The following is a 144179-nucleotide window of genomic DNA, read 5'->3' as shown; positions in this document are numbered from 1 at the left end:
GAGCCAGATTTTATAGCACTGGAAAGACTGCATTAAAAAGTACACTGTTTTATTTGTCAACTAGGATTGTAGTGTCTATACCCTTTGAAAACAGTCATATAAGGCAAAGTTGTTTCTGATTACTATGGTTGATTTGAATTTGTCTAAAACTTTCAGGTACATGAAAAGTAGAAAACTTCATAAGGGAAAAGTGAAAATGTTAGTCTCTCAGTTGTGTCTGACTCCTTGCGATCCCATGGACTAGCCTGGCAGGCTCCTCTGTCGATGGAATTCCTCAGGCAAGAATATTGAATTGGGTAGCCATTCTCTTCTTCAGGGAATCTTTCTGACCCAGGGACTGAACCCAGGTCTCCTGCACTGCAGGCAGATTCTTTACCACCTGAGCCACCAGGGAAGCCCCAAGAATACTGAAATGGGTAGCTATTCCCTTCTCCAGGGGATCTTCCCAACCCAGGGATCAAACCTAGGTCTCCCATAACTTCCTAAGTTCAGGATCAATGAAAGTATTTAAAAATAATGTTTATAATTATATACTCTAGATGTTTCTGGGGCAGGAGGTAGATGCCCCCACCTCCATGGTATATTGATTGGAGATTCATCCCTATGGACTGAAACTCCAAGGTGAGAATAGAATGACAATTAAGGGAGGAGGGTAGGCCTTGCCCAAACCACATATTTCTCCTTCTTGAAGTCAGGAGACCTCTCTGACCACACATGTCCAGAAAAGCTCCTTGGAGACCAAAGGGCAGTGATGCTAATTAATGCCAGGCTACACATGTCTTTTCAGTAAAATATATCTTGGCTAAGAGATGCATGCACACATATGGGAGGATCCTGAGATATACCAACTATGGACTGTGAACCAGGCAAATCAAAATGATTAACCAAAGGAAACATGGATGGCAAGCAACATTCTTTAGCTGCCACTGGCAAACTCTAAAATAAATCTGGTTGTATCATATAAAAATTTCAAGAAAAATAAATGCAATTCATTGTACAAGGATGCCACAAGGATTGGTCAAAAGAAATGCTCCATAAAAGTAATTCAAACTGCCATGAGGGCGTGGCTCAGTGACTCTTTCCAAATCCATCTGTGTGTTTTATCCACACATACTGTACTTTTGTCCCCCTCTTCATAAATACTTTGTTTCACTACTTTCTGTCTTTGTAGGAACTCTTTTATGCAAAGCCAAAAGGCCAGGGCCCTTGTCACGAACCCCTGGGCTAGTGGCTAGGATCTGGTGCTCTCACCACCGTGACCTGGCCTCAATCTCTGATTGGGAACAGGTGTTGCAAGCCAAGGTCACCCAAGATCTGTCCTTTTACAATAATCAGACAGAGACAGTGATGGAAATGCAGATCTGAAGTTCTCTGGATCATTCCGCTAATAGGATAGACAGAGAAAAGGTAGGTAAATTTTACCTGCAACAAAATTATAATTTTAGTAGACTGAAAATATGTAGGTAGGAAATAGAAGGCTTCAAAGTTTAGGGGAAATGATAATCAAGTGGAAAATGGGTTAAAACATTAATACTTCTCATCTTGGCTTATTTCTCCCAGTATTCTTCCTAATTTTTTACATCTCATAGAATACTTAACTCTCAGTAGCCCTGCCACACACACACTTACGATTCAGAATCCACTTCAGATTTGCATTTGTATTGGTTCCCTCTGATCCACATTACTATAATAAGTGCTTTCTAACTGTCCAGGGCAATTTATGTATAGTATGAAAATGGAATGATAAATATAACTTAAAAGCAATTTTTAACTAATTGGTAGCCTGCATTCTTTAATGTTCCAATAGCAAAACTTTTGCTTTCCTTGTACAGTAAATTCCATTTTATTTTTCTTGAAATGCTTATATGCTTTACAGCCAGATTTATTTCCAACTGGAAAATGTTGATACTATCCAAATCTACAAGGATTAAGTCACTGGAAACTGCAGTCACTGACCTTTAACACACCCAGAAAGGAGTTCAGAGTGGAGATCAGGAATGAGGCACTCTGTGCTCTGGGAAAAGCTGGCAGAACAGACCCTCAGATAGATATCTTCAGTAGGGAGTTTTATGAACCCCAATTTGTGCATCTTATCATACCTAGAAAGGCACTAAAATCAATAATGGAGAAATATGCTCCTCATGACTAGCAATAAACTTGCACTGAGATGCATGCTTAATTGCACCTACTTTCCTCACCAAAATCACATATATTCTGACCTCCCCCATCACCTCTGTAGAGCTGTTCCTCTGAGCTATCTGAGAGGCAATCTCATGGGCTATAGTGCTTATTGTTGTGCAGTTGCTAAGTCATGTTGGATTCTTTGCAACCCCATGGACTGCAGCATGCCAGTTATTCCTGTCCTTCACTGTCTTCTAGAGATTGCTCAAATTCATGTCCAGTGAGTCAATGATGCCATCCAACCATCTCATCCTCTGATGCCCCCCTTCTTCTTTTGCCTTCAATCTTTACCGGCACCGCCAGGGTCCCTGCAAGCCAACCAGCTGCACCACCTTCACACTCAACTCTCACTGAGACAGAGCTGCCACAGGGAAAAAAAAAGCCTTGCATTTATGCATGCAGAGTCACTTCGGTCATGTCTGACTCTTTGCAACCCTGTGGCCTGCCCGGCCTCTTTGTCAGAGAAGGGCTTCTCCAAGCCAGAATATTGGAGTGTTTTGGCCAAGACTGGTTGCCATACACTTTTAGAGCACTATACTTCCAGCTACCCTAGCTGTCAACCCCCCTGAGTACCTGGTGCTGCCAGAACCCCTGTGATCCAAGCAGCTGCACCACCTTCACATCTGGCCCTCACAGGGGCAAAGCCAAGCCCTCCAGGGCAGCCTCAGGAGCTAAACCCCAGTGGATGACCCACATGTAGAGATGGAAATAAAGCCACAATTGAAACCCAGGGGCAGTGTGGCTAAGGAAGAAGATCCAAAATCTTGCCACCAGCTGTACAAGATGCAGATTAAATCCACACAATCAACTAAGCAGACTCTGCATCTATGGAATATATAAAAGGCATTGAGAGCACCCACAAAAGAAAATGCACTAGCTCTGATAGCTGAGGACACTGGAGGTAGGAACACACAGGAGTAGGGCCAGATTAGAATCTGAGCAGCCCCCACAGCCAGTCCAGAGAGCAGCACAGTGTTGGAGGACATCCTAGGGAGGTAGGGGGACTGTGATTCCCAGCATAGGAAAGGACTCTGACAGCTGTGACTCAAGAAAAACATTTATTATTTTTATGTTTTGACTTGTTCTGTAGATTCTTTTGGATTTTTCCCCCTCCCCCCCTACTCTATTGTAGTTGTAGATTTTATTGGTACTAAGAAACCCAATTGAGCTTTTGAGCTTTTTTTCCCTCAGTCACATTTTTTATTGTTGTCATAAACCTCTGCCTCTACACTGGTCCTTTGCAGTTCTGTGAAGTTTTCCTCTTTTTTTAATTTTAATTTTTAAAACCTATTATTTTTCTACATTTATTCCTTTGTTTGCTTTTCCTACTGTTCTTTTCCCCTTGCAGTTAATCTTTAATGTATATAAATCTTCTTTATCTGCCTCTATTTAACTTTGCATATCTATTCTTTCTTTCTTTCCTTTCTCTCCTTTCCTCTCAACATATTTGTTAGTTTTATTTTCATTGCTTTATTTCCCAATTGGCAACTTGCTTTAGTTTTGTTTTCCAGTTTGTGCTTTAATTAGTTTTGTTCTGGTAGATATAATTTTTGATTTCCTTTGTTCACTGGGTCAATCCATTGTACTTTATTTTTTTGAACGGTTTTGATTTTACTTATGGTTGTATATGTATATCTGTATATTCAGTCACATTTCCTAATGTGTTTTAAACCTCTGCCTCTACATTAGGCTTTTGCAACTCTGTGGAGTTCCCCCCCCCCCTTTTTTGGTTCTTTTTCTGTTTTTTCTCTTTTCTCTTTTTTACATTTTTAATTTTTTAAACCTATATTTTTTCTACATTTATTCCTTTATTTGCCTTTCCTACTGTTCTTTTCCCCTTGCAGTTAATCTTTAATGTATATAAACCTTCTTCATCTACCTCTATTTAACTTTGCATATCTATTCTTCCTTTCTTTCCTTTCCTCTCAACGTATTTTTTACTTTTGTTTTCATTGCTTTATTCCCCACTTGGCACCTTGCTTTAGTTTTGTCTTCCAATTTATGCTTAAGTTAGTTTTGTTCTTAATTGGTAAATATAATTTTTTATTTCCTTCATTTGCCAGATCAATCTATTGTACTTTATTTTTGCTGTACTGTTTTCACTTTGTTCGTGGGTGTATAGGTATATGTATATATTCCATTATTTTAATTATTATTTGTCTGATTTTGTAACTGCCAGTGGTCTGTGGTTTATCTTTGGTTACTCGTTTTTGGATATTGGTTTAAATCTCACTTAATACATAAAAAAACCACTGGTGGAATCTTTGTTCTGATCAGAGATCAAGTACTGAGCCTTTGGAGTGAGAGCACTGACTCTAAGACCCATGATTACCAGAGAACTAACCCTGCTGTTGCTGCTAAGTCACTTCAGTCATGTCTGACTCTGTGCGACCCCATAGACAGCAGCCCACCAGGCTCTGCCGTCCCTGGGATTCTCCAGGCAAGAACACTGGAGTGGGTTGCCATTTCCTTCTCCAACGCATGAAAGTGAAAAGTGAAAGTGAAGTCGCTCAGTCATGTCCAACTCTCAGCGACCCCATGGACTGCAGCCCACCAGGCTCCTCCGTTCATGGGATTTTCCAGGCAAGAGTACTGGAGTGGGGTGCCATTGCCTTCTCCGAACTAACCCTAACAAATATCAAATAATGAGAACTCATACAAAGGAAACCACTTGAATACAAGACCCAGTGTCACCCAACCACCAGTAGCACCCTGTGCAGGATGCCTCATCTAAACAAACAAAACAAAAATACAAACCCAGTCATCAGAAGACAGGATTACCACCTCACTCAGCCTTGCCCATCAGAGGAAAAAACAAAAACAAAAACTCAGCACAAATCTCACTCTATATGAAGCTTGCACAAACCACTGGACCAACCTTAGGAGGGCAGAAACTAAAAGGAAGAAAGAATTAAACCTTCTCCAAGGATAGAATTCAAGTTTCCTTGAAGCCTGGGAAAGGAGACCTCAAACACAATAACTTAAAAAAAAAAAAGAAAAGGCAGAGAAATACTGCACAAATGAAGGAACAAACTAGAAACACAGAAGTCCAAATAAACAGAAATGGAAAATCACCTGAAAAAGAACTCAGAGTAATGATAGTAAACATGATCAAAATCCTTGAAAACAAAATGGAGAAAAGGCAAGAATCAGTTAATAAAGACCTAGAAGAATTAAAGAATAAACATTCAGAGACAAACAACACAATTACTGAAATTAAAAATACTCTAGAAGGAATCAATAGCAGAACATCTGAAGCAGAAGAACAAATCAATGAGCTGGGAGATAAAAGGGTGGAAATAACTTCTGAAGAGCAGAATAAAGTAAAAAGAATGAAGAGCTGAGGAGAGTCTCAGAGACCTCTGGGGCCATGTCATGTGCACCAACATTCGAATTATAGGGGTCTCAGAAGAAGAAGCTGGAGAAGGAAATGGCAACCCACTCCAGTACTCTTGCCTGGAAAATCCCATGGATGGAGGAGCCTGGTGGGCTGTAGTTTATGGGGTCATGAAGAATCAGACATGACTGAGCGACTTCACTTTCACTTTTCACTCTCATGCATTGGAGAGGGAAATGGCAACCCACTCCAGTGTTCTTGCCTGGAGAATCCCAGGAACAGAGGAGCCTGGTGGGCTGCCATTTCTGGGGTTGCACAGAGTCGGACACGACTGAAGTGACTTAGCAGCAGTAGCAGCAGCAGAAGAAGAGAAAAAGAAAATGCATGAGGACATTTTTGAAGAGATTATAGTTGAAAATTTCCCCAACATGGAAAAGGAAACAGTCAATCAGGTCCAAGAGGCACAAAGAGTCCCATACAGGATAAACCCAAGGAGAAACACACCAAAACACATATTAAACTACCAAAACTAAACACAAAGAAAGAATATTAAAAGAATCAAGGGAGAAGCAACAAGTAACATATAAGGGAAACCCCATGCACTTAACAGCTTATCTTTCAGCAGAAACTCTGCAGGGCAGAAGGGAATGGCAAGATATATTTAAAGTACAGAAAGGGAAAAATCTACAACCAAGATTACTGTACCCAGAAAGAATCTCATTCAAAATTGATGGAGAAATTAAAAGCTCTTCATACAAGCAAAAGTTAAGACAATTCAGTACCATCCAACGAGCTTCATAGAAAATGTTAGACTTCTATAGTCAAGAAATACAACAGAAGAGAAAAAGATCTACAAAATCAAACCCAAACAATTAGAAAATGACAATAGGAACATATACATCAATAATTACTTTAAATGGAAATGGATTAAATGTTCCAGCCAAAAGACACAGACTGGCTGAATGGATACACAAACAAGACCCATATATATAGTGTCTATAAGAAACCCACCTTAGAGCTCAAGACACATAGAGACTGAAAATGAGAGGATGGAAAAATATACTCCATGCAAACGGGAAGCAAAAGAAAGTTGGAGTAGCAATCCTCATGTCAGACAAAATAGACCTTCAAATAGAGATTACAAGTGATAAGGATGGACACTATATAATGATCAAGAGATCAATCCAAGAGGAAGACATAACAATTGTAAATATGTATGCACCCAACATGGAGAAGGCAATGGCATCCCACTCCAGTACTCTTGCCTGGAAAATCCCATGGACGGAGGAGCCTGGTGGGCTGCAGTCCATGGGGTCGCTAAGAGTCGGACACGACTGAGGGACTTCACTTTCACTTTTCACTTTCATGCATTGGAGAAGGAAATGGCAACCCATTCCAGCGTTCTTGCCTGGAGAATCCCAGGGATGGGGGAGCCTGGTGGGCTGCCATCTCTGGGGTCGCACAGAGTTGTACATGACTGAAGTGACTTAGCAGCAGCATGCACCCAACATAGGAGGATCTCAATACATAAGACAAACACTAACAGACTTAAAAGGAGAAATTGACAGTAACACAATAATAGTAGGAGACTTTAACACCCCACTCACACCAAAGGGCAGATCATCAAAACAGAAAATTAATAAGGAAACACAAGGCTTAAATGGTACATTAGATGAGATGGATCTCATTGATATCTTCAGGACATTCCATCCAAATGCAGAAGAATACACCTTCTTCTCAAGTGCACATGGAACATTCTCCAGGATAGACCAAATCTTGGGTCACAAATCAAACCTCAGTAAATTTAAGAAAATTGAAATCATATCAACCATCTTCTCCAACCATGCTATGAGACTAGACTTTAATTAAAAGAAAAAAAAGAACTGTAAGAAATACAAACACATGGAGATTAAACCACACATTTCTAAATAAGCAACAGGTTACTGAAGAAATCAAAAGAGAAATAAAAAAGTTTATAGAAACACATAACAATTAAATTGCAACAACTCAAAACTTATGGAATGCAGCAAAAGCAGTCCTAAGAAGAAAGTTTATAGCAATAGAATCCTACCTCAAGAAACAAGAAAAACATTGAATAGACAGCCTAACATTACACCTAAAACAACTGAAAAAAAGAACAAAAACCCCCCAAAATTCATAGAAGGAAGGAAATCATAAAGATTGAAGCAGAAATAAATGAAAAAGAAATGAAATAAACAATAGTAAAGATTAATAAAACTAAAAGCTGGTTCTTTGAGAAGATATACAAAATTGACAAGCCTCTAGCCAGACTCATTAAGAAAGAGAGAGAAGAATCAAATCACCAAAACTAGAAATTAAAAAAGAGAGGTTACAACAGACAATGCAGGAACACAGAAGATTATAAGAGGCCATTATGAGCAACTTTATGGCAATAAAATAGATAACCTGGAAGAAATGGACAGATTCTTAGAAAAGTTCAATCTTCCAAAACTGAACCAGGACGAAATAGAAATTATGAACAACCCAATTACAAGCACTGAAATTGAAGCTGTGATCAAAAATCTCCCAAAAAGCAAAAGCCCAGGACCAGATGGCTTCACAGGAGAATTCTACCAAACATTTAGAGAAAAGCTAATGCCTATCCTTCTAAAACTCTTTCAAAAAATTGCAGAGGAAGGAAATCTTCCAAACTCATTTTACAAGGCCACCATCGCCCTGATAGCAAAACCAGACAAAGACAACACACACAAAAGAAAACTATAGGCCAATATCACTGATGAACCTTAGATGCAAAAATCCTCAAGAAAATTTTATCAAACAGAATTCAGCAACACATCAGAAAACTCATACACCATGATCAAACCATCATCCCTGGGCTTATTCAAGGGGTGCAAGGATTCTTTAATATATGGAAATCAATCAATGTGATATACCATATTAACAAATTGAAAGATAAAAACCATATGGTCATTTCAATAGATGCAGAAAAAGCCTTTGACAAAATCTAGCACCCATTTATGATTAAAACTCTTTAAAAAATGGGCATAGAAGGAACTTACCTCAACATAGTAAAGGCCATAAATGATAAGCCTACAGCAAACTTTATTCTCAATGGTGAAAAACTGAAAGCATTCCCCCTAAGATCAGGAACAAAACAAGGGTGTCCACTTTTGCCACTACTATTCAACATAGTTCTGGAAGTCCTAGTTACAGCAATCAGAGAAGAAAAAGAACTAAAAGGAATCCAGATTGGAAAAGAAGTTAAGCTCTCACTGTTTGCAGATGACATGCTACTGTACATAGAAAACCCTAAAGGTAGTATCAGAAAATTACTAGAACAAATCAGTGAATTTAGCAAAGTTACAGGATACAAAATCAATACGCAGAAATCACTTGCATTTCTATATACTAACAATGAAAAATCAGAAAGAGAAATTAAGGAATCAATCACGTTCACCATTGCAACAAAAAGAATTAAACATCTAGGAATAAACTTACCTAAGGAGACAAAAGTACTGTTCACAGAAAATTATAAGACACTAATGAAAGAAATCAAAGAGGACATAAACAGATGGAAAGATATTCCATGTTCCTGGGTAGGAAGAATCAATATTGTGAAAATGACTATACTACCAAATGCAATCTACAGATTTAATGTGATCCCATCAAATTACCAAGGGCATTTTTCACAGAACTAGAACAAAAAAAATTCACAATTTATATGGAAACACAAAAGAACCTGAGTAGCCAAAGCAGTCTTGAGAAAGAAGAATGGAGCTACAGGAATCAAGCTTCTTGACTTCAGATTATACTACAAAGATACAGTCATCAAGATAGTATGGTACTGGCACAAAAACAGAAATACAGACCAATGAAACAAGACAGAAAGCCCAGAAATAAACCCATGCACCTATGGGTACCTTATTTTTGACAAAGAAGGCAAGAATATACAACAGGGCAAAGACAGCTTCTTCAATAAATGGTGCTGGGAAAACTGGACAGTTACATGTAAAAGAATAAAATTAGAAGACTTCCTAACACCATACAGAAAGATAAACTCAAAATGGATTGACGACCTAAATGTAAGACCAGAATCTATAAAACTCTTAGAGGGAAGCATAGGCAGAACATTCAGTGACATAAATCAAAGCAAGATCCTCTATGACCGACGTCCTAGAGTAATGGAAATAAAAACAAAAGTAAACAAGTGGGACCTGATTAAACTTAAAAGCTTTTGCACAGCAAAGGAAACTATAAGCAAGATGAAAAGACACCCTCAGAATGGGAGACAATAATAGCAAATGAAACAACTGACAAAGGATTAATTTCCAAAATATACAAGTAGCTCATACAACTCAATACCAGAAAAATAGGCAACCCAATCAAGAAGTGGGAAAAAAATCTAGATGGACATTTCTCCAGAGAAGACATGCAGATGGCTAACAGGCACATGAAAGGATGCGCAACATCACTCATTATTGGAGAAATGCAAATCAAAACTACAGTGAGATATCACCTCACACTGGTCAGAGTGGCCCTCATCAAAGGGTCTACAGATGATGAATGCTGGAGGGGGTGTGGGGAGAGGGGAACGTTCTTGCACTGTTTGTGGGAATGTAAATTGATACAGACACTATGGAGGATGTTATGGAGATTCCTTTAAAAACTAGGAATAGGACCACCATATGACCCAGCAATCCCACTCCTAGGCATATACCCTGAGGAAACCAAAATTGAAAGAGACACATGTATTCCATTGTTTGTTGCAGTACTGTTTACAATAGCTAGAACATGGAAGCAGCCTAGATGTCCATCGAGAGATGAATGGATGGATAAGTTGTGGTGCATCTACACAATGGAATATTACTCAGCCATAAAAGGAAGGCATTTGAGTCAGTTCTAATGAGGTGGATGAACCTAGAACCTATTATATAGAGTGAAGTGAGTCAGAATACCTTATTCTAATAAATATATACAGAATCTAGAAAAATGGTACTGAAGAATTTATTTACAGGGCAACAATGGAGAAACAGACATAGAGAATAGACTTATGGACATGGGGAGAGGGGAGGAGAGGGTGAGATGTATGGAAAGAGTAACAAGGAAACTTACACTACCATATGTAAAATAGATAGAAATTTGCTGTATGGCTCAGGAAACTGAAACAGTGACTCTGTGTCAGCCTGGAGGGGTGGGATGAGGAGGGAGATGGGAGGGAGGTTAAAAAGGCAGGGGATATATGTCTACCTATGGCTTATTCATGTTGAGGTTTGACAGAAAACAGCAAAAATCTGTAAAGCAATTATCCTTCAATAAAAAATAAATTTAAAAAAAGGATTTTCCACATTTGTTGTGATCTACACAGTCAAAAGCTTTCACATAATCAATGAAGCAGAAGTAGATGTTTTTCTGTACTTCACTTGCTTTCTGTATGATCCAGTGAATGTTGGCAATTTGATTTCTGGCTCTTCTGCTTTTTCTAAATCCAGCTTGTACATCTATCTGGAAGTTCTTGGTATATGTATTGTTGAAGCCTAGCTTGAAGGATTTTGGGCATAACTTTACCAGCATGCAAAATGAATGCAATTATACAGTAGTCTGAACATTCTTTGACATTGCCCTTCTTTAGGCTTGGAATAAAAACCGATATTTTCTTGTCCTGTGGCCACTGCTGAGTTTTTGAAATTTGCTGACATATTGAGTGCAGCACTTTAACAGCACCATCTTTTAGGATTTGAAATGGCTCTGCAGGCATTCCATCATCTCTACCAGCTTTGTTTGTAACAATGTTTTCTAAGGCCCACTTGACTTCACACTCCAGGATGTCTGGCTCTAGGTAAGTAATCACACCATCTTGGTTATCTTGATCAGTAAGACCTCTTTTCTATAGTTCTTTCTATTCTTGCCACCTCTTTTTAATGTCTTCTGCCTGTTACATCTTTATCATTTTTGTCCTTTATCATGCCCATCCATGCATGAAATATTCCCTTGCTCTCTCCAATTTTCTTGAAGAGATCTCTAGTCTCCCATTCTATTGTTCTCCTTTATTTCTTTGCTTTGTTCATTTAAGAGGGCCTTCTTATCCTTGCAATTCTCTGGAACTCTGCACTCAGTTGGATATATCTTTCCCTTTCTCCCTTGCATTTTGCTACTCTTCTTTCCTCAGCTATGTGTAAAGGCTCCTCAGACAACTTTGCCACTTTGCCTTCTTGAATTTCTTTTTCTTGCAGATAGTATTGGTCACTGCCTCCTATACAGTGTTATACACCCTGGTCCATAGTTCTTCAGTCACTCTGTCTACCATATCTAATCCCACAAATCTATTCATCGCCTCTACTGTATAGTCAGAATGGATTTGATTTAGGTCATACCAGAATGGCCTAGTGGTTTTCCCTACTTTATTTAATGTGTGTTTCTCTAAATTTTTCAATAAGGAGTTGGTGGTCGAAGCCACAGTCAGCTCCTGGTCTTGATTTTGGTGACTGATAAGAGCTTCTCCATCTTCAGCTGCAAAGAATATAATCAATCTGATTTCAGTATTGACCGTTTGGTGATGTTCAGGGAATGATGCTAAAGCTGAATCTCCAGTACTTTGGCCACCTCATGTGAAGAGTTGACTCATTGGAAAAGACTCAGATGCTGGGAGGGATTGGGGGCATGAGGAAAAGGGGATGACAGAGGATGAGATGGCTGGATGGCATCACCGACTCGATGGACGTGAGTTTGAGTGAACTCCAGGAGTTGGTGTTGGACAGGGAGGCCTGGCGTGCTGCGATTCATGGGGTCGCAGAGTTGGACACAACTGAGCGACTGAACTGAACTGATATGTAAAATTATTTCTTGTGTTGTTGGAAAAAGTTGTTTGGTATGACCAATGTGTTCTTTTGAAAAAACTCTGTTAGACTTTGCCCTACTTCATTTTGTACTCCAAGGCCGAACTTTCCTGTTACTCCAGGTATCTTTGACTTCCAACTTTTGCACTCTAATACACAAGCTGGAATCAAGATTGCCAGGAGAAATATCAATAACCTCAGATATGCAGATGACACCACCTTTATGGCAGAAAGTGAAGAGGAACTAAAAAGCTTCTTGATGAAAGTGAAAGAGGAGAGTGAAAAAGTTGGCTTAAAGCTCAACATTCAGAAAATGAAGATCATGGCATCTGGTCCCATCACTTCATGGGAAATAGATGGGGAAACAGTGGAAACAGTGTCAGACTTTATTTTGGGGGGGCTCCAAAATCACTGTAGATGGTGACAGCAGCCATGAAATTAAAAGACGCTGACTCCTTGGAAGGAAAATTATGACCAACCTAGACAGCATATTCAAAAGCAGAGACATTACTTTGCCGACTAAGGTCCGTCTAGTCAAGGCTATGGTTTTTCCAGTAGTCATGTATGGATGTGAGAGTTGGACTGTGAAGAAGGCTGAGTGCCGAAGAATTGATGCTTTTGAACTGTGGTGTTGGAGAAGACTCTTGAGAGTCCCTTGGACTGCAAGGAGATCCAACCAGTCCATTCTGAAGGAGATCAGCCCTGGGATTTCTTTGGAAGGAATGATGCTAAAGCTGAAACTCCAGTACTTTGGCCACCTCATGCGAAAAGTTGACTCATTGGAAAAGACTTTGATGCTGGGAGGGATTGGGGGCAGGAGTAGAAGAGGACGACAGAGGATGAGATGGCTGGATGGCATCACTGACTCGATGGATGTGAATTTGAGTGAACTCCGGGAGTTGGTGATGGACAGGGAGGCCTGGCGTGCTGCGATTCATGGGGTCGCAATGAGTCAGACAGGACTGAGTGACTGAACTGAACTGAACTCTAAGATGAAAAGGATATCTTCTTTGGTGTTAGTTCTAGTAGGTGCTGTATGTCTTCATAGAAAAGGTCAACTTCAGCTTCTTTGGCATCAGTGGTTGGAGCATTGTTTGATCTTTGTTGTGTTGAATGGTTTGCCTTAGAAATTAACCAAGATAATTTTGTTGTTTTTAAGATTGTACCCAGGTACTTCATTTTAGACTCTGTTGTTGACTACTAGGGCTACTCCATTTCTTCTAAAGGAGTAGATATAATGGTCTTAAATTTGCCCATTTCCATCCATTTTAGTTTACTGATTCCTAAGATGTCAATGTTCACTCTTGTTATCTCCTGCTTGACCACATCCAATTTACTGTGATTAGTTGACTTAACATTCCAGGTTCCTATGCAATATTGTTCTTTGCAGCATCAGACTTTACTTTCACCACCACACATATCAACTACTGAGCATCATTTCTACTTTGGCCCAGCCATTTTATTCTTTTGGATCTATTAGTAATTGCCCTCCACTCTTCCCCAGTAGCATGTTGGAAACCTTCCAACCTACAGGGGCTTGTCTTTCAATGTCATATCTTTTTGTCTTTTCATACTGTTCATGGAGTTCTTGCAGCAACAGTACTGGAGTGGTTAGCCATTCCCTCCTCCAGAGGACCATGTTTTGTCAGAACTCTATGGCCCATCCATCTTGAATGGCCTTGCACAGCATGGCTCATAGTTTCACTGAGTTACAGAAGCCTCTTCACCACAACAAGGCTGTGATCCATGTGGGGCTACAGTCCATAACCCCCAATAAAACTGAACTAATCACTCTCACATTGTGCTTTTATTTTTTTGCTTAACACCAGTACTGTCAGGATGTGGGTCTAATGTGCTAATTTGAAAAATTTATATAAATACTTCAATTAAGTTTTATGAGGAAAATTTATTTTAAAACCATTAACATTCATATACATTTCATAAAAGTTTGATTACAGAATTCCCTGGGGTCGAGTGGTTAGAATCCTCCTTCCAATGCAGGGGACACAAATTCAATCCCTGGCTGGGGAAAATTCCATATGCCATGTGGCAACTAGGCAGCTACTGAGCCTGTGCTCTAGGACCCTTAAACCCACATGCTGCAGCCATTGAAGCCCATACACTCTAGAACCCATGCTCTGCAACAAGAGAAGCCACCACAATGAGACACCCACAAACCACAATGAAGAATAACCCCATTCACTGCAACTAGAGAAAGTCCATACACAATAGCAAAGACCCAGTATAGCAAAAAAAAAAAAATTGTTTTAAATGTACTTTTTACTATCATAAATTTTCTCCCCCTATAGATTTGGAAGTCTAAACATTGAACCATTATTCTAGGGAGGCTTAAGAGGGAGAGGATATATCTGTACTTATGGCTGATTCATGTTGTTGTATGGCAGAAACCAACACAACATGTAAAGCAATTATCATCCAATTAAAAATAAAATTTAAAAAAAGAAAGAAAAGGAACCCTTCCTTCATAAAAATTATGCTACTGTGTGAGAATGAATATTTTAATATTCAAAAATAAAACAATTTTTCAGGCTGAAGATGGTGGAGGAGTAGGTAGACATGGAGTACATCTCTCTCCACAGATACATCAGAAATACACCTTCAGACACAGAAGGTCTTGCAGAACACCAGCTAACAGTGTGCAGGAATGCATGACCACTGGAAAAGAACATATAGACCCATGCAAAACTCAGTAGGATGAGCAAGGAGTGGAATAAAGAGGACAGTGAGGAGGACTGGACCTGCACCCAGGGGGTGGGGAAACTGAAGCAGGGATCAGATCCCCACAACAGGGCAATTGTTTGGGACAGAGAAGCACTTGAGGCTGTTGGGGAGTGAAGCAGCTGATGTGTGACAGTCTGAATGGAATGAGAATCACAGAGACAATTCTTGTCTTAGCCCTACACACTCCAGACAGGGACACAAATCCCCTAGAAAGTTCAGCGGCTGGGAGGTGAAGCATAGGGATTTGAGATCAACCCGAGGGCAAAGTCTACTGTTGACTGTGGGGAGACAGCCTGAGGAAATGTGAGGGAGGAAATCATGGTGGGAAATGCCTGTGGAGGAAAACCAGGCAGCCATGGAGGAAAGGGGATACTGCTGAGTTATCACTGTAACCGCTTTTCCCCCACATGCCAACACCAGCAGCTGAACAACACAGAAAGACCCCAGAGAGGTTGGCCCTTGGCATGGCGCTTGACATGGCACTTGACATGCCGAGCAACAGAGAGTGGCCCAAGCCAGGAAAGCCAGGCTTGAGTTCACCAATGGTGTTCTTTAGTTCAGTCCAGATGCTCAGTCGTGTCTGACTCTGCGACCCCATGGACTGCAGCATGCCAGGCTCCCTGTCCATCACCAACTCCTGGAGTTTACTCAAACTCATGTCCATTGAGTCGGTGATGCCACCCAACCGTCTCATCCTCTGTCATCCCCTTCTCCTCCAGTTTTCAATCTTTCCCAGCATCAGGGTCTTTCCCAATGAATCAGCTCTTCACATCATCAGGTGGCCAAAGTACTGGAGTTTCAGCTTCAGCATCAGTCCTTCCAATGAATATTCAGGACTGATTTCCTCTAGGACTGACTGCTTTGATCTCCTAGCTGTCCAAGGGACTCTCAAGAGTCTTCTCCAACACCACAGTTCAAAAGTATCAATTCTTCGGTGCTCAGCTTTCTTTACAGTCCAACTCTAACATCCATAAATGACTACTGGAAAAATCATAGCTTTGACTAGACCGAACTTTGTTGGCAAAGTAATGTCTCTGCTTTTTAATATACTGTCTAGGTTAGTCATAACTTTTCTGCCACGGAGCAAGCGCCTTTTAATTTCATGGCTGCTGTCACCATCTGCAGTGATTTTGGAGACCAAAAAAATAGTCTCTTACCGTTCCCATTATTTCCCCACCTATTTGCCATGAAGTGATGGGGCCAGATGCCATGATCTTAGTGTTCTGAAGGTTGAGTTTTAAAGCAGCTTATTCACTCTCCTCTTTCACTTTCATCAAGTGGCTCTTTAGTTCCTCTTCACTTTCTGCCATAAGGGTGGTGTCATCTGCATATCTCAGGTTATTGATATTTCTCCTGGAAATCTTGATTCCAGCTTGTGCTTCATCCAGCCCAGCATTTCTCACAATGTACTCTGCATATTAGCTAAATAAGCAGGGTGACAATATACAACCTTGATTCTATATCCAAATCCTTTTCCTATTTGGAACCAATCTGTTGTTCCATGTCCAGTTCTAACTGATGCTTCTTGATCTGCATACAGATTTCTCAGGAGGCAGATCAGGGGGTCTGGTATTCCCATTTCTTTCAGAATGTTCCATAGTTTGTTGTGATACACAGTCAAAGGCTTTGGCATAGTCAATAAAGAGGAAGTAGATGTTTTTCTGGAACCCTCTTGCTTTTTCAATGATCCAATGGATGTTGGCAATTTGATCTCTGGTTCCTCTGCCTTTTCTAAATCCAGCTTGAACATCTGGAAGTTCACGGTTCATGTACTGTTGAAGTCTGGCTTGGAGAATTTTGAGCATTACTTTGCTAGCGTGTGAGATGAGTGCAATTGTGTGGTAGTTTGAAACATTTTTTGGCATTGTCTTTCTTTGGGATTGGAATGAAAACTGACCTTTTCCAGTCCAGTGGCCACTGCTGAGTTTTCCAAATTTGCTGGCCTATTGATTGTAGCACTTTCACAGCATCATCTTTTAGGATTTGAAATAACTCAGCTGGAATTTCATCACCTCCACTAGCTTTGTTTGTAGAGATGCTTCCTAAGGCTCACTTGACTTCGCATTCCATGATGTCTGGCTCTAGATGAGTGATCACACCATCGTGATTATCTGGGTCATTAAGATCTTTTTTGTATAGTTCTTCTGTGTATTCTTGCCACTTCTTCCTAATATCTTCTGCTTCTGTTAGGTCCATACCATTTTCTATCCTTTATTGTGCCCATCTTTGCTGAAATGTTCCCTTGGTATCTGTAATTTTCTTGAAGAGCTCTCTAGTTTTTCCCATTCCACCATTTTCCTGTTTCTTTGCCCTGATTACTTAGGATCTCAAGTTCTTTGAGATCAGACTTATTTTGAAAACAAATTAGTCCATTTGGATATATTTGGTAGAAATGAGGGTAATTTTAGAGGGAAAAATATTATTTTTCAATGAGTGTTAAATTTCAGTTTTGTTACTGGAATTCAGTATATACTGACTCACTTCCCAGAGAGTTCCTTGCTGTTATGCTATATTAATGTAAAGTTTATTGAATTATTAAAAGATATTTTGTTTTGTTTCTGAAGCTTATCTCAGTAATCTTTAGATGAAGATAAGATGCCCCATGACTTGCAACCAGCAGATTATATATACTGGAAAAGACATAATTTAAAGGACAACCTAGATGGAAGAACCTTTATCGGGTGTTCTTAACTAGCTCACGTACAGTGAAACTGAAGGGAAACTGACTCTTGGATTAATTTCAACTTCCAAAGGCCCCAGATTGGTCTGTAGAGAGAGGACTGCTGACCTCAAACTCACTTTAAAATGACACTGCAATAGGGAAAACTACACTTAGACAAGGACGAGATGAGAAGATGAGACAAGGATGAGAAATAGACAATTTACCCATGATGTTGGACCTGATTTGCATGATCATTTATAATGTTTTCTTGAATTCTTGGACCTTTGAATATAAATCAAATGTTTTCTTTCATGGACATGATCCTGTGCTAGGTGTCTCATACTTCTAGATTACCTTGTTGAATTTCTCCACTACAAGGCTCTAATTGAATGACCTTTAGAAAATTTATTTTAAAAGAAAAAAAAATTCAGTCTTGGTCAAGCTACTCTTGATATTAGCAGGTAGGATCATCACACCTGGCCAATTAATAATACCTGATCTGACCCCGGCCATAACTTGAATTTTCCTTTAAAGTTACTCAAAGCTAAGACAGAGAAATACATAAAAATTCAGCCAAGGAATAAAACTTCCCACAGTTATGGGATGGATTTATATCCTTAACACCAGGCTATGGTCATTTAAGTTTTAAGCCCCTGTTTTATCTTGGGAACAATGAAATCATACTAAAGATAGCCAGTGTAGTAACCCTAAGAAGTTGGACTGGGAGCCTTATGGACAGTTGTTGTTCAGTCACTCAGTTGTGTCCTACTGTTTGCAACCCTATGGATTGCAGCACACCAGGCTTCCCTGTCCTTCACCATCTCCCAAGTCTTGCTCAAACTCATGTTACTAAGTTGGTGATGCCATCCAACCATCTCAGCCTCTATTGTCCCCTTCTCCTGCCTTCAATCTTTTCCATCATCAGGGTCTTTTCCAGTGAGTCGGCTCTTCACAAATGGTGACCAAAATACTGGAGCTTCAGCTTCAGTATCAGTCCTTCCAATGAATATTCAGGACTGATTTCCTTTAGGATTGACTGGTTGGATCTCCTTGCAGTCCAAGGGACTATCAAGAGTCTTCTCCAACACCACACTTCAAAAGCATCAATTCTTTGGCACTTAGCCTTCTTTATGGTCCAACTCTCACATCCGTACATGACTACTGGAAAAATCATAGCTTTGACTAGACAGAAATTTGTCGGCCAAGTAATGTCTCTGCTTTTTTAATACACTGTCTAGGTTTGTCATAGCTTTTCTTCCAAGAAGCAAGTGTCTTTAATTTCATGGTTGCAGTCACTGTCCATAGTGATTTTGGAGCCCTAGGAAATAAAGTTTGTCATTGTTTACATTGTTTCCCCATCTATTTGCCATCAAGTGATGAGATCAGATACCATGATCTTCATTTTTTGAATGTTGAGTTTTAAGCCAGCTTTTTCACTCTCCTCTTTCACCTTCGTGAAAAGGTTCTTTAGTTCCTCTTAACTTTCTGCCATAAGGGTAGTGTCATCTACATATCTGAGGTTACTGATATTTCTCTGGGTAATCTTGATTCCAGCTTGTGCTTCATCCAGCTCAATATTTCACATGATGTACTCGCATATAAGTTAAATAAGCAGGGTGGCAATATACAGCCTTGACATACTCCTTTCCCAATTTGGAACCATTGTTCCATGTCTGGTTCTAACATTTCTTCTTGACTTTCATACAGGTTTCTCAGGAAACAGGTAAGGTGGTCTGGTATTCCCATCTCCTTAAGAGTTTTCCAGTTTGTTGTGATCCACATAATCAAAGTCTTTAGTATAGTCAATGAAGCAGAAGTAGATGTTTTTCTTAAATTCTCTTGCATTTTCTATGATTCAGTGGATGTTGACAATTTGATCTCTGGTTCCTCTTTTACTAAATCCAGCTTGTACATCTGGAATTTGGCTAATGTACTGTTGAGGCCTAGCTTGAAGGATTTTGAGCATTACTTGCTAGCATGTGAAATGAGTGCAATTGTGCAGTAATTTGAACATTCTTTGGCATTGCCCTTCTTTGTGATTGGAATGAAAACTGACCTTTTCCAGTCCTGTGGCCACTGCTGAGTTTTTCAAATTTGCTGGTATATTGAGTGCAGCACTGTAACAGCATCATCTTTTAGGATTTGAAATAGCTCAGCTGGAATTCCATCACCTCCACTAGCTTTGTTTGTCATAGTGCTTCCTAGGGCCCACTTGACTTTGTACTCCAGGATGTCTCACTGCAGGTGAGTGATCACACCATTGTGGTTATCTGGGACATTAAGATCTCTTTTGTATAGTTCTTTTCTGTAATCCTGACACCTCTTCTTAGTATCTTCTGCTTCTGTTAGGCCCATACCTTTTCTGTTCATTATTGTGCCCACTTTTGCATGGATAAATTGGCAATATATAATTTCCCAGAAAGATAAATATTCTTACAGTGCAGACTCTCAGGTGACCTGAGAATATACAGGGCTGCACCTAATGGAATTTCTTGGGTTAATTCTTATTCATGACTTTGATAATACTGCTAGCTATGTTATTTGGACTTTGCCTATTTTATAAGATTATTGTTTCTTGCATTACCAAATGTGTGACTGAACCTCTGATGGAAATAATGATGACTAAGATGACTTGAAGCAGTTGATCACATATATAGTCCTGCATGTGGTCAATGATTGTAATAGTGTAAATCTAGCTATGGGAAGATACAAGAGGGAAGTTTTTCTGGACCATAATAGATTGAGTTAGACAGCTGGTCCGGAAGCCCTTTGATTACCATTGATAGACCTAGTCCAGTAACAGCACATTTACTGGCCTATCAGCGAAATCTTCACACCTAGAATGAGACTGCCTAGTACAATGGGGGTGAAATGGTCATGAAATGCCTCCCCAAATATCAAATTTATTACCATGAGGGGCCCCTGTCAACTTCAAATTGGTACTTGCCAATTGGGCACTTTCTCTACAAGGATTAAATCATGTGTTATTGCAGCTGCTGACCTTCAACACACCCTAAAAGGAGTACATGGTGGACCACAGAAATGAACCACTCTGTGCTTGGGGAAAACTGGCAGGACAGGGCTTCATATAGATATTTTCAGGAGCCAATTTTATGAGCCCATTTCTTTTATTATCCTCAAAGCACTAAAATCCTGCATGATGATGACTGTTTCTCGTGACTAGTAGAAAACTTCACCAGACTAGCAGAAACCTGTTGGAAAAATATGTGCTTGATTGCATATATTCCCCCCTTACCAAAATCACAAACATACTGACCTCCCTGCTGCCTCTGGGGCAGTTTATCAGAGCTATCTGAGGTACTGTCTCCCAGGATGCAATCCTCATTTTACCCCAAATAAAAACTTAACTCATTACTCTCACATTGTGCATTTTTTTTAAGTCGACACACACATACCAATCAACTTGGGAGTGAATAAAATCTACTATTACATCCATGAAATGAGAAGTACAGAAACTTCCATCAAAGTGGTCTGAAATTTTCAGTTTTGCCACCACTTTAACAACACCATAATATACAAAAGAAGTGATAATTTTATGCATATGCTTTTAATAAAGGACTTAGGAAGATAAAGCTGGTCAGTATTTGTGGGTATTGCTGTAGCAAGACACATAGTTTAAATAATATTATATATAATTACCTTGAGCAGATTGGTGGAAAAAAGGATTTGTAGCAAATTGGCAACTTGAGCTTAACTGCTGAAGTCCCCAGTGCTTTTCTTTTTCTGGCTCTCCAATCCATCTCATATATTACCAAGACCCAGGACCAGCTTTCCTGTTGTGTCCCTTTGTTGATTTAGCCAGCAGGATGACAGTCATTATTTCTTAAATGCATCTTATCTTACTGGTTTTTTTTTCCCCTTTAACACCATACCCTACTAAGATTCTATTTCCTAATACATTACATGTCTAACTCAATCTGCTGATGGCCCGTTTATCAGGCTGTTACAAAGAATGCATTTAATAGTTTTGGACACTGTGTGGGATACAGCCCTAGCTCTTTTAGGGAAGTAAACAGTCATGGTTTGCATGCTATTAGGAGCCATCCATTCATTATTATATTACATAATACCTGCATGCAAAAGACTACAATATGGTACATTACAGCTCTGGTTAAAAAAAATGCAGATGTACTATACCTCATAAACAATTTTCTACTGATTGGATGGAATTCATGAATTTTCTAAGAACATGAGACTTGTGAAAAGGTCTAACAATCTTGTCATGTGCCTTTGGTGATTGATAGAGGCATAGAACAGGTCTTTGGTGCCAACTGAGTACCTTAATTACTCCAGGAGAAGTTCTAGAATGTATGAATGGAATATTCTTCACTTGCAGTGACTGTTGGACTTTTTTGTAAAGAAGAGGACAGAGACTCATTCCTTTAAAGTATCTGCTCCTAATGACCAGGCAGCCTGCTTTGGGGGCACTGTGAGTGTGCAAATATGTATAGATATATATGTATGTGATATGTGAAAGGCATAGGCTTTGCATGACTGTTATTAATACTGATGAATTTGGGCCACATTAAATTTCAGATGCACATTTAAATAATTAAATTAGTGCCTCTTAACTTTCTGCCATAAGGGTAGTGTCATCTACATATCTGAGGTTACTGATATTTCAATATTCTTATACTTACTTGGATTGTGCTTAAATCTTCATTAATCTCAATATCTACACTTTCTGTAATTTGGCATAAACATGAGGAAGCACATGGCACTTTCTTTTCTCTGGAAAAGACAGGCCTGAAAATGGTGCCAGAGGGCAAAATGACCTGGGCTGATGCCACGTAGTGTGAAATAAATGTGTCATATGGGGCCAGAAGGGGAAAGAGGCACAAAATACATTTATATCATATAGAAAATAAGAATTGTATAAACTGCATACTTTCAGATTTTGGAAAAAGACTCTTCAGAAACGATCCTGCCTTAGTTACTCTCAATGTTCTAAGCTGCTCCATGTTAATTCCAGTACTGGGAAGCCAAGTCACTTTAACAGTGCACTGGATGTGGCAACTGTGAGTTCTGTCCCAGACAGCTATGTGCTTTTGGAGAGTGCTTCATTTCTTTTGCCCTTAATTTTGCAGGTTTGTACCATGGGGAAAAAATTTCTATTCTGCCTCTTTCCAAGGACACTGTTAGAATGAATAGTAAGCTCTGCAAGAACAAATCATCAATGAGAGCAAGGAAGAAAGAATCAAGCACACTGATTTGTTTAGAAATACTGTTCTGATTAAACTTTTAATTCTACCCCTGCAATGAAGGATATATAAGAGCACTGGGGAATTACATAGCACCTTTCACCTGTATGCCTAACAATGAGCATCTTTGTTTTGCAAATGGGGAAGATGGCTACTAAAGACTGGGGGATGAGATCCCACAGAGGTTATTGGAAATGTCCCCAAGGAAAAGCAAGCAAAGGAGCCAGATAAGGGTATGCTAATTATCAAACAAACCTCTCTGTTTTCTTTATAAATAATCAACCAACTGGGAGGGGGGGTTGTTTAGGTACAGAAATCAATACACAATGACCTATAATAAGGACAGTATCAGAGCTATAATAAGGACAGAGTCTATAAACTAATGGAATAAAGGTTCAGATATAGGAATAGGGTTTCTTTATTTCCCTAAGTCCCCAGGTAAAACCCTGCTTTATTTGGCCCTTTGAAGACAGTATAAGTCTGTAAGACATTAAACAATCATCTTTGCATTACAGCTTTCCTGAGCTTTACCCCTCCACTGCTTTTTCATAGTTCCCTGACATTGTCTTTTATGAACTGATTTCTATGAGTGCTGATACACTCTATTCATTAAATAAGTTATTGATTCCTTCCCGGCTTTGAATCATAGTTAGCAGCTGTTCTGCCTAAACTCTTGGCAGAAGATGATGGACTGGATAGGTTGCTTTGAGGCCTACTGGCTTTGGAGTAAGCAACAGTCCTACTTTTAGGAAAGGTGCATTTCTATATGAATATAAGGCAAGGCTTGTCAAACACAATACCATGTGGATGATCTATACGTTTTCAAGATAAACACCAAAAAGAGAGTGCTTTGAAGGGAAAGAGGAAGGGGGAAAATCTTCTCATCTGAACATATATGATTTTATCATGAGACAGTGTGTAGAGTCTTCTAGGCTGCTTCTTGCCATTGGAGTTTGAAAAACAGCCCCTGGCACTAATAGTCGTGTATAGTATTCTCTCAGGTGAGATGATGGCCACAATCCATTTAATTTATGCTGAAAGTCTTCTCTTGACTAGAATTACCTAGAGAATTCAAATGAACGGGTTTTTCATTGCTTTAAGTAGTTGGACTATGCATATTCACAGCTCTACTGGAGCCTGAACACTGAATTGTTTGTGGCAGGCAACTCTTTTTTACTCAAAAAGGTTTCAGAGAATACTTTAGCAAACCTAGTCCCTCTAGGATTTCAACAACTTGATATCAGTAAGGTGCCTCTAACTCACTGATCTCTGTAAAAGTTGGAACTTCTATTGTTAGCAGCTGTGCACTATGGCACTGACTGAGAAATGAAAACCATCAATACTCTTAGATATTATCATTATCATAGAGAAGAAGCAGCATTACTGTCCATACTTATTGATTCAGGAACTAGAACTAAAAGAAAGGCATATTATAAATAAACTGGGAAATCGTTGTAAACTATCTTAATGGCTGCACTACTATTGAAACTAAATAAAAAAAAAGAAGGAAAGAAAAAAAGAGAAAGAATTAATATATTACTATTGGATTTTTCACTATTTGTACACTAATTCCTGTTGTGAAAGAAAATCTTTAGTACTAATCCTTAAGCTAATTTCAAATATGAAATTTTGTCTTTGTTAACAGTATTGTAATTAAACCTGAAAATCATCCTTAAACCTCTTAACAAAACCATTGGTCCATAACTTGAGCTTATAGTTTTTCTTTCATCATAAGAGTAATTCATGAAGGTTAAAATAAAGCTAGGTAGCATAGAAAAGAATAAAAGTTATTGGAGAATTTTCCCACACTCTGGCATTAAAAGTCGTTAAAACTCTAATCATTATGTTAAATAAAATGGAAATCTGATCTGATCTCTATTAGCTGCGGTGCTTTCAGGAACACCACACATCTATGACAGAGAACAGGTTTTACATTGTTCAATTCTCAATTCACAGACCTTGATCACAGTGTTGAATCTCCCTCTTAAATTTTAGGTACCTGATATAGGAAAAGGTGTTCATAGCTCAGCAAACATTTAGATTGCTATTTAGGAAAAAGATATGATTGAATAAAAAAATTCAGATTTTTTTTAAACCTCAATTTTCACAACACAGCAGCAGAATTTTGTGTAAATATGTTGCACATATGTATGCTTATAAATGCACATGTGCATAAGCAGCAAACTTGTCTGATTCCCCTCAACAAAACAAAGACCTATAGATATGATTAACGGTTTTTCTAGGGGAGTTAAAGACTCCAAGGGAGTCTTTTGAGTTCCCCTTTACCTGACAAGAGGAATAAAAAGAGCCTCTGGAAAGACAGATATGTACATTTAGGCTTTCACTGAGGGGAGGAGAGGAAATGAAGAAAGAAGTAGAGGAAGACTGGCTTGAATTAATTGCTACCAGATTGATGAGTTCAGCTAGTAAATTAAATAACTTATAAGTTCTGAAACATCTATCTGCACAGCAAGTATTTGATGGGATGCTTTCAAATTAAGAAGTTTCAATCTGCCATGGTGACTTATTTTGAAGATCAGAATGGTTCCCAACACTGAACTCTGTAAACTTCATTGGAGATGGAGGGTCCTGGGGATGAAAAAAAAAAATTCACAAGTGAGCTGAACTAGTGTAAATATTCACATGGTAACATCCATTGACAATAATATGCAACTGTTAAAATTATGTTGTTGAAGAGTATGAGTCAGCATTGAAAAACATTAAGTGAAAAAAGCAGGATGTAAAATTATATATACAATGTTATTTTAACCCAGAATTTTTATCTGGAACAAAAGACAGATGAAATACACTAAGCTGTTGAAAGTGGTATTCATGAGTAATTTATTTTCATTTTCTCTAATATTTTCCACATTTTCTCTAGTACATATACATAATTTGATAATGTAAAAATATTTATTTTTGAAATTCTCAAGATATAACATAAGCTTTGAAATTGCACAATCTGAAGTTTGAATTCTAACTTTGCCATTTACTATCTCTAATTCTGGACAAATTAATTTCTTCATCTGTAAAACAAGCATAACAAAATCTACCAAAAACAATGTCTGGCATATAGTAGGTACTCAAGTTATTATTAGTATAAGCCCTCTGGAAAACAATTTGGCCACATATATTAACAGTCTTTTAAAAAGTTCACATCAGTAATTTTGCTTCTAGGATCCTATCATACCATCACAATATTGTAAAATAGTTAGTCTCCAATTAAAATTAATAAATTAATTTAAAACATAAAAATGTATAACCAACACACAAAAGAAAATGATTATAAATGAAGGAAAAAATTTATGTTCAAAGATATTATTGGCAACCTTACTCATAATAGTGAAAATTGGAATAAAATCTTAAGGTTGGACAGCAGAGAAATGGTTAAATAAACAAAAGTACCTTGATATAATGGAAAATTACTTGCAGCATTAGTGAAAAAAGCAGAATTCAACACTGAACACAACATGGGCTCAATGCTTAAAAAATATATTCATAGAAAATATTGGACAGCATACAACAAAATGTGAACATAGTTATCTTTAGGAGGTGGGATTATATGTGATTTAAACTTTCTTCATAGTTTTTTCTCCTTTCTCTTATGTTTAATATACTTTCAAAACTATTTCTCACACACACACACACACACATATACATACACATATATATATTTTGCTGTACCATATGGCTTACAGGATCTTAGTTTCCCTACTAGGGATTGAACCTGTGCCCACTGCAGTGAAAGCACCTACTCCTAACCACTGAAATGCCAGGGAATCCCTTAATATATTGTTTATATTATAAAAACAAGTTATGCTCATCATAGAATAACTGGAAAATGTAGAAAGGCATAAAGAAAAAAATGACCTATAATTTCAGAAACTGTTTTCTATACCCCCTCCTTCTCATTCATTTATTTGACATATTTATTGAATACTTACCATGTGCCAGGCATTATGCTAGAGGCTGGCACTAAAATGTGAACAAGACATAGTGACTGCCCTCAAGGAACTTATAACTTAGTTTTAGAGACAAAAAAGTAAGTAGGCTATTATAGAATGGGATAAAAGGGCTCTCATAAAGTAATTATCTCTCTCTCTTTAGTTGCTCAGTCACGTCCAACTCTTTGAGACCCCATGGACTGTAGCCTGCCAGGCTCCTCTGTCCACGGAATTCTCCCAAAAGGGACATCAGTCAGTGATAAACCCATGTAAATGATGTGGAAGCTGAAACCTAGAGAATAAGTACTATATATCCAGCTGAAGTAGACTGGAATGGAGGAGGTGGAGGTTGCTGAAGAAGCATCCCAATCATGAGAGGCAGTAGGGGCATGTTTGAGGGGCTGAAGGAAGTTGAGATGTGGTTCAAGTGCAGAGTATGGGGATAAAACTAGTGGAGACGAAGCTTCAGAGTTGAGAATCTGGAGAGATGAGCTGGGGCCGGATCATAAAAGGGCTTGTAAACCATGTTAAGGAATTCAGACTCCGCTAAAGCCAATGAAATAGCCATTATACAGACTTAAGTTTTTCATCATTCTAGTTGCAATGTGGAGAATGGACTGGAAGGGGCAAAACTGAAGTAGGAAAATCAGTTAAAAAGCTATTACATTAATACAGGTGACAAACACATGGTCTGGAGTCATGGTAATCTAACTAGAAAAAGTACATAGCTTCCAGAGTAAAGTAAAGCTTCCAGAGCTTTACTTTAAGGAGTAAAATTAATATACTTCAGTGGATAATTAGATGTGAATGGCAGATGAAGGAGAAGGAATAAAACAGGAAAGGAGTTTTGGGGTAGGTGAAGTTGAAAGGCACTTGGTTATTCAGGTCTGGAACTCAGGAAAGAGTTCTGGGCTGGAGATACATATTCAGTAGTTATCACCATATATATGCCCTTTAGCCAAGAAATGGACAGATTCCCTAAGGAGTGAGTAGATTTATGTGATGCATGGGAGATAACCTAGCAAAGTTTGGGAAGACACCATCTTCAGAAGATGTCTGATGGCAGGGATGGGTGAGGGGTGGGGAAGAATGGTGTCGAAAGTTGTGGAGAAGCATGAGAGAAGGATTGTTTTTAACTTTTAAATTTAAATAGAGTCAAATTAACTTTTGTGGGTTTACAGTTCTGTGAAATTTTATACATGCATAGAATATTGTAACCACAATCTCAGATAGAATGCAGAACTTCCTCTGATTCCTAAACCTGGCAACCACTAATCTGTTTTCTCTCTATGTATTTTTGCCTTTTCCAAAATTTCATACAAATGGAATCATACAGCACAAAGACTTCAGAAATATTTTTGTTTTTAAAACTGAAGTATAGTTGACTTCTTAGTTTCAGGTATACAACATAGCAATTTGAAATTTTTACAGATTATACACGATACAAAGGATACTATTATATTATTGACTATATTGTATTATTGACTACATTCCTTGTGCTAGGAACTTAGCACTTAGAACTTTTTTACTTAGAATAATGAATTTTTAGGTTCACAAATGGTGGCTCAGAGGTAAAGAATCCGCCTACTAAGCAGGAGACATGAGTTCAATAGGTAAAGAATCTGCTTGCCAGCAGGAGACACAGGTTTGGTCCCTAGGTCGGGAAGATCTCCTGGAGAAGGAAATGGCAACCCACTCCAGTATTCTTGCTTGGAAAATCCCATGAACAGAGGGGCCTGGCAGGCAACAATCCATTGGGTCACAAAGAGTTGGACATGACTTAGCAACTAAACAGTAACAGCATTATTTCTGTTGTTGTTGTTCAGTTGCTAAGTCCTCTCCGACCCTCTGCAAATCCATGGACTGCAGCATACCAGGCTTCCCTGTCCTTCATTATCTCCTGGAGTTTGCCCATATTCATGTCCATTGATTCGGTGATGCTATCTAACCATCTTATCCTCTGCCACCTTCTCCTTTTGCTATCAATCTTTCCCAGGATGAGGGTCTTTTCAATGAGTTGACTCTTCACATAAGGTGGCCAAAGAAATGAAGTTTCAGCTTCAGCATCAGTCCTTCCAATGAATATTCAGGACTGATTTCCTTTAGGATGGACTCATTGGATCTCCTTGCAGTCCGAGGGACTCTCAAGAGTGTTCTCCAGCACCACAATTCTAAAGCATCAATTCTTCAGCGCTCAACCTTCTTTATGGTTCCACTCTCTCACCTGTATATAACTACTGGGAAAAGCATAGCTTTGGCTATCAGGACCTTTGTTGGCAAATTGATGTCTCTGCTTTTTAATATGCTGTCTAAATTTGTAATAGCTTTTCTTCCAAGGAGCAAGCATCTTTTAATTTAATAGCTGCAGTCACCATCCGTAGTGATCCTGGAGCTCAAGAAAATAAAATCTGTCACTGTTTCCACTTTCTCCCCATCTATTTGCCATTAAATGATGGGACCAGATGCCATGATCTTAGTTTTTTGAACACTGAGTTTTAAGCCAGCCTTTTCACTCTCCTCTTTCATCCTCATCAAGAGGCTCTTTAGTTCCTCTTCACTTTCTGCCATTAGAGTGATATCATCTGCATATCTGAGGTTGTTATTTCTCCCAGCAATCTTAATTCCAGATTGTGATTCATCCAGCCTGGTATTTGGATGATACATTCTGCATATGTTAAACAAGCAAGGTAACAATATACAGCCTTGTTGTACTCTTTTCCCAATTTTGAACCAGTCCATTGTTCTATGTCTGGTTCTAACTGTTGCTTCTCGACCTGCATACAGGTTTCTCAGGAAACAGGTAAGGTGGTCTGGTATTCCCATCTCTTTAAGAATTGTCCACAGTTTGTTGTGATCCACATAGTCAAATGCATTAGCATAGTTAATGAAGCAGAAGTAGATATTTTTCTGTAACTCTCTTGCTTCTCTATGATCCAACAGATGTTGGCAATTTGATCTGTGGTTCCTTTGACTTTTCTAAACCCAGCTTGTACATATCTGGAAGTTCTCAGTTAATGTTCTGCTGAAGCTTAGCTTGAAGGATTTTGAGCATTACCTCGCAAACATGTGAAATGAGCACAGTTGTGCAGTAGTGTGAACCTTCTTTGGCATTGTTCTTTGGCATTAGAATGAAAACTGACCTTTTCCAGTTTTGTGGCCACTGCTGAGTTTTCCAAATTTGCTTGCATATTGAGTGCAGCACTTTCACAGCAGCATCTTCTAGGATTTAAAATAGCTCATTTGGAATTCCATCACCTCCACTAGCTTTGTTCATAGGAGTGCTTCCCAAGGCCCACTTGACTTCACACTCTGGGATGTCTGGCTCTAGGTGAGTGATCACACCATCGTGGTCATCCCTATCATTAAGACCTTTTTTGGTGTAGTTCTTCTGTGTATTCTTGCCATCTTTTCTTAATCTCTTTGCTTCTGTTAGGTCCTTACTGTTTCTGTCCTTTATTATGACCATCCTCGCATAAAATATTCCCTTGATATCTTAAATTTTCTTGAAGAGTTTTCTAGTCTTTCTCATTGTATTGTTTTCTTCTATTTCTTTGCATTGTTTACTATGTTGCTGTAAGTATCAATTGTTCATTACTTTTGATTTCTGAGAAGTATACTTTGTTTACCATTTTATCCATTGAAGGACATTTGTGTTGTTTTATAGGTTTGGTTTGGTATCAATAAAGCTGTTATAACCATCCATATATACTTTTTTGTGTGAACACAAGTTTTCATTTTCTAGGGGAAATATTCAGGAGTAGCATTACAGGGTCATATGGTATATGTGTGTTTAACATTGTAAGAAATTTTATAAAGACCTGACGAACTATTTTGCAGAGTACCTGTGCTATTTTGCATTCCCACTAGAAATGAGAATTCCCACTAGTATGAAAATTCCAATTCTTCTACATCTTTGACAGCACTTGGAATTATCACTACATTAAAAAAAAAAAAAAGCCCATTCAAGTATGGGTGTAAAGGAATCTCCTTGTGGTTTTAATTTGAATTTTCCTAATGGCTAGTGATACTGAGCAATTTTTCTGCCCACTGCCCCTAATGGATAGCTATCTTTTAAAAATAACTCCATTGCCATATTACCAATTTTCAGATGTGAATGACTCTTTATTTATATTTTAACAAAGACTTTTGGCATTAATTTCTTGGAATATTCACAATCAATTTTAATTTAATTAAAATATTATTGATGTACAATATTATGTTAGCTTCAATGTACTACCTGGTGATTTGATATTTGCATATATTATGAAACTATCAGTATGATAAGTATTGCCCTACAAAGTTATTACAATATTATTAAAACATTCATATTTACGGCCAGTGTTTCTTTATTGATTTTGTGTGTGGATGGTCTACCTGTTGATGTAAGTGAGTGAAGTCGCTCAGTCGTGTCCGACTCTTTGCGACCCCATGGACTGTAGCCTATCAGGCTCCTCCGTCCATGGGATTTTCCAGGCAACAGTGCTGGAGTGGATTGCCATTTCCTTCTCCAGGGGATCTTTCCAACCCAGGAATCGAACCCGGGTCTCCCGCATTGCAGGCAGACGCTTTACCATCTGATTTGATGTAAGTGGGGTGGTAAACTTCCCTAAAATTGTTGTTACTGTCTCCTTTATGTTTGTTAATATTTGCTTTATGTATTTAGATGCTACTATTTTGAGTACATATATATTTATGATTGGTATATCTCATTGTTGAATCAATCCATTTATCATTATGTGATGTCCTCCTTTGTCTCTTGTTACACATGTTGTTTTAAAAGTCTGTTTTGTCTGATATAAGTACTGCTACCCCAGTTTTAAGTTTCTATTTGCATGGAATACATTTTTTCATCTCCTTAATTTTAGTCTGAAGTTGAATCTCCTTTAGGCAGCATATATATGGGTCTTGTGTTTTGTTTTGTTTTGTTTTAATCCACTCAGTCACTGTATGTCTTTAGAGTAAAGCATTTAATCCATCTACATTTAAAGTCACTATTGATAGGTACATACATGTTGACATTTTGTTAACGGTTTTGGGGTTGTTTTGTAGTTGTTTTGTTGTTCTTGTTGTTTCCTTCTTCTTTTGCTGTATTCCCTATGATTTAACAACTATCTTTAATGTTTCTCTTTTTTGTGTATGTATCTATTATATGGTTTTAGTTTGTAATTACCATGAGGTTCATAGATAACACACACTCTCTCTCTTCCCCCTCCTCTCTCTCTATATATGATTAAGTTGATGACCTTTTAAGTTAAAATAAATTATAACCATCATATATTTTTACTCCTCCCTACCCCCATTGTTATTGTTTATGACATTATATTTTACATCTTTTTGTTTTGTGTATTCCACAACTACATTTTGTGGATATGGATGATTTTATTACCTTTGTCTTTTAACCTTCCTACTAGCTTTACAACTGGTTATTCTACTATCTTTACTGCACGTTTGCCTTTACCAATAAGGTATTTTTCTTTCTAGTTGTGGCCTTTTAAAAAATTTGTTTATTTATATAATTGGAGCATAATTACTTTACAATATTATGATAGTTTTATAAAATTTATTTATTTTAATTGGAGGCTAATTACTTTAAAATATTATATTGATTTTGCCATACATTGACATGAATCAGCCATGGGTGTACATGTGTTCCCCATCCCATCCCTCAGGGTCATCCCAGGGCACTAGCCCTGAGCACCCTGTATCATGCATTGAACCTGGGCTGACGATCTGTTTTACATATGATAATATACATGTTTCAGTGCTATTCTCTCAAATTATCCCACCCTGACCTTCTCCCACAGAGTCCAAAAGTCTGTTCTTTACATCTGTGTCTCTTTTGCTGTCTCGCATATAGGGTCATCATTACTATCTTTCTAAATTCCATATATATGCGTTAGTATACTGTATTGCTGTTTTTCACTCTGTTATAATCGGCTCCAGTTTCACTCTGTATTGCTGTTATTTCACTCTGTATAATAGGCTCCAGTTTCATCCACCTCATTAGAACTGATTCAAATGTATTCTTTTTAATGGCTGAGTAATATTCCATTGTGTATATGTAACACAGCTTTCTTATCCATTCATCTGCTGATGGACATCTAGGTTGCTTCCATGTCCTGGCTATTGTAAACAGTGCTGCGATGAACATTGGGGTACACGTGTCTCTTTCAGTTCTGGTTTCCTCAGTATGTATGCCCAGCAATGGGATTGCTGGGTCATACGGCAGTTCTGTTTCCAGTTTTTTAGGGAATCTCCACACTGTTCTCCATAGTGGCTGTACTAGTTTGCATTCCCACCAACAGTGTAAGAGGGTTCCCTTTGTTCCATACCCTCTCCAGCATTTATTGTTTGTAGACTTTTTGATAGCAGTCATTCTGACAGGCATGAGATGGTACCTCATTGTGGTTTTGATTTGCATTTCTCTGATAATGAGTGATGTTGAGCATTTTTTCAGGTGTTTGTTAGCCATCTGTATGTATTCTTTGGAGAAATGTCTGTTTAGTTCTTTGGCCCATATTTTGATTGGGTTGTTTATTTTTCTGGAATTGAGCTGCATAGGTTGCTTGTATATTTTTGAGATTAATTGTCAGTTGCTTCATTTGCTATTATTTTCTCCCATTCTGAAGGCTGTCTTTTCACCTTGCTTATAGTTTCCTTCATTGTGCAAAAGCTTTTAAGTTCAATTAGGTCCCATTTGTTTATTTTTGCTTTTATTTCCATTACTCTGGGAGGTGGGTCATAGAGGATCCTGCTGTGATTTATGTCAGAGAGTGTTTTGCCTATGTTTTCCTCTAGGAGTTTTATAGTTTCTGGTCTTATGTTTAGATCTGTAATCCATTTTGAATTTATTTTTGTGTATGGTGTTAGAAAGTGATCTAGTTTCATTCTTTTACAAGTGGTTGACCAGTTTTCCCAGCACCACTTGTTAAAGAGATTGTTTTTTCCCCATTGTATATTCTTGCCTCCTTTGTCAAAGTTAAGGTGTCCATAGGTGCATGGATTTATCTCTGGGATTTCTACTTTGTTCCATTGATCTATGTTTCTGTGTTTGTGCCGGTACCATACTGTCTTGATGACTGTAGCTTAGTAGTATAGTCTGAATTCAGGCAGGTTGAGTCCTCCAGTTCCATTCTTCTTTCTCAAGATCGCTTTGGCTATTCAAGGTTTTTTTGTATTTCCATACAAATTGTGAAATTATTTGCTCTAGTTCTCTGAAAAATACCGTTTGTAGCTTGATAGGGATTGCATTGAATCTATAGATGGCTTTGGGTAGTATACTCATTTTCATTATATTGATTCTTCTGATCCATGAACATGGTATATTTCTCCATCTATTTGTGTCATCCTTGATTTCTTTCATCAGTGTTTTATAGTTTTCTATAGATAGGTGTTTTGTTTCTTTTAGGTCGATTTATTCCTAAGTATTTGATTATTTTAGTTGCAATGGTGAATGGAATTGTTTCCTTATCTTCACTTTCTGTTCTCTCATTGTTAGTGTATAGGAATGCAAGGGATTTCTGTGTGTTGATTTTATATTCTGAAACTTTACTATATTTACTGATTAGCTCTAGTAATTTTCTGGTGGAGTCTTTAGGGTTTTCTATATAGAGGATCATGTCATCTGCAAACAGTGAGAGTTTTATTTCTTCTTTTCCAACCTGGATTCCTTTTATTTATTTTTCTTCTCTGATTGCTGTGGCTAAAATGTCCAAAACTATGTTGAATAGTAGTGGTGAGAGTGGGCACCCTTGTCTTGTTCCTGAGTTTAGGGGAAATGCTTTCATTTTTTCACTACTGAGGATAATGTTTGCTGTGGGTTTATCATATATGGCTTTTATTATGTTGAGGTATGTTCTTTTTATTCCTGCATTCTGGAGGGGTTTTATCATAAATGGATGTTGAATTTTGTCAAAGGCTTTCTCTGCATCTATTGAGATAATCTGGAGAAGGAAATGGCAACCAACTCCAGTATTCTTTCCTGGCAAGTCCTGTGGACAGAGGAGCCTGGTGGGCTGCTGTCCATAAGGTCGCACAAAGTTGGACAGAACTGAAGTGACTTAGCATGCATGCATGCATTGGAGAAGGAAATGGCAACCCATTCCAGTGTTCTTGCCTGGAGAATCCCAGGGGCAGAGGAGCCGGTGCGCTGCCGTTTATGGGGTCGCACGTGAGTTGGAAACGACTGAAGCGACTTAGCAGCAGCAGCAGCACTGAGACAATCATATGGTTTTTATCTTTCAATTTGTTAATGTGGCATATCACATTGATTGATTTGTGAATATTGAATAATTCTTGCATCCCTGGGATAAAGCCCACTTGGTCACGATGTATGATCTTTTTAATATGTTGTTGGATTCTGTTTGCTAGAATTTTGTTAAGGATTTTTGCATCTATGTTCATCAGTGAAATTGGCCTGTAGTTTTCTTTTTTTGTGGCATGTTTGTCAGATTTTGGTATTACAGTGATGGTGGTCTCATAGAATGAGTTTGGAAGTTTACCTTCCTCTGCCATTTTCTGGAAGACTTTGAATAGGATAGGTGTTAGCTCTTCTCTAAATTTTTGGTAAAATTCAGCTGTGAAGCCTGGGCTTTTTTTTTTTTTTTTTGGAAGATTTCTGATTACAGTTTCGATTACTGTGGTTGTTATGGGTCTGTTAAGATATTCTATTTCTTCCTGGTTCAGTTTTGGAAAGTTATACTTTTCTAGGAATTTGCCTATTTCTTCCAAGTTGTTCATTTTATTGGCATATAGTTGCTGATAGTAGTCTCTTATGATCCTTTGTATTTGTGTGTTGTCTGTTGTGATTTCTCCATTTTCATTTCTAATTTTGCAGATTTGATTCTTCTCCCTTGTTTTCTTGTTGAGTCTGGCTAATGGTTTGTCTATTTTATTTATCTTCTCAAAGAACCAGCCTTTAGCTTTGTTGATTTTTGCTATGGTCTCTTTTGTTTCTTTTGCATTTATTTCTGCCCTAATTTTTATGATTTCTTTCCTTCTACTAACCCTGGGGTGCTTCATTTCTTCTTTTTCTAGTTGCTTTAGGTGTAGAGTTAGGTTATTTATTTGATTTTTCTCTTATTTCTTGAGGTAAGCTTGTATTGCTATGACTCTTTCCCTTAGCACTGCTTTTACTGAGTCCCACAGGTTTTGGATTATTGTGTTTTCATTTTCATTTGTTTCTATGCATATATTGATTTCTTTTTTGATTTCTTCTGTGGATTGTTGGTTATTCAGAAGAGTGCTATTTATCCTCCATACGTTTGTATGTTTGATAGTTTTTTTTTTTTTTCCATGTAGTTGACATCTAATCTTACCACATTGTGATCGGAAAAGATGCTTGGAATTATTTTATTTTATTTTATTTTTAATTTACCAAGGCGAGATTTATGGCCCAGGATGTGATCTATCCTGGACAAGCTTCCATGTGCTCTTGAGAAAAAGGTGAAATTCATTTTTTTGGGGTGAAAGTCTTATAGATATCAATTAGGTCTAACTGGTCCATTGTATCATTTAAAGTTTGCATTTCCTTGCTAATTTTCTGTTTAGTTGATCTATCCATAGGTGTGAGTGGGAGTATTAAAGTCTCCCACTATTATTGTGGGAGACTTTCATACTTGTTAGCATTTGCCTTACATATTGTGGAATATTTTGATCATTTTTGTCATACATCAACATGAATCGGTTATAGGAATACATGTGTCCCCTCCCTCCTTTTTTTGCTTAGAGGAGTGCCTTTAACTTTTCTTCTTAACCTGGTTTGGTGGTGCTGAACTCTTTCTACTTCTGCTTGTCTGAAAAATTATTTATCACTTGTTTAAATCTGAATGAGAATTCTGAACGGTAGAGCAGTCTTGGTTGTAACTTTTTTCCTTTCATCATTTTGAATATACTGTGTCAATCCCTTTTGGACTGCAGAGTTTCTTCTGAAAAGTCAGATGATAGCTTTCTGTGAGTTCCCTTGTATATAGCACATTGCTTTCCCTTGCTGCTTTTAAGATTCTTGTTTTAATTTTTCCCTTTAAATATAATGTTGTCTTGGTGTGTACTTCTTTGAATTCATCTCATTTGGGATGCTCTGTGTTTTCTGGATCTGGTTGTCTGTTTCCTTTCCCAGGTTAGGGAAGTTTTCAAGTATTACTTCTTCAAATAAGTTCTCTAACCCTTTATCTCTTCTTTCTGTGACCCATATAATGAAAATGTAGTATGCTGATGTCTCAGAGGTCTCTTCAACAATTCCCCCCCCCCCCCTTTTAAAGCTCTTTTTTCTTTTTCCTCTTCAGCTTGTGTGATTTCTACTATGTGTCATCCAGATTGCTGATCCATTCTGCTGTGTCATCTAATATATTGTTGACTCCTTCTAGTGGTTTTTTATTTAAGCTATTATATTCTTCAAATGTATTTGTTTCTTCTTTATATTTTCTAACCCTTTGTTGAAAATTTCACTGTGTTAACCCATTCATCTCACGAGTTTGTTGAACATCTTTCTGATGATTAATTTAAACTCTTTATCAGGTAGTTTGCTTATCTTCATTTCATTTAGCTCTTCTTCTGGGGTTTCATCTTGTTCCTTTGTTTGGAACAAATCCTTCTGTCAGTTCATTTTGCCTAATTTGCTATTTTTATTTCTATGTATTTGGTAGATTGGTTATGTTTCTTGATCTTGGAAAAGTGACCTTATATAGGACACGTCCTATGGAGCCCAGCAGCGTGCTCCCCTCACATCACCAGTGCTATATGTTCTAGGGGTGCCTCCTATGTGGGCTGCATGTGCCCTTCTCTTGGGGCAAGGCTAAATACTGTGGGTGTGCACAGGGGTAGGTCTTGATTACAGTATAGTTAGCTATGAGGCCATGCCTTCTGCAGTGGCTGTGGGCCTACTGAAATGTGGGATAGGTTTCCCACATAGTTGGCTCTGTGCCCTGGGCGGGGGTGGGGGGGGGTGGGCGGGGGTTGGAGCTGCTGCCAGCCTACTGGTAGGTGGAGTTAGAAATCCCTGTGATTGTGTGGCTTGAGGGGACTTGGTGCTGGTGCCAACCTGTTATTGGGTGAGGCTGAGTCCTCAGTGCAAACAGGCTGGTAGGAGGATTCCAAAATGATGATTCCCAGTGCTGGTGTTATCAGAATAAGGTACTCCAAATGGCTGCCACCACTGTCTCCATTCCCCAGGGTGAGTAGCAGTTGCCCTCTGTCTCCAGGAGTCTCTCCAAGATCAACAAGTGGGTCTGACCCAGGCTTCTTTCAAACTACTGCTTCTATCCTGGGACTTCGGGTATGTGGGATTTTTTGTGTGCCTTTTAAGAGCAAAGTCTGTTTCCTATAGCTTTCCAGCTCTTTCACCCTAATTCCTGGTAGTTTTCAATGTTAGATGTTCTGTGAGCTCATCTTGCCAGTGTAGGATCCCCAGGCTGGGGAGACTGATTTGGGAATCAGTTCCCTTGCTCCTTGGGGAGAATTTCTATGATTGTTATATTTCTCCCATTTGTGGGTCACTCACCTGAAGGTGTAGGTCCTGGCTATACTGCCTCTGCCCCTCCCACCTGTCTCATTGTGGTTCCTTCTTTATGTCTCTAGTTTTGGGAAAATTTGCTGCTAGTCTTCAGGTCATTCTCAGAGATAGCTACTCTATAAGTAGTTGTAATTTTGCTGTGTCCATCAGAGGAGATGCGATCAGGGTGTTCCTACTCTGTCATTTTGGCCATCCCATTAAGCACTTTTTCTTATGCTTATTTCCACTTTTGGTGAAATATCCATTCAAACCTTTTGCTCATTATTTTATTGTGTTTGCTTTCTTACTTTTGAGATTTTAGAACCTTTAACATAATCTAGATACAAGTCTGTTATCAGACATGTGTTTTGCAAATATTTTCTCTCAGTCAGTGGCCTGTCTTTTTATTCTCTTAACAATGATTTTCTCAGAGAATACACTTTTAATTTTGTTGAAGTCCAACTTGTAATTTTTTTCTTTCAGGTATAATACTTTTGATGTCATATCTAAGAACTATTTGCTTAACTCAAAGTAATAAAGATTTTCTCCTAAATTTTCTTCTGAGATTTTACAGTTTTGCATTTAGGTGTATGATCATTTTGAATTAAATTTTGTACATGTTGTGAGCTGTAGGTGTAGCTATGTCCAATTATTCTATCACTGTTTGTTGAAGACTGTATGTTCTCCACTGAATTACCATTGTATCTTTGTGTAAAAATCAGTTGAGCATCTTTATGGGTCTGTCTATGTAGTTTATTTTTTATTCTGTTCCATTGGTTCATAGGTCTGTTCCTTTGGTTAATATTGCACTGTCTTGACTACTATAGCTTTATAGTATGTCTTAAAACTGGAAGTTTGAGTCCTTCAATTTTGTATTTTTTTCAGAATTGTTTTGACTATTCTAGTTTCCTTACTTTTACATATAAATTTTAGTGTCAGCTTCTCTATTTATACAAAAAACTTTAACTAAAATTAAAATCTGAATTAGGATTATATTAAATGTCTATCAATTTTGGGAATATTGCTATCTTAATTACACAGAATCTTCTGACCCATAAGCATAGTATATATCTCTGTTTATTTAGGTCTTCCATGGCTTTTTCATCAATGTTTTATAAGTTTGGGCATATAGATATTATGTATGATTTGTTAAATATACATCTAGTTATTTACCTTTTTTGAAGTTATTGTGAATGGTATTGTGTTTTTGATTTTGGTTTCCCAATTGTGCAATGCTAGTATATAGGAATATAATAGATGTTTGTCCATTGATCTTGTGTGCTGTGAACTTGATAAACTTACTCATTAGTTCTAGGAGTTTTTGTAGATTATATAGACAATCATGACATCTGAAAATAGAGATAATTTTACTTCTTCTTTTCCAATTAGAGTGACTTTTATTTCCTTTCTTAGCCCTATTTCATGTGTTAGGTGGAGAAGGCAATGGCAACCCACTCCAGTATTCTTGCCTGGAAAATCCCATGGACGGAAGAGCCTTGTAGGCTGCAGTCCATGGGGGCGCTAAGAGTCGGGCATGACTGAGAGACTTCACTTTTACTTTTCACTTTCATGCATTGGAGAAGGAATGGCAATCCACTCTAGTATTCTTGCCTGGAGAATCCCAGGGACAGAGGAGCCTAGTGGGCTGCCATCTATGGGGTCACACAGAGTTGGACACGACTGAAGCAATTTAGCAGCATGATGTGTGGAATGACAGTGATAAGACAGACTATATGAAGTTGTGGTTAACAAAGGAAAGAACTACTGGTAAACAGCGAAAACTTATCAGATCAGTTTAAGTTGAAGGTCACAAATGTGTAGTCTCAGCTGTGTTATTTCTAATCAGTTGCAGTGAGTATTTATAACCAGTTGTATTATTTTTGTAGTAGTTCTCAGCAGCCTGAGTATAGAAATGGAGAAAACAGATGGCTGGATTGGATCTGGAGTTTGGATTTTTGCTGGCTAAAGCAATGAAGTTAGGGAGAAAAGAATATTGCCGAGAGAGAGGTTGAATTGTTAAGGCTTGACAGAGAAGGAAGTAACCCATGTAAAAAGTTTGTTTTTACTTATATTTTGGTATAATTCCTTTCAGTGTTTCCCTACATATATAGATATATTTTAATAGTTAAAAAATTTAAATTAAAATTAAAAATACTATTCTATAATGTTTTCAAGGTCTATCCCATGTTGTAGCATGCATTTCTTTGGTTGCCAAATGGCATTCCATTGTACAGATATGCCACATTTTGTTTATCTATTCATCAGTAGATGGATATTAGTGTTGTTTCCATTTTTTGGGTATTATGAATAGTGCTGCTGTGACCATTCATGCAGCAGTTTTTGTTTGGGCATATGATTTTGATTTTTCTTGGTTATATACAAAGAAGTGGAATTGTTGGGGCGTCCATGGGATTTTCCAGGCAAGAATACTGGACTAGGTTGCCATTTCCTTCTCCAGGGGAGCTTCCTGTTCCAGAAGTTGAATCTGTATCTCCTGCATTGGCAAGCGGATTCTTTACCACTGAGCCACCAGGAAATTCCATGGATGGAGGAACCTGGTTGGGTATGGTCCATGGATGTGCAAAAGAGTCAGATATGACTTAGCGACTGAACAACAATGACAATAGCCATTCTAGTGGTTATTAAATAGTATCTTGTTGTTTTGATTTGCATTCCTTAATAGGTAATGATGTTAAGCATCTTTTCATGTGCTTATTGGTCACTTGTATGTGGAGAAATGTCTATTCAAATCCCTTGCTCATTAAAATATGTATCATCTTTTTACCATAGAATTGTAAGAGCTCTTTATATTGATGTATTCTGCATACAAATCTCCTATCAAATATTTGATTTACACATGCTTTCTTCCAAAAGATCACATATTGTATGATTCCATGGAATCATGGATTATATGGAATGTCCAGATTAGGCAAATCTATAGAGATAGAAAGTAGATTAGTGATTTCCTATAGGTGGGAGTGGAGGTATGGGGAGTAACTAGTAATGAGTATGGGGTTTCTTTTGTAGGCAATGAAAATGGTCTAAAATTGATTGTGGTAATGGTTATATGACTGTGAATATCCAAAAAACCACTGAATTGTACACTGTTGTGGTCAAATTACATGGTATGTGAACTATATCTCAGTAAACTTTTCAGAATTAAACTGCACTCATACAGCTTTTTCACATAATCTTATGAATTATTCTTCAAAATAATTACTTTTGACAGTATATAATAGTTCACCATAATTATTTGGTAATTTATTTTACCATTCCTATATTGTTAGATATTTAATTTTGTTTTCAATTTTCTGGTATTATAATAAATTGACGATGAATAGTCATGTAGATCTTTGATGACTTCATTAAAATTAAAATACATTTCTAAAATGTAGTTATCAGATAAAATTACATGAAATATTTAAGGTTTTTATATATGTTATACATTTTTCCCTCAAAAAATTATCTGTGAATTTAACTTTATATCATCAGCACCTTTTCTTGCCAACATTATAAAAATTGGCTTCTTTAATAGACAAAAATTAATATCTAGGGTTATTTTAATTTGTTTTTTTTTTCTACTGAAGTTGAGTAATTTTCATGTTTTTTTAACTTTTATTTTGTTGATTATTCTCAACCTTTGCAGAATTTCCAACTGTTGTGTTGTTCCTTCTTTTACTGATTTGTAAGATCTTTGTAAATTGAGGATGCTAAATTGTGTGTTACAAAAAAATTTGTGTTACATATTTTGCAAATGTTTCTCCAAATTTGACTTTTTATTTCAAAGAAAATATCGAGAATCAGTGTTTTTGTGTGTAAAAAATTATGGCAATAATTTTTTATACATAAAAATTTGAGAAAAAATGAAAAAAATATGCTAGCCTTTGTTAATCATAAGTTGTAAATAGAGAGGTATTCACTTTATCCTTTTTTTTTTTAATTTTTAAAACTTTCAAAATAAAAACAAGAAAACCATGTATAAAATATCTAATAAGTTAGAAATACATAACTTATTCAACCATTCTCCTATTGATAGACATTCAAGTTGTTTGCCATTTGGAGCTTTCACAAACATCACTGTAGTGACTATGCATAATTCTTAATATGTTGATAAACTTCGAAATGATTGTACCATTCTGCCTTCTCGTGTTCACAAACAGTTTTCTATTATTAGAACATATGTTGTTCCCACAAAATTGATCAGTTAATTTATTTGAACAGGGTGCAATGGGAAAAGCATTGCTTAAAGGCAATTTTGCTTACCTAGAGAATCATTAAAATGTATTTTATGGCTTCATATTTACCCAAGATATTATGAAAAAAGGGCATGGTCATATAAATTTTGAAAAAACTTATTCCACTTTTGGGGATTCACAAAACTCCTTAGCATATTATCAATCTTGACAAGTACTGCACTAAAGACAAAGTTCCATGATCTGCATATAAGAAAATAAGTTCAATCAAGTAACTTCAGGGGGCTACTACAATCTCCTCTTGGAGAGTGACAAAACTTATTTGCATAATTCCTATGGTAAAGATAACTCTCTAATATGGATGAAGGGTTTCCTAAATTTATTTCACCAAATAACTTTTCCCTGTTAACATCTATTAATATGTCAAAGAATACCCATAGTAAAATGCTAAAATAAGAAAATTAGGGAGATAGACACCATGGATAACTGAAATCTAAGTACTATTACCACACAAGTGTCAAACATTTCATTAGGACTTTGGATAAGAAGACAGATTTAATTCTTTCCTCTTTTAAACCTTTAATTATAAGTGAAAGTGCACAGTAAATATAGCAAATCAGGTTTTTAAATGTAGTACTATATAAGAAAGGGCATAATCTGAAGTCAGACAGACCTCAGTTGCAATGTTAGGTTATTTACATAGTAGCTAGATAGATGGTTTAACTTCTTTGGACTTCAGGTTTCTCATTAAAATGGGGATAGTAACATTCACCTTGAAGAGCTGATGTGAGCATTAAATGGGATAACATATGTCAAGTACACAGCAAAGTGACTAGCATATAGAAAATCTTATATAGCATCTATACTGGTTCACAGTAGGGTTCTGTAAGGTAAAGAAGTGAAGACCTGAGAGCCAACAGATTGATGGCCTCTGAATAATTGCCAGATTTTTCATGGGAATAGAACTGGAGGCTTATCAGATCAGTTCAAGCTCCATGGTATTTTTTTTTTTTACTAAAAACTTTGCTTTGATACTAAATTATATTGAGTTTATTTACCTGTGAATGTTGCAAAGGGAAGGCTGTTTAGCTTTTCATTAGGTCAAAGAGAATCCCATGTGTAAGGCTGCCTACCACTGATGAACAAATTAATAGCATTTTGAGAGAGTGGGAGTGTAGGGATTGTGCTCTTTGCTTGTTTATGGGTAAGAATAGGTTTTTAACTGACATAATGGAGTCAGGCCAAAAAACAAAAACAAAAAACGCACACACACCTATGTGTAATCTTTTTCATTTCAGAGACCTGAAATGCAGCAGGAAAAGAAGGCAAAAACCCAAACGAGATGTTTGACTGTTTCTGAATACCTGGGCTCTTTTAGGCAAAGTTAATAATGTGAGTTTGCAGGGAGTAAGGGCATCTTTTTCAGTACACTACACAGGGAACTTATGTATAGAACTTCTGCTTATGTTAATAATAAAAGATAGAATAATTTAACATCTTGCTTGAGAGGTGAGAACTTACTCCTTTTCTAGTTCAGCTCCCCAGACTGCTTCTTAGCAGTCCAGGTATTTCTCTGTGTGTCTCCCTCAGAACACTGACCTGTTTGAGAGATGCAGGAGATGTAAAAGCTGCTATGTTTCTGTTTCCACGGCAAGAGATGATGATCCTTCTGGATAATCTGTAAGGTTGAAAAGTGAAGGTAAACAAATGTCCTTTCTCTTGCATGGCTGGGTATTCATTTATTGGCATACTTCCTTCTCAGGCAATCCCTGGAGGCAGCAGACATCTACAAATATCTAAAGACTGGTGTGCTATCTACTGAAGCACTTGCAACCAGTCCAAGCATTCACATTTAAAGAGTAGTCAGCCTGCTGTACTATGTACTAAGATTATTTTATTTGTCAGCATTATCTGATCTATAATAGTGGCTTGTATTTGACTTAACTAGCTATGATGACAGCTTAACATCATTTGGCTTTAATGGAATATTTGGGCTTCCCTGGTGGCTCAGACGGTAAAGTGTCTGTCTGCAATGCAGGAGACCCGGGTTTGATCCCTGGGTTGCGAAGATCCCCTGGAGAAGGAAATGACAGCCCACTCCAGTATTCTTGCCTGGAAAATCCCAAGGACCGCGGAGCCTGGTAGGCTATGGTCCATGAGGTCGCAAAGAGTCGGACACGACTGAGCGACTTCACTTTCACTAACAAAATTACTCTGTTTTGTTATTCCACTGGACATAATTGAGATAGCTGTTATAGCACTTTAGGTGTTGGTGTGTTTTAAAAAAGGAATGATATATCTCAAAAATAAGAGGCTTTGGAATCAACAAGCAACATCATTTACAGCAGAGATTTCTTGTTTCCAATCCCCAGCCTATTGAGGAGCAAGTTCAGTTCAGTTGCTCAGTTGTGTCTGACTCTTTGCCACCCCATGGACTGCAGCACGCCAGGCTTCCTTGTCCATCACCAACTCCCAGAGCTTGCTCAAACTCATGTCCATCGACTTGGTGATGCCATCCAACCATTTCATTCTCTGTTGTCCCCTTCTCCTACTACCCTCAATCTTTCCCAGCATCAGGGTCTTTTCCAACGAGTCAGTTTTTCGTGTCAGGTGGCCAAAGTATTGGAGCTTCTCTTCAGCATCAGTACTTCCAATGAATATTCAGGATTGATTTCCTTTAGGATTGACTGGTTGGATTTTCTTGCAGTCCAAGGGACTCTCAAGAGTCTTCTCCAACACCACTGTTCAAAAGCAGCAACTCTTCAGCAGTCAGCTTTCTTTATAGTCCAACTCTCACATCCATACATGACTAATGGAAGAACTATAGCTTTGATAAACAGAACTTTGTCAGCAAAGTAATGTCTCTGCTTTTTAATATGCTGTCTAGGTTGGTCATAGCTTTACTTCAGAGGAGCAAGCATCTTTAAATTTCATGGCTGCAGTCACCATCTGCAGTGATTTTTGAGCCCAAGAAAATAAAGTCTGTCACTGTTTCCATTGTTTCCCCATCTATTTGACATGAAGTGATGAGACCAGATGCCATGATCTTGGTTTTCTGAATGTTGAGTTTTAAGCCAACTTTTTCACTCTCCTCTTTCACTTTCATCAAGATCTCTTTATTTCCTCTTTTCTTTCTTCCATACGGGTGGTATCATCTGTATATCTGAGGTTATTGAAATTTCTCCTGGCAATCTTGATTCCAAACTTGTGCTTCATCCAGCCCAGCATTTTGCATGATGTACTCTGCATATAAGTTAAATAAGCAGGGTGACAATATACAGCCCTGACGTACTCCTTTCCCAATTTGGAACCAGTCTGTTGTTTCCTGTTGTTTTAATTGTTGCTTCTTGACCTGCATACAGATGTCTCAGGAGGCAGGTATGGTGGTCTGGTATCACTATCTCTTTAAGAATTTTACACAGTTCGTTGTGATCCACACAGTCAAAGGCTTTGGCATAGTCAGTAAAGCAGAAGTAGATGTTTTTCTGGAATTCTCTTGCTTTTTCTATGATCCAACTGATGTTGGCAATTTGATCTCTGGAGCCAACTTGTGGAGCAAGATGGCGGAGTAGAAGGCCACGTACTCATCTTTTCTTGTGAGAACTCCAAAGTTGCAACTCACTGCTGAACAATCATCGACAGGAGAATGTTGGATCTCACCAAAAAATGATACCCCATGTCCAAGGGCAACGGAGAAACCCAAGCAAAACTGTAGGAGGGGCGAAATCGTGTTTAGAATCAAACTCAATACCTTCCAGAGATGCTCAGATGGCTCAAACAAAACCTTTTGTGCACCAGGACTCAGAGACCCCACAGAGACTGAGCCAGACCTGCCTTTGAGTGTTTGACTGTCTCCTGTGGCCTCCTGCAGGGGCACGGGCTCTGGGTGCAGTAGACCTGAGTCACACAGCCTTGGCATAAGCCCTCTTGGAGGAGGTCGTCATTAACCCCACCGTAGAGCCAATGAGCAGACAACCCACAAACTGCAGAACAATGATACAAAAAAATTCTCATATTGTTAAGAAACTTCTAGGGTCCACAACAGATTTCCCAACTGGGGGATCTGGCAAAGGGACTGAGAACCCCCAGGAATTTGACTTTGTAGGCCAGTGGGATTTGATAACAGAACTTATACAGGACTGGGGTAACAGACTCTTGGAGGGCACAAAGAAAACCTTGTGCATACCAGGACCCAGGAGAAAGGAGCAGTGACTCCACAAGAAACTGGCCCAGACTTGCCTGTGAGTGTCCAGGAGTCTCCAGTAGACGTGTGGGTCGACAGTGGCCTGCTGCAGGGTCAGGGGCATTGAATAAAACAGTGCAAGAACAGGACCTTTTAAAGGAGGTCGCCATTATCTTCATTACCCCTAATAGTTTGGTCTCAGGTCAAACAACAGGGAGGGAAGACAGTCCCACCCTTCAACAGAAAATTTGATTAAAGATTTACTGAGAATGGACCCACCCATGAACAAGCCCCAGTTTCCTCCCACTGTCAGTCTCTCCCATCAGGAAGCTTCCATAAGACTCTTATCCTTATCAGAGGGAAGACAGGATGAATATCACAATCACAGAAAACTAATCAAACTGATCACATGGACCACAGCCTTGTCTAACTCAATGAAACTATGAGCCATGTCATGTAGGGCCACTCAAGATGGATGGGTCATAGTGGAGAGTTCTGACAAAACGTGGTCCACTGGAGAAGGGAATGGCAAGCCACTTCAGTATTCTTGTCTTGAGAACCCCATGAACAGTATGAAAAGGCAAAAAGATATGACACTGAAAGATGAACTCCCCAGGTCGGTAGATGCCCAATATGCTACTGGAGAAGAGTGGAGAAATAACTCCAGAAAGAATGAAGAGACTGAGACAAAGTGAAAACAACGCCCAGTTGTGGATGTGACTGGTGATGGAAGCAAAGTCTGATGCTGTAAAGAGCAATATTGCATAGGAACCTGGAATGTTAGATCCATGAATCAAGGCAAATTGGAAGTGGTCAACAGCAGATGGCAAGAATGAACATCGACATTTTAGGAATCAATGAACTAAAGTGTACTGGAAAGAGTGAGTTTAATTCAGATGACCATTATATCTACTACTGTGGGCAAGAATCCCTTAGAAGAAATGGAGTAACCCTCATAGTCAACAAAAGAGTCTAAAATACAATACTTGGATGCAGTCTCAAAAACAATTGAATGATCTGTGTTCATTTCCAAGGCAAACCATTCAATATCATGGTAATCCAAGTCTATGCCCCAACCACTAATGCTGAAAAAGCTGGAGTTGAATGGTTTTATGAAGACCTACAAGACCTTCTAGAATTAACACCAAAGAAGATGTCCTTTTCATCATAGAAGACTGGAATGCAAAAGTAGGAAGTCAAGAGATACTTGGAGTAACAGGCAAGTATGGCCTTGGAGTACAAAATGAAGGAGGGCAAAAGCTAACAGAGTTTTGCCAAGAGAATGTACTGGTCACAGCAAACACCCTCTTCCAACAACACAAGAGAAGACTCTACACATGGGCATCACCAGATGGTCAATAGCAAAATCAGATTGATTTTACGCGTTGCAGCCAAAGATAGAGAAGTTCTATACAGTCAGCAAAAACAAGACTGGGAGCTGACTGTGGCTCAGATCATGAAGTCCTTATTGCAAAATTCAGACTTAAATTGAAGAAAGTAGGAAAAACCACTAGACCATTCAATTATTACCTAAATAAAATCCCTTATACAGTGGAAGTGACAAATAGATTCAAGGGATTTGGTCTGATAGACAAAGTGCCTGAAGAACTTTGGACAGAGGTTCGTGACATTGTACAGGAGGCAGTGATCAAGATCATCCCCAAGAAAAAGAAATGATAGAAGGCAAAATGGTTGTCTGAGAAGGGCTTACAAATAGCTGAGAAAAGAGAAGTGAAAGGCAAAGCAGAAAAGGAATGAAATACCCATTTGTATGCAGAATTCCAAAGAATAGCAAGGAGAGATAATAAAGCCTTCCTAAGTGATCAATGCAAAGAAATAGAGGAAAACAATAGAATGGGAAAGACTAGAGATCTCTTCTAGAAAATTGGATATACCAAGGGAATATTTCACGCAAACATGTGCACAAAAAGGTACAGAAATGGTATGGACCTAACAGAAGCAGAAGATATTAAGAAGTGGTAAAAATACACAGAATTCAGTTCAGTTCAGTCGCTCAGTCATGTCCGACTCTTTGTGACCCCATGAATCGCAGCACGCCAGGCCTCCCTGTCCATCACCAACTCCTGGAGTTCACTCAGACTCACATCCATTGAGTCAGTGATGCCATTCAGCCATCTCATCCTCTGTCGTCCCCTTCTCCTCCTGCCCCCAATCCCTCCCAGCATCAGAATCTTTTCCAATGGGTCAACTCTTCGCATGAGGTGGCCAAAGTACTGGAGTTTCAGCTTTAGCATCATTCCTTCCAAAGAAATCCCAGGGCTGATCTCCATCAGAATGGACTGGTTGGATCTCCTTGCAGTCCAAGGGACTCTCAAGAGTCTTCTCCAACACCACAGTTCAAAAGCATCAATTCTTCGGCACTCAGCCTTCTTCACAGTCCAACTCTCACATCCATACATGACTACTGGAAAAACCATAGCCTTGACTAGACGGACCTTAGTCGGCAAAGTAATGTCTCTGCTTTTCAATATGCTATCTAGGTTGGTCATAACTTTTCTTCCAAGGAGTAACCGTCTTTTAATTTCATAGCTACAGTCACCATCTGCAGTGATTTTGGAACCCCCCAAAATAAAGTCTGACACTGTTTCCACTGTTTCCCCATCTATTTCCCATGAAGTGATGGGACCGGATGCCATGATCTTTGTTTTCTGAATGTTGAGCTTTAAGCCAACTTTTTCACTCCTCTTTTACTTTCATCAAGAGACAGAAGAAGTACATTAAAAAGATTTTCATGACCCAGATAACCATGATAGTGTGATCACTCACCTAGAGCCAGATATCCTGGAATGTGAAGTAGTGGCCCTTAGGAAGCATCACTAAGAAAAAGCTAGTGGAGGTGAATGAATTCCAGTTGAGCTATTTCAAATCCTAAAAGATGATGGTGTTACAGTGCTGCACTGAATATGCCAGCAAATTTGGAAAACTCAGCAGTGACCACAGGACTGGCAAAGATCAGTTTTCATTCCAATCCCAAAGAAAGGCAATGTCATGGAATGTTCCAACTACTGCACAATTGCACTCATCTCACACGCTAGCAAAGTAATGCTCAAGATTCTCCAAGCCAGGTTTAAATAATATGTGTACTGAGAACTTCCAGATGTTCAAGCTGGATTTAGAAAAGGCAGAATACCCAGAGATCAAATTGCCAACATCTGTTTGATCATTTGAGGAGCAAAGTATACTCTGAATCAGCTTGCTTAATGTACAGATAATCACTTTCTTTACATTCCATACATAATAATGTACTTGGCACTTTGAGATTAAAAGAAAGTTGACAGTGGTTGTCCCTTACATTTCTCTTTTATGAACTCAATGTGCCTTCATACTTATGCCACTAAATTAACCAGGCAGATTCCAAAGACAAGTCTGCTTTCTTCCAGGAAGAGTGGAACAGTAAAAAGTGGCTCTACTAATGTCTGTCTTTGGAATCATGTCTCTATGGTGGGCACAGCATTCTGTCTTATTTGGAATCTCAGACCTAGGGTATTCTTGCCTGTAAGTCTGAACAGAAAGCAGTTGTATTGACCCAGCTCTTCAGTGAAGGATATACAGAGAATTACTCACGTTTGTCAAACACCTCCAAAGAGAAAAAGAGGCAGCAAGTGCTTGAGCATACATCTCATCTTAGCTATACATTTCTATAAGAAAGCAATTGATCAATGTAAAAGACACTTCTGGAACTTCAATGCACTATTTGCCTTGATGTTTTTTTCTGATGGTTGGCTGTCTCAGAACTTTGTAGGTATGGTTTGGCAGTGTACCTTTTCAGATGTTGGCTTTTAGTATTCTGCTAGATGGGTTTCTTTTACTATTTGCCATTGCAATCCACACTTGATTTGGCCAGAGCAATTCCTTCCTGCAATCATTTGAATTAAAACCAGGCTTGCAGACATTGAAACTTGAGCTGGAAAACTCAAATATCAACTTCCTCCATAGTTTCACTCCCATAGGAGAGTAAGCTAAGGCTGCAAAGGGTCATCGCCAGGTGAGGACTAAATTGAAAGAATGCAGATACTTTAAAAAATTAGGCTCTGCATAATAGAAGACAAATGCAGAATTTAGGAAAAGAATTTACTTTCTCCTTCTACCATCTACACCTATACTACTTTCACTACCCCTACCTGCTCTTGCTGCCTATACTGTAGTGATTTTACCATTATTCAATAAATGTTTACTTGAACCAAGAATGATGTCATTTTCATCTTAGTATATGCTGGCCCAGCTGTGTCTCTTCCTGCCTCATCCTAGATCTCCTCCCTTCCTTTAAAACCCTATGTTCCCACATAAACCTCTGATACTATGGGAAGTGACCACAAGAGTATATGTATACTTTTTCATACCCATTGGTTTTCAGAGAATGGGCAGAGTAGGGAAATGGACATAATGTGGTGTCTCCAAGAACTTAGGTTGAGTTATGACTGCTTATAATTGCCTTACATAAGTGACTTTACCTCCCTAGCTTCAACTTTTTCATGTGTAAAGTAGGGCAATACTCGTTCATTCACTGTATTTTTGTAAGGCTCTTCCCTGAATTATGAGTGTCCTCAAAGGTTTTATTATTTACCCTCTGAATTTCTCTTTTCCATTCATTTCCTTGTCCACTTGAATCCATGCAAATGTTGCTTTTGTGTGCGTGTTTAGTTGCTTCAGTCATGTCCGTCTCTGTGTGACCCTATGGACTGTAGACCACCAGGCTAACTCTGTCCATGGAATTCCCCAGGCAAGAATACTGGAGTAGGTTTCCATGCCCTCCTCCAGGGAATCTTCCCAAGCCATGGATCAAACCAATGTCTCTTATGTCTCCTGCATTGGTAGTTGTGTTCTTTACGGCTAGTGCCACCTTGAAAGTGAAAGTGAAGTCACTCAGTCGTGTCCGACTCTTTGCGACCCCATGGACACCAGGCTCCTCCATCCATGGGATTTTCTAGGCAAGAGTACTAGAGTGGGTTGCCATTTCCTTCTCCAGAGAATCTTCCCAACCCAAGGATTGAACCCAGGTCTCCCACATTGTAGACAGATGGATGCCAAATATTACAGTTTATCTTGTTTCCCTAGCTTTATTCTCTCCCTTGATTACCTCCTACACCACTCATGGATTTAACCACCATCTCTATATGACTGACTCCCAGTTCTTTAGTTACTGGGACTATTTCAGTTATTTAAAATGTCTCCTGGCTTTAATCTTTCCTCTCCATTTCTAGTATCATGCCACTCCTGAAGCCACTGTGACACATACTCAACTATATGTTGTTTTTTTCTGTTTTGTGTCTCTGCATACTAGTGAGGTATTTCCCTGATAGCTCAGTTGGTAAAGAATCTGCCTGCAATTCAGGAGACCCTGGTTCAATTCCTGGATCAAGAAGATCTGATGGAGAAGGGATAGGCTACTCACTTTAGTATTCTTGGGCTTCTCTTGTGGCTCAGCTGGCAAAGAATCTGCCTGCAATGTGGGAGACCTGGGTTTAACCCCTGGGTTGGGAAGATCCCTTGGAGAGGGGAAAGGCTACCCACTCCAGTATTATGCCCTGGAGAATTCCATGGACTACATAGTCCATGGGGTCGCAAAGAGTCGGACATGACTGAGCGACTTTCACTTTCATTTTCATTTTCATCATACTAGTGAGAGAGCTTGTTCTTAGGTAGGTTGATAAAGAGACCAGGGCCCTCAAGGAGGAGGCAGGGACAAATGAATTTTTCTTTTCTACATTCCTTTGTCTTCATCATATAAGACGTTTTTTTCTTAAGCTCTGAGTTGTTATGGCAATGATCTATTTAAGATTAACTTTCTTTAAGCCCAGAGCTAATGATTATACAACTAAACAACTCATCATACTCTAGGGTATGTTTTTCCTTAAACTCTGTACTAATGATTATATAACAACAATGTATATTGCTTGAGGACTCTTTGCTCCTTCTTAACAAGAACTTTCTGACTAATCCTGTAATCTTGAGATGTATGTTGTGGGAGTGGGTCTGCTAAGACCTTTACAAACTTGAGATATTCGTTTGTAACCAACTGAAAACGTATATAAGTTCAGTTCAGTTCAGTCGTTCAGTCGTGTCTGACTCTTTGAGACCCCATGAATCGCAGCACACCAGGCCTCCCTGTCCATCACCAACTCCCGGAGTTCACTCAGACTCACGTCCATCGAGTCAGTGATGCCATTCAGCCATCTCATCCTCTGTCGTCCCCTTCTTCTCCTTCCCCTAATCCCTCCCAGCATCAAAGTCTTTTCCAATGAGTCAACTCTCCGCATGAGGTGGCCAAAGTAGTGGAGTTTCAGCTTCAGCATCATTCCTTCCAAAGAAATCCCAGGGCTGATCTCCTTCAGAATGAACTGGTTGGATCTCCTTGCAGTCCAAGGGACTCTCAAGAGTCTTCTCCAACACCACAGTTCAAAAGCATCAACTCTTCGGTGCTCAGCCTTCTTCACAGTCCAACTCTCACATCCATACATGACTACTGGAAAAACCATAGCCTTGACTAGGCGGACCTTAGTCGGCAAAGTAATGTCTCTGCTTTCGAATATACTATCTAGGCTGCTCATAACTTTTCTTCCAAGGAGTAAGCGTCTTTTATTTTCATGGCTGCAATCACCATCTGCAGTGATTTTGGAGCCCCAAAAGATAAAGTCTGACACTGTTTCCCCATCTATTTCCCATGAAGTGATGGGACCGGATGCCATGATCTTCGTTAAAGCCCCACCCAAATTAGTGAGCAGGGCACTGTCTTCCCACTTCTGTCTATGTCAGAAGCTTTCTCTATCCCCTTTTCACTGTAATAAATCTTTTGCCACATGAAACTCTGAATGACTGAAGCCATGTCTTTGGTCCCAAAGTGAAATTCTCTCCTTTGGAGATCACAAATCTGACACTGTTCACCATAAGCTTTCACTAGTATCTGAGTAATCCTTCTAAAATTTATCTTTCATTAGTATCACTCAAGGTTATAAAATTAATATCTGTTTCATACTGTAGCAAATCTACAAAGCTCTCTACCATTCTGGCCATATCTTACTTCTCTAACATTACTGCTCATAAACCACAATGCCCAACCCAGTATATAGGAATGGATGGCTACCTCAGCATTCTTACCACATTCAAGTCACACTTCTTACATGGAATGCCATTTCCTTCTTTCTAGCATCTACAACAGACTGGTTCCAAATTGGGAAAGGAGTACATCAAGGCTGTATATTGTCACCCTGCTTGTTTAACTTATATGCAGAGTACATCATGAGAAATGCTGGACTGGATGAAGCTACAAGCTGGAATCAAGATTTCTGGGAGAAATATCAATAACCTCAGATATGCAGATGACACCACCCTTATGGCAGAAAGTGAAGAAAAACTAAAGAGTCTCTTGATGAAAGTGAAAGAGGAGAGTGAAAAAGTTAAAAGCTCAACATTCAGAAAACTAATATCACGGCATCCAGTCCCATCACTTTATGGCAAAGAGATGGGGAAACAGTGGAAACAGTGGTAGACTTTATTTTTTTTGGGGGGGGGGGCTCCAAAATCACTGCAGATGGTGATTGAAGCCATGAAATTAAAAGACGTTTACTCCTTGGAAGGAAAGTTATGACTAACCTAGACAGCATATTAAAAAGCAGAGACATTACTTTGCCAACAAAGGTACGTCTAGTCGAGGCTATGATTTTTCCAGTAGTCATGTATGGATGTGAGAGTTGGACTGTGAAGAAGGCTGAGCGCCGAAGAATTGATGCTTTTGAACTATGGTGTTGGAGAAGACTCTTGAGAGTCCCTTGGACTGCAAGGAGGTTCAACCAGCCCATCCTAAAGGAAATGAGTCCTGAGTATTCATTGGAAGGACTGATGCTGAAACTGAAACTCCAATACTTTGGCCACCTAATGTGAAGAAGTGACTCATTTGAAAAGACCCTGATGCTGGGAAAGATTGCAGGTGGGAGAAGGGGACGACAGAGGATGATATGGTTGGATGGCATCACCGACTTGATAGACATGAGTTTGAGTAAACTCCAGGAGTTGGTGATGGACAGGTAAACCTGGCATGCTGCACAGAACTGAGCGACTGAACTGAACTGAACTCAGTGAACTAAACAGGGGGTCTATATCAACCTAGAAGGATTGGATGGTGAGGGAGATGGGAGGGAGTTTCAGGAGGGAAGGGACATATGTACACCTATGGCTGACCCATGTTGATGTTTGACAGAAAATAACAAAATTGTGTAAAGCAATTATCCTTTAATTAAAAAATAAATATATTCATTAAAAAAATTCACCCATTCTGTTCCATTTCAGTCCACTGATTCTTAAAATGTCAATATTCACTCTTGCCATCTCCTGTTTGACTATTTCCAATTTACCTTGATTCTTGGACCTAACATTCCAGGTTCCTATGAAATATTATTCTATATAGCATTGGACTTTACTTCCATCAGCAGTCCCCTCCACATCTGGGTGCTGTTTTTTGCTTTGGCTCAGCCTCTTCATTCTTTTTGGACCTATTTCTTCACCATTTTCCAGTAACTTATTGGGAACCTACCAATCTGGGGAGTTCATTTTTCAGTGTCATATCATTTTGCCTTTTTATACTGTTCATGGTGTTCTCAAGGCAAGAATACTGAAGTGATTTGCCATCCCTTCTCCAGTGGACCACATTTTGTTAGAACTCTCCACAATGACCTGTCTGTCTTGGGTGGCTCTACCTGGCATGACTGAAAAAGATGGCAGAGTAGAAGGACATGTGCTTATCTTCTCCTGTGAGAACTCCAAAACTGCAACTTGCTGCTGAACAACCATCAACAGGATAATGTTGGATCTCACCAAAAAGAGATACCTCACATCCAAGAGCAAAGGAGAAGCTCCAACAAGATGCTAGGAGGGGCAAAATTGCATTTAGAATCAAACCTCATACCCGCCAGAGATGCTGGGTGGGCTCAAACAAAACCTTGTGCACACCATGACCCAGAGACCCCACAAGAAACTGAGCTGGACCTGCCTTTGAGTGTTTGAGTGTCTTCTGTGGAGGAGGAGCTCAGCAGTGGCTTTCTGCAGGGCACGGGCTCTGGCCGCACCAGATGCGGGAGGCACTGCATGTGGCATAAATCCTCTTGGAGGAGGTCACCATTAGCCCCACCATAGAGCCACAGAGCAGACGGCCCATAAACTGGAGAACAATTATATCAAAGAAGTTCTCGCACTTCAGCATCCATCCTTCCAATGAATATTCAGGGTTGATCTTCCTTAAGATTGACTGGTTTGATCTTGCTGTCTAAGGGACTTTCAGGAATCTTCTCCAGCACCACAGTTTGAAGGCATCAGTTCTTTGGTGTTCTGCCTTCTTTATGGTCCAGCTCTCATAACTGTATATGACCACTGGGAACACCATAGCTTTGACTATATGGACCTTTGTTGGCAGTGTAATGTTTCTGCTTTTCAACACACTGTCTAGGTTTGTCATTGCTTTCCTGCCAAGAAGCAATCATCTGATTTCAGGGCTGTGGCCACCATCCACAGTGATTTTGGAGCCCAGGAAGAGGAAATCTGTCACTGCTTCCACATTTTCTCCTTCTATTTGCTATGTGGCAATGGGGCTGGATGTCATGATTTTTTAAAAAAATATTTAGTCTTAAGTCAGCTCTTTCACTCTCCTCCTTCACCCTCATCAAGAGGCTCTCTTAGTTCCTCTTCACTTTCTCCCATTAGAGTAGTATCATCTGCATATCTGAGGCTGTTGATGTTTCTCCTGCCTATCTTGATTCCAGCTTGTAACTCATCCAGCCCAGCATTTCTCATGATGTGCTCAGTGTATAGGTTAAACAAACAGGATGACAGCAGACAGCCCTGTCATACTCCTTTCTCAATCTTGAACCAGTTAGTTGCTCAATACAGGGTTCTAACTGTTGCTTCTTGACCCACATACAGGTTTCTCAGGAGACAGGTAAGATGTTCTGGTATTTCCTTCTCTCTAAGAGCTTTCCACAGTTTGTCATGATTCACATAGTCAAAGGCTTTAGCATAGTTGATGAAACAGAGATAGATTTTTTTTTCTGAAATTCCCTTGCTTTCTCTATAATTCAGTGAATGCTGGCAAGTTGATCTCTAGGTCCTCTTCCTTTTCTAAACCCAGCTTGAACATCTGGAAGTTCTTGGCTTGCATAATGCTGAAGCTTAGCATGCAAGATTTTAAGCATGACCTCAGTAGCATGGGAGATGAGTATGGTTGTCTAATGGTCAGCATATTCTTTGGTACTACCCTTCTTGGGAATTGGGATGCAGATTGACCCTTTCCAGTCCTGTAGCCACTGCTGTGTCTTCTAGATTTGCTGACATGATGAATGCAAATCTTGATGGCATCTTCCTTTAGGGATTTGAATAGTTATGCTGGAATTTCATTGCATCCAGTAGCTTTATTAACTGCAGGCCTTCTTAAGACCCTCTTGACTTTGCACTCCAGAATGTCTGGCTCTGAGTGACTAACCACACCACCATAGTAATCTGGTTCATTAAGATCTTTTTTTATATAGTTCTTCTATGTATTCTTTTCATCTCATCTTGATCTCTTCTCTACCTGGTCTCTACTATTTTTATCCTTTAAAACTGTTATCCTTTTATCCTGTTCATTGAAGAAGACCTTCTTGTCGTTTACAGCTATTCTTTGAAACTTTGCACTTAACTGGATGTATCTTTCCCGCTCTCCCTTGCTTTTTGCTTCTCTTCATTCTGTTATTTGTAAAGCCTCCTCAGATAACCATTTTACCTTCTTGGTTTCATTTCCCTTTGGGATGATTTTGTTTGCCACATCCTGTACAATAGTACAGACCTCTGTCCATAGTTCTTCAGGTACACTGTTAACTAGATATAGTCCCTTGAATCTATTTGTTACCTCTACTGCAAATTCATATGGGATTTGATTTAGGTCATACCTGGCTGGCCTAGTGTTGTTCCTAGTTTTCTTTAGTTTAAGCCTGAATTTTGCTACGAGAAGTTGATAATCTGAGCCACAGTCAGCTCCAGGTCTTGTTTTTGCTGACTGTGACAAAAACAGGTCTTGTTTTTGTGACTTGGACAGCTTCTCCATTATATGTGTCTTATCTCCCCTAAATAAATGCAAGACGCTTGAATTCAGAGACAAAAATGCATAATCACCCTTAAGTGTTCAATGTCTTACACTTAATATGCTCTCAAATAATACTAGCTTATTTATTCTGTTCTTTTCACAAATGTGTTATTTATCACAGCAGTAGAAACTACCAGACTGAAAATTAATCGGAAACTTCTACCTTGAGCAGTAACTAATGATCTCACACAAAAAATTTTTATTCAAAGGAGTTGGAAAGAAGACTATATATAATATGCTAGAGTATGAAGTCAACATTTTCCTGTGTCCAGCATTTGACAAGGAATATAATTCTTCTGAGTCCTGGTTATCATTAACACTGGAAAGCTGTATTAGCAAATTCAAGCAAATTTTGTTTTTCATATAAAGATATTTACTTGATATAAATATTCCACCTAGAATATAAAATTATCAAAATTAAAGAGATGATTTTCACTCTCTTTAGCTGGACCTAGAAAGCAATTTTGGTGAGTTAAGGAAAGCTTGATTCTTTTCTGCTGGATTCTTTTAAAATGTCATTCTTGTAACAGCTAATACATTGATATAGAATAACTGGAATCGGCTGTACATAATTATTGTGTGCCCTAAGTCTTGATCCCGACCTACTGAATTTTCAAACCAGGCTGATGGATACTCATGGATAGTTAATGAAATAGTTGATGGATAGTCATCAAATCACAAGAGAAGAGAACCAAAAAGGACAGGAAGAAAAAGACATACAAAACAAATCCAAAAGAATTAAGAAAATGGCAATAAGAACAAAAATATAGATCATTACCTTAAATGTAAATGGATTAAATGCTTCAACCAAAAGACATAAACTGACTAAATGGATACAAAAGCAAGACCCACATATATGCTGTATTTACAAGAGACCCACTTCAGATCCAGGGACACATACAGACTGAAAGTGAGGGGATAGAAAAAGGTACTCCATGCAAATGAAAATCAAAAGAAAGCTGGAGTAGTAATACTCATATCAGACAAAATAGACTTTAAAATATACTGTTATGTAAGACAAAGAAGGACACTACATAATGATCAAGGGTTCAATCCATGAAGAAGGTATAGCAATTGTAAATATATATGTACTCCACACAGGAACACCTCAATATATAAGGCAAATGCTAACAGCCATAAAAGGAGAAATATACAGTAATCCAACAATAGTGGGGGGACTTTAACACCCCATTTACATCAATAGACAGATCATCCAGACAGAAAATCAATAAGGAAACACAGGTCATTTAATGTGCCTTAAATGACACATTAAACTGGATGGACTTAATTGATATTTAAAGAACATTTCATTCATAGCAGCAGAATACACATTCTTCTCAAGTACACATGGAATACTCTCCCGTATAGATCATGTGCTAGACCACAAAGCAAGCAGTAGTAAATTTGATATAACTGAAATAACATCAAATATCTTTTCTGAGCATAACACTGTGAGATTAGAAATCGACTACAAGAAAAAAATGTAAAAAACACAAACATGTGGAGGCTAAACAATATGTTACACAATCATAACCTTATACGTAACCTTATACATAAACAATCAATTGATCACTGAAGAAATCAAAGAGGACATCAAAAAATACCTAAAGAGACAAATGAAAACATAAACATGATGGTCAAAAACCTATGGGACACAGGGACTTCCCTGGTAGTCTAGTGGTTAAGACTGCATGTTTACTTTGTAGAGGGCATAGGTTTGATCCCTGGATGGGAAACTAAGATCCTGCATGCCACATGGCACAGCCAAGAAATGAACAAATAAACAAACAAAAACCCCAAAACCTATGGGACACAGCAAAAGCAGTTCTAAGAGGAAAGTTTATAGCAATATAATCTTACCTCAGGAAACAAGAAATCTCAAATAAGCAACCTAACATTACATGTAAAGCAGCGAGAGAAAGAAGAACAAAACCCCTCAAAATTAGTAGAAGGAAAGAAATTATAAAGGTCAGAAATAAATAAAATATTAATGGAAAAAAATAGCAAAGGTAAATGAAACAAAAAGCTGGTTCTTTGGAAAGATAAACAAAATCGATAAACTGTTAGCTAAACAATTAAAAGAAAAAAGGAAGAGGACACAAATCAATAAAATGAGAAATGAAAAAGAAGTTACATCTAGCACCAGAGAAATGGAATGGATCATAGGAGACTATTACAAGCAACTATATGCCAATAAAATGGACAACCTAGAAGAAAGGGACAAATTAGTAGAAATGTACAACCCCTCAAGACTGAACCAGGAAGAAAAACAGAAAATATGAACAGGCCAATTACAAGTACTGAAATGGAAACTGATTTAAAAACTTCCAATGAACAAGAACCCAGGACCAGATGGTTTCACAGGCATATACTATCAAACAGTCAGAAGAGTTAATACCTATCCCTCTGAAACGATTTCAAAAAGCAACAGCAGAAGGAACAGTCCAAAACACACTCTATGAGGCCACCATCACTCTGACACTAAAGCTAGACAATGATACTGCACAGAAAAATTACAGGCCAATATCATTGATGAACATAGAGGCAAAAATCCTCAACAAAATACTGGCAAACTGAATCCAACAATAAAATAAAATGATCATACACCATGATCAAAAGGGACTTGCCCCAGGGGTGCAATGATTTTTCAACATCTGTAAATCAGTGTGATATACTACATGAACAAATTGAAGAACAAAAAGTATATGATCATCTCAATAGATGCAGAAAAAGCTTCTGACAAAAGTTAACACCCAGTTATGACAAAAACTCTAGAGGGTACCTACCTCAGCCTAATAAACATCATATATGACAAAACTACAGCTATACTCAGTGATGAAAAGCTGAAAGCATTTCCTCTAAAGATGAGAAATAAGACAATGATATTCATTCTTGCCACTTTTATTCAACATAATTTTTGAAGTTCCAGCCACAACAATCAGAGAAGAAAAGAAAGAAAAGGAATTCAAATTAGAAAGGAAGATGTAAAACTGTCACTGTTTGCAGACGACATGATAATATGAATAGAACATCCTAAATGCACCACCAGAAAACTACTAGAAATCATCAGTGAATTCTGTGAAGTTTGCAGGATACAAAATTAATAGGCAGAAATATGCTGCATTTCTATACACTGAGAAGGAAAGATCACAAAGAAAAATTAGGGAAACAATCCCATTTACCATCACATCAAGAAGAATAAAATACCTACGAATAAACTTACTGTGTGGATCACAATCAGTTCAGTTCAGTTCAGTCGCTCAGTCATGTCCGACTCTTTGTGACCCCATGAATCACAGCACGCCAGGCCTCCCTGTCCATCACCAACTCCCGGAGTTCACTCAGACTCATGTCAGGCGATTCAGTGATGCCATCCAGCCATCTCATCCTCGGTCATCCCCTTCTCCTCCTGCCCCCAATCCCTCCCAGCATCAGAGTCTTTTCCAATGAGTCAACTCTTCGCATAAAGTGGCCAAAGTACTGGAGTTTCAGCTTTAGCATCATTCCTTCCAAAGAAATCCCAGGGCTGATCTCCTTCAGAATGGACTGGTTGGATCTCCTTGCAGTCCAAGGGACTCTCAAGAGTCTTCTCCAACACCACAGTTCAAAAGAATCAATTCTTTGGCGCTCAGCTTTCTTCACAGTCCAACTCACACATCCATACAGGACCACTGGAAAAACCATAGCCTTGATGAGACGGACCTTTTTTGGAAAAGTAATGTCTCTGCTTTTCAATATGCTATCTAGGTTGGTCATAACTTTTCTTCCAAGGTGTAAGCGTCTTTTAATTTCATGGCTGCAATCACCACCTGCAGTGATTTTGGAGCCCCCCAAAATAAAGTCTGACACTGTTTCCACTGTTTCCCCATCTATTTCCCATGAAGTGATGGGACCAGATGCCATGATCTTTGTTTTCTGAATGTTGAGCTTTAAGCCAACTTTTTCACTCTCCTCTTTCACTTTCATCAAGAGGCTTTTTAGTTCCTCTTCACTTTCTGCCATAAGGGTGGTGTCATCTGCATATCTGAGCTTATTGATATTTCTCCCGGCAATCTTGGTTCCAGCTTGTGCTTCCAGCCCAGCTTTTCTCATGATGTACTCTGCATATAAGTTAAATAAGCAGGGTGACAATATACAGCCTTGCCGTACTCCTTTTCCTATTTGGAACCAGTCTGTTGTTCCATGTCCAGTTCTAACTGTTGCTTCCTGACCTGCCTATGGGTTTCTCAAGAGGCAGGTCAGGTGGTCTGGTATTCCCATCTCTTTCAGAATTTTCCACAGTTTATTGAGATCCACACAGTAAAAGGCTTTGGCATAGTCAATAAAGCAGAAATAGATGTTTTTCTGGAACTCTCTTGCTTTTAAGATGATCCAGCAGATGTTGGCAATTTGATTTCTGGTTCCACTGCCTTTTCTAAAACCAGCTTGAATAACAGGAAGTTCACGGTTCATGTATTGCTGAAGTCTGGCTTGGAGAATTTTGAGCATTACTTTACTAGCGTGTGAGATGAGTGCAATTGTGTGGTAGTTTGAGCATTCTTTGACATTGCCTTTCTTTGGGATTGGAATGAAAACTGACCTTTTCCAGTCCTGTGGCCAATGCCGAGTTTTCCAAATTTGCTGGCATATTGAGTGCAGTACTTTCACAGCATCATCTTTCAGGATTTGATATAGCTCAACTGGAATTCCATCACCTCCACTAACTTTGTTTGTAGCGATGCTTTCTAAGGCCAACTTGACTTCACATTCCATGATGCCTGGCTCTGGGTGAGTGATCACGCCATCGTGATTATCTGGGTCGTGAAGATCTTTTTTGCACAGTTCTTCCGTGTATTCCTGCCACGTCTTCTTAATATCTTGGTCCATACCATTTCTGTCCTTTATTGAGCCCATCTTTGCATGAAATGTTCCCTTGGTATCTCTAATTTTCTTGAAGAGATCTCTAGTCTTTTCCATTCTGTTGTTTTCCTCCATTTTTTTACACTGATGCCTGAGGAAGGCTTTCTTATCTCTTCTTGCTATTCTTTGGAACTCTGCATTCAGATGCTTATATCTTGCCTTTCTCCTTTGCTTTTTGCTTCTCTTCTTTTCCCAGCTATTTGTAAGGCCTCCTCAGACAGCCATTTTGCTTTTTTGCATTTCTTTTCCATGGGGATGGTCTGGATCCCTGTCTCCTGTACACTGTCACGAACCTCTGTCCATAGTTCATCAGGCACTCTATCAGATCTAGTCCCTTAAATCTATTTCTCACTTCCACTGTATAACCATAAGGGATTTGATTTAAGTCATACCTGAATGGTCTAGTGGTTTTCCCTACTTTCTTCAATTTAAGTCTGAATTTGGTAATAAGGAGTTCATGATCTGGGCCACAGTCAGCTCCTGGTCTTGTTTTTGTTGACTGTATAGGGCTTCTCCATCTTTGGCTGCAAAGAAGATAATCAATCTGATTTTGGTCATAGTGAAGAGGTCTGACAGAATGTGGTCCCCTGGAGAAGGGAATGGCAAACCACTTCAGCATTCTTGCCTTGAGAACCCCACGAACAGTATGAAAAGGCAAAATGATAGGATACTGAAAGAGGAACTCCCCAGGTCAGTAGGTGCCCAATATACTACTGGAGATCAGTGGAGAAATAACTCCAGAAAGAATGAAGGGATGGAGCCAAAGCAAAAACAATACCCAGTTGTGGACGTGACTGGTGATAGAAGCAAGGTCCGATGCTGTAAAGAGCAATATTGCATAGGAACCTGGAATGTCAGGTCCATGAATCAAGGCAAATTGGAAGTGGTCAAACAGGAGATGGCAAGAGTGAATGTCAACATTCTAGGAATCAGCGAAGTAAAATAGACTGGAATGGGTGAATTTAACTCAGATGACCATTATATCTACTACTGCAGGCAGGAATTCCTTAGAAGAAATGGAGTAGCTAACATGGTCAACAAAAGAGTCCGAAATGCAGTACTTGGACGCAGTCTCAAAAGCGACAGAATGATCTCTGTTCATTTCCAAGGCAAACCATTCAATATCACAGTAATCCAAGTCTATGCCCCAACCAGTAATGCTGAAGAAGCTGAAGTTGAACGGTTCTGTGAAGACCTACAAGACCTTTTAGAACTAACACCCAAAAAAGTTGTCCTTTTCATTATAGGGGACTGGAATGCAAAAGTAGGAAATCAAGAAACACCTGGAGTAACAGGCATATTTGGCCTTGGAATACAGAATGAAGCAGGGCAAAGGCTAATAGAGTTTTGCCAAGAAAATGCACTGGTCATAGCAATCACCCTCTTCCAGCAACACAAGAGAAGACTCTACACATGGATATCACCAGATGGTCAACACCAAAATCAGATTGATTTACCTCCTAGGATATTCAAATTAAAACAATAATAAACAAATGTCCAAGTAATATTTCATTGTATATATTTACCACATCTTTATCATCTATTAATATATGTGGAATCTAGAAAAATGGTACAGATGATCTTATTTGCAAAAAGAAGTAGAGACACCAAGAGGGAGGTGGGATGGGATGAATTGGGAAATTGAGATTGACATATAGACACTATTGATACTATGTATAAAATAGAGAACTAATGAGAACATACTATATAACTCAGAGAACTCTACTCAGTGCTCTGTGTGATCTAAATGGGAAGAAATCCAAAAAGGAGGGGATATATCAATATGTATAGCTGATTCGCTTTGTTGTACAGTAGAAACTAACACAACATTGTAAAGCAATGTTCAATACTATACTTAAATAAAAATTAATAAAATTAAAAAATAAAAGCAAAAGATAAGCAAATTGGACTTAACTAAACTTAAAAGCTTTTGCACAGCAAAGGAAACCATAAAGAAAATGAAAAGACAACCTACAGAATGGGAGAAAATATTTGCATATGAAGAGACCAACAACAGATTAATCTAAAAAATATAAAAACAGCACGTGTAGCTCAATACCAAACGAACAAACAACCCAATCAGAAAATAGTCAGAAGATCTAAAGATACATTTCTCCCAATAAGATATACAGATGGCCAAAAAGTACATGAAAAAAATGCTCACTATTGCTAATTATTAGGCAAATGCAGATCAAAACTACAATAAGGTATCATCTCACACTGGTCAGAATGGTTATCATCAAAAAGTCAACAAACAATAAAAGCTGGAGAGAGGATGTGAAGAAAAGGGAACTACACTGTTGGTGGGAATGAAAATTGGTGCAGCCACTATGGAGAACAGTATGGAGGTTCTTTGAAAAATTAAAAGTAGAGTTACCATATGATCTAGCAATCCCACTCCTGGGCATATATCTGGAGAAAATCATAATTTCAAAAGATACATCCACGCCAAAGTTCATATCAGCACTGTTAATATTTAGAATAGCCAGGACATGGAAGCAATCTAAATCTCCATTAACAGGGGAATGAATAAAGATGTGGTGTATATATACACACAATGGAATATTACTCAGACATAAAAGGAGAGAAATAATGCCATTTGAAGCAACGTAGATGGAACTAGAGATGATCATATTAAGTGAAGTAGGTCAGACAATGACAAATACCAAGTGATATCATTTATTTGTACAATCTAAAAAATGATAAAAATCAACTTTTTTACACAACAGACTCACAGACTTAAAAAACAAGCTTATGGTTACCAAAGGGGAAAGGTGAAGGGAGGTTTAAATTAGGAGTTTTGGATTAACATATACATACTACTGTAGTGTTGGAGAAGACTCTTGAGAGTCCCTTGGACTGCAAGGAGATCCAATCAGTCCATCCTAAAGGAAATTAGTCCTGAATGTTCATTGGAAGGACTGATGCTGAAGCTGAAACTCCAATACTTTGGCCTCCTGATGCCAAGAGCTGACTCATTTGAAAAGACTCTGATGCTGGGAGGGATTGGGGGCAGGAGGAGAAGGGGATGACAGAGGATGAGATGGCTGGATGGCATCACCAACTCAATGGACATGAGTTTGAGTAAACTCTGGGAGTTGGTGATGGACAGTGAGGCCTGGCATGCTGCAGTCCATGGGGTTGCAGAGTTGGACACAACTGAGAGACTGAACTGAACTATATATAAAATAGGTTAGTAGTGAGAAACTACTATATAGCACAGGGAACTCTACTCAATATTCTGTAATAACCCATATGGGAAAATAATCTGAAAAAGAATTGATATATGTTATTTGTATAACTGAATCACGTTGCTGTATACCTGAAAGTAACACAACACTGTAAATTAGCTATGGTGGTGGTGGTTTAGTTGCTAAGTCATGTCTGACTCTTGCGACCCCATGGACTGTAGCCCACCAGGCTCCTCTGTCCATGGGATATTCCAGGCAAGAATACTGGAGTGGGTTGCCATTTCCTTCTCCAGGGGATCTTCCTGATCCAGGAATCGAACCCAGGTCTCCTGCATTGCAGGCAGATTCTTTACCGACTGAGCTATGAGGGAAGTCATAAATTAGCTATACTCCAATATAAAATAAAAATTAAATTAAAAAAGATGAAAAATTAGGGTAATAAGTGATGAAATGGTCAGAATTTGCTGTGGTAGTCAAATGGGATTTTATTCTATATATGTTTTATTACTTCAATCATTCATATGTTTATGAATTATTTATATTGTTAAAATTAATAAAAAAGTCATAAGAACCACAGAAAATCTTCTCAGAACAATACATCGATCTGTCACTTTTCATTTGCAGATTTTTTTCTATGCATGTATATACATTAATCTCATCCGAGAAATCTCTTTAATCTCTTGACTTCATAAAGGTGTTTCTTTACCTCATATGTTGCTGTACTAAAATAAGGCTGGCATCTACCTACTGTACAGCCCAGGGTACTATACTCAGTATTTTGTAATAACCTACAAGGGAAAAGAATCAGAGTCAGCAGGGGGAGGTAAAGGGAGTTGCTTGTGTTAGTAAGTTCTTTGGACTGGGTAAGAGCTCCTTCCTTTTTCTATCTATAGATTTGGCACCATTTTGTCTTACTTAGTCCTAGTGACAGTGCCTTATTCTAAAACTGGACTTCTGGTAGAGAAACAACTAGATATCTAACTGGGGAAACATTTAGATAGGCTTGTTTCCCACCTCTTCTCCCCATCTCAATGCCTTTCCAGGTCCTTATTCAGCTGTATTCATTCCAGGTATAGTTTGTGATAACTACTACAAGTTCCCACTCAAAATTTCTGTCAGTTACTGCATTATTGGGACCAGCCTGGTACTAACAACATAAATAAATGATGGAGGCACAGAAGTAAGCATAATATCACATGAAGACAAAGAATAGGTGGCAATGGAATACATGACATGAGAACTTAACTTTTAGCTCTTCACCAAAAAATCTCAAGATGACCCAATAATTTGATGGGAGAAGCGTGGAGAACAAAGTTCTGTTTATTTTACCTTTGAGGGCTGCCTTTTAGAAAAGTATACTACATGGATGTGTAGCCTTGTTCATATATACTATCATTTATTTTTTCATGCATTAGACAATTCTAAAGCAGAACGGGAATGAGATTTTAAAGGAAATGTAACCAATGTGCATGAATCAGGGTAGAGTTGTTGCCCAATGATTGCATCAATTCAAGAAAAGCACTACAAGTTACACTGGCAGAATTGTTCACAAACATGTTTATTATGTTTCCTGATCTATCTGATTGGTTATAAGTTATAATATCACAAACTGGCAAGAAACCTTTCAAGCTGTCATCTAATCCTACCTAAGCCACCTATATTTGCTAAACAAATCTGGCTATACTTGCCTTTCTCCATCCAAACAGCACTTATGAGGTTGACATGCTTGCATAATCTTTCTGTACACTCCATTCCCACTATACCACATTAGTTGTGTTAACATAGTCTTTATTAGTCTATTGAGTGGAGAAAAGACTTCCTTCTCAACCTACTTACCTCGGTTGTCATCCTCATTTTCTTCCCAGGGCTCTTCATTTGCTAGCAATGGGTTCTGTGATTCATTCATAGACCTCATAGGGAAGGAGTGTCCATCACCAGGGCTGGTGGGAAAATGAAGGCAGTGAGATCTTGCAGCCTAGACTTTTTGTGAAGGTAATAACTCTATTAGAAGTAGGAGGGAGGTTCTTAGAAATATTTAAACCCTTTAGCTTATTGGCTAAAGTCAAACTGGAATAGGCTCTTATAATAGCATCATTTAGTTACTCTATTGCTTTCAATTTATATATCTCATTTGTTTGTCTGAATCAGTGTTGACTGTTTTTGTTTTTAAGCAGCTCTTTAACTTGCTTCTCACAATGCCCAGTATAGCAAAATGCACATGTAGCAAGTTTCATAAATATAATTTAATGATGATTCCAATTTATACCCCGTTATATTATTGCTTTGGCTCTAAATTTTCAAGAAAAATTAGCAGATTCAGAGTCATTGAAATCAGTGGAGATAAGCTGCTGTTAATTGGTGATAAATAATAATGATGTCTGAATGCCCTATTATTTCACATGTATGACAGAAAAGTTATTAAGGGCTGGGGGGAAAGCACCAGAGTGAGGCATTTCTTAGAGTGCAGATTCTGGGGGGCTATTATCCTACCTCAGAATTGATAGTTCTCTACAGAGGATGTAACTACACTGATTATAAGTGAGTGGGCTTTGATTTTTTTCTCTTGTTCTTTATTTCAAAGAAGACTCATTGAAACTTCCCTTTGGTGGAGTGATTGTGTGTGTGTTTGTGTATGTATGTGTGTGAGTGGGGTGTAAATAATTGCTGGTAATAGTTATTAACCAACATAACACACTAACACAGATTTATCTTGTGATTTATAGCCAGGGCAGTAGGATATACCACAGCTCTTAAATAAATGAACCTGTAAAATATTAACCAGTACAGAGGAACTATTAGGGCAATTCTCTTCATGAGAATTTTTTCTCAATTACCAGCAAAGTTTCCTCAAATAAATGAACAAATGGATGTCTGAAGAATGGATCTAAAAGGAGACTGAAAGAAGGCTATAAGCTTTACACCAGAGCTAGTTTGTTGATGGTAGTTTAATCTGCTACATGAAGTCACTCAGAGGACACAAGCTCATCTCTCCTTTACTGGTTTCCCTTCATTCTTGCTGAAATTATAAGAATTACCTACAGTCCCTAAATCAATCATTGTTTGTTCTTAAATTAAAAATTTAATCCAAAACTATGAAAAGTGAAGACAAGAGAAATAATTTCTAAGACTATATCACACATAGCACTAAAAGCATTTGGAGGTATATTTTCCCTCTGTTTCTTTTCTCTTTATATTTATATATATCAAAAAACATAAGATTTCCATGTCTATTGTTCTACTAATTCCATTTCTGGGAATTTTGCTAAAGCTAGAGATAAACTAGACACAAAAATGTCCATTATGCTATTATTTCCAGCCAATAATTAGGTAACAACCTAAACATCTAACAATATGAGAAATATATATATATATACTATATATATATGTATATAGTTTGCTGTCTTTAGTCATTCAGTCAAGTCCAACTCTCTGCGACCCCATTGACTGTACCCCACCAGGTTCCTCTGTCCATGGGATATATATATATATGTATATATATATATATATATTTATATTCACATATATATTTTTTCCCACTGGATGGAATATGACATAGTCAAAGGTAATGGTTATAACGACTATGTCACAATAAGGGGAAATGTTCACTGTATTTTAAGTGAAAAATGTAAAACTCAGAATAGTATGTATACTGTGATTAAAAATACATACAAATATATATAGAAAAAATCGGTTGTTTACAAAATTCACTTATAAATGACTTGTACCAGTTTACACTGCCACAAACAAAGCATAAGAATGCTTATTTTATCACACCCTCACCTCCTGATTTATCTTCCCTAGTGGATCAGCCAGTAAAGAATCCACCTGCAATGTGGGAGACCTCGGTTCGATTCCTTGGTTGGGAAGATCCCCTGGAGAAGGGAATGGCTACCCACTCCAGTATTCTGGCCTGGAGAATTCCATGGATTGACTCTTGCAAAGAGTCAGACATGACTGAACGACTTTCACTTTCACTAACCTAGTAATAAAAAACTCGGGAAATAGAGTTTTACATTGAACAGATATCTGCTGCATAATACCATCAAAATTAGACTGCCACTTCAAGTCATGGTCCCACATCAACTTCTTTCACTGGTAATAATTACCTACCTAGACCCAATAGGTATCAACCAGAACTTCTTCTTATCTCCAAACACTTGCTGGATATTTTTGACGAAGCCAAGGTTGAACCCATTTTTCTCTGGGCCGCTCATAAACACTGGAGTACAGAAGGCCTCTAGGGAAGGGCAGGGAAATTGAAGAAAAGAAGAGAGCAATAATCAGGACTATTATAATTTTACAGTTCTCCATAAATGTGACTTGTTTCTATGGTGTCTTTCTGCTGTGGTACCATAGGCCTCTCATTCTTAGTTATTGCTAAATTATTTAGTAAAAACTAGTATAATTGCTTTACTACAAAGCAAGTTTTTACTAAATGCAAAGAATTGGCACTGTTTTTTTTAAGGCAGAAGAAACAGGATGATAGAAATCAATGAACAGTAATGGAATGGTATGTATTTTGTACTGCATGTAAGGAGTGAAAGACCAAATCTGAGTGCTTTATTTGAATCTAAATTGTAATAACAGCCAAATGGTCTCTATATTTAGAGCTGGTGCCAAAATAATGACACATAGACAGTAATGACACTGATTTGGTTTTGAAACATTTCAGAAATGAAGATGTTCACACTGAAGCCTACAATGTAAGAAACTGAGTTTTACTCCAGAAAAAATGTCAATGAGTGAACTATAATTACCTCAATGACTATAGAAATTGGACCATGTTAGTGCACTTTATTTTTAGATACACATTTATCCCATTAAGCAAACATTTTCACTGTTGGATTCTGGCTGCATCTAGTCATTTCCTTTTTGTTCTTTTTTCAGATTCTGTTCTCATGAAGCTTTTAGTACTTCTCTATATTGTGGCTAATCTTTAAACCAAGTGTGCTAATCTACCATCCTAGCAACTAAGTGCTTCATATATATTTGGTTTAGAAAATAAGTGCAAATACTTCTTAGCTGTCATAATTATTAGCAAATAAATTCCAAAAACATAGTGGCTTTCACACTATACTTTCCTCAAATTTACTTTGGCTAAACATTCAACATTTAGACATTTTCTCCTTAACCCTCATGCATTGATTTGTATACAGTATAAATATTTGTTTCACCATGAAAACAACTGTTATACTGGATCCATCAGAAATATACTTCTATAAATAACAGCCCAGAGTATAGTGTAATGGAAAATGTTTCATTTCTTGTGCTCATTTTCTATAGACTCACTTGTTCAATGTGTTTATCTCATTCCCACAGTCCCTACACAGCTCCTTGATAACTGTAGATATTCAATGATTTGTTGGTTTACATTCTCTCTCAGGAGAACGTTTTTAGAAGTGCTCAATAAGATTTTTCTATCTTTATGACCTTGACCTCTCTCTGCCTTCTGATGTTCCCTTCTGTGCTGATTCTTTCCTGCACTCCCTTATGTGAACACCTTTCAGAAATTTTTATGCTGCAAATCTAGGGAGCTACCTGGAGAAGGAAATGGCAACTCACTCCAGTATTCTTGCCTAGAAAATCCCATGGACAGAGGAGCCTGGTAGGCTACAGTCCATGGGGTCGCAAAGATCCGACAGTACTGAGCGACTACACTTTATTAGCCAGTGTGTATGTGTTAGTCGTTCAGTCGTGTCTGACTCTTTGTGACCCCATGGACTGTAGCCTGCCACGCTTCTCTGTTCACAGGATTCTCAAGGCAAGAATACTGGAGTAGGTTGCCATTTCCTTCTCCAGCTATTACCCAGTATGAACTATAAAAAGCAGTGGCCACTTTTTATGTGAGGTTTTACTCACTAATGCTCTTTAGTCTGTAAGTTTCATTTACTATGGCTTTCCGTGTTTACATCTGTCCCTGTTTGGAGGCAAAGAAATGTCATTGCAGCTAAAATGCTTCATTCAGAGTTTTTCTCTTCCTTGAGAACAATCCACTGGTCAGAGGGATATATATTCATATGTTTTCTTTTTTCTTCCTAGTCTTAATATCCAATCTTACCTAAGGTGGTTTTGTTTCTGCTGACAAGCCAACAATGGTAACCAAAGAGAATCACAAGGCTGACAAAAAACATGCAGGCCACAAAGAGGAGAAAAAGGACATGGAACTTAGAGCGAACACCAGGCAATTCCCCCTAGAAAAGAAATAATAAACAAACAGAAACAAAGGATTAAAGTTGTAAGGTTTGGGTAGTTTTTCTGTATTGGTTAGTACTTTTTTCATATATATATAATTAAAAATAGATTTTGTATAAGTTTTACAAAACAGTTCTTTCTGTGGATGACCATTCCATATTATGGATATGCTTTTGGCCTATACAGCCTAAATGGATCTTTGCTTAAGTGCAGTTCAGCGTAAAATAGAGCATATAATGTGTCAGTTAGAAAAGAGTAATGCTAAAAGAGTATGCTCAGGACATAATTAGTATACAATTTCTTAAAGCTTGTACTCCATTTAGTTTGTAAATTATGAGTGATTAGCTAGAGGTGATCTTGAGGTCATATCATATGGTTCATCCTCTTGCCTCAAAGGTGGCTTACTCTGGAATACTTTATATGTCATGTTTCTTTGGATGTATGTATGTTGAAAATGTCACAGTGATATATGTATGAAGTTAAAATACATAGGTAGTATTTTTAAATGTTCTACCTGTAAGTCATGACCTGATCTTAAAACTACTGCAAATTTTATGTGTTTTTTAAATAGCTGAATGTGCTGGTATGTTACATCCTATGAAACAGCTGTTTAGACAGTAAAATCAAGTAAGATTTGACAGGCAATTGTAGAAGTAGGTAGCTAAAGATTTTCACAGTTAGTTGAGACATCTTATTTTCCATATGGCAACAGTTTTTTTTTTTTTTTTAATGCAGCCCCTCTTGCCTGGAAAACCCCATGGACAGAGGAGCCTGGAAGGCTGCAGTCCATGGGGTCGCTGAGGGTCGGACATGACTGAGTGACTTCACTTTCACTTTTCACTTTCATGCATTGGAGAAGGAAATGGCAACCCACTCCAGTGTTCTTGCCTGGAGAATCCCAGGGATGGGGGAGCCTGGTGGGCTGCTGTCTATGGGGTCTCACAGAGTCAGACATGACTGAAGTGACTTAGCAGCAGCAGCATACTAGAAGTTCTATAGCATGCACAGAATGTAACATTTTGTCTTCTAAAGAGAACCTTAGAAAACATTTTCAATTTTGGAGTAAGCAATTGGGAGAATGACTTTTCTTTATTTCCCCCTTTCCTGTGCTGATCATTGTTTTGGTATGATGAATTGCTTTGAAATATTTCCAAATGCTCTTGAGTAATAAAGGTGATTCTTGGTTAAAGTGGACCTTGATATTAGGATCTAGTTCTACTACAGTTTGGAAAGAGAAAATTAAGGCTTAGAAACAGTTGGCAAATTCGGATAGTACAGTTTTTTTCTTCTTTTTGAAAGAAGGATGTTTGAAGGATGAAGATAAGAGGAAGTAAACTAGTCAGATGCTTTCAGCTGAGGGGTGGTCTAGGTGAAATGTGCCTGGGGAAAAGTACTCCAGGATATAGCAACACCAAGGACTTTGACCGTCAGGAACTTTTATGTGAAGCTCCCTTTTGAAATGATCCCTCTACAAAATCTTGGCTTAACCACTCAAATTTAATTTAATTGATTTTTCTTTCATTCATTTCAAATTTATAGGAAAGAATTTGTGGTGGTTTTTGACTGGCTGGACTTTTGTTTTCAAAATGTCTACTGTTTTATATTTTAAAGCTCACATTTATTTTACTTATCTTTCATGTTTAAATGGACAATAGCAAATGGCTAGGTAGCAGGGATTGATATAAAGTCAGTTTACACTCTGAGTAGCTGAGCTGAGAGTCTTTCCTCCCTGAATTGCTCCTACAGAAATCTCTTCTGTCTGCCAAAGCATATCTACTGTGTTGTCCTTTGATAAACTCCTTAGATATTTAGCTTTTTTGATAGAAGAAAGTGACCCTATGTTCAAAGTTACCTTCTCAGGAGATAACCAAGCTAAATTACTCAAAGCAATAACCACTAGAAGCAGTTCAGGGGAATACAGGTAGAATAATACTATCATCTCAGTTCTAGTGGGAGAGGGAGAGGGTGGGATGATTTGGGAGAATGGCATTGCAACATGTATACTATCAGGTAAGAAACGAATCGCCAGTCTATGTTCGATACAGGATACAGGATGCTTGGGGCTGGTGCACGGGGATGATCCAGAGAGGTGATATGGGGTGGGAGGCGGGAGGGGGGTTCAGGATTGGGAACTCATGTACACCCATGGCTGATTCATGTCAATGTATGGCAAAACCAATACAGTATTGTAAAGCAAAATAAAGTAAAAATAAAAATTAAAAAAAATAAAAATAAAAGAATTCTATGTCTCTATGAAGAGATTCTTGGCCCCATGTGAGAGGTGTATATTATTACTTTTTCATAAAGCAAATATCAATTTCCTATCAAAGTAGCTACTCTTTAAGTTAACATTGAGAGGAGAACCACAATCTGATGGTCTTCTTCTGAATTATGTATTCCAAAGGAGGTAGAACTTCTTTATAGCAGGATCATAATGGGAAATAAGACATGGTACAGTGTTTAAGATTACTGGGCTGAGAGTTAGTTCAAGTTCTCGCTTTGAAACTTAGAAGCTGGGTGATCCTGAACAAGTCACTTAGCTACTATGACCCTCAGTTTATAATATTTAAATGAGACTAATACTTCCTTCTACCTACTTCACAAGGTTGTGGTGAGGATAAGATGAGATAATAGATATGAAAGTGCTTTGAAAATGGTAAAGTACCATACAAATGGAGGTTGCTGTTCTTAGGAACACAGCTAATCTCCTTGATATATGGTTTTTAAAATACATGGCACCATTTACTTTTCATTTTAGGGGAAGACTCAATTTAAACTGAGAAAGCCATCTTTAAACCACACCAAAGTGCTCTCTGGCTAGAGAGGCTGCAAAGAAGCACTTCTCTGAACTGCCAATGCCCTTTTCATGATGAAGGCAAGCCAGGGCATGTTTCCTTGCCTCTCATCTGTCAGGTATGAGGTAGTCTATTGCAGAGAGAAAAAATGAAGGAATAGAAAAAGGAGAGGGCTATGTTTACCTCAGATAGTGCTTGTGAATACTGGTGCACTTCTGAAGATTAATTCATATCCAGATATTATCTTTTAAGAGTAAAAGAAGCATACTGCACTGGGCTAGCATTATGGTATTTGATTACTGGCTAGGTAGGAGGGCCCAAGGCAAATGTATGAAATACAACTAGTTCTTTAACAGTAGCTTACTGTATCAAGGACCAAGTAAAGTCTGTAGTGAAGACCAAGGCTGATACTTTCCCTGCTGAACTGGATGCAGGAGATTTTCTTTATGGTCAGTGCAGTAGTTCAGTATGTGAAGAGAATGCCAAACAGGCAATGGAAACCTGGGCAGCAGATAAGAGATCCTGTGATGTGGAAAGCAGCCAAAGAAGAGACACAAGGATGATGACGCATTTTGTATTTTGGGAAAATTTGTGAGAAAACTTCACTTCTGCTTATACTTTTGTATTCCTGAGTTGAAGATTTTGATATGCATTATATAATTACTGATTCTTAATGTTATTAGATATGGGAATTGATTAAGCAAGTTGAGGGGAGAATGGAAAGTCCATACTTCTGTAATTTTCTACACTAGTACAGATGAAAGTACTAATTAATAATTTATATATTCTCAGCTATTTAGATTCTTACTGCCTTGTCTTTCTCCTTTTTTCTCCAGTTTTTGATAACCTAGATTCTAGTCACTTGCTTTACCTCTTCACTTGAGGTGAGATATTCCTGTTATACAGGCTCTTGTTCAGTTCCTAAAGTAATAACTAGTAGCTCTGACCACAACTTTTTTTTGCTATACCAGTTCATTTTGGAAAGCCCTCATCATGTAAGGTTATTTCTTAATAATTGTAGTTGTGGGAAAGACATATATTCTGGAGTTCTTTGGCATGAAATTAAAATATATATATATATTTTACTATACTGTTGTCAGATCCTGTAAACATATATGAACTGAAAATCTGCCTTCAATTCTTTTGGGAATAGATGCAATATAACTGATATCTTCAAGCAGAAGAAAGGTGAAAGGATTTTTAAAAAAATATTTCATTATAATTATTGGAATCATGTTTTGAAAGGTAAAGTACTTTCAACATCTGTTTCATTTGATCTTGGCAAAGAGCCAGTGAAGCAGGTAGCAGAGCCAGTATGAGAACTCAGTTATCCTAAAAGCCAACCCAGAGTTTGTCAAAGTTCAAATAAGTTCCTTAATAGGGAGAGACTGGAAAAACAAGTTCATGTCTCACTTATTTCTTCCTTTTCATTTGGTCTTTTGTGAAGATGACTTAATGAATCTTTCCGATAGGAATAGGAATCCAATAGGAATTAAATCTCCTTTGAACAGGGAATTAGAAAGTATTTTCTGGCAATGAGGGATTACTTCATCAGCCTTTGTCTCAGGAAACTAGGGATTTAGAATTAGTTTCAACATTTTTCAAACCTAAAATTGGTAAGAAGTAGATTTTTAAAACTTGGTTAGATAAATACATTGTAAAGAATCAGTAAAAGTAAAGAGATTAGGTTCCTGGAGGCCCAACAAGGTTCTCATATGTAATAGTACATTGTTTAGCTGACATCTAAATAACAGCCTCCTAAATCTCAGAATATTTAACATGGGAGACTCGTTTACTGTTTCTTCCTTTCTGATTAATTCAGTATTAACTACTAAAAAATGTTAAAAAAAAAAAAGTAATTTGAACAAGGTGGCAGATGGTAGCAGGTGTGTATTTATTCTGGGGGGGAGGGACCAGAAGGGGGAACCCTTCTGGACTATTTAACTTACTCTCCAGTATTTGATGAAATAGCTGAAGACCGTTGTAGCAATGTACAGGCAATAGAGAACAGAATAAGCTAAGAACTGAAGGAAGAATTTATAGTTGGAAAATCCAATGCAGTTATTAACCCTAAAAAAGGGGAAAAAAAAAAGAAAAACATTTGAAATCAGGATCCATTGATTTAGAACACACTGAGAGACAGTGAAATATGTTACCCCTGCTGCTTCATTTTCTGCTGTACAGAAAACAGAAATTGAAGTCCCTTAATAGGAACAGATTGGAAAAATAAGTTCATGTCTCACTTGTTTTTCCTTTTATTTATAGACACAGAAACACCTGGCCTATATAATAGGTTCCTGACACACCCAAGCAAACCTGGATCTTGGATTCTGAAAACCTACTAGAATCTCAGCAACTATACTTACTATAGTATGGTCTATTCTCTTTATCATGGTTTCATACTGGTTCTCTGGGTCAGACATACAAAATTTGGAAAAGAATTGCTTAAATTAGTAATCTAAAGTATTTCAAACATCAAAATGCTAAAAATAGAACTGAACTGTGTAATATCAAAGAGAACTATTTGTGCTCTCTTTCATTATTATAGCTAATGGACAAGAGACCATTAATTCTGTGACACCAGGAATTCATTGTCACACCATTGGTGGTATATTTATTCTTGCTTTAAAATGTTATGCCTTCCCTGTTACCTACATAAATACAAAGCTCAATGAATTTTGGTAGTAGAAACAGGCATTTTACAACTATGTTTAGGAAAGTAGGCATATTGAGCAACTTTGACCCTATTAGATGAGAGAAATGAATCAAAAGGACATACCATGGGCAATGATGGTCCATTTTTAAAACACACCTACAAAAGGAACAAAATACAGTGTGATAAATTTCAGAATTGAATTCAAGGTATCCAGCAGTATGTTTTACATGGTACCAGTACACTCATTCCTAGATTTCCACTATAGCTTCTCCAAAACTATTGTGTCCTCAGTTGTTCCTAGGATAAGTCAATCACTAAACTTTAGGATCTTGTTGGTAGCAAGTTACATGCCTAAAATTCAAACTTTAAAGGCCACTGGGTACTATAGGATATTGACACAGAGAACAGGTGCAAGATATCTCCCCTAACTTTACTTACTTAGTTGAATAAAAGTATAAAATAAAACATGACCACAGCCTGTGCTTGAATCAAGGTTAAGAGAAACATGGATGAAACAAGCACTTAAGAAAGACATGAAGATTATATTTATTAACATAAAACTGGGATTTTTCAAAGCTGAAGGAATTTGAGTAATAAAATTAAGTAGCACTTAGAACCCCAAAGATAAAATTATTATCCATGCCCACATGGGCTTCCCTGATGGCTCAGTTGGTAAAGAATCCGCCTGTAATGCGGGAGACCCTGGTTCGATTTCTGGGTTGGGAAGATTCCCTGGAGAAGGGAAAGGCTACCCACTCCAGCATTCTGCCCTGGAGAATTTCATGGATTGTACAATCCATAGGGTCACAAAGAGTCGAACACTATTCAGCAACTTTCACATATTGATATAAGAAAATTATTGAACAAATAAATGAGGGAGAAGAGACAACTCTCCCATGTAGAGGAAGTCCACATAATTTTTGCAGATATTGTGCCTTCAGGGTGGGGTGGGGGGAGGATAACATTCCTTTAGTGTTGGCTGCACACCGAAACTTCCTTCTACAGAGTACATTATAGAAGACAGGGCAGAGGAAGAGTAGCTTTACAGTGGAAAAATCCACAAACACTCCTCAGTCAGATGATTAGCACTGCAGTGATAAGTTATTATAGTGTTTACCCTTGATATGATTCAATGAAAATGACTCTTAACCTCTCTAGTGTTCCTCTCCCAAAAGACATTACCCAAATCTAATCATGAGAAAAATATCACACAAATCCTGAGAGTATTCTACAAAATATCTGACAATTCTAAAAACTGTCAAGGTTATCAAAAATAAGTAAAGTCTGAGAAACTGTCACAGCTAAGAGGAGCCTATGAAGACATGACAACTAAATGGTAACCTGGAACAGAAGAAGGATATTAGAGAAAAACTGAGGAAATCTAAATAGTGTATGGACTTTGGTTAAAAATTTTTAAAAAAATTAATGTTGGTTCATTAATTTTCACAAATGCACCATATTAGCACAAGATAATAATAGGGAAAATGGTACAGGACATATGAAAACTATGTTTACAATAATTCTATAAATCTAAAACTGTTCTCAAATAAAATGTTTATTTTTAAAAATGTGGTTTGATTTCTCTTTCTTATCTTTAGAATAGTTTGAATCATCATCATCTCTATTAGGGTATTTGGCATGTACTCATGATTGAAAGAAAATGCTCTTTAGGATCAACATATTAGGATAAGTCACTTGATTGTCAAGGCAACTATCAGTGGCCAAGCTCAGCCCAGGGGAATTATGGCTGTCACTTACATGGCACAGACAGAACAGTGGTGGCAGCGATCCGGCTTTATCAAATGGCACCGGTCACAGAATCTTACAGCTACAGGAAAAATAAGGTAGTTAGCATTGGTTAGGGATCAATAAGACACCAAATATCTTACTAGCCTATCTAGATGACTTGTTATACACTGATTACAGGTACCCAAACTCACCTCATTTCAAGTAAACAAGCAAAAGATCACATGAGACAATTGTGGTGTGTATTTTTTCCCTGTTGGATAGATCTTAAAAGCACCTTTTGGAGGATGAGTGTAGGGGGAAAAGTTTTCATATCTGGATATCTGATCATAAAATTCTGTATTATGAAACAGACTATACTGTCAATTACTTGAGTTATTTTGGGGAAATCATTTACTCTCTGTTTACTCCAAGTTTCCTATATGAAAACGGAACTTATCATTTATCTCCTGTCTCCAGAGTTTGGACTGTATCAAGAGGATGGTTATTAGAATAAGAATTTGAATAATAGAAGAGACATTCTAGAACAATTAGTTCAATTGACCATTCTGCAGATAAACAAAATAAAGACCTGAGCCATATCAAGTGACTTACACAACGTCACATAGTAAGCAAGTGGCAGTGGCAGGGCTGTGACTTGTAGTTTTCATGACCCTTTATTTCAGGATTCTCTTCACTTTGTAAATATGATATAAATAATATTTCTTCTTCCCTCTCTACCTTCTTCCTTCTTTTTTTTATTTCCTTAGATAAAAGACAGTTTCCTTTCCTTCTAATTTTCTCTGTGTTCATTGACAGAGTATGCCTGTTTAATATGATTATTAAGTTTAGCAAAATTATGAATAATTTGAGCTAATATAAAAATTCCATCTAAAGTGTACCTTAAGCACACATAACTGATTCAACATAATGAACTATTCATTCAGCAGAGTTTCTGTGTTCATTCTACAACAGACATGCACGTTTAGGTCCTTCAGCATGTTTTTAAAAATATGGTCAAATGCCACTATCAAGTTTAAGCCATTATCACTTCTAATTTAGAAGACTGCAATAATTACTAATTATTCACTTTGCTTTCATTCTTGCCCCTTCACAATACATTCTTTACAGAATAGCCAAATGATTTGTCAAAATCTAAATCAGATCTTATCACTCTCCACTAAAAACCTTCAATGGATTTTCAATACTCTTAGCATGGTAAGTCCCCCTGTTTTTTGGCCATGCTGTGTGGCTTGCAGGATCTTAGTTCCCCAATCAGGGACTGATCCTGGCCCCAGCAAGTGAAAGCACTGAGTCCTAACAACTGGACCACCAGGGAATTTTTGCAAGTAATTTATTCTTATTTGAGTCCCAGATAATATGACATTGCCTCAGAGAAGCCCTCTCTATTACTGTGTATCAGGGATGTGAACAAATGCTTCAATGGTTAAGGGAAGACTGATTAATGAAGAACCTCAGGATTCATGCCTTGTTAAAACAGGCACTACCACTTGGCTCTAGCTAATTTTTGCCCCTAGGAAATAGAGAGAGAATGTTGCCAGTGTCTGAGTTTTCAAAAGAAGTCAGAAATGTGGATTTTCATGAAGAAATATTCGAATTGTTAAAAATTAGTAAAAAATGCAAAGTATTAAAGGAAATATAAGAGATTAGACAGAATACATCTCTGGTTTGTAATCTATTCTCTGTCACACCATTCTGCTTACTACTGTTTGGAATTATATAGAAAGTTTCCTGACCTTTCCTTTTCACCATACTTCAGTATGCATGGAGACTTTTTAAAAACCAGCATGCAATAATGCTCTAACAAAATGAACAATAAATGTTTAAATACAGTGGAAGTGAGAAATAGATTTAATGGACTTGATCTGATAGATAGAGTGCCTGATGAACTATAGACGAAGGTTCATGACATTCTACAGGAGACAGGGATCAAGACCACCCCCATGGAAAAGAAATGCAAAAAAGTAAAATGGCTCTCTGGGGAGGCCTTATAAATAGCTGTGAAAAGAAGAGAAGTGAAAACCAAAGGAGAAAAGGAAAGATATAAGCATCTGAATGCAGAGTTTCAAAGAATAGCAAGAAGAGATAAGAAAGCCTTCCTCAGAGATCAATGCAAAGAAATAGAGGAAAACAACATAATGGGAAAGACTAGAGATCTCTTCAAGAAAATTAGAGATACCAAGATGAGAAGCCTATATGCAGGTCAGGAAGGAACAGTTAGAACTGGACATGGAACAACAGACTGGTTCCAAATAGGAAAAGGAGTATGTCAAGGCTGTATATTGTCACCCTGCTTATTTAACTTATATGCAGAGCACATCATGAGAAACGCTGGGCTGGAAGAAGCAAAAGCTGGAATCAAGATTTCCAGGAGAAATATCAATGACCTCAGATATACAGATGACACCATCCTTTTGGCAGAAAGTGAGGAGGAACTAAAAATCCTCTTGATGAAAGTGAAAGAGGAGAGTTATAAAGATGGCTGAAAGCTCAACATTTAGAAAACGAAGATCATGGCATCTGGTCCCATCACTATATGCGAAATAGATGAGGAAACAGTGGAAACAGTGTCAGACTTTATTTTTTTGGGCTCCAAAATCACTGCAGATGGTGACTGCAGCCATGAAATTAAAAGACGCTTACTCCTTGGAAGGAGTAAAGTAATGCTCAAAATTCTCCAAGCCAGGCTTCAGCAATACGTGAACCGTGAACTCCCTGATGTTCAAGCTGGTTTTAGAAAACACAGAGGAAACAGAGATCAAATTGCCAACATCCACTGGATAATGGGAAAAGCAAGAGGGTTCCAGAAAAACATCTATTTCTGCTTTATTGACTATGCCAAAGCCTTTGACTGTGTGGATCACAATGAACTGTGGAAAATTCTGAAAGAGATGGGAATACCAGACCACCTGACCCGCCTCTTGAGAAATCTGTATGCAGGTCAGGAAGCAACAGTTAGAACTGGACATGGAACAACAGACTGGTTCCAAATAGGAAAAGGAGTACGGCAAGGCTGTATATTGTCACCCTGCTTATTTAACTTCTACCCAGAGTACATCATGAGAAACGCTGGACTGGAAGAAACACAAGCTGGAATCAAGATTGCTGGGAGAAATATCAATAACCTCAGATATGCAGATGACACCATCCTTATGGCAGAAAGTGAAGAGAAACTAAAAAGCCTCTTGATGAAAGTGAAAGAGGAGAACGAAAAAGTTGGCTTAAAGCTCAACATTCAGAAAATGAAGATCATGGCATCTGGTCCCATTACTTCATGGGAAATAGATGGGGAAACAGTGGAAACAGTGTCAGACTTTATTTTTTTGGTCTCCAAAATCACTGCAGATGGTGACTGCAGCCATGAAATTAAAAGACACTTACTCCTTGGAAGAAAAGTTATGAGCAACCTAGATACTATATTCAAAAGCAGAGACATTACTTTGCCGACTAAAGTCCGAGACTCAATGGACGTGAGTCTGAGTGAACTCCGCGAGATGCTGATGAACAAGGAGGCCTGGCGTGCTGTGATTCATGGGGTCGCAAAGAGTCGGACACGACTGAGTGACTGAACTAACTTCTTGGAAGGAAAGTTATGACCAACCTAGGTAACATTGTAAAGCAGAGACATTACTTTGCCAACAAAGTTCCGTGTAGTCAAGGCTATGGTTTTTCTAGTAGTCATGTATGGATGTGAGAGTTGGACTGTGAAGAAAGCTGAGCACCGAAAATTGATGCTTTTGACCTGTGGTGTTGAAGAAGACTCTTGACAGTCCCTTGGATTGCAAGGAGATCCAACCAGTCCATTCTGAAGGAGATCAGCCCTGGGATTTCTTTGGAAGGAATGATGCTAAAGCTGAAACTCCAGTACTTTGGCCACCTCATGCGAAGAGTTGACTCACTGGAAAAGACCCTGATGCTGGGAGGGATTGGGGGCAGGAGGAGAAGGGGACGACAGAGGATGAGATGGCTGGATGGCATCACCGACTCGATGGACAGGAGTTTGAATGAACTCCAGGAGATGGTGATGCACAGGGAGGCCTGGCATGCTGAGATTCATGGGGTTGCAAAGAGTCGGACATGACTGAGCGACTGAACTGAACTGAACGGAATATCTACATTATATTGAAACATCCCCATTGGCATATGTGACCTTAATAAATATTTGTTGAACAAGTAAATGATAAATAGATGAACATAGACATTTAACAGTACTTCCCAAACCGTGAAACATGATCTTCCTTATTAGAAACATTAGAATTACTTGCCAAAAAAACCCTTGGTTTTCTTTTCCCTTTTTAGGACCTTTATTCATTTATTTATTCTTGTCATTTAATCATCAAGGTAACTTTTTTATACAGGCAGTATTAACCCCATTTAATAGGGGAAGAAACTTGGGACTCAGAAAGGTCAATTGCTGAATGTCACATAGGGAGGAATAAGTAAGACTTTACAGTGTTATCACTAGCTATTTTTTATATTTGGAATCTTGAAAAATAGCATAGATGATCTTATTTGTAAATCAGTAATAGCAATACTGACATAGAGAAAAAAACCTTAGTTTTCAAATTTTATAAGGTGAATTATTCTGCTAGTATTGTTCCACTCATGCAGAAGAAAACTAACAATAAGACTCCATAGTGAATATCAATGAAGAAAAATGAAGACATATCTCTGCACAAACACTTGTACCAGAATTTTCATAGCAGATTTACTCATAATAGCTGAGTATTGGAAACAACCCAAATGAGCATCAACTGGTAAATGATAAACAAATTATGATATTCATATAATGAAATACTACTCAGCAATAAAAGGAATGAAATACACAAGAATGTGAATGAATCTCAAGAACATTATGCTGAATAAAAGAAGCCAGATACAACAGTACATATTATGATTCCATTTATACAAAATTCTAGAGTAGGTAGAACTAATAACTGGTAGAAAGCTCTTAGAATAGTGGTTGTCTTTGGCGGTGGTGGTGGGACTGATTGGGAAGGAGCATGAGAGAGCTTTCTGTGGTGTGGTAATGTTTACAGAGGTTTTGGTTACACAGGTGTATACATTTGTCAAAACACTGAATCTGTTAAGTGTCAAAACACTTAAGATCTGTGCATGTTTTTTTGTACGTAAATTTCACCCCAAAAAAGAATAATAAACTATTTGGGTGGATCTTGGGTACTTTCCATGGGGATGGTCTTGATCCCTATCTCTTGTACAATGTTACAAACCTCAGTCCATAGTTCATCAGGCACTATATCAGATCTAGTCCCTTAAATGTATTTCTCACTTCCGCTGTAAAATCATAAGGAATTTTATTTAGGTCATACCTGAATGGTCTAGTGGTTTTCCCTACTTTCTTCAATTTAAGTCTGAATTTGGTAATAAGGAGTTCATGATTTGAGCCACAGTCAGCTCCCGGTCTTGTTTTTCCTGACTGTATAGGGCTTCTCCATCTTTGACTGCAAAGAATATAATCAATCTGATTTCGGTGTTGACCATCTGGTGAGTCTTCTCCTGTGTTGTTGGAAGAGGGTGTTTGCTATGACCAGTGTATTCTTTTGGCAAAACTCTATTAGCCTTTGCCCTGCTTCATTCCATATTCAAAGGCCAAATTGCCTGTTACTCCAGGTGTTTCTTGACTTCCTACTTTTGCATTCCAGTCCCCTATAATGAAAAGGACATCTTTTATGGGTGTTAGTTCTAAAAGGTCTTGTAGGTCTTCATAGAACTGTTCAATATCAGCAACTCCAGCATTACTGGTTGGGGCATAGACTTGGACTACGGTGATATTGAATGATTTGCCTTGGAAATGAACAGAGATCATTCTGTCATTTTTGAGATTGCATCCAAGTACTGTATTTCGGACTCTTTTGTTGACCATGTTGGCTACTCCATTTCTTCTAAGGGATTCCTGCCCGCAGTAGTAGATATAATGGTCATCTGAGTTAAATTCACCCATTCCAGTCCATTTTAGTTCGCTGATTCCTAGAATGTCAACGTTCACTCTTGCCATCTCTTGTTTGACCACTTCCAGTTTGCCTTGATTCATGGACCTAACATTCCAGGTTCCTATGCAATATTGCTCTTTACAGCATTGGACTTTGCTTCTATCACCAGTCACATCCACAACTGGGTATTGTTTTTGCTTTGGCTCCGTCCCTTCATTCTTTCTGGAATTGTTTCTCCACTGATCTCCAGTAGCATATTGGGCACCTACTGACCTGGGGAGTTCCTCTTTCAGTATCCTATCATTTTGCCTTTTCATACTGTTCATGGGGTTCTCAAGGCAAGAATGCTGAAGTGGTTTGCCATTCCCTTCTCCAGTGGACCACATTCTGTCAGACCTCTCCACCATGAAATGCAAAAAAGCAAAATGGCTGTCTGGGGAGGCCTTACAAATAGCTGGGAAAAGAAGAGAAGTGAAAAGCAAAGGAGAAAAGGAAAGATATAAGCATCTGAATGCAGAGTTCCAAAAAATAGCAAGAAGAGATAAGAAAGCCTTCCTCAGTGATCAATGCAAAGAAATAGAGGAAAACAACAGAATGGGAAAGACTAGAGATCTCTTCAAGAAAATTAGAGATACCAAGGGAACATTTCATGCAAAGGTGGGCTCAATAAAGGACAGAAATAGTATGGACCTCACAGAAGCAGAAGATATTAAGAAGAGGAGGCAAAAATACACAGAAGAACTGTACAAAAAAGATCTTCACAACCAAGATAATCATGATGGTGTGATTATGAGCTAGATTCCGGGAATGTGAAGTCAAGTGGGCCTTAGAAAGCATCACTACAAACAAAGCTAGTGGAGGTGATGGAATTCCAGTTGAGTTATTTCAAATCCTGAAAGATGATGGTGTGAAAGTGCTGCACTCAATATGCCAGCAAATTTGCAGTGGCCACAGGACTGGAGAAGGTCAGTTTTCATTCCAATCCCAAAGAAAGGCAATGCCAAAGAATGCTCACACTACCACACAATTTCACTCATCTCACGTGCTAGTAAAGTAATGCTCAAAATTCTCCAATCCAGGCTTCAGCAATACGTGAATGGTGAACTTCCAGATTTTCAAGCTGGTTCTAAAAAAGGCAGAGGAACCAGAGATCAAATTGCCAACATCCGCTGGATCATCTTAAAAGCAAGAGAGTTCCAGAAAAGCATCTATTTCTGCTTTATTGACTATACTAAAGCCTTTGACTGTGTGGATCACAATAAACTCTGGAAAATTCTGAAATAGATGGGAATACCAGACTACCTGACCTGCCTCTTGAGAAACCTATATGCAGGTCAGGAAGCAACAGTTAGAACTGGACATGGAACAATAGACTGGTTCCAATAGGAAAAGTAGTACGTCAAGGCTGTATATTGTCACCCTGCTTATTTAACTTCTATACAGAGTACATCATGAGAAACGCTGGGCTGGAGGAAGCACAAGCTGGAATTAAGATTGCCGGGAGAAATATCAACAACCTCAGATATGCAGATGACACCACCCTTTTGGCAGAAAGTGAAGAGGAACTAAAAAGCCTCTTGATGAAAGTGAAAGAGGAGAGTGAAAAAGTTGGCTGAAAGCTCAACATTCAGAAAACGAAGATCATGGCCTCTGGTCCCATCACTTCATGGGAAATATATGGGGAAAGAGTGGAAAAGTGGCAGACTTTATTTTTGGGGGGCTCCAAAATCACTGCAGATGGTGATTGCAGCCATGAAATTAAAAGATGCTTACTCCTTGGAAGGAAAGTTATGACCAACCTAGATAGCATATTGAAAAGCAGAAACATTATTTTGGCAACAAAGGTCCATCTAGTCAAGGCTATGGTTTTTCCAGTGGTCAAGTACGGATGTGAGAGTTGGACTGTGAAGAAAGCTGAGCGCCGAAAATTGATGCTTTTGAACTGTGGTTTTGGAGAAGGCTCTTGAGAATCCCTTGGATTGCAAGGAGATCCAACCAGTCCATTCTAAAGGAGATTAGTCCTGGGTGTTCTTTGGAAGGAATGATGCTAAAGCTGAAACTCCAGTACTTTGGCCACCTCATGCAAAGAGTTGGCTCATTGGAAAAGACTCTGATGCTGGGAGGGATTGGGGGCAGGAGGAAATTGGGATGATAGAGGATGAGATGGCTGGTGGCATCACCGACTCGATGGACGTGAGGTTGAGTGAACTGCAGGAGGTGGTGATGGACAGGGAGGCCTGGCATGCTGTGATTCATGGGGTCACAAAGAGTCAGACATGACTGATTGACTGAACTGAACTGAACTCTACTGGGTACTTCGGAATGCATCAAAAAATAAGATGGGATTTCTGTGGTGGTCCAGTGATTAAGAATACAGCTGCCAATGCAGGGGACATGGGTTTGATCCTTGGCCCAGGAAGATCCCACGTGCTGAAGAGCAACTAAGCCCTACTGAAGCTTGCACTCCTCAATAAGAGAAGGCACTGAAATAAGCAGCCCATGCATCACAAGGAAGAGTGGCCCCCACTCGCTGCAACTAGAGAAAGCTGTGTGCAGTAATGAAGACCCAGAATAGTCATAAATAAATATTAAGAAAATAAGACGGCTTGTCATCATTTAAAAGTCTGCAAATAACAAATGCTGGAGGGGATGCGTATGGAGAAAAGGGAGCCCTCCTACTCTGTCTGTGGGAATGTAAATTAGCATGGCTACTATGGAGAGCAGTATGGAGGTTCCTTAAGAAACCATATGACCCAGCAATCCCACTCCTGGGCACATATCTGGAGAAAACAATACCTCATAAAGATACATATACCACAACGTTCATTGCAATACTATATACAATAGCCAAGACATGGAAGCAACCTAAATGTCCATCAATAGACGAATGAACAAAGAAGTTGTGGCACACAATGCAATACTACTCAGACATCAAAAGGAATGAAATAATGCCATTTGCAGCAACATGGATGGACCTAGAGATGATCATACTAAATGAAGTCAGACAAAGACAAATACCATATGATATCACACGTGTGGAATCTGAAATACAATACAAATAATTTATTTACAAATCAGAAACAGACTCACAGTCATAGAAAACAAATTTATGATTACCAAAGGGAAACGTTGTGGGGAATAGATGAATTAGAGGTTTGGGATTAGCAGATACAAACTACTATATATAAAATAAACAATAAGGACCTACTGTATAGCACAGAGAACTGTATTTAGTATCCTGTAATAAACTGTAATGGAAGAGAATATGAAAAAGAATATATATACATTTGTATATGTTTAACTGAATCACTTTGCTATACATCAGAAACGAACACAAAATTGTAAAGCAACTATACTTCAATAAAGATTTTTTAAAAAAAGACAGCCTGATGGATGATGGATAGAGGAATGGATTTTTAGACAGATACATGATAAAGCAATATAGTTAAATGTTAGTGGTAGACTCCAGTGTTGGGTATACAGATGTTTATAAGGTAATTATTCCATAAATGTTTGACATGTTTTATACTATGTTGAGAAAAAACTCCATAATGTTTCTCAGAAGAAAGAAGGGAAAAGTGGGCTAGACTGAGGATATTTATGACTCAGTCTTTCTGAGATCCTTGTAGATCTGCCTCCCTAAATGACTTTGGATGAACTGACCTCCACTCCCAGTTCTTGTGTAAACTGGAAGCTTCTTAGCCATATCAATAAGCATCTGCTTCTGGACCTCAGGTCTCTCTTCATTTTCATAGCGCTCCTTGTCTGTATAGGACAAGTGGAACTGCAAGGAAAAGTGAGAGGCAAGACTTTACTTTCCAAGGTTCACAGAAAAGATTAAAGACAACAACAACATCTATTTAGATGAAAATATTTGTTACCTACCCTTTGATATTCAGGTACCAATTTGGGTTTTAACTTTCTCTGGATAATTATCTCATTTATCTTATCTGGCTTTTATCTCAATATTCATAACTCTAAGTGATAGGTAATATTGTTTTATAACCTAAGAAAATAAAATCTAAGTACCTTGTCGTGGTCATACTCAACTCAACTGGTAAAAGCAGCAAAACTAAGACTCAAACCAGTTCACCAAGACTTATGCCACTTCCATTCCACTATACAATAATATGATGTTGCATGTTAATGAGTGATACCTTGCTGCCAGCAGTGTCAGACTTTTTTTTTTTTTGGCTCCAAAATCACTGCAGATGGTGATTGCAGCCATGAAATTAAAAGACACTTACTCCTTGGAAGGAAAGTTATGACCAACCTAGATAGCATATTGAAAAGCAGAGACATTACTTTGCCAACAAAGGTCCATCTAGTCAAGGCTATGGTTTTTCCTGTGGTCATGTATGGATGTGAGAGTTGGATTGTGAAGAAAGCTGAGCACCGAAAATTGATGCTTTCGAACTGTGGTGTTGGAGAAGACTCTTGAGAGTCCCTTGGACTGCAAGGAGATCCAACCAGTCCATTCTGAAGGAGATCAACCCTGGGATTTCTTTGGAAGGAATGATGCTAAAGCTGAAACTCCAGTACTTTGGCCACCTCATGCGAAGAGTTGACTCATTGGAAAAGACTCTGATGCTGGGAGGGATTGGGGGCAGGAGGAGAAGGGGACGACCGAGGATGGGATGGCTGGATGGCATCACGGACTCAATGGACGTGAGTCTGAGTGAACTCCAGGAGATGGTGATGGACAAGGAGGCCTGGCATGCTGCGATTCATGGGGTCGCAAAGAGTCGGACACGACTGAGTGACTGAACTGAACTGAACTGAACTGAACTAAATGTCTCTTTTACAAGTAAAATTTCTTAAATCATTCAAATATTTGATACTGCCAATCTTTAAACTTTTAACTGTTCTAGATAGCATGTAGTAGTTATGTTACTGTGATCTTAATTTGCACTCCTTTGACTACTAATGACATTCAGCACCGTTTTGATTTTATTGCCCATTTGGGTATCTACCTGTGAAATGCCTATTCAAACCTTTTGTCCATTAAAAGTAATTGGGTTACATGTCTTTTTTAATTATTGATTTGTATTGTAATGATTTGAGTAATTTATATATTTTGGATACTAGTCCTTTGTTGAATATTTTGTAAAAGTCTGTGGCTTTCCCCTTTACTTCCTTTATGGTGCATTTTGAGGAACAGAAAATCTTGGTGGGAATGTAGAGTTATGCAACCACTTTGGAAAACTGTTTAACATTATCTATGTAGGCTAAATATATGCCAGCTCTATGACTCAGCAATTCCATCCCCAGTTATATACCTAAGAGAAATGAGTGTGTGTGCATGTTTATGTGTTTGTGTGTATTCCAAAAGACAGGTATAAGATCATTCATAGCAGCTTTATTCATAACAGAAAAAATGGTAACAAGTGTCTCTTAATTGGTGAATTGATAAATCAATTGTGATAAAAGAGAATAACTAATAACAGTAAAAGGGAATGAACAACTGAAACATGCATCAGTATGAATGAATCTGGAAAACATTACACTGAGTGAAAGGCTTACAACACAACAGTATGTACTATGATTCTTTTTTTGTGTGAGGTTCAAGAATAGGCAAAACTAATCCATGGTGGTTACCGGTGAGAAGAAATTGATTTGGAAAGGGTATGAAGGAGATTTCTGAGGTGTTAGAAATATTCAAAATCTTAACATGGATAGTGATTATATGTGTGTAAATATAGGTAAAATTTATGAAATCATACACTTTACAGCTTAGTTCTTGGAAACGAGTATGTATTTATACATCAATAAAATAGTAAAACAAATAAATTAATAAAGTATTTAAGATAATTTAATGTATCTAACTTTAAAAACTAGAAATGTATAAAGTCAAACACTATTTTAAGAACCATACCTGTGGTACGTTTTTATGGTATCATGTTATTCTAAGGTAGACTGACTGCCTGTGAGTATATGGAAATATGTAGGGGAGTTTTTGGCTATCACAATAAACATAGTGCACCACAGGCATTTAACAGGTGGAGGCCCAAGTAGCCAAGGATTCTGTGATGAACCGTTCAGACACACACACTAAGACATTTTGCAGCCAGAAGTCTATAGATTAATATTATAAAATGTTAACTAAATAATGCAAATTTAATATAAAAACAAGTGGCAATTTTGTTTTCTCATAAGAAAAATTATATTAATTGGAAAGTGTAAAGTTTTATTTTTATCTTTTATTTTTAATTTATTTTTATTTATTTTTATCTTTTTATTGAGGTATAGTTGATTTAAAAGTATAAAGTTTTAAACAATTCTTCCTAAATGTGGATAATTAAAAGTAGCACCTTGGGGAAGCTCTTTAAGTTCAGGGCTGTTCTTGGGACTGTAACTTTGTTGTCATATACTGTTCCAGCTTGAAAGGCAGAGACAATATTGTTAAAGCTTGTATGTGATGAAACCTTGTGGTTGTACAACAAGTAGGCTTTGGTTTGGAATAAGATGTCATGCCTGGATGTCCTATTTCTGGCACTAAGCAAGTGTTTTTAATGATTAGAATGCAATGAGCCAGCAAATGTGTTTTAAGTAGGACAATTGGTGATAAATCAGGATGTATTTGGTATTCAGTTCAGTTCAGTCACTCAGTTGTGTCTGACTCTTTGCGACCCCATGAATCGCAGCATGCCAGGCCTCCCTGTCCATCGCCAACTTCTGGAGTTCACCCAAACTCATGTCCATTGAGTTGGTGATGCTATCCAGCCATCTCATCCTCTGTATTTGGTATTAGAGAAATTAATATTATGGCTATCAAATAGGCCCAAATGATTCACCTTTTTTATATGGGAGTGTAGATTACGCAACCACTTTGGGAAGCTTTGACATTATCTTTGTGGTGCTGGAGAAGACTCTTGAGTGTCCCTTGGACTGCAAGGAGATCCAACCAGTTCATTCTAAAGGAGATCAGTCCTGGGTGTTCTTTGGAAGGAATGATGCTAAAGCTGAAACTCCAGTACTTTGGCCACCTCATGCGAAGGGCTGACTCATTGGAAAAGACTCTGATGCTGGGAGGGATTGGGGGCAGGAGTAGGGGACAGCAGAGGATGAGATGGCTGGATGGCATCACTGGCTTGATGGACGTGAGTTTGAGTGAAATCCGGGAGTTGGTGATGGACAGGGAGGCCTGGCGTGCTGCAATTCCTGGGGTCGCAAAGAGTTGGACATGACTGAGTGACTGAACTGACTGATTGACCTAAGCTAAACATATGCCAAAATATTCACTTTTTATTTTTACCAATTAAAAATGATGAACATGCGACCTTAAATGTTAGACATTTGCAGTGATTAGCTAAATCCATGCTGATTATGATCATCCATGCTGATTTCCCCAGCAATGTTTCCTCTGTGGTTATTCTCCATTTTTGTTCCACTGTGTTGCTTCAGGTACTGAAATTAGACACTTGAGCCCTCCAAGGGATATTTTCATTTATGTATAGCTGTCAGTTGTTTTTTGTGGAAGGTGGATAGAGGCTGGTATCTTCTACTCTGCCATCTTTCTGACATCACTCAGTCAAATCTTTTTTTTTCTTTTTTTCTTCCTTTCACTTTCAACCTATTTACGTCTTTGGTTCTAAAGTGAGCCACTTATAGACAGTATAAAGATAGATAATAATATTTATCTATTATGCAAATATCTGCCTTTTAATTAAATATTTAATTAAACATATTTCAAATCACTGCTCATAAGAAAGAACTTTTGCCATTATCTAATTTCTATATGTGTAATATCTCATGTTCCTCAATTCTTGCATTACTACCTTACTTTGTGTTTTATAAAAATTTATTAGAACAGAATTCATTTACAATGTTGTATTAATTTCTGGCATACAGCAACGTGATTTGGTTATGCATGTGAAGTCGTTCAGTCGTGTCTGACTCTTGGAGACCCCATGGACTGTGGCCTACCAGGCTCCTCCGTCCATGGGATTTTCCAGGCAAGAATACTGGAGTGGGTTGCCATTTCCTTCTCCAGGGGATCTTCCCAACCCAGGGATTGAACCCAGGTCTCCCACATTGCGGGCAGACGCTTTACTGTCTGAGCCATCAGGGAGGGCTTGGTTATGCATATATATATATATATATATATATATATATATATATTTACTCTTTTTTAGATGCTTTTCTCATACAGGCAAACAGGTTATCATAGAATATTGAGTACAGTTCCCTGTGCTATACAGTAGGTCCTTGCTGGTTATCTATCTTGTATGTAGTCATGTGTGTATGTTCATCCAAAGCTCCTGATTTGTCCATCCCCACAATGTTTCCCCTTTGGCAACCATAAGTTTCTTTTTGATATCTGTAAGTTTGTTTCTGTTTCATAAATAAGTTCTTTGGCATCATTTAAAAAACTTAAGATTCCACATATGAGATATCATATGATATTTGTCTTTCTCTGTGTTTAATTTTATTTTGTATGTGTACAATTTTAAGTGGGAAAACTAAAATCAGTACTTTTCCTAATGTTGGCAGGCTGTTGAAATTTCTTCCATTGTTTTATTTCCTACTTTGGAAACTAATCTGTGTTACAGTAATCACATGTTATAAGTACCTGATATGATTAGAAATTTTTCATGTACCCTCCCAAATATTGCATGAAACACTTTCATTCAAGGGAACACAGTTTGAAAATGATCAATTTAACTATTGTAATTTTTCTCATTGTCTCACTGAGTTCTAAATTATTACAGTTTCATAGAATTCAACTAGAGGAGTCCTCAGAATCAAGTGATTCCTTGTTTCACTCATTATCTCAACAATGCAGGTAGTAGTTTACTAGTCTTAAAGATATCAATAGCTGGTGATTACACAAACTCCTTCAATAGACTATGTTAATTTTAACTTACATTTATTACTCCAAGTCCTTTTTAAAGATTACCTTGAATCTTTCCTTTGTAATGGAAGGTTATTTCTTCCTCTTTTTTGCCCTCTTCTTGCCTTATTGGCATTTCTACTTTCCTCTGTCTTTAGTCTTTATGAAGTAAGCAGTATTCTTACCTTCTGGTTCGGCTGTTGTGGGAGTGTAAAAATAGACTTCCAGTAGGTCCAGGTAAAGAACACAAAGATGGCATGGTAGAATATGAGGTAGATAACTGAAATTTAAGGGGGAAAAAATCAGCATTTATGTTATATTTTAACCCATTTCTAAGAGTTCAGAAAGATGTAAAGCTCAACAAAAGTCAGAAAGATGTAAAGCTCAACAAAAGTCTCTATTTTGTTTTCCTATTACCAAGTATTTTCTAGTATTATTATGAAAGGTTAATTTTTACCTTTTCCCCATAAAGTGACAGAAACAATTTATAATGGCAAATTTGGAATCAGAGACTTTTTGGGAGTTGCATATTTTAAAAGTTGCCACATGATCCTGGGAATAAAGGGGAAATGTCCCTTATGATAATGTGAGGGGGAGCTACTGTTGCCAATTGTCATTCTCTCTGCCACGATGCATACTGAAAGATGATAATGATAGCATTTGCACAGTGCTATAGAGTTTACAATGTGCTTTCATAATGTTATCTAATTTTATTTTTTCAACACATTTGTGAGATAAGTAATAAGTAGATAAGCAATAAGGACAGTTGATGAATTATCAGGGTAGTCGATTATCCAAAGTCACACAGCTACTATATAATGTGTGTGTGTGCTAAGTCATTTCAGTCATGTCTGACTCTTTGTGACCCTATGGACTGTAGTCCTCTAGGCTCCTCTGTCCATGGGATTCTCCAGGCGATAATACTGGAGTGGGTTCCCATGCCCTCCTCCAGGGGATCTTCCAGATCAGGGATCGAACCACCATCTCTTACATCTCTTGCATTGGCAGGCGGGTTCTTACCAGGAGTGCCACCTGGGAAGCCTCCACTATACAGAGTAGCCAGGTCTTAAACACAGGGCTTCTGACTCTAAATCACAAGTTTTTCTTTTCAGCTGCCCCAGCGACTACACACTTTTGAAATGTGAGATGTACTTTTGAGACATTGGTGGCTTGCCATCTCTTTTTATACTCTTTGCCTCCTAGATAGCTCTTCTGATACAGGAAAGTTCAGTATTCTCCAGAGCCATTTTGAGACTGTCATCTTACTGTTTCATTGTGAATCCTTGTATGATAAAGTTTTATTACTTCAATCTATGAGGAAGACTCAAGGGAATGATGTGACTTGAGACCAAGTTAATAGGGCCGATTCTCTCACATATTTATAATAGAATGGAAAAAAGCTGGCACAGTGCTCTCAGCCCTGTGGTACAAGATCTTTTTAATGGCTTGTTTTGTGTAATTATGAAATCTCATTTCAAATTCAAGCAATAGAAAGCAAATGCCCACCATACACACATATATAACCTCCTCCCTCTCCCTCCTAAAGCAAAATACTTATTTTGTGTTTGATGTGTATCTTTCCAGATCCTCTATTTTCATATGTCTATATAAATATCAATGTACAAATACAATACACATATGTAATTTTTGTTATAATAAAATTTTTCATTGTATTTTGAAAGGTAATACATTCAAAAGGTTGAAAATAGTACACAGTGAAAAGTCTCCCTTCTAGCCTTGTCCTTCAGCCATCCAGATTCCCTCCCTGGAAGCAACAAATGTCATATTGTCATGACTTTATTCTTCATCCTATCAGGTTTTATGCACATAAAGGCATCAAAACAATGGGCTTTTTAAAACAAATAGCACTGTTTTGCATTCTACTTCTATTTCACTTGCTATGAGTTGGAGAGTATGCCACTTAGTAAACTTGAGAGACTGAGCTTCCTTATTTTCCTTTTTAAAAAGTCTCATGGATTAAGATTTAACAGAACCTCCCTGAAAGATCTCTTCACAAAGAAAAGCCACCATACAAAAAAGGAGGGAATCCCTCAAGAAACAGTTTCCACTGAGTCAGAGACCTCCATTGTGTTCTTGTGCACTGAAATTTGGAACTCAAGTTAAGGCCCTTACATTTCTGGTGAAATTCCTCCTGATAGATTGAACCTAGGCTGGTCTTTGGAGAGAGATCAAGCCCTGAGTCTTTAGAGAGGGAGCACTGACTCCTAGACACTAGACAACCAGAGAACTCACCCTAGGGAATGTCAAATAGTGAGAACTCACACAAAGGAAACCACTGAATATAAGATCCGGCATCACCCAACTACCAGTAGCACCCTGTGTAGGATGCCTCACCTAAACAACAAACAAAACAAAAGTACAAATGTAATCATCAGCAGACGGGATAACCACCTCACTCAGTTTGCCCATCAGAGGAAAACAAACAAACAAACAAAAGTTCAGCACAAATCTCACCCTAATTGAAGCTTACACAAACCACTGGACCAAACTTAGGAGGGCAGAAACCAAAAGGAAGAAATAATTCAACCTTGAAACCTGGGAAAAGGAGACCTCAAACATACCATGCTAAAAAAAATAAATAAATAAAAGTCAGAGAAACACTACACAAATGAAGGAACAAACTAGAAACATAGAAGTCCAAATAAATGAAGAGGAAATGGGCAAACTCCCTGAAAAATAATTCAGAATAATGATAGTAAAGATGATCAAAAATCTTGAAAACAAAATGGAGAAAATGTAAGAATCAATTAACAAAGACCTAGAAGAATTAAAGAATAAACATACAGAGACAAACAACACAATCACTGAAATTAAAAATACTCTAGAAGGAATCAATAGCAGAATACCTAAAGCAAAAGAATAGTGAGCTGGAAGATAAAATGGTGGAAATAACTACTGAAGAGCAGAATATAGTAAAGAGAATGAAAAGAACTGAGGATAGTCTCAGAGACCTCTGGGACAATATCAAATGCATCAACATTCAAATAAAAGGGGTCCCAGAAAAAGAAGAGAAAAAGAAAGGGTATGAGAAAATTTTTGAAGATACTATAGTTGATAATTTCCCCAACATGGAAAAGAAAATAATCAAGTCCAAGAGGCACAAAGAGTCCCATACAGGATAAACCCAAGGAGAAACATCCCAAGACACATACTAATCAAACTATGAAGACTAAACACAAAGAAATAATATTAAAAGCAGCAAGGGAGAAACAAGTGACATATAAGGGAAACCCCATATGTTTAACAGCTGATCCTTCAGCAGAAACTCTACAGGCCACAGGGGAATGGCAGGGTGTATTTAAAGTACTGAAAGGGAAAAATCTACAACCAAGATTACTGTACCTGGCAAGGATTTCATTCAAAATTGATGGAGAAATAAACAGCTTTTCAGACAAGCAAAAGTTAAGAGGATTCAGTATCACAAAACCAGCTTTACAATAAATGTTAAAGGGACTTATATAGCCCAGAAATACAAAGGAAGAAAAAAGATCTACAAAATCAACCCCAAACAATTAAGAAAATGACAATAGGAACATATATATCAATAATTACTTTAAATGGAAATGGATTAAATGCTCCAACCAAAAGACACAGACTGGCTGAAGGGATACAAAAACAAGACCCATAAATATGCTGTTTACAAGAAACCCACTTCAGACCTCAAGACACATTATAGACTGAAAGTGAGAGGATGGAAAAATATATTCCATGCAAATGGGAAGCAAAAGAAAGCTGGAATAGCAATCCTCATATCAGACAAAATAGAGCTTAAAATAAAGAAGATTACAAGAGATAAGGAAGCCCACTACATAACAATCAACAGATCAATCCAAGAGAAAGGCATAACAATTGTAAATATCTATGCACCCAACATAGGAGCACCTCAATACATAAGACAAACACTAACAGACATAAAAGGAGAAACTGACAGTAAGACAATAATAGTAGGAGACTTTAACACCCCACTCACACCAAAGGACAGATCATCAAAACAGAAAATTAATAAGGAAACACAAGTCTTAAATGGTACATTAGATGAGATGGATCTCATTGATATCTTCAGGACATTCCATCCAAATGCAGAAGAATACACCTTCTTCTCAAGTGCACATGGAACATTCTCAGGATAGACCACATCTTGGGTCACAAATCAAACCTCAGTAAATTTAAGAAAATTGAAATTGTATCAAGCATCTTCTCCGACCACAATGCTATGAGACTAGATATCAATTGCAAGAAAAAAACTGTAAGAAACACAAACATATGGAGATTATACAACACATTACTAAATAATCAACAGGTTACTGAAGAAATCAAAAGGGAAATCAAAAAATTTCTAGAAACAAATGACAATGAAAACACAACAACTCAAAACCTACAGGATGCAGTGAAAGCAGTTCTAAGAGGGAAGTTTTTAGCAATACAATCCTACCTCAAGAAATAAGAAAAACATCAAATAGACCACCTAACTTTACTCCTAAAACAACTGGAAAAAGAAGAACAAAAAACCCCACAAAAATTAGTAGAAGGAAAGAAATCATAAAGATCCAAGGAGAAATAAATAAAAAAGAAATGAAAGAAACAATAGTAAAGATTAATAAAACTAAAAGTTGGTTCTTTGAGGAGATAAACAAAATTGATAAACCTTTAGCCAGACTCATCAAGAAAAAGAGAGAAAAATCAAATCAACAAAATTAGAAATGATAAAGGAGACATTACAACAGACAATCCAGAAATACAAAGGATTATAAGAGACTATTATGAACACCTATATGGCAATAAAATGGACAGATTCTTAGAAAAGTTCAATTTCTTCTAGATTCACCTGGAAGAAATGGACAGATTCTGAGAAAAGTTCAATCGTCCAAGACTGAAACAGGAAGAAATAGAAATTATGAATGACTGAATTACAAGCACTGAAATTGAAGCTGTGATTAAAAAATCTTCCAAAAAACAAGCCCAGGACTAGATGGCTTCACGGGAGAATTCTATGAAGCATTTAGAGAAGAGCTAATGCCTATCCTTCTAAAACTCTTTCAAAAAATTGCAGAGGAAGGAACACTTCCAAACTCATTCTATGAAGCCATCATCACCCTGATACCAAAACCAGACAAAGACCAAAAAAAAAAAAAAAGAAAACTACAGGTCAATATCACTGATGAACACAGATGAAAAAATACTTAACAAAATTTTAGCAAACAGAAGCCAGCGGCACATCAAAAAGCTCATACACCATGATCAAGTTGGGTTTATTCCAGGGATGCAAGGATTCTTCCATATATGAAAATCAATCAATGTGATACACTGCATGAACAAACTGAAAGATAGATACCATATGATAATCTCAATAAATGCTGAAAAATCCTTTGACAAAATTCAGCACCCATTCACAGTGAAAACTCTTGAGAAAATGTGCATGAAAGGAACCTACCTCAACATAGTAAATGTCATATATGATAAGCCTACAGCAAACATTATTCTTAATGGTGAAAAACTGAAAGCATTCCTCCTAAGATCAGGAAAAAGACAAGGGTCCTACCTAAGGAGACAGAAGAACTGTACACAGAAAATTATAAGACACTAATGAAAGAAATCAAAGATGTCATAAACAGATGGAGAGATATTCCATGTTCCTGGGTAGGAAGAATTAATATTTTAAAAATGACTATACTACCAAATGAAATCTGTAGATTCAATGCAATCCCTATCAAATTACCAATGGCATTTTTCACAGAACTAGAACAAAAAATTTCACAATTCATATGGAAACACAAAAGACTCCGAATAGCCAAAGCAGTCTTGATAAAGAATAGAGCTGGAGGAACCAACTTCCTGACTTCAGATTATACTACAAAGCTACAGCCATCAAGACAGTATGGTACGGGCACAAAAACAGAAATATAGACCAATGGAACAAGATAGAGAGCCCAGAAATAAACCCATGCAGCTATGGGTACCTTAGTTTTGACAAAGGAGGCAAGACTATACAATGGGGCAAAGACAGCCTCTTCAATAAATGGTGTTGGGAAAACTGGACAGTTACATGTAAGAAAATGAAATTAGAAGACTTCCTATCACCATACACAGAGATAAACTCAAAATGAACTAAAGACCTAAATGTAAGACCAGAAACTATAAAACTCTTAGAGGAAAACATAGGCAGAATACTCTATAACATAAATCAAAGCAAGATCCTCTATGACCCACCTCCTAGAGTAATGGAAATAAAAACAAAAGTAAACAAGTAAGACCTGATTAAACTTTAAAGCTTTTGCACAGCAAAGGAAACTATAAGCAAGGTGAAAAGACAGCCCTCAGAATGGGAGAAAATAATAGCAAATGAAAGAACTGACAAAGGATTAATTTTCAAAATATACAAGGAGCTCATACAACTCAATACCAGAAAAACAGACAACCTAATCAAAACATGGGAAAAAGACCTAAACAGAGATTTGTCCAAAGAAAACAAACATATGGCCAAAAACACATGAAAAGATGCTCAACATTGCTCATTATTCAAGAAATGCAAATCAAAGCTACAGTGAGATATCACCTCACACCAATCAGAATGGCCATCATCAAAAAGTCTACAAACAATAAATGCTGGAGAGAGTGTGGAGAAAAGGAAACACTCTTGCACTGTTAGTGGGAATGTAAATTGATACAGCCACTATGGAAGATGTTATGGAGATTTCTTAAAAAACTAGGAAGAAAACCACCATATGACCCAGCAATCCCACTCCTAGGCATATACCCTGAGGAAACCAAAATTGAGAAATACACATGTATCCCATTGTTCACTGCAGCACTATTTACAATAGCTAGAACATGGAATCAACCTAGATGTCCACCGACAGATGAATGGATAAAGCAGTTGTGGTACATATACACAATGGAATATGACTCAGCCATAAAAAGGAACACAGTTGAGTCAGTTCTAATGAGGTGGATGAACCTAGAACCTATTATACGTAGAGTGATGTGAGTCAGAAAGAGAAAGCTAAATATCGTATTCTAATGCATATATACAGAATCTATAAAAATGGTACTGAAGAATTTATTTACAGGGAAACAATGGAGAAACAGACATAGAGAATAGACTTATGGGCATCGGGAGACGGGAGAAGAGGGTAAAATGTATGGAAAGAGTAATACGGAAACTTACATTACCGTATGTAAGATAGCCAACGAGAATGCGCTGTATGGCTCAGGAAACTGAAACGGTGGCTCTGTGTCAGCCTGGAGGGGTGGGATGGGGAGGGAAATGGGAGGGAGGTTCAAAAGGGAGGGGATATATGTATACCTATAGCTGATTCATGTTGATGTTTGACAGAAAACAACAAAATTCTATAAAGCAATTATTCTTCAATAAAAAATAAGTTAATTTAAAAAATTTATCAGATCTTGTTTCATCCTTAACCTCTTCAGTGACTAAAGGACTTCCACTTTCTTCTTTATCCCCTTCTACACTGTTTTCATTTTATGAGGTTCTATTACTTTTATAATTGATAAAATAAAGTTTTGTTAAGTTCATCCTTGATAAATTATTAAATAAATTATAGCATATCAACACCATGGAATACCTTGAGGTCATTAAAAAATTAAATATGTTTGTATATACTAATATTGAAGGACACCTATATTATTAAGCGAAAAAAACTAAATCATAGGAGAATATGCACAGTATCATCCAGATTAAAAAACAACCAATCCTATATAAATTATAGAAATCCATAATCATTTGTTTGTATGTAAATACACAGAGAAAGATCTAGAAGATATAAATCCAACCAAATATACTAGTTAACTGTGAACAGACATTGATAGGGGTGGAGTCAATGTGAGGAAGACTTTTTTCTTATATATTTTTTATAGCTTGAATTTTCAATAAACATTATTTCTGTAACAAAATTATATTAATTGAAGTCAGTGTATTGATATTATTATATGTAATTATCATAATTACATTAATATTAAAATCAACATAATATTCTTTTAGAAGTGGGTTAGTGCATAAAAAGAGCTTTTGTCTGGTCCCCAAATCCTCCTTATAAAGTAATTTTACAATAATAAATATAAAACAGTATGTTATATCCATGCAGTTACAATCAATTAATTTACAACAAAGGAGGCAAAAACATCTAAAAGAATGAAATTAGATCATTTTCTCATATCATATATAAAAATAACTCAAAATGGATTAAAGACCTAAATGTAAGACTAGAAACCATAAAAATCCTAGAAGAGAATGTAGGCAGAACATAAATCATAGCATGCATAAATCATAAATCATAGTAATATTTTTTGGATCTGTCTCCTAAGGCACAGAAAACAAAAGCAAAAACAAACAAATGGGAACTAATTTAAATTATAAGCTTCTGCAGAGCAAATGAAATCACTAACTAAATGAAAAGACAACCTACCGAATGGGAGAACATATTTGCAAATGATAAAGGGTTAATATCCAAAATATGTAAATAGCTAGTACAATTCAACAACAACAACAACAGCCAAGTAAAAAAATTGGGCAGAAGACTTCAATATTCATTTTTCCAAAGAAGACATACAGGTGGTCAACAGGTACATGAAAAGCTGTTCAACATTGCTAATCATTAGAGAAATGAAAATCAAAACCACAATGAGATGTCACCTCACAACTATCAGAATGGCTATCATCAAAACGAACACAAATAATAAATGTTGGCAAGGATGTGGAAAAAAGGGAACCTTCATACACTGCTTGTAGGAATGTGAATTGGTGCATCTACTGTGGAAAACAGAATGGAAGTTTCTCAAAGAAACTAAAACTAGAACTATCATATGATCTAGCAATTTTACTTCCTGGGTATATATCCACAGAAAATAAAATCACTAATTTGAAAAGATACATGCACTCCAATGTTCATATGGGAACAACCTAAGTATCCATCAACAGAAGAACAGATATATATATATATATACACACACACACAATATATATATACATATATACATACAATGGTATACTACTCAGCCATAAAAAGAATAAAATTTTGCCTTTTGGAACAACAGGGATGGGCTTGGAGGGTATCATGCTTAGTGAAGTAAGTCAGACAGAGGAAGACAAATACTGTATGTTATCACTTATATGTAGAATCTAGGAAATAAAACAAACTAGTGATTATAGTAAAAAAGAAACAAACTCATAGGTGTAGAGAACAATCTAGTGATTACCAGTGAGAAAGAGAAGTGGGGAGGAGCAAGGAGGGGTAGGGGATAAAGAGGTACAAACTACTATGTATTAAATAAATAAGCAAAAAGGATATATTGTACAAGACAGATTGAGTATAATCTATACAAATTTTGAATCACTGTTGTACCTGACACTAATTTTTTTTTTTTTTAAAGGAAACAAGGTTGGTTTCTTCTGAGGCCTCTTCTCCTGGTTAGTAAATGGTGATCTTCCTTTCTCTTCACATGGTCTTCCTGCTGTGTGTGTCTTTCTCCTAATCTCCTTTGCTTTTATAAGGACAGCAGTCATATTGGTTAAAGCCCACTCTAGCTGTCTCATTTTTACTTAATTACTTCTTTAAAGATTCTACCTCCAAATACAGTCACATTCTAAGTTACTTGGGGTTAGGATTTCAGCATATGAATTTTGAAGGAACACAATTGAGCCCATAACAGTTCTATTATTTAGAATTGCATCTATTTCTAAAAAGGTAAATAATTATAATCATTTTTAACTTTAAATGAGAAACTAGAGAATTTAGCATGCAAACCATTCAAAATACAAATTAATTCTCACATAATGAGTTAAATGTTTGCTTAAAATGATTGATTGCCCTTTTTGGAAATGCACCACTGTGGTCAACACATTACTCTTGATTACATATGGATTGCCTGATAGGTTGTGCCTAATCTCATTCTTAAATTGATCCCTTAGCCTCACTAATCCTTGGAGTCTACCAAATTTTTAACCTGTAGCTCATCCCATAGCCACACTTCAGGGGTAGAAGAGCAAGACTTTCTACTCTAGATTTTCAAAATATAGATAGCATGATGCTGAATGAGATTATCCATGCAAAATACTCTTATGAAAGCAAAATACATTATTATTCTGCTTTCTAGTACAGTCTATGAAAGAACATATGGACTCATGTCTTAAAAGAATTATGGAGTTCTATATAATCAAGGGTGACATAATATATAGTATCTGGACTGTGGTTCAGACGATCTGAGCTTTAATCCTTTCTGTGCGCTAGAATCATTTGACAAAATATTTATAAGGGCAGTAGTATGAATAATAGTACTGAAATATATTATCTTTCTCAGAAGAAAGATCTTTTAGGTCTTTTCCAATGTTAATAACAATAGTATCTACTGTTACTTATTTTGTACTTAACATATGCCACGCACTATGCCAAGAGACTTATATACATCTCATTTGGTGCTCCAAATAACCATGAAAGGTAGGTATTGTTATTCTCATTTTATGGAAGAAGAAAGTGAAACTTAGGTTAAGTTCCCCAAGGTCATATATATAGTAAGTGGCAAAGTCAAGATTTGATCCCTGGTACATCTGACACCAAAGTCTGCTAATTTGCTACTTAATAGTACATTAGAGATTGAAATTTTATTAGAAACTATATTAGTTTCCTAGGGCTATCATAACAAATTTTCACAAACTGGGTGACTTGAAACAACAGAAATTCATTTTCTTATAGTTCTGGAGACAAGAAGTCTGACATTAAGGTCCAGTTCCCTCTGAAGGCTCCTGGGGAGGATCCTTCCTTGCTTCTTCCCAGCTTCTGGCCACTCCTGGCAGTCTTTGGTGTTCCTTTGTGGTGACACAACTCTAATCTCTGCTTCTGTTTTCACATGGCCATCTTCCTTCTGTGTCTTTGTATTCAAAATTTTCTCTTCTTATAAGGACACCAGCCATAGGGTACACCCTAATCCACTGTGACCTCATCTTGATTTCACCTGCAAAGACACTATTTTAAAATAAATTCACATGCACAGACTTTGGGTGGACATGAATTCTGGAGGGACGCTCCTCACCCAGTAGGGGCACCATTACGCAGATAAGAAATGGAAAAACTTGTACTATGTCTGACTAGGTTTTCTTAAGTTCTGAATAATGAATAAAAGGTTATGTGATTTGAGGCTTTCATATCTTTGCTGCTTATATATGTTTTGTTTATGCCAAATAATGTTCCTACTGGTAGTCGTATGCTATTCTGTATTCTAATTTAATCAGTTCAGTTCAATCGCTCAGTTGTGTCTGACTCTTTGAGAACCCATGGAATGCAGCACGCCAGGCCTCTCTGTCCATCACCAACTCCTGGAGTCTACTCAAACTCATGTCCATTGAGTTGGTGATGCCATCCAACCATCTCATCCTCTGTCATCTCCTTCTCCTCCCACCTTCAATCTGTCCCAGCATCAGGGTCTTTTCAAATGAGTCAGTTTTTTTGCATCAGGTGGCCAATGTATTAGAGTTTCAGCTTCTGAATCAGTCATTCCAATGAACATTCAGGACTGATTTCCTTTAGGATGGACTGGTTGGATCTCCTTGCAGTCCAAGGAACTCTCAAGAGTCCTCCATCACCACAGTTTAAAAGCATTAAATCTTCGGTGCTCAGCATTCTTTATAGTCCAACTCTCACATCCATACATGACCACTGGGAAAACCATAGCCTTGACTAGATGGACCTTTGTCAGCAAAGTAATGTCTCTGCTTTTAACATGCTGTCTAAGTTGGTCATAACTTTCCTTCCAAGGAGTAAGTGTCTTTTGATTTCATGGCTGCAATCACCATCTGCAGTGATTTTGGAGCCCCAAAAAATAAAGTCTCAAACTGTTTCTACTGTTTCCCCATCTATTTGCCAAGAAGTGACAGGACTGGATGCCATGATCTTCGTTTTCTGAATGTTGAGCTTTAAGCCAATTTTTCACTCTCCTCTTTCACTTTCATCAAGAAGCTCTTTAGTTCCTCTTCACTTTCCACCATAAGGGTGGTGTCATCTGCATATATAAGGTTATTGATATTTTTCCTGGCAATCTTGATTCTAGCTGTGCTTCCTCCAGCCTGGCATTTCTCATGATGTACTCTGCATAGAAGTTAAATAAGCAGGGTGACAATATACAGCCTTGACGTACTCCTTTTCCTATTTGGAACCAGTCTGTTGTTCCATGGCCAGTTCTAACTGTTGCTTCCTGACCTGCATATAGGTTTCTCAAGAGGCAGGTCAGGCAGTCTGGTATTCCCATCTCTCAGAATTTTACACAGTTTATTATGATCCACACAGTCAAAGGCTTTGGACTAGTCAATAAAGTAGAAATAGATGTTTTTCTGGAACTCTCTTGCTTTTTTCATGATCCAGCAGATATTGGCAATTTGATCTCTGGTTCCTCTGCCTTTTCTAAATCCAGCTTGAACATCTGGAAATTCACAGTTCACGAATTGTTGGAGCCTGACTTGGAGAATTTTGAGCATTATTTTACTAGCACGTGAGATGAGTGTAACTGTGTGGTAGTGTGAGCATTCTTTGGCATTGCCTTTCTTTGGGATTCAAATGAAAACTGATCTTTTCCAGTCCTGTGGCCACTGCTGAGTTTTCCAAGTTTGCTGGCATATTGAGTGCAGCACTTTCACAGCATCATCTTTCAGGATTTGAAATCGCTCAACTGGAATTCCTTCACCTCCACTAGCTTTGTTCGTAGTGATGCTTTCTAAGGCCCACTTGACTTCACATTCCAGGATGTCTGGCTCTAGGTGAGTAATCACACCATCGTGATTATCTGGGTCATGAAGATATTTTTTGCATAGTTCTTCTGTGTATTCTTGCCACTTCTTAATAGCTTCTGCTTCTGTTAGGTCCATACCATATCTGTCCTTTATTGTGCCTATCTTTCCATGAAATTTTCCCTTGGTATCTCTAATTTTCTCGATGAGATCTCTAGTCTTTCCCACTCTATTGTTTCCATTTCTTTGCACTAAACAAGTCACAGAGTTACAGGGTTAGAAATAATCTCAGATAGTTATTAGAGCTATTGGTCTGCTTCTAGGGAAGGCTCACTAATTCATCCCAGATAGTTTGGTGTCTAATACTTTCTGAATAGGTTTTATGGCATCTCCTAGTAAACTGCCCTACTGTTCAGAAAGTTATCTTCAAGTCTAATTTTCAAACTTCTGGTTACAATTGAATCTAATTTTAGTTTATGGGTTCTACTGTCTTGAGAATCCTGACATATAAAAAATGTTACAACTCAAACTGTTAATACTTCACATTTACAAAGCAGTTTAATACTGCATATTTTATGCCTGTATACTTTTGCTCTTGCTAGCTTAAAATAATAAATCTGTAAGATGTTATTAAACTTGACTCATTTTAAAGAAATTGTGGTCAGAGAAGTTGAGTTACTTACCAAAAGTCATAGAGCTAGTAAATGATACAACTGCAACTTCAACCCAGATCCTCTGTCTCTAAATCCTGTACTTTGTCCCATTATGCCCCACTGCAGAATAAAGAAGCAAAATCTAATCTTATTCTTTGGTGTATTGATGAATCTAAGAGCTACCAGGGGAGAAGTGCTTGAGAATTACAAAATTCTAGAATAAGAGGGACATTAACAATCATGAATTGTGGTAACAGTTTCCTAAAGAATTCAAATTCTGGCAACTGGATTGATGATACCAGAAAGGTTTTGAACTGAGTTGGGCTTACAAATGACTCTACATGGATGTAGTTGAGTTTGTTGATAACATACAAAAAATGAAAATATACTACTTTGGACACTAGAAAAATGAGCATTTGAGCATCAAGTTTCTGAGTAAGGAGGTCAACTAAACAAATTAGAAAGCTGTAGATTGAGAAGTAAAAGAACAGGTATATATTTGCTTAATAGCATAGACTTCAATGTCAGGCAGTTCTGGGTTTGAATCTTACTGCTTACTAGCTAGATGACCTGGGATAAGTTGCTTAACTTCTCTAAACTTCAGTTTTCTTCTCAATAAAATGTCATAAAGAATATCTACATCATTGTGTTGATGTAAATATTGAAAGATTATACACACATACAATACTTAGCAAGGTACCCTGCACGATAAATTGTAGTTTCCAATTATAATGACAACATTACTGTCATTATTACTATTATGGTGGAGCATCAACTAAGCCCCCACCCACTTCTCTTGAAAGGCTATTGTGGAAAATGATATTTATTTATAAATATTTCATATATATATATTTCATATACATATATATATAGAAAAATCTCTGATCTTAAGAACCATTCATGGGTAGTCCCAAGATGGCGGAGGACTAGGATGGGGAGACCACTCTCTCCCTGACAAATACATCAAAAGATCATCTGCCTGTGGAGCAACTTCCACAAAACAACTTCTGAACCCAGATACCCCAGAAAGACAAACCAATCTCTTCAAAATGAGGTAGGACAAAAGATAAAGATGAAAAGAGTGACAAAAGATTTAGGGATGGAGACCCATCCTGGGGAGGGAATCATGAAGGAGGAGAAGTTTCCACACAATAGAAAACCCTCTCAGAGGTGGGGTCAGTGGGGATATTTGGAATCTCAAAGGGCAGCATAACTGAAAAGAAAATCACCACAGAATTCACAATGAACAGCAATTATTAGCCAAGTGGCTCACATGCTTGCCTTTGACCAAAGCCAGTGGGGGCTGGTGTGGAGGCATGAGCTACATTGTCAGTCCTTAGGGTAAAGACTGGGGTGAATGCCCTGAGGACACTCTGAGGAGACTAATGTGACATAGCAACCTAAACCATGGGAATGTCAGGGAAACAAAGAAAAAAAAAAAAAGGACCTTTCCCACGGGAAGGCTCTAACACAGCACTGTGACCCCTGGCATGCTCACAGAGCAAACGATCACACTCTAGTGAGCAAGTTGGCTGCCATTTATGCCCTCTCTCCTTGAAGGGAGAGAGGCAGAAGGCAATGGGCCGCTGCAATCTGGGCCCCAGAGACTGCATCTCCCGCCAAGCTGTGAGCTGGCTGCCAGTCACTAATCACATCTTCCTGGAATCCTGGATGGTTCATATTGGCTAGGAGTGTTAGAGCTTGGGACTAGCTCCCCTGATAAGATGCATGGCCCAGCTGGGACTGTGTGCTCGCAGTGCACCCGAGAGCCTGAGCGGCTTGGACCTGGGAGGTGCACAAGACAGACGGCATACCTGAGACTGTGCCCTCATGGTGCACCTGGAGCCTGAGAGGCTTGGATCTGGGAAGTGCACAAGACACACGGCTCACCTGGGACTGTGTCCTCATGGCACACCTGAGAGCCTTGGACCTGGGAAGTACACGCCACCTGGGCTGTGGCAACCCAGAGTGATCTATCCACTGTGAGCACTCCCCACACATGCCAGCAGTATTTTTTTTTTCAGTGTCCTTCCTCTCCAAAGCACAGCTGAGCAGGTGAGCTCGAATAAGTGGCCACTTTCGCCTCCACATGTTAGGGTGGAAATTAGACACTGAAGAGACTTGCAAACAGAGGAGACCAAATGAAGCAAAGGAAAGAAGGGGGAACGCCCTCAGAAGTGACAGGTGCAACAGATTAAAACTCTGCAGTTAAGCTGAGACTGCATTTGAGGGGCAACTGTAGACTTCGAGAGCAAGTAAAAACTGGAACAAAGGACTATCTGACAGTGAACTGACCCCATCAACACTGCCCACAAAAGCTCCAGAGAAATACCTAGACATATTTTTATTCTTTTTTTAAATTAAAAAATTTAGTCCTTTATTGCTCCTTTAACTTTTTTATATAAATTTATTTATTTTAATTGGAGGTTAATTACTTTACAATATTGTATTGGTTTTGCCATACATCAACATGAATCCGCCACAGGTATACACGTGTTCCCCATCCTGAACCCCCCTCCCTCCTCCCTCCCCGTACCATCCCTCTGGGTCATCTCAGTGCACCAGCCCCAAGTATCCGGTATCATGCATCGAACCTGGAGTGACTCCTTTAACTTTTATTTTTATAGTATACTATTACCTTTCTAAAAAAAAAAAAACCCAAAAAAACCTTATTTAAACAAACTCCATATTTTTTTTCCCAGAGGAGCTACTGAAAATATGTTCTGCTTTATTTCTGGGCAATCTTCCTAAAAGACATCATCTTAAACTTTCCACTAACCTCAGTGTATTCCTGGGGAAGTTGCTCAATTTATAGGCTTAATGTAATTCACTTTTAGACAGAAAGAGGGATATAGTCCTGACAAAAACAACTTATAATACCACTTACCTTTTTCTGCTGGGCTCAAAACAGTCACTGTGAAAAGAGAGAGAGAAAGATCAAGATTAGTGGTATTTAGAAACATTATTTTTCTTATCTGTTTTTCCATAGCATCAATTTTAGTAATTTAGTCAATGATACTTTAGGAAACCATCAGCCTGCTAACATAAAGGAAGGCAAGAGTGATTAAATTCTATCCTTTGCTATCTTCCTTTATCTTAAACCTTGAGTGAGAATTTCTATGGGCTTCCCTGGTGACTCAGTGGTAAAGAATCTGCCTGCTAATGCAGGAGACATGGGTTCAATCCTTGGGTCATGAAGATCCCCTGGAGAAGGAAATGGCAATTCACTCCAGTATGCTTGCCTGGAAAATCCCATGGACAGAGGAGCATGGTGGGCTAGAGTCCATGGGGTCGCAAAAGAGTCAGACACAGAGGGGACCTTCAAGATGGTGGAGGAATAGGACAGGGAGAACACCTTCTCTCCCACAAATATATAAAAAAATCACCTGCATGTAGAACAACTCCCATAGAACATCTTCTGAATGCTGGCAGAGGTTCCCAGACATCCAGAAAGGCAAACAAATCTCACTGGAGTGAGGTAGGACATAAGATAGAGACTAAAAGGGAGACAGAGGATTTCAGGATAGGGACCTGCACCCCAGGGGAGTCCTAAAGGAGGGGAGGTTTCCACACACTAGGAAATCCCCTCATATGTGGGGTCAAGGGGAAACTTCAGAACTCAGAGAGTGCAGCATAGGAAGACAGGTGCTCTGAGGCAAAAACAGAAAATTCACCACAGAGATTAAGCCCAACAGCACTTCCCAACTGAGAAGTGGCTCACACACTTTTGTCCACTTGCCGTGAGTCGGGGCTAGGTGCAGAGGCCTAGGCTTTGGGGATGAGGCCTCAGAGAGAGGGCCAGAGCTGACTGCCATGAAGATACTCTGAGAGGGCTGAGGCAACACAGTAGAGGTAGACCAGAAAAACTTTGGGTCTGCCAGAGAAAAAAAGGATCATTCCCTCAGGAAGACTCTAACACTGCCCTGTGATTACACACGCTCACAGAACAAGGGACCCCATCCAAGCGAATTCTGAAGAGGTGTGATCCAGCTGCGGTCTGTGGCCCCAGAGGCAGAGAGGCAGGCATGGTGCCAGAGGTGGAAGGCAAGGGACCGCTATAATCTCAGTCCCAGAGATCACAACTACAGCCAAGCAGTGAGCAGCTGCAGGTTGCCACCCATGTCTTCCTGGAAGCCTGAGCAACTAAGCTCTGCCAAGTGTTCCACAAACCTGGACTAACTCCCCTGGGGAAAAGCATGGCCCACCTCCAACTATTTCAACCCTCCACATTGCCCAGCCACAATGAGCACTCCCCACACACCCCTCTCCCCAGCACAATTGAGCAAGCGACCCCGAATAAGGGGCTGCTTTCACACTCTCACATCTGGGCAGTGAACAAACATGGGAGAGAGACTTAAAAACAAAGGTGGGACCAAAACCAAAGCAGAACACCAGGGGCTGCATGAGCAAAGGAAAGAAGGCAAAAGCATTTCAGAAGTGACAGCTGAAGCAGTTTAAATTCCAGCATTTAGCCTGAGACTGCTTTGAGAGTAAGTACAAACTGGAGCAAGATAAGACCTGAGTATGAGCAGACCCTGCACTGCCCACAACATATCCAGAGAGATACTTCCTTGATATACTGGAGAACTTTCTGAGTAGGCAAATCAACTGGAGCCAGAAAATGGAGAAACTACTTGGACATTCCTCTCACTTTTGCTGTCATTCTGTCGCTAAGTCGTGTCTGATTCTCCACAACCCAGTGGACTGAAGCACACCAGGTTCGCCATTCCTTCATTGTCTCCTGGAGTTTGATCAAATTCATGTCCACTGTGTCACTGATGCTATCTAATCATCTCATCCTCTGCTGCTCTCTTCTCCTTTTGCCTTCAGTCTTTTCCAGCATCAGGGTCTTTGCCACTGAAAAGGTTCCTCGTATCAGGTGGCCAAAGTATTGGAGCTTCCGCTTCAGCATCAGTCCTTCCAATGGATATTCAGGGTTGATTTCCTTTAGCATTGACTGGTTTGATCTCGTAGTCCAAGGGATTCTCAAGAGTCTACTCCAGCACCAAAATTCTTTGGCACTCAGCCTTCTTCATGGTCCAACTGTCACATCTGTACATAACTACTGGAAAAACCATAGCTTTGACTAGATACAATTTTGTTGGCAAAGTGATGTCTTTCTTTTTTCAATATGCTGTGTAGGTTTGTATAGCTTTTCTTTCAAGGAGCAAGAGTCTTTTAATTTCATGGTTGCAGTAATCACCTGCAGTGATTTTGGAGCCAAGAAACTAAAACCTTTCATTGTTTCCACTCTCTCCCATTTTATTTGCCATGACTCTACATATTTCCCCTCCTCTTTTCCCCTTTTTCTTTTTTTCTTCTCTCATATGGTCCTAATGTGGTTCTTTATTGCTCCTTTAATTTTTATTTCTTATAACCTACTTTTTATTTTTATTAAAATATCTTATTTTTAAAACAAATTCCAAATTTTCAATTTTTGTTTTAGATATTTCTTTTTGATATTGTATTTTTTGAGAGTCTAATTTTTCCCATGCTTTTGATTTTTAGTTTTTTTATCTTTTGTTTTTAATTTTGTATCTTTGAAAGTCTGTTAATAATTTTTAATATCTATTTTCATTTGGGGTTTGATTATTGGCTTGATTCTTCTCTTTTTTGATTCTTCTTTTTAACTTTTCTTTCTCCTTTATCTTTCTTTCCTTCTCTATATAACTGTGTGAATCTCTCTGGGTGATCTTGGCTTTTGAGAGTTATTTCACCATTATTCTAGTGGTTTTTTGTCTTCTGTGCTGTGCAGCCTGTGAAATCTTGATGCTACAGTCAAGGTTCAGGCCTGAACCCCAGAGGCGGGAGACTCAACTTCAAAACTGTGGACCACCAGAAACTACTAACTCCATGGAAGATTAATAGGTGAAAGCCCTCCCAAAGCCCTCCATCTCAACACTAAGGCCAAGCCCCACCAAAAAGCCAGGAAGATCCAGTGCCAAATGCCACATGCCAGTCCTTCAGCTACATAGGTGCACAACCTGCACATTAGTAGATAGGCTGACCAAAGCCATAACAAACACATCAGTTTAGTTCAGTTGCTCAGTTGTGTCCGACTCTTTGCAACCCCATGGACTGCAGCACACCAAGGCTCCCTGTCCATCACCAAACACATAGATACCCCAAAACTCACTACTGGACCTGGCACTACTCTTCAGAGAGACAAGGTCTGGCTCCATCCAGCAGAACACAGGCACAAATCCCCCCAACCAGGAAACCATCACAAGGCACTGGTCCATCCCCACCCAGGGGAGGCAGAATCCACAATTAAGAACTACAACCTTCCAGCTTGAAGAAAGGAGACTCCAAACCCAGTAAATTTACAAAAAATGAAAAGACAGAGAAATATCCAGCAGAAGGAACATGGTAAAAACCTACAAGATGGAACAAATGAAGATGAAATAGGCAATATACCTGAAAAAGAATTTAGAGTAATGATAATAAAGATGATTCAAAATCTTGAAAACAAAATGGAGGTATGGATAAATAGACTATAGGCATGGATCGAGAAGATGTAAGAAATGTTCATCAAAGACATTGAAGAATTAAAGAATATACAATCAACAATGAACAGTGCAATAACTAAGATTAAAAGTACACTGGAAGGAATCAACTGAGTAGAGTAACTGAGGCAGAAAAATGGATAAGTAAGCTGGAAGAGAGAATGACTGAAATAACTGAAACAGAACATGAATATGAAAATTTGAATAATGAAAAAAGAATAAAAAGTAATGAGGACAGTCTCAGAGACCTATGGGACAACATTAAATATAACATTCAAATCATAGGGTTCCTAGAAGAAGACAAAATAAAGTCCATGAGAAAATATTTGAGGAGATTATAGTTGAAAATTTCCTTAAAATGTGAAAAGAAATAGCCACCCAAGTCCAGGAAGCCAAGAGCCTCCCCAAAAGGATAAACTCACAGAGAAACACAACAGATATTAATCAAACCAACAAAAATCAAACAGAAAGAACAAATATTAAAAGTAGCAAGGTAAAAGCAACAAATAACATACAAGGAGATACCTAGAAGGCAAACAGCAAATCTTTCAACAGAAACTCTACAGGCCAGAAGGGAATGGTAGGACATACTTAAAGTAATGAAAGGGAAAAGCTACAACCAAGATTACTCTATCCAGCAGGGATCTCATTCAGATTTGAAGGTGAAATCAAAAGTCTTACAGACAAGCAAAAGTGAACTGAATTCAGCACCACCAAACCAGCTCCTCAACAAACGCTGAAGGAACTTCTCTAGACAGGAAACATAAAAAGGAAAGGCCTACAAAAACAAACCCAAAACAGTAAAGTAAATGGTAACAGGATCATATATACCAAAATTTACCTTAAACGTAAATGGGATAAATGCTCCAACCAAAAGATACAGACTGAATGAATGGATACAAAAAGAAGACCCCCCACCCCATACATACTGTCTACAAGAAACCCACCTCAGACCTAGGAATAAATGCAGATTGAAAGTGAGAGCCTGGAAAAAGAAATTGCTACAAGTAGAAATCAAAAGAAAGCAGGAGTAGCAATACTTATCTTAGACTAAATAGACTTTAAAATAAAGATATTTGTAAGACACAAAGAAGGGACACTACATAATGATCAAGGGATCAGTTCAAGAAGATATAACAACTATAAATATTTGTACTGCCTCCTGTGAAACCTGCATGCAGGTCAAGAAGCAACATTCACAACTGGACATGGAACAACAGACTGGCTCCAAATTCAGAAAGGAGTATGTCAAGGCTGTATATTGTCATCCTGCTTATTTAACTTATATGCAGGGTACATCAAGTGAAATGCCAGGCTGGATGAGGCATAAGCTGGAATCAAGATTGCCAGGAGAAATATCAATAACCTCAGACATGCAGATTACACTACCCTTATGGCAGAAAGCGAAGAGAACTAAAGAGCCTCTTGATGAAGGTGAAAGAGGAGAGTAAAAAAGCTGGCTTAAAACTCAACATTCAGAAAACTAAGATCATGGCATCCAATCCTATCACTTCATGGCAAATTTGCTGTAGTCCATGGTGTCACAAAGAGCGACCAAATTAAAAACCCAAAACAGGAGCACCTCAATACATAAGGCAAATACTAATATCTATTAAAGGAGATACTGACAGTAACACAATAATATTTCAGGACTTTAATACCTCACCCACACCAATGGACAGATCATCCAGACAAAAAATTGATAAGGAAACATAGGCTTTAAATGATACATTGGACCACTTGGACCTAACTGATACCTACATGGCATTTCATCTGAAAACAGTGGACTTCACTTTTTTCTCAAGTGCATATGGAATATTCTCCAGGATAGATTATATCTTGGGCCAAAAACCAAGCCTTCTTAAATTTTTAAAAATTAAAATTACTTCAGGTATCTTCTCTGACCACAGCACTGTAAGATTAGATATCAACTACTGAGAAAATGACTATAGAAACACAAACACATGGAGGCTAAACAACAAGCTTCTGAATAACCAACAGATCACTGAAGAAAATATCCCTAGAAACAAATGACAATGAAAACATGACAATTCAAGACCAATGGAACGTAGTAAATCAATGCTAAGCTGGAAGCTTATAGCAATGCAAGCCTACCTCGAGAAACAAGAGAGGCATAAAAAAAAAAAAAAAACAAACCTAACTTTACACCTAAAGCAACTACAAAAAGAAAAAAAATCATCCCAAAGTTAGTAAGTGGAAAGAAATTATAAAAAATCTGAGAAAAAAATAAATGAAAAAGAAATAAAGGAGATAATAGCAAAGATCAATAAAACTAAAAGCTGGTTTTTCAAGAAGATAAACAAAACTGACAAACCATTAGCTAAGACTAATCATGGAAAAAGGGAGAAGACTTAAACCAATAAAATTAGAAATGATAAAGGAGAAGTTACAATGGACAACACAGATACACAAAGGATTATAAGACACTACTATGAACAATTATAAGTCAATAAAATGGACAACCTGGAATAAATGGACAATTTCTTAGAAAACTTTAACCTTATAAACCTGAGCCAGGAAGAAATAGAAAATATAACCAGACCAATCACAAACACAGAAGTGAAACTGTAATAAAACATCTTTGAACAAACAAAAACCCAGTGCCAAATTGCTTCACAGGTGAATTCTACCAAAAGCTTATAGGAGAGCTAACACCTACTTTGCTCAAATTCTTCCAGCAAACTACAGAGGAAGGAAAACACCCAAATTCATTATATGAGGCCACCATTACCCTAATACAAAAACCAGACAAAGATACCACAAAAAAGAAAATTACACATCAATATCACTGATGATGTGACTCCTCCTTTGCCCTTGGATGTGGGGTATGCTTTATAGCTGGGATCCAACATTCTCCTGTCGATCGTTGTTCAGCAGCTAGTTGCACTTTTGGAGTTTTCACAGGAGAAGCTGAACACATGTCCTTCTACTCTACCATCTTAACATCTTTATGACAAACTACTTCAGTGTCCTTCCCTTGAGAACTCTGTGAACATACTCTATGAACAGTATGAAAAGGCAAAAAAGTATGACACTGAAAGATGAACTCCCAGGTCAGTAAGTACCCAATATGCTACTAGAGAAGAGTGAAGAAATAGCTCCAGGAGGAATGAAGAGGCTGAGCCAAAGTGGTAACAATGCCCAGGTGTGGATGTGTCTGGTGGTGAAAGTAACGTCTGATGTTGTAAGAACAATATTGCATAGGAATCTGGAATGTTAGGTCCATGAAACAAAGTAAGTTGGAAGTGGTCAAACAGGAGATGGCAAGAGTGAACATCGACATTTTAGGAATCAGTGAACTAAAATGGACTAGAATGAGCAAATTTAATTCATGACCATTATACCTACTACTGTGGGGAAAGAATGCCTTAGAAGAAATGGAGTAGCTCTCATAGTAAACAGGAGTCCAAAATGCATATCTTGGGTGCAATATCAAAAACAGCAGAATGATCTCAGTTCGTTTCCAAGGCAAACCATTCAATATCAGAGTAATCCAAGTCTATGCCCCAACCACTAATGCCAAAGGAGCTGAAGTTGAATGGTTATATGAAGACCTACAAGACCTTCTAGAATTAACACCCAAAAAGACTGTCGTTTTCATCATAGGGGACTGGAATGCAAAAGTAGGAAGTCAAGAGATAACTGGAGTAACAGGCAACTTTGGCCTTTGAATACAAAATGAAGGAAGGAAAAGGCTAATAGAGTTTTGCCAAAAGAATACACTGGTCATAGCAAACACCCTCTTCCAACAACACAAGAGAAGACTCTACACATGGGCATCATCAGATGGTCAATACCCAAATCAGACTGATTATATTCTTTGCAGCCTGAGATGGAGTAGTTTGATACAGTCAGCAAAAACAACATTGAGAGCTGACTGTGACTCAGATCATGAACTTCTTATTGCAAAATTCAGACTTGAATTGAAAAAACTAGGGAAAACCACTAGGCCATTCACGTATCACCTAAATCAAATTCTTTATGATATACAGTAAAGGGGACTTCCCAATAGCTCTGATGGTAAAGAATCTGCCTGCAATTCAGGAGATCTGGGTTTGATCCCTGGGTCAGGAAGATCACCTGGAGAAAGAAACAGCAACCCACTCCAGTATTATTGCCTGGAGAATCCCATGGACAGAGGAGGCTAGAGGGCTACAGTCCATGGGGTTGCAAAGAGTAGGACATAAATAAGTGACTAAAACACACACACATACAATAAAGGGACAGCTAGATTCAAGGAACAAGAACTGATAGAGTTTCTGAAGAAATATGGATGGAGGGTCAAAACACTGTACAGGAGACAGTAATCAAAACCATTTCCAAGAAAAGAAATGCAAAAAGGCAAAATGGTTTTCTGAGGAGGCCTTACAAATAGCTGAGAAAAGAAGTGAAAGGCAAAGAAGATAAGGAAAGATATACCCATCTGAATGAAGAGTTCCAAAGAACAGCAGGGAGAGATGAGAAGGCCTTTCTAAGTGAAAAATGCAAAGAAATAGAGGAAAACAATAGAATGGGAAAGACTAGAGACCACTTAAAGAAAATTAGAGACACCAAGGGAATATTTCATGCATAGCGAGTGGAGGTGATGGAATTCCAGTGGAGCTGTTTCAAATCCTGAAAGATGATGCTGTGAAAGTGCTGCACTCTATATGCCAGCAAACTTGGAAAACTCAGCAGTGGCCACAGGAATGGAAAAGGTCAGTTTTCATTCCAATCCCAAAGAAAGGCAATGCCAAAGAATGCTCAAACTACCACACAACTGCACTCATCTCACATGCTTGTAAAGTAATGCTCAAAATTCTTCAAGCCAGGCTTCAGCAATATGTGAACCGTGAACTCCCTGATGTTCAAGCTGGTTTTAGAAAAGGCAGAGGAACCAGAGATCAAATTGCCAACATCCGCTGGATCATGGAAAAAGCAAGAGAGTTCCAGAAAAACATCTATTTCTGCTTTATTGACTAAGCCAAAGCCTCTGACTGTGTGGATCACAATAAGCTGTGGAAAATTCTGAAAAAGATGGGAATACCAGACCACCTAACCTGTCTCTTGAGAAATCTGTATGCAGGTCAAGAAGCAACAGTTAGAACTGGACATGGAATGACAGACTGGTTCCAAATAGGAAAAGGAGTACGGCAAGGCTGTATATTTTCACCCTGCTTATTTCATTTATATGCAGAGTACATCACGAGAAACGCTGGACTGGAAGAAACACAAGCTGGAATCAAGATTGCCGGGACAAATATCAATCACCTCAGATATGCAGATGACACCACCCTTATGGCAGAAAGTGAATAGAAGCTAAAAAGCCTCTTGATGAAAGTGAAAGAGGAGATCAAAAAGTTGGCTTAAAGCTCAACATTCAGAAAATGAAGATCATGGCATCCGGTCCCATCACTTCATGGGAAATAGATGGGGAAACAGTAGAAAAAGTGTCAGACTTTATTTTTTTGGGCTCCAAAATCACTGCAGATGATGACTACAGCCATGAAATTAAAAGACGCTTACACCTTGGAAGAAAAGTTATGACCAACCTAGATAGTATATTCAAAAGCAGAGACATTACTTTGCCAACTAAGGTCCATCTAGTCAAGGCTATGGTTTTTCCAGTAGTCATGTATGGATGTGAGAGTTGGACCGTGAAGAAGGCTCAGCGCCGAAGAATTGATGCTTTTGAACTGTGGTGTTGGAGAAGACTCTTGAGAGTCCCTTGGACTGCAAGGAGATCCAACCAGTCCATTCTGAAGGAGATCAACCCTGGGATTTCTTTGGAAGGAATGATGCTAAAGCTGAAGCTCCAGTACTTTGGCCACCTCATGCAAAGAGTTGACTCATTGGAAAAGACTCTGATGCTGGGAGGGATTGGGGGCAGGAGGAGAAGGGGACGACCGAGGATGGGATGGCTGGATGGCATCACTGACTCGATGGACATGAGTCTGAGTGAACTCTGGGAGTTGGTGATGGACAGGGAGGCCTGGTGTGCTGCGACTCATGGGGTCGCAAAGAGTCAGACACGACTGAGTGACTGAACTGAACTGAAAGGAACATTTCACGTAAAGATGGGCACAATAAAGGATGCAAGTGTATGGACCTAACAGAAGCAGAAGATAATAAGAAGACGTGGCAAGAATACAAAGAAAAAGTGAAAGTTGCTCAGTCGTGTCCGACTCTTTGTGATCCCATGAACTAGACAGTCCATGGAATTCTCCAGGCCAGAAACTCTAGTGGGTAGCCTTTCCCTTCTCCAGGGTATCTTCCCAACCCAGGGATCAAACCCAGGTCTCCAGAATTTCAGGCAGATTCTTTACTGGCTGATCCACATGAGAACCCCAAAGAATAAAAAGAAGAACTATACAAAAAAGATGTTAATGACCCATATAAAAACAATGATGTGATCACTCACCAATAGCCAGACATCCTAGAGTGCGAAGTCAAGTGGGCTTTAGGAAGTATCACTATGATGAAAGCTAGTGGAGGTGATGGAATTCCAGCTGAGCTATTTCAAATTCTAAAAGATGATGCTGTTAAAGTGCTGCATTCATTGCACTCAATATACTAACAAAATTGGAAAACTCAGCAGTGGGCCAGAACTGGAAAAGATCAGTTTTCATTCCAATCTCAAAGAAAAGCAATGCCAAAGAATGTTCAAACTACCACACAGTTGCACTCATTTCACACGCTAGCAAGGTAATGCTCAAAATTCTCAAAGTTAGGCTTCAATAGTATGTGAACCAAGAACTTCCAGATGTTCAAGCGGGATTTAGGAAACGGTAGAGGAACCAGAGATCACATTGCCAATATTCGTTGGATCGCAGAAAAAGAAAGAGAATTCCAGAAAAACATCTACTTCTACTTCATTGACAACGCTAAAGACTCTGATCAAAATAAACTGGTGAAAATTCTTAAAGAGATGGGAATACCAGAGCATCTTACCTACCTCCTGAAAAACCTGTATTTTTGCAAGTCAAGAAGCAACAGAACCAAACATAGTACAAAGGACTGGTTCCAAATTTGGAAATGAGTACATCAAGGCTGTATATTGTCACCCTGCTTATTTAACTTATATGCAGAGTACATCATGTGAAATGCCAGGCTGGATGAAGCACAAGTTGGAATCAAGACTGCTAGGAAAAATATCAATAACCTCAGATATAAGGAGGACACTGCCTTTATGGCAGAAAGTGAAGAGGAACTAAAGAGCCTCTTGATGAAAGTGAAAGCGGAGAGCAAAAAAGCTGGCTTAAAACTCAACATGAAAAAAAATGAAGATCATGGCATCCAATCCCATCACTTCATGGCAAATAAAGGGGAAACAATGGAAACAGTTACAGACTTTGTTTTCTTGGGTTCCAAAATCAGTGCAGATGTTGACAGCAGCCATGAAATTAAAAGACTTTTGCTCCATGGAAAAGCTATGACAAACATAGATAGCATATATAAGAAGAGACATGACTTGGTCAACTAAGGTCCATATATTTAAAGCTATGGTTTTTTCATTAGTCATGTATGGATCTGAGATTTGGACCATAAAGAAGGCTGAGTGCTGAAAAACTGATGTTTTTGAAGTATGGTGTTAGAGAAGACTCTTGAGAGTCCCTTGGACTACAAGATCAAACCAATCAATCCTAAAGGAAATCAGTCCTGAATATTCATTGCAAGGACTGATGCTGAAGCTGAAGCTCCAGGACCTGGCCACCTGATGCAAAGATCTGACTCTTGGAGAAGACCCAGATGCTGGGAGAGATTGAAGGCAGGAGGAGAAGGGGATGACAGAGGATGCGATGGTTGGATGGCATCACCATCTCAATGGACATGAGTTTGAGCAAGCCCTGGGAGATGCTGAAGAACAGGGATGCCTGGCATGCTGCAGTCCATGGGGTCATAAAGAGTCAGACATGACTGAGCAAAAACAATCATTGATGAATACAGACGTAAAAATCCTCAACAAAATCTTAGCAAATACAATCTAGTAACACATTAAAAAGATCATACATCATGATCAAATGGGCTTTATCCCAGGGGTGCAAGCATTCTTTATTATACACAAATAATCAGTGTGATATACCAGATTAACAAATTGAAAGATATGATCAACTCAATAGATGCAAAGGAAGCTTTTGACAAAATTCAACACCCATTTATGATTGGGAAAAAAAACCTCTCCAGAAAGTAAGCATAGAAGGAACATATCGCAACATAATAAAGGTCATATATAATAAACCCACAGTAAACATTATTCACAATGGTGAAAAAAAGAAAACATTTCCTCTAAAAACCAGGAACAAAATAAGGGAGCCCACGCTCGCCACTATTATTGACCATGGTTTTGGAAGTCCTAGCCATGACAATCAGAAAAGAAAAGGAAATAAAAGGAATCAATATTGCAAAAGAAGAAATAAAACTCTCACTATTTGCAGACTACATGATTCTTTACATAGAAACCCCTAAAGATGCCACCAGAAAATTACTAGTGCTAATCAATGAATATAGTAAAGTCACAAGATATAAAATTAATACACAGAAATCCTTTGCATTTGTATACACTAAAAAAGAAAAATCAGAAAGAGAAATTAAAGAAACAATCCCATTCACCATTGCAACAAAAACAAGAAAATACTTAGGAATAATTTTACCAAAATAGACAAAAGACCTGTATGCTCAAAACTATAAGATATTGATGAAAGAAATTAAGGACAACAACAACAGATGGAGAGATATAACATGTTCTTTGATTGGAAGAATCAATATTATGAAAATGATTATACTATTTAAAGCAATCTACAGATTCAATGCATTTCCTATCAAACTACCAATGGTGTTCTTCACATATCTAGAATAAATAATTTCAAAATTTGCATGGAAACACAAAAAAACTTGAATAGCAAAAGCAATCTTGAGAAAGAAGAATGGAAATGGAGTAATCACCCTTCCTGACTTCAGACTATACTACAAAACTACAGTCATCAAGACAGTATGGTACAAATACAAAAACAGAAATATAGACCAATGGAACAAGATAGAGAAACCAGAGATAAACCCAGGTACTTATGGGTACCTTATTTTTAACAAAGAAGGTTAGAATATACAATGGTGCAAAAATAGTCTCTTTAATAAGTGGTGCTGGCAAAACTGGACAGCTACATGTAAAAGAATGAAATTAGAACACTTCCTAACACCGCACACAATGATAAACTCAAAATGGATTAAAGACCTAAATGTAAGACCAGAAACTATAAGACTCTAGAGGAAAACATAGACAGAACAAAATAAGACATAAATCACAGTAGGATCCTCTATGATTCACCCTCTAGAGTAATGGAAATAAAAATAAAAATAAACAAGTAGGACCTAATTAAACTTAAAAGCTTTTGCACAGGAAAAGAAACTATAAACAACATGAAAAGAAAATGTTCACAATCAGAGAAAATAATAGGAAATGAAACAACTGACAAAGGATTCATTTCCAAAATATACAAGCAGCTATACAAGTCAATAGAAGGAAAACAAACCACTGAATCAAAAGTGGGGAAAAGACCTAAACAGACATTTCTGCAAAGAAGATGTACAGGTGGCTAACAAACACATGAAAAGATACTCAGCATTGTTAATTATTAGAGAAATGCAAATCAAAAATACACTGAGGTATCACCTCACATTGGTCAGAATGACCATAATCAAAATGTCTACAATCAATAAATGTTGGAGAGGATGTGGAGAAAAGGAAACCTTCTTGCACTGTTGGTGGGAATGTAAATTGACACAGCCACTATGGAAGACAGTATGGAGACTCCTTAAAAAAAACTAGGAATAAAACCACCATAAGACCCAGCAATCCCACTACTAGGCATATGAGGAAATCAAAATGGGAAAAGACACATGTACCCCAGTGTTCCTTGCAGCACTATTTAGAATAGCTAGAACATGGAAACAACCTAGAAGTCCATCGACAGATGAATGGATAAAGAAGTTCAAGTACTTATATACAATGGAATGTTACTCAGCCATAAGAAGGAACGTATTTGAGTCAGTTCTTGAGGTGGATGAACCTAGAGCCTATTACACAGAGTGAAGTATGTCAGATAGAGAAAAACAAATGTCGTATACTAACGCATATATATGGAATCTAGAAAGAAGATACTAATGAAATTATTTGCAAGGCATTAATGGAGAACCAGACATAGACAACAGACTTACAGGCATGGTGGGGGCGGGGGGTGGAAGGAGACGGTGGGATGTACGGAGAGAGTAACATGGAAACTTACATTACCATATGTAAAATAGATAGCAAATGGGAATTTGTTGTATGACTCAGGAAACTCAAACCAGGGCTCTGCAACAGCCTAGGGGTGGGATGGGGAGGGAGATATGAGGCAAGTTCGAGATGGAGGGGACATATGTATACCTATGGCTGATTCATGCTGATGTTTGGCAGAAACCAACACAATTCTGTACAGCAATTATCCTTCAATTAAAAAAATAAATTTAAAATTAAAAAAGACAGTATGATACCTGCAGAAAAAAGAAATATAGACCAATGGAATAAGATAGAAAGCCTGAAAATAAATTCACACACCTATGGTCACCTTATCTTTGACAAAGGAGGCAAAATATAAAATGGAGAAGTCTCTTCAATTAGTGGTTTTGGGAAAATCGGTCAACTATGTGTAAAAGAATTAAAATAGAACTTCCGTATGACCCAGCAATCCCACTGCTGGGCATACACACCAAGGAAACCAGAATTGAAAGAGACACATGTACCCCAATGTTCATCACAGCACTGTTTATAATAGCCAAGACATGGAAGCAACCTAGATGTCCATCAGCAGATGAATGGATAAGAAAGCTGTGTTACATATACACAATGCAATATTACTCAGCCATTAAAAAGAATACATTTGAATCAGTTCTAATGAGGTGGATGAAACTGGAGCCTATTATACAGAGTGAAGTAAGCCAGAAAGTAAAACACCAAAGGAACCAGAGATCAAATTGCCAACATCTGCTAGATCATGGAAAAAGCAAGAGAGTTTCAGAAAAACATCTATTTCTGCTTTATTGACTATGCCAAAGCCTTTGACTGTATGGATCACAATAAACTGTGGAAAATTCTGAAAGAGATGGGAATACCAGACCACCTGACCTGCCTCTTGAGAAACCTATATGCAGGTCAGGAAGCAACAGTTAGAACTGGCCATGGAACAACAGACTGGTTCCAAATAGGAAAAGGAGTATGTCAAGGCTCTATATGGGAGAAGGCAATGGCATCCCACTCCAGTACTCTTGCCTGGAAAATCCCATGGACGGAGGAGCCTGGTGGGCTGCAGTCCATGGGGTCGCAAAGAGTCAGACACGACTGAGCGACTTCACTTTCACTTTCATGCATTGGAGAAGGAAATGGCAACCCACCCCAGTGTTCTTGCCTGGAGAATCACAGGGACAGGAGCCTGGTGGGCTGCCATCTCTGAGGTCGCACAGAGTCAGACACGACTGAAGCAACTTAGCAGCAGCAGCAGCAGCAAGGCTGTATATTGTCACGCTGATTATTTAACTTCTACGCAGAGTACATCACGAGAAACACTGGGCTGGAAGAAGCACAAGCTGGAATCAAGATTGCCAGGAGAAATATCAATAACCTCAGATATGCAGATGACACCACCCTTATGGCAGAAAGTGAAGAGGAACTAAAAAGCCTCTTGATGAAAATGAAAGAGGAGAGTGAAAAAGTTGGCTTAAAGCTCAACATTCAGAAAACTAAGATCATGGCCTCTGGTCCCATCACTTCACGGGAAATAGATGGGGAAACAGTGGAAACAGTGTCAGACTTTATTTTGGGGGGCTCCAAAATCACTGCAGATGGTGATTGCAGCCATGAAATCAAAAGATGCTTACTCCTTGGAAGAAAAGTTATGACCAACCTAGATAGCATATTCAAAAGCAGAGACATTACTTTGCCAACAGAGGTCTATCTAGTCAAGGCTATGGTTTTTCCAGTGGTCATGTATGGATGTGAGAGTTGGACTGTGAAGAAAGCTGAGTGCCAAAGAATTGATGCTTTTGAACTGTGGTTTTGGAGAAGACTCTTGAGAGTCCCTTGGACTGCAAGGAGATCCAACCAGTACATCAGTACAACCAGTAGATCAGTACAACCAGTAGATCAGTTCTGGGTGTTCATTGGAAGGACTGATGCTGACACTGAAACTCCAATACTTTGACCACCTCATCAGAAGAAATGACTCATTGGAAAAGACCCTGATGCTGGGAGGGATTGGGGGCTGCAGGAGAAGGGGACGACAGAGGATGAGATGACTGGATGGCATCACTGACTCGATGGACATGAGTTTGAGTGAACTCCGGGAGTTGGTGATGGACAGGGAGGCCTGGAGTGCTGTGATTCATGGGGTCATGAAGAGTCGGACATGACTGAGTGACTGAACTGAACTGATACATGGAATTTAGAAAGATGGTAATGATAACCCTATATGTGACACAGCGAAAGAGACACAGTTGTATAGAACAGTCTTTTGGACTCTGTGAGAGAAGGCGATGGTGGGATGATTTGAGAAAATAGAACTGAAACGTGTATATTATCATATGTGAAACATATCATATAGTGAATCAGTCCAGGTTTGATGCATGAGACAGGGTGCTCAGGGCTGGTGCACTGGGATGACCCAGAGGGATGTGATGGGGATGGAGGCGGGAGGGGGGTTCAGGATGGGGAACACATGTACACCCATGGCTGATTCATGTCAATGTATGGCAAAACCACTACAATACTGTAAAGTAATTAGCCTCCAATTAAAATAAATAAATTTAAAAAAATAAAATGCCCAAAAAAAAAGAGAGAGAAATTTGGAGGACTCACACTCTTGACATCAAAATTTAAAACAAAGATATGGTCATCAAAGCAAGTGTGGTACTGGCAGAGGAATTGACAAACAAATCAGTGGGACAGAATTAAGAGTACAGAAATAAATCCATACCTCTATGATCAACTGGTTTTTGACAAGGCTATTCAATGGCATAAGAATAGTCTCTTCTATAAATGATGCTGGGACATCTTCATAGCCACATGCAAAAGAATGAATCTGGATTCCTCCCTCACTCCATGTACAAAAATTAACTCAAAATGGACCAAAGATCTAATCATATTTAATAAAAGGTAAAAATTATAAAAATCTTTTAGAAGAAAATACAGGGGTAAATCTCTATGGCCTTGTGTTTAGCAATGGGTGCTTCTATATATGATACCAAAAAGCAGGCAACAAGTAAAAATATAGTTAAGTTGAACTTTATCAAAATTAAAGATTTTGTGTATCAAATGACAGGCTTCCCAGGTAGCTCAGTGGTAAAGAATCCACCTGCCAATGTAGGAGACGCTGGAGATGTGGGTTTGATCCCTGGGTCAGGAAGATCCCCTGGAGGAGGAAATGGCAACCCACTCCAGTATTCTTGCTGGGACAATGCCACGGACAGAGGAGCCTGGTGGGCTTCAGTCCATGAGGTCGCAGAGTCAGATACGACTGAGCAACTGAGCAGATATCAAATTATACTATCAAAGAAGTGAAAAGATAACACACGGAATGGGAGAAAGTATCTGCAAATCATCTATCTGATAAGGGTTGAATATTCAAAATACATAAGGAAATCTTATAATTCAAAAACAAAAAGATAAATAACCCAGTTAAAAATGTGCAAAGGACTTAAATAGATATTTCTTTAAAGAAGATATACAAATGGCCAACAAATACATGAAAAGATAATCTATTTCATTAGTCATCAGGGATATGCAAATCAAAATCACAATAAGATACTACTTTATAGCCACTCTGATGGCTATAATTTAAAAAGGAAAATAAGTTTTGGTGAGGATGTGGAATATTACTCAGCCATAAATAAGAATGAATTTGAGTCAGTCCTAGTAAGGTGGATGAATCTAGAGCCTGCTATACAGAGTGAAGTCTGAAACAGAAAAATAAGTATCATATATTAAAGCATATATATGGAATCTAGAAAAATGGTATTGATGAACCTACTTGCAGGGAAGGAATGGAGATGCAGACATAGAGAACGGACTTGTGGACACAGTAGGGGAAAGAGAGAGTGGGAAGAATGGAGAAAGTAGCACTGATATACATACACTATAATGTGTAAAATAGATAGCTAGTGGGAAGTTTCTATATGACACAGGGAGCCCAGCCTGGTGCTCTGTAGTGATCTAGAGGGGTAGGATGGGGTAAGGAAGGGAGACTCAAGAGGGAGATGATATATGTATAATTATGGCTGATTTGCATTTTTGTACAGCAGAAATCATCACAACATTGTAAAGCAATTTTCCTCCAATTAAAAATTAAACTAAAAAAATAAAAGACTTATTAAAGGGTGGGGGGATGACAGGATGGATTGGTGGAGCCAGAATTGGAAATAAAAGCTATCTTACCTTCCGAGTTTTTAAATAATGGTATCTGATGCAAAATGTTAAGGAAAGCACTGTGCAGGCCAAATGAAACACATCTGTAGGCTACATGTGGCCTATGAGTCACAAGTTTAGACCTCTGTATTGGTTGAAAATAGATGGAGTTAAGTAAGATACTGTGGAGGTTAAAGCATGGACTGAGGAGCTGTACTGCCTGGGTTGCCACCCAAGCTTGGACATTTACTAGCTCCATGACTTTAGACAAGTTTCACAATGTCTCTGTGCCTCAGTTTTATTATCTTCAAAATGGTTATAATGATAATGTGTGCCTCATAAGGTTGTTATAAGGATTAAGTTTGTGTGTCTGTGTATGTTTGTGTGTGTGCAGTCGCTTAAAACAGTGCCTAGAATGTAGTAAATGCCCTGCAAATATGTTAAATAAACAAAATAAATTAGCTTCTTTTCAGCTTTTAATATTATATAACTTAATAAGAACTTGTAGAAAGCTAATTATTAATTTGGTCTCTATATCATTTTGCACATTTGCACAATGGTAATTACTATCTGCAGATAGTAATGATATCTGCTTTGTATGGTTAGTGTTAGTATTAAATAAGTTAATATATTAAAATGTTCATATATCTACAGTACTTAGAACATTGCCTGGCACAGATCAAGCACTATGTAAGTGTTAGCCATTATTAATTTTTAAAATAATTGCTTGGCAAAGCTCATGTAGGTCAGTACTGAAAAACTCCAAAATATGTCTGATATATTTACAATATGGCATTGATCCTAGGAGCAACAATAACAGAGCTGAACTTTTAACCCTTCAATCAATCATTCAAAAGAGCAAAGTGGTGAGCTCTGGAAATAGAAAAACTTCCCAGTCATTGTACAGCCCATTTAATGCACCTGCATATCAGAATGTGATAAAAAAGAAATACAGCCTAAATTTGTATCTATGAAGGCAACTAATTGAATTTGTAATAACCTTTCTGTATTTTCCTTAGTAAATCTAAGAAATGGACCAGGAAAACTCAAACTCTGATGCACAGAATCTATAAGAAAATTCTATATTAGAAAATATAGCTATCTTCTGTCTCCCTAGTTAATCCCAGTCTACCTGGAGTAGACTATTGCTTTGTCAAATACATAAGAAACAGAAATTATAAGTGGAGTCAGGTCCTAGGGTTAGAAAAAGCAGGACCTCAACCATAATTTTTAAGAGGAGAAGAATCTGATATAAAGAAATATAGGATTCTTCGAAGGATTTGAAAGTGAGGGGATGTCCAAAGAGATAAATAGAGGAGTCCTAATGTGAGGGGACTGGAAATATACTGGGACCTCACATTGAATGGACAGGGAACATTATAGGACACAATTTTAAGAATGTTAGAAGTGGGATTCTATACTGAAGTGACAAGATTAGTGGAACTTCCTTTGAGAAGAGATGGGGATTTTTCAATGTGAGAGGCAAAGAGAGAACTCACCATGAGAAAAGCAGAGGTTCTTTTGCGAGGAGACAGGATATACTATGAAGACTCCATTGTGAATTGATAACACTATAGGAGACTGGGGGTAATCCAAGTGGGATAGAGTCTTGGGATTTGCATCTGTAAATACTGTGGAATTCTGAGTTTGAGAGCATGAGATATACTGTGGGAACTATTTTATACACTGGAGGGGATGAAATGTTCCCTGGTGTTATAGGACTGGGTATAAGAGGAGACCCTAGATTTATAAAAGTATGGTCTAATGAGAAGGGACAAGAAATGAGCCTCCCATTGTAAGGAGAGGAAATATTAGAAACCCCTGAAGGAAAGTATGGTGTTTCCCTAGTTTGAGAAGACAAGGGACAAGTGCAATCCTAGAAGAAAGAAAGTGAAAATAATAAGAAACCCCAGAGGAAGAGGATAGCAAAATGTGGGGCTAACAGTGGAAGAGGACTGCAGGAGGTGGGGAGTATATTTCAGAAAAGATAGCAAGAGGAGATCATCATTAGAAAACTAATGGCCTTGGAAGGTGTATAGGGGATATTGTAGGAACCCTTGAAATTGAAAATGTTAGTCGCTCAGTTGTGTCTGACTTTTTGCAACCCCATGGACTGTAGCCCACCAGGCTCCTCTGTACATGGGATCCTCCAGGCAAATATATTGGAGTGGGTAGCTATTCCCTTCTCCAGGGGATCTTTCCCACCCAGGGATCAAACCCTAGTCTCCTGCATTGCAGGCATATTCTTTACTGTCTGAGCCACCAGGGAAGTCCTTGTGGGAGGGTAAACAGGATACCCTAGTGTGAGAAGACAGTGGACAAAGCAGTACCATAGTGTGATAAAAAGCGGGATGACTAGTATGAGGTGTCAGAAAATAATGTGGGCCATGAATGGGAAGGAGTGAATGTACCTCAAAGCAGGCAGGCAGGAGACTAAGGGGAGCTCCAGTGTGACAAAATCAGGGCTTCTTGTATGAGTAGAAAGGGTGGGATGTATTGTAGGATTCCCATTCCATTAGAGAAGATGAGAAAATGGGGAATGGAAGGGAAACTAATCGAACTTTTAGTTTAGTCCCACAGGGAAAGAGGAATGGAAGGTGCATTACTTTGGGAAAAGGGGAGATTACAGTGGGATAGAACAAGGTGTACTGTGGGGTCCCAAGTGGCAGAAAATGCACTTCAGCTGGCTTGAGAGGATCACTGGAAAAGGAGGAATCCCAGTGTTAGATAAGGGAAAGCTAATAAGAGAGTACAGGAAATATTTGGGGGTTCCTAGTAGGAAGAAATTAGAAAATATGGGGCTCTTAGTTGGGTGAATTGGCGGGACTCATAGTGTAAGTGGCCAGTTTAAGTACACAGGGTACGTTGTTTACTCAACTCGGTAGGATGACAGCCCCTAGAACCAGAGCACAAGGCACAAGTGGTTGTCCTGTTCGAGAAAAGGGGATGCCAGTGGGGGGGGGGGGGGGGAAACGGAAATTCTTGTGGGTATGGCCAGGAAGTAATGTAAGAAACCCTGGCTAGGAGACGATAGCGACATGGTGGGATACTCGTGGGAGGGTGCAAGAAATACTATGGGAAGCCATAGGTTGGAGATCAAGAGATCTCCAGGGAGCTTAAGGAAAACCGCAGTGTGAAGGCTAAGAACACAGGGAACACCAGTGTGAAGGGTAGGGCAGACGGTTATGCTGAAGCATAATTTCCCCACCTTAGGTGCCAGCTCGACTTACCCAGGCAGAGTTCAAAGACGTAGGCATAGTAGGACCAGAGCACGACGAGGACGATAACGAGCACTGGCACCCAGGAAAGTACACGGCGGCAGCACCGTAGCCCCCCGGACAGAGCCATCTTCCAGCCCCGCCGCATCTTAGGCTCGAAGATCGACCGAGCAGGCCTGCTGGCGCTGGGTCGGAATTGCTGGGCAGCGGCTGAGAGGCGGGAAGACGCGCTGTGCGGCGCTCCACTGCCTAGCCTGGCGGGAACAATCTCCCCTAGTCGATACCACCTGTGGGGCTGCAGGCCAGAGTGCACCACACACAATAGGCATGAGTCACGGCGAGGAGGAACAGGCGGTGTTGGAGCGGAAGATGATCCGTCAGGCTGGCGAGGCTGGGCACGCTCAGAGGGAGTGGAGAGTGCAGTCCCTCCTCTTTCCTCGTCTCCCACCCCTTGCCACAGCACTTGATGCAGGGCTAGACCTCTGCAAAACTCTTAAGCAGAAGAAATTTAGGTCCGCCCATCTGCTCTTACTGCACTGCGTTCCCCTCATCTCATCTCCGCTCTGATCTCTTTCTGTTTCTTTGTCCCCTCCCTCCCAACGCCACACACACACACGCACGCACACACACACACAGAACATTATTGTCTAACACACACGAGCACAAAGACACGCAGTGTGAAAGATAAGAATGGTAGCATCTAATGACTTAAAGATCATCCAGCCCCATACTCCCACTGCTGCTTGAACAATATGCTTAACACGTAGCGCCGCAGTTGCTGCTTGGGTAAGTCCATTGACAGGAAGCTCCCTCCTTTCTCTAGTTCCCTTCCCCCTGAGTGAACTTAGTCCATTTATTTTAAGAAGAAATAAACATTGGTACAGAAAAAAATGGGAGAGATATCAATTTTGTGAGAGGTGAGAGAAAACTACAAGGTAGTGATATTTAAGCTGAGCTTCAGTAATAAATAAGAGTTTGCCTAACAAAAGGGAGGGGAAGGACTTTTCAGACAGAGGAAACAGCATTTGCAAAGGCAGAGAGTACAGGGTTTCCCTGGTAGCTGGATCTTAAAGCCTCTGCCTGCAGTGGGGGAGACACGGGTTCCATCCCTGGGTTGGGAAGATCACCTGGAGAAGAAAATGGCAACCTAATCCAGTATTCTTGCCTGGAGAATTCCATGGACAGAGGAGCCTGGGAGGCCACAGTCCATGGGGTCACAAAGAGTTGAACAGGACTGGGTGATTAACACTAGACACTGGACCCTGGAGAGTAATGAAAATACAAAAGTGTTCAAGGAACAGTCAGCACAGCTTGAGGAGAGAGTATGTGAAGAGGAGAGGTCAGGAATGAGACTGGGAATACAAGTTGTGAGTAGAGTACACCCTGCCAGGGTATGTGGACATAATCCTGTAAAGCAGATTATGAACAACCATTAAAGGACAATGAATTGAACAATCATGAAAAGTTTTGGGACAATGAAAATTACATTATCAAAGCTGTATTTTTGTAAAAGAACTGGCAGGATTTTGTAGAGGGGAACAGCCTGGAAATATACATCAATTAAAAGGCAATTATTTCAACAAGTGTTTCCAGAGTGGTTGCTTTGTGTTAGGTTGCTGCTACCGCTAAGTCGCTTCAGTCCTGTCCGACTCTATGCGACCCTATAGACGGCAGCCCACCAGGCTCCCCCGTCCCTGGGATTCTCCAGGCAAGAGCACTGGAGTGGGTTGCCATTTCCTTCTCCAATGCATGAAAGTGAAAAGTGAAAGTGAAGTCGCTCAGTCGTGTCTGACTCTTCGCGTCCCCATGGACTGCAGCCTACCAGGCTCCTCCGTCCATGGGATTTTCCAGGCAAGAGTACTGGAGTGGGGTCATAAAAAGAATGACAAAAGGGGGCCTGTCTCCAAGAAGCTCATGTTCTCATCAGAGCAATAGATGTTCAATGACATAAGTACAATAACAGAAGTATAGCAAGCTTTTGTACATTTATAGATTTGATAAATTTGATAAATACCTGCTGTTCAAAGATTCCCAAGTAACTCAATGGTATAGAACCCACCTGCCAATGCAGGAGGCGTAGGAGACCCGGGTTCCATCCCTGGGTTGGGAAGATCCCCTAGAGGAAGAAATGGCAACCCAATCCAGTTTTCTTGCCTGAAAAATCCCATGAACAGAGGAACCTGGCGGACTGCAGTCCATGGGCTAGCAAAGAGTTGGACACAACTGAGCACCCAGGCAGGTTCAAAGATTTATGAAGGTCTGTGACCTGAAGAGATTTGTAATTTTGCTAAGACTCATGTTGCTCTCTATTCTTATTCATAGTTACATATGCAGTAAATTTCCTGAACTGATAAGAACTTTGTTGTTTCTTTTCAGATTGTCACATTCATGGTTGATACTACTAAATAAATGATGTAATGAAATACAGCTCATATCAATTACAATATTTATTTTTTAATAGCCTGATTAGACTTGTGCCCTAAGGTTCTAACATATATTTTCAAATATTTTTCCATCTTTCTGAGATATAACTGACAAATAAAAGTATAGGAACTTCCCTGGTGGTCCAGTGGTTAAGACATGGTGCTTCCACTGCAGGTTTGATCCTGGTTGGGGAACTAAGATCGCATATATTGACTGCATATATATATATATATATGATGATGATTTGATATACATATACATTGTGAAATGATTGCCATAATCAAGCTAATTAACACATCCATCACCTCACACAGTTACCATTGTTGACAATTATTTTTTATTGAGTATATTTGACATACAATAAACATTGTGTAATTTAAGGTGTACATCATGTTGATTGGCAGTACTATTGCTATTGTACCCTTAGCTAACATCTGTACGACATCACATAATGCAATTATGTACAGTTAAACAACTTCTGTCTCATTTTCCCACCCCAACCCCTGCAGCTCCTGGTAATAATATGTTTTTTTAAAATTTCACATGTAAGAGATATCATACAGTATATGTCTTTCTCTTTCTGACATCTCATTTAGCATAATGTCCTCAAAGTGCATCCATATTTTTGCAAATGGCAGAATTTCCTTTTTTCTCATGACTCAATAGTATTTTATATGTATACTAGCAATTGTGAGTAATGCTGAAATAAACATGGGAGAATATATGTTTTCTCAGTAACCTTTTTCATTTCCTGTGGATATATACCCAGAAGTGGGATTACTGGAACATGTGGTTGTTCTATGTTTAATTTTTTGAGGAACCTCCATAGGGTTCTCCATAGTGGCTGAAACAGTTTACAGTTCCACCAACAGTGCACAAACAGTTGTTACCTCTTATCTCTTTGATGATAATCATTTAACAGGTGATATGTCATTGTGGTTTTGATTTGCATTTCCCTGATAATTAGTTATATTGAACACCTTTCACATACCTTTTGGCAATCTGTATGTCATCCTCAGAAAAATGACTATTCAGGTAGTACTTTGTCCATTTTCAAATCAAATTGTTTATTTTATGCTATTTAATTAACTGTGTAAGTTCCTTATATATTATGGAGAACCTCTTATCAGAAATATGATTTGCAAATATTTTTCCCATTCTGTAGGTTGCTGTTTAATTTTGTGGATTGTGTGCTGTGCAAAAGCTTTTTAGTCTGATATAGTTCCACACATTTATTTTTGCTTTGTTGTATTTGCTTTTGGTGTCATAATCAGAAAAAAATTGCAAAGACTAATGTCAAAGAGTGTTTTCCCTCTGTTTTCTTCTAGGAGTTTTACAGTTTGGGGTTTAAGTCTTCAATGCATTTTGAATTGATTTCTGTGTATGATGTAAGATAATTGTCCAGTTTCTTTTGCATGTGGATGTCCAAATTTTCCAGAACTATTGATTAAAGAGACTATCATTTCCCCATTGTGTATTCACTCTTGTTAAAAATTAATAGACTGCTAATATGTGGCCAACATCCGCCCTATCATGGGAAAAGCAAGAGTTCCAGAAAAACATCTATTTCTGCTTTATTGACTATGCCAAAGCCTTTGACTGTGTGGATCACAAGAAACTGTGGAAGATTCTGAGAGAGATGGGAATACCAGACCACCTGACCTGCCACTTGAGAAATCTGTATGCAGGTCAGGAAGCAACAGTTAGAACTGGACATGGAACAACAGACTGGTTCCAAATAGGAAAAGGAGTACGGCAAGGCTGTATATTGTCACCCTGCTTATTTAACTTATATGCAGAGTACATCATGAGAAATGCTGGGCTGGAAGAAACACAAGCTGGAATCAAGATTGCTGGGAGAAATATCAATCACCTCAGATATGCAGATGACAGCACCCTTATGGCAGAAAGTGAAGAGGAACTAAAAAGCCTCTTGATGAAAGTGAAAGAGGAGAGCGAAAAGGTTGGCTTAAAGCTCAACATTCCAAAAACAAAGATCATGGTATCCGGTCCCATCACTTCATGGGAAATAGATGGGGAAAGAGTGGAAACAGTGTCAGACTTTATTTTGGGGGGCTCCAAAATCACTGCAGATGGTGATTGCAGCCATGAAATTAAAAGACACTTACACCTTGGAAGAAAAGTTATGACCAACCTAGATAGCATATTCAAAAGCAGAGACATTACTTTGCCAACTAAGGTCCATCTAGTCAAGGCTATGGTTTTTCCTGTGGTCATGTATGGATGTGAGAGTTGAACTGTGAAGAAGGCTGAGTGCTGAAGAATGGATGCTTTTGAACTGTGGTGTTGGAGAAGACTCTTGAGAGTTCCTTGGACTGCAAGGAGATCCAACCAGTCCATTCTGAAGGAGATCAGCCCTGGGATATCTTTGGAAGGAATGATGCTAAAGCTGAAGCTCCAGTACTTTGGCCACCTCATGCGAAGAGTTGACTCATTGGAAAAAACTTTGATGTTGGGAGGGATTGGGGGCAAGAGGAGAAGGGGACGACAGAGGATGAGATGGCTGGATGGCATCACTGACTCGATGGATGTGAATCTGGGTGAACTCCAGGAGTTGGTGATCGACAAGGAGGTCTGGTGTGCTGCGATTCATGGGGTCACAAAGAGTCGGATACTACTGAGCAACTGAACTGAACTGAACTATATGTGGCTTTATTTCTAGACTCTCATCAGTTCCATTAGACTATGTGTCTATTCTTATGCCAGTACCACACTGTTTTGACTGCAATAGTTTTTAATAGAGTTTAAAATCAAGAAACATGATGCCTCCAGCTTTGTTCTTCTTGCTCACGATTGCTTTGGCTATTCAATCTTTTGTGGTTCCATATACATTTTGCAGGGCTTCCCAGGTGACTCAGTGGTAAAAAATCTGCCTGCCAATCAGGAGACTCAGGTTCAATCCCTGGGTCAGCAAGATCCCCTGGAGAGGGAAATGGCAATCCCCTCCAGTATTCTTGCCTGGGAAATCCCATGGACAGAGGAGCCTGGCAGCTACAGTCCATGGAGTTGCAAAGAGTTGTATGTGACTAAACCACCACCACCAGCATATATTTTGCAATAGTTTTTTCTATTTTTATGAAAAATATCACTCATATTTTGACAGAGATTGCATTGACTCTGTCGATCACATTGGGTAGTATGCACAGTTTAACAATATTATTTTTTCCAATCCATAACCATAGGATATCTTTCTATTTATTTGTATTTTCTTTAGTTTCTTTCACCAATGTCCTAAAGTTTTGCATGCAAACTTTTTTCATCTCTTCAGTTAAGTTAATTCCTAGGTATTTTTTTTTTTTCAGGCTGCTGTAAAAGGGATTGTTTTCTTAGTTTCCCTTTCAGGTAGTTTGCTGTAAGAATATAAAGATAGAACTGATTTTTTATAAGTTTACATCCTGAAGTTTCACCAAAGTCACTTATTAGATCTAGCGGGTTTTTGGTGGAGTCTTTAGGGTTTTCTAAATATAAGATCAACTTGTCATCTGCCAACAGACAATTTTACTTCTTACTTTCTGATTTGGATGCTTTTATTTATTCATTTATTCTTTATTCATTTTACTCTCTCTAGATAGGACTTCAGTTTATGTTGAGTAGAAGTGGTGAGAGTGGGCATGATTGTCTTGTTTCTTATCTTAAAGAAAATCCTTTCAGATTTTCACCATTGAGTATGATATTAGGTGTGGGCTTGTCATATATGATGACCTTTATTAAGTTGAGGGACATTTTTCTATACCTAATTTGTTGAGTTTTTAATAATGAAAGTATGGTGAATTTTGTCAAATACTTTTTCTGTTTCTATTGAGATGGCCATATGATTTTTATTCTTCATTCTGTTAATATGATGTATCACATTTATTAATTGCATATGTTGAACCATTCTTGCATCCCAGAGATAAATTTCATTTGATCATGATATAAGATCCTTTTCATGTGCTATTGAATTTGGTTTGCTAGTAATCTGTTAAGGACTTTTGTTCATCAGGGATATAGTCCTGTTGTTTTCCTTATTTAAGTGTCCTTGTTTGGCTTTGGTTTCAGAGTAATGTTGGTTTTATAAAATGGGTTGGAGGTGTTTCCTTCTGTTCAATTTTTTGAAAGAGTTTGAGAAAGATTAGAAGTAATTCTTTTTAAAATGTCTGTTGGAATTCACCAGTGAAACCACCTGGCCCTGGACTTTTACTTGTTGGGAGATTTTTGATTAGTGATTCAAAATTCTAACTCATTATTGGTCAGGTCAGATTTTCTATTTCTTCATGATTTAGTCTGAGTAGGTTATATATTTCTAGGAATTTATCTATTTTTCTAGATAATTCAATTTGTTGGCATGCCATTGTTTATTAAAGTCTCTTATGAACTTTTTATTTCTTGGTATTGCAAAGAGTCAGACACAACTTAGTGACTGAACAGCAACAAATCAGTTGAAATGTCTTCTATTTAAAAATTTATTTGTCTTTCTTTCGTAGCCAGTATAGCTAAAGTTTTCAATTTTCTTTGTCATTTCAAAAACACAACACTTAGTTTCTTTGATCTTTTCTACTGTCTTTCCAGTCTCTATTTTTTTTTCTTTAAAACACTGGTTTGACTGCTGTGACTTTTCTTTTTACTTTAAAATCCTATGTATGTGGAAATTAAATGTCCACTTTTAAATGATGGGTTTATCAAAGAAGCCACAACAAAGAACATTAGAAGATATTTGTAACATAAGAAAAATGGAAAGAGAATTTACCAGAATTTCTTACATGTAGCCGAAGCTGCTCAATGCAATTAAATTAAATACAATGTGGAGTCTTGAATAAAGTATGAAAACAAATAATGGACACTAGCATAAAATATTGTGAAATTTGAATGAAACCTGTATTTTAGTTAATAATACTGTTGTTGTTCAGCTGCTAAGTCATGTCCAATTCTTTGCAACCCCATGGACTGCAGCATGCTAGGCTTCCCTGTCCTTCACCATCCCCCAGAGTTTTCAAATTTATGTCCATTGAGTTGGTGATGCCATCCAACCATCTCATTCTCTGTCACCCCTTTCTCCTCCTGCCTTCAATCTTTCCAACATCAGGGTCTTTTCCAGTGAGTTGGCTCTTCCCATCATGTGGCCAAACTATTGGAGCTTCAGCTTCAGCATCAGTCCTTCCAATGAATATTTGGGGTTGATTTCCTTTAGGAGTGACTGGTATGATCTCCTTGCAGTCCAAGGGACTCTCAAGAGTCTCCTCCAGCACCACAATTTGAAAGCATCAGTTCTTCAATGCTCAACTTTCTTTATAGTCCAACTGTCACATCTGAACACGACTACTGGAAAAGCCATAGATTTGACTATATGGACCTTTGTCAGTAAAGTAATGTCTGTTTTTTAGTATGTTGTTTAGGTTTGTCATTGCTTTCCTTCCAAGGAGCAAGTGTCATTTAATTTCAGGACTGCAGTCACCATCTGCAGTGATTTTGGAGCCTAAGAAAATAAAATCTGTCACTTTTACTTTTCTCCCATTCTGTTTGCCGTGAATTGATGGGACCAGATGCCATGATCTTAGTTTTTTGAAGACTGAGTTTCAAATCAGCCTTTTCACTTTCATCTTTGCCCTCATCAAGAGGCTCTTTCATTCCTCTTCACTTTCTGCCATTAGAGTGGTATCATCTGCATATCTGAGGCTGTTGATTTTTCTTCCAGAAATTTTGATTCCTGCTTGTGCTTCATCCATTCTGGCATTTTACATAATATACTCTGCATATAAGTTAAATAAACAGGGTGACAGTACACAGCCTCATATACTATCTGAAGCCTAGCTTGAAGAATTAGAGCATAACCTTACTATAAGTAGCATGTGAAATGAGTGCAATTTAATAGTAGTTTGAACATTCTTTGGCATTGCCCTTCTTTGAGATTGGAATGAAAACTGACATTTTCCAGTCCTGTGACCAGTGCTGAATTTTCCAAATTTTCTGACATACTGAGTGCAACGCTTTAGCAGCAGCATCTTTTAGGATTTGAAATAGCTCAGCTGGCATTCTATAACTTTCACTAGCTTTATTCATAGTAATGCTTCCTAAGACCCACTTGACTTCACACTCCAGGATGTCTGGCTCTAGGTGAGCGACCACACCATCATGGTTGTTCGGGTCATTAAGACCTTTTTGTATAGTTCTTCTGTGTATTCTTGCCACCTCTTCTTAAACTTTTCTGCTTTTATTAGGTTCTTACTATTTTTGTACGTTATCATGCCCATCTTTACATGACATGTTCCCTTGATATCTCCAGCTTTCTTGAAGAGATCTCTTGTCTTTCCCATTTGTTGTTTTCCTCTGTTTATTTGCATTGTTCATTTAACAAGGCCTTCTTATCTCTCCTTGCTATTCTCTGGAACTCTGCATTCAGTTGGATATATCTTTCCCTTTCTTCCTTGCTTTTCACTTCTCTTCTTTCCTCAGCTGTTTGTAAAACCTCCTCAGAAGGTTTTACATTGCCTTCTTGCATTTCTTCTTCTTTGGGATGATTTTGTTCACTGCCTCCTATACAATGTTATGAACTTCCACCCATAGCCCTCCATGCTCTCTGTCTACCAAGATCTATCTCTTGAATCTTTTAACATTCATCACCTCCACTGTATAATCATAAGGGATTTGATTTAGGTCATACTTAGTTGTTTTCCCTTCTTTATTCCTTTTAAGTCAGAATTTTGAAATAAGGAGCTCATGATGTAATCCACAGTCAGCTCCGTATCTTGTTTTTGCTGACTGTGTAGAGCTTCTCCATATGCGGCTGCAAAGAATATAATCAATCTGATTTTGGTATTGACAATCTGATGATGTCCATATGTAGAGTTGTCTCTTGGGTTGTTGGAAGAGGGTGTTTGCTATGACCAGTGTGTTCTCTTGACAAAACTGTTAGCTTTTTCTCTGCTTCATTTTTTCTCCAAGGCCAAACTTGTTACTTCAAATATCTCTTGACTTCCTAATTTTGCATCCCAGTCCTCTTAGATGAAAAACATGTTTTTGTGTTAGTTCTAGAACGTCTTGTAGGTTTTCATAGAAGCAGTCATATTTAGCTTCTTTGGCATCATTGGTTGCAGCATAGACTTGGATTACTGTGATGTCATGTGACTTTCCTTGGAAACCAACAGAAATCATTTTGTCATTTTTAATAATATTGTATCACGTGTTAATTTCCTGCTTTTTTGTTTTTAAAAAGCATAGTATTTATAGGATTAGAGTTGGATTAGAGGTTTTTAAGTCTCAGAATTGGATTAGAAGTTTTTAAGTCTCATTCAAAATTTTTTAAAGCACTAATTTAATAAACTTTCTAGACTCTCAACAGTAATACTAGATGCCAAAATACACGGAACTATGTCAAAATTTTGAGTGAATATAAATTAGAAATCTAGCATTCTATTCATACTAAGTCAAACAAATGGATTCAAAATGTCATACTTTTTAGCTGGGCAAGAAGTCATGTTTTCTAAAATGTATGTTATTTTATACATACTCATATACCTATACAAAAGTTTCCTGCTACACTGTGGAAACTTCTGAAAGAGATGGGAATACCAGACCACCTGACCTGCCTCTTGAGAAACCTGTATGTAGATCAGGAAGCAACAGTTAGAACTGGACATGGAACAACAGACTGGTTCCAAATAGGAAAAGGAGTACGTCAAGGCTGTATATTGTCACCCTGCTTATTTAACTTATATACAGAGTACATCATGAGAAACGCTGGGCTGGAAGAAGCACAAGGTGGAATAAGGATTGCCGGGAGAAATATCAATCACCTCAGATATGCAGATGACAGCACCCTTATGGCAGAAAGTGAAGAACTAAAAAGCCTCTTGATGAAAGTGAAAGAGGAGAGTGAAAAAGTCAGCTTAAAGCTCAACATTCAGAAAACGAAGATCATGGCCTCCGGTCCCATCACTTCATGGGAAATAGATGGGGAAACAGTGGAAACAGTGGCTGACTTTATTTTTCGGGGCTCCAAAATCATTGCAGATGGTGATTGCAGCCATGAAATTAAAAGATGCTTACTCCTTGGAAAGAAAGTTATGACCAACCTAGACAGCACATTAAAAAGCAGAGACATTACTTTGCCAACAAAGGTCCATCTAGTCAAGGCTATGGTTTTCCCAGTGGTCATGTATGGATGTGAGAGTTGGACTATAAAGAAAGCTGAGTGCTGAAGAATTGATGCTTTTGAACTGTGGTGTTGGAGAAGACTCTTGAGAGTCCCTTGGACTGCAAGGAGACCCAACCAGTCCGTCCTAAAGGAGATCAGTCCTGGGTGTTCATTGGAAGGACTGATGTTGAAGGTGAAACTCCAATACTTTCTCTACCTGATGCGAAGAGCTGACTAATCTGAAAAGACCCTGATGCTGGGAAAGATTGAGGGTGGGAGGAGAAGGGAATGACAAAGGATGAGATGATTGGATGGCATCACCAACTCAATGGACATGAGTTTGGGTGGACTCCGGGAGTTGGTGATGGACAGGGAGGCCTGGCCTGCTGCAGTCTGTGGGGTCACAAAGAGTCAGACACAACTGAGCGACTGAACTGAACTGACTGACACTTGATCAAAGTTTGAGAAAGAAAGTCAGAAGAAAAAGAGAAAAATTGGAAAACATTAAATGAAATGGGAGAACTGAATATAAAACAGTAAATGTGAAATAAACTAGATATAAATAAATGATCATCATATATTCCAGTTTTTATATATCACTGCTCATTATAAATACATCTGGAACTTTGGAGAAAAAAAAGCTATACCTACGTGTTTGTATTTTTCAAAATATTCAATGATAATTCTGATATGCATCTGGATTAGAAAAAATGATTATAGGTTTTTCTCTTAAATGTTTTGGCAGTACCGAATTCTATTATTTTTCTGTTGACCAATCATGATGCAATGGTATTAAGTGAGAAATAGTTACATAATCACAGTAATAAAATATGTTTATCAGTTTTCACAATCAATAACCAGACAAAAAGTAAATGGAAGCATGATTAATCTAACAATATAAAATAATTGCACACATTCTGTGGGGTTAAATAGAGTGATATGGTAACTGGAAGTGCAGACATGCACAAGTTTTCATCTGCCCAGCCAGTCTATGTCTTTTGGTTGATGCCTTTAATTCATTTACATTTAAGGTACTTAGCAATATGTATGATCCTATTACCATTTTCTAATAGTTTTAGGTTTATTTTGTGTAGGTCTTTTCCTTGTCTTCTGTTTCCTACCTAGAGAAGTTCCATTAGCATTTGTTGTAAAACCGGTTTGGGGATGATGAATTCTCTTAACTTTTGCTTGTTTAGAAAGCTTTTGATTTCGCCATCAAATCTCAATGAGAATCTTGCTGGGTAAAGTATTTCTGATTGTAGTTTCTTCCCTTTCTTCACTTTAAACATATGATGCCATTCCTTTCTGACTTGTAGAGCTTCTGTTTGAAAAATCAGTTGATAACCTGATGGGAGTTCCCTTGTATGTTATTTGTCATTTTTCTCTTGTTGCTTTTAATAGTTAATCTTTGTTTTTAATTTTCATCATTTTGATTGCTATGTGTCTCGGTGTGTTCCTCCTTGGGTTCATCCTGCTAGGAACTCTCTGCACTTCCTGAACTTGGTTTCTCTTCCTATGTTAGGGAAGTTTCAGCTATTACCTCTTCTAATATTTTCTTGGGTCCTTTCTCTTTCTCTTCTCCTTCTGGGACCCCTGTAATGTGAATGTTGGTGTGTTTAATGTTTTCCCTGAAGTCTCTTAAGCTGTCTTCATTTTTTTCATTCTTCTTTCTATATTCTGTTCTGCAGCAGTGATTCCCACTGTTCTGTCCTTCAGATCACTTATCTGTTCTTCCTCAGTTATTCTGCTATTGAATATTTCTAGTGTACTGTTCATCTCTGTTTATTCTTTAATTCTTCTACATCTTTGGTAAACATCTCTTGCATCTTCATTCTGTTTCCCACATCCTGGATCATCTTCACTAATTATTCTGAATTCCTTTTCTGGAAGGGTGCATATCTCCACTTCATTTA

General features: G+C 38.3%; 1 protein-coding gene across 1 annotated transcript; it reads right to left on the bottom strand.

Moving 5' to 3' along the window:
* Positions 1-44195: 44195 nt before the first annotated feature.
* Positions 44196-131859, bottom strand: ZDHHC15 (zinc finger DHHC-type palmitoyltransferase 15). The gene is made up of 11 exons (XM_052663396.1): positions 131724-131859; positions 110447-110473; positions 94341-94435; positions 88986-89106; positions 79384-79453; positions 77749-77781; positions 76919-77039; positions 72041-72173; positions 70093-70219; positions 67819-67922; positions 44196-44262 (listed from the first exon to the last, which is right to left on the bottom strand). The coding sequence occupies exons 1-11, from the start codon at positions 131857-131859 to the stop codon at positions 44216-44218; spliced, it is 1014 nt and encodes a 337-aa protein (XP_052519356.1). The 3' UTR covers positions 44196-44215.
* Between the last annotated feature and the right edge of the window lie 12320 nt (positions 131860-144179).

Source organism: Budorcas taxicolor, chromosome X, assembly GCF_023091745.1.
Source record: "Budorcas taxicolor isolate Tak-1 chromosome X, Takin1.1, whole genome shotgun sequence".
Classification (NCBI taxonomy): domain Eukaryota; kingdom Metazoa; phylum Chordata; class Mammalia; order Artiodactyla; family Bovidae; genus Budorcas; species Budorcas taxicolor.
This window is presented reverse-complemented; position numbering and strand designations above follow the sequence as displayed.

Bases quoted from the DNA above. Each gene is read 5' to 3' on its own strand.
- ZDHHC15 (XM_052663396.1), bottom strand. From the start codon at position 131,859: ATGCGGCGGGGCTGGAAGATGGCTCTGTCCGGGGGGCTACGGTGCTGC. The intron at 110,474-131,723 runs GTAAGTCGAGCT...CTCTTTTCACAG, and splicing joins CGTCTTTGAACTCTGCCTGG to TGACTGTTTTGAGCCCAGCA. The intron at 77,782-79,383 runs GTAAGTGACAGC...TTCCTTTTGTAG, and splicing joins CACTGTTCTGTCTGTGCCAT to GTGTGTTTTAAAAATGGACC.